This window comes from Brassica rapa, chromosome A04 (assembly GCF_000309985.2).
Source record: "Brassica rapa cultivar Chiifu-401-42 chromosome A04, CAAS_Brap_v3.01, whole genome shotgun sequence".
In the NCBI taxonomy this organism is placed as follows: Eukaryota; Viridiplantae; Streptophyta; class Magnoliopsida; order Brassicales; family Brassicaceae; genus Brassica; species Brassica rapa.
In genome coordinates this window covers 21555265-21689990 of record NC_024798.2, presented here as the reverse complement: position 1 = coordinate 21689990, position 134726 = coordinate 21555265, and the positions used below count along the sequence as shown (strand labels likewise).

The 134726-nt window shown below is 33.8% G+C and overlaps 28 protein-coding genes, 3 long non-coding RNA genes, 3 other non-coding genes and 2 pseudogenes across 44 annotated transcripts; 19 read left to right on the top strand and 17 right to left on the bottom strand.

Annotated features, from left to right (window-relative positions):
• The first annotated feature begins 8581 nt into the window (after nucleotides 1-8581).
• LOC103866293 (homeobox-leucine zipper protein ATHB-7) lies at nucleotides 8582-9938 on the top strand. The gene is made up of 2 exons (XM_009144188.3): nucleotides 8582-9139; nucleotides 9258-9938. Exons 1-2 carry the CDS (start codon nucleotides 8810-8812, stop codon nucleotides 9639-9641), a joined length of 714 nt encoding a protein of 237 aa, XP_009142436.2. The 5' UTR covers nucleotides 8582-8809; the 3' UTR covers nucleotides 9642-9938.
• A 16697-nt stretch (nucleotides 9939-26635) lies between these two features.
• On the bottom strand, nucleotides 26636-29975 carry LOC117133509. The gene is made up of 2 exons (XR_004457360.1): nucleotides 29759-29975; nucleotides 26636-29709 (listed from the first exon to the last, which is right to left on the bottom strand). It is a non-coding gene; the product is annotated as an uncharacterized LOC117133509 (long non-coding RNA).
• Nucleotides 29478-32196, top strand: LOC117133508. Its single transcript, XR_004457359.1, has 2 exons — nucleotides 29478-29701; nucleotides 29751-32196. It is a non-coding gene; the product is annotated as an uncharacterized LOC117133508 (long non-coding RNA).
• A 3078-nt stretch (nucleotides 32197-35274) lies between these two features.
• LOC103866292 (cytochrome P450 78A6) lies at nucleotides 35275-37846 on the top strand. Its single transcript, XM_009144186.3, has 2 exons — nucleotides 35275-36932; nucleotides 37064-37846. Exons 1-2 carry the CDS (start codon nucleotides 35967-35969, stop codon nucleotides 37679-37681), a joined length of 1584 nt encoding a protein of 527 aa, XP_009142434.1. The 5' UTR covers nucleotides 35275-35966; the 3' UTR covers nucleotides 37682-37846.
• A 1406-nt stretch (nucleotides 37847-39252) lies between these two features.
• On the bottom strand, nucleotides 39253-40694 carry LOC103866291 (cytochrome B5). Of its 3 annotated transcripts, XM_033289882.1 has the most exons (5): nucleotides 40478-40694; nucleotides 40185-40311; nucleotides 39977-40092; nucleotides 39804-39870; nucleotides 39276-39711 (listed from the first exon to the last, which is right to left on the bottom strand). In XM_033289882.1, the coding sequence occupies exons 3-5, from the start codon at nucleotides 40052-40054 to the stop codon at nucleotides 39452-39454; spliced, it is 405 nt and encodes a 134-aa protein (XP_033145773.1). In that variant the 5' UTR covers nucleotides 40055-40092; nucleotides 40185-40311; nucleotides 40478-40694; the 3' UTR covers nucleotides 39276-39451. The 3 variants fall into 3 exon arrangements, with proteins under 3 accessions (XP_009142432.1, XP_009142433.1, XP_033145773.1); XM_009144184.3 differs by lacking the exon at nucleotides 40478-40694 and having other exon boundaries at nucleotides 39253-39711; nucleotides 40185-40423; XM_009144185.3 differs by lacking the exon at nucleotides 40478-40694 and having other exon boundaries at nucleotides 39253-39711; nucleotides 39977-40107; nucleotides 40185-40407.
• Nucleotides 40695-40810: 116 nt separating this feature from the next.
• LOC103866290 (proline-rich receptor-like protein kinase PERK9) lies at nucleotides 40811-42993 on the bottom strand. Its single transcript, XM_009144183.3, has one exon. The coding sequence runs from the start codon at nucleotides 42167-42169 to the stop codon at nucleotides 41030-41032; it is 1140 nt and encodes a 379-aa protein (XP_009142431.1). The 5' UTR covers nucleotides 42170-42993; the 3' UTR covers nucleotides 40811-41029.
• Nucleotides 42994-45842: 2849 nt separating this feature from the next.
• On the top strand, nucleotides 45843-47182 carry LOC103866303 (annotated as a pseudogene).
• LOC103866288 (calcium-binding protein KIC) lies at nucleotides 47148-47741 on the bottom strand. Its single transcript, XM_009144182.3, has one exon. The coding sequence runs from the start codon at nucleotides 47699-47701 to the stop codon at nucleotides 47300-47302; it is 402 nt and encodes a 133-aa protein (XP_009142430.1). The 5' UTR covers nucleotides 47702-47741; the 3' UTR covers nucleotides 47148-47299.
• A 3456-nt stretch (nucleotides 47742-51197) lies between these two features.
• LOC103866287 (dof zinc finger protein DOF2.5) lies at nucleotides 51198-55516 on the bottom strand. The gene is made up of 2 exons (XM_009144181.3): nucleotides 53374-55516; nucleotides 51198-52649 (listed from the first exon to the last, which is right to left on the bottom strand). The coding sequence occupies exons 1-2, from the start codon at nucleotides 53395-53397 to the stop codon at nucleotides 51555-51557; spliced, it is 1119 nt and encodes a 372-aa protein (XP_009142429.1). The 5' UTR covers nucleotides 53398-55516; the 3' UTR covers nucleotides 51198-51554.
• On the top strand, nucleotides 52647-65987 carry LOC103866282. 2 transcript variants are annotated; one of them, XM_018658546.2, is made up of 4 exons: nucleotides 52647-53295; nucleotides 64931-65044; nucleotides 65287-65369; nucleotides 65764-65987. In XM_018658546.2, exons 1-4 carry the CDS (start codon nucleotides 53208-53210, stop codon nucleotides 65797-65799), a joined length of 321 nt encoding a protein of 106 aa, XP_018514062.2. In that variant the 5' UTR covers nucleotides 52647-53207; the 3' UTR covers nucleotides 65800-65987. The 2 variants fall into 2 exon arrangements, with proteins under 2 accessions (XP_018514062.2, XP_009142422.1); XM_009144174.3 differs by lacking the exon at nucleotides 52647-53295 and having other exon boundaries at nucleotides 64793-65044.
• On the top strand, nucleotides 55759-57348 carry LOC103866285 (pyridoxine/pyridoxamine 5'-phosphate oxidase 2). The gene is made up of 7 exons (XM_009144179.3): nucleotides 55759-55921; nucleotides 56010-56059; nucleotides 56125-56182; nucleotides 56269-56301; nucleotides 56631-56726; nucleotides 56816-56983; nucleotides 57071-57348. Exons 1-7 carry the CDS (start codon nucleotides 55832-55834, stop codon nucleotides 57170-57172), a joined length of 597 nt encoding a protein of 198 aa, XP_009142427.1. The 5' UTR covers nucleotides 55759-55831; the 3' UTR covers nucleotides 57173-57348.
• Nucleotides 57319-59685, bottom strand: LOC103866286 (laccase-6). Its single transcript, XM_009144180.3, has 6 exons — nucleotides 59434-59685; nucleotides 59192-59343; nucleotides 58875-59119; nucleotides 58685-58813; nucleotides 57682-58623; nucleotides 57319-57611 (listed from the first exon to the last, which is right to left on the bottom strand). The coding sequence occupies exons 1-6, from the start codon at nucleotides 59542-59544 to the stop codon at nucleotides 57481-57483; spliced, it is 1710 nt and encodes a 569-aa protein (XP_009142428.1). The 5' UTR covers nucleotides 59545-59685; the 3' UTR covers nucleotides 57319-57480.
• On the top strand, nucleotides 59577-62911 carry LOC108871655. The gene is given in 4 exon segments (XM_018658377.2): nucleotides 59577-59589; nucleotides 59687-59739; nucleotides 59741-62087; nucleotides 62553-62911. Coding segments are annotated over 3 exon segments (144 nt in total). The 3' UTR covers nucleotides 59819-62087; nucleotides 62553-62911.
• Nucleotides 63370-64687, top strand: LOC103866284. 2 transcript variants are annotated; one of them, XM_009144178.3, is made up of 2 exons: nucleotides 63370-63617; nucleotides 63699-64687. In XM_009144178.3, the coding sequence occupies exons 1-2, from the start codon at nucleotides 63483-63485 to the stop codon at nucleotides 64503-64505; spliced, it is 942 nt and encodes a 313-aa protein (XP_009142426.1). In that variant the 5' UTR covers nucleotides 63370-63482; the 3' UTR covers nucleotides 64506-64687. The 2 variants fall into 2 exon arrangements, with proteins under 2 accessions (XP_009142426.1, XP_009142425.1); XM_009144177.3 differs by having other exon boundaries at nucleotides 63447-64687.
• Nucleotides 65834-66979, bottom strand: LOC103866283. Its single transcript, XM_009144176.3, has 2 exons — nucleotides 66321-66979; nucleotides 65834-66238 (listed from the first exon to the last, which is right to left on the bottom strand). Exons 1-2 carry the CDS (start codon nucleotides 66735-66737, stop codon nucleotides 66167-66169), a joined length of 489 nt encoding a protein of 162 aa, XP_009142424.1. The 5' UTR covers nucleotides 66738-66979; the 3' UTR covers nucleotides 65834-66166.
• Nucleotides 66980-70829: 3850 nt separating this feature from the next.
• Nucleotides 70830-72683, top strand: LOC103866281 (transcription factor ABA-INDUCIBLE bHLH-TYPE). Its single transcript, XM_009144173.3, has one exon. The coding sequence runs from the start codon at nucleotides 71069-71071 to the stop codon at nucleotides 72446-72448; it is 1380 nt and encodes a 459-aa protein (XP_009142421.1). The 5' UTR covers nucleotides 70830-71068; the 3' UTR covers nucleotides 72449-72683.
• A 1230-nt stretch (nucleotides 72684-73913) lies between these two features.
• LOC103866280 (phosphatidylinositol 4-kinase gamma 4) lies at nucleotides 73914-75842 on the top strand. Its single transcript, XM_009144172.3, has 2 exons — nucleotides 73914-75176; nucleotides 75253-75842. The coding sequence occupies exons 1-2, from the start codon at nucleotides 73914-73916 to the stop codon at nucleotides 75640-75642; spliced, it is 1653 nt and encodes a 550-aa protein (XP_009142420.1). The 3' UTR covers nucleotides 75643-75842.
• A 316-nt stretch (nucleotides 75843-76158) lies between these two features.
• TRNAA-CGC lies at nucleotides 76159-76231 on the bottom strand. The gene has a single exon. It is a non-coding gene; the product is annotated as a tRNA-Ala (tRNA).
• A 161-nt stretch (nucleotides 76232-76392) lies between these two features.
• On the top strand, nucleotides 76393-78163 carry LOC103866279 (putative RING-H2 finger protein ATL21A). Its single transcript, XM_009144171.3, has 2 exons — nucleotides 76393-77233; nucleotides 77573-78163. Exons 1-2 carry the CDS (start codon nucleotides 76540-76542, stop codon nucleotides 77995-77997), a joined length of 1119 nt encoding a protein of 372 aa, XP_009142419.1. The 5' UTR covers nucleotides 76393-76539; the 3' UTR covers nucleotides 77998-78163.
• A 311-nt stretch (nucleotides 78164-78474) lies between these two features.
• On the top strand, nucleotides 78475-83296 carry LOC103866278 (putative RING-H2 finger protein ATL21B). Its single transcript, XM_033290459.1, has 4 exons — nucleotides 78475-79232; nucleotides 79842-82332; nucleotides 82421-82508; nucleotides 82940-83296. The coding sequence occupies exons 1-2, from the start codon at nucleotides 78560-78562 to the stop codon at nucleotides 80246-80248; spliced, it is 1080 nt and encodes a 359-aa protein (XP_033146350.1). The 5' UTR covers nucleotides 78475-78559; the 3' UTR covers nucleotides 80249-82332; nucleotides 82421-82508; nucleotides 82940-83296.
• Nucleotides 82098-83309, top strand: LOC103866277 (transcription factor CPC). Its single transcript, XM_009144169.3, has 3 exons — nucleotides 82098-82332; nucleotides 82421-82508; nucleotides 82940-83309. Exons 1-3 carry the CDS (start codon nucleotides 82281-82283, stop codon nucleotides 83055-83057), a joined length of 258 nt encoding a protein of 85 aa, XP_009142417.1. The 5' UTR covers nucleotides 82098-82280; the 3' UTR covers nucleotides 83058-83309.
• Nucleotides 82750-82866, bottom strand: LOC117133836 (annotated as a pseudogene).
• A 4051-nt stretch (nucleotides 83310-87360) lies between the features above and the next one.
• Nucleotides 87361-92177, bottom strand: LOC103866275 (jasmonoyl--L-amino acid synthetase JAR1). Its single transcript, XM_033290456.1, has 5 exons — nucleotides 91042-92177; nucleotides 90191-90490; nucleotides 90004-90105; nucleotides 87705-89921; nucleotides 87361-87603 (listed from the first exon to the last, which is right to left on the bottom strand). Exons 2-4 carry the CDS (start codon nucleotides 90487-90489, stop codon nucleotides 88601-88603), a joined length of 1722 nt encoding a protein of 573 aa, XP_033146347.1. The 5' UTR covers nucleotide 90490; nucleotides 91042-92177; the 3' UTR covers nucleotides 87361-87603; nucleotides 87705-88600.
• A 5809-nt stretch (nucleotides 92178-97986) lies between these two features.
• On the top strand, nucleotides 97987-99627 carry LOC103866274 (rRNA-processing protein FCF1 homolog). Its single transcript, XM_009144165.2, has 9 exons — nucleotides 97987-98198; nucleotides 98265-98324; nucleotides 98399-98504; nucleotides 98592-98634; nucleotides 98715-98787; nucleotides 98861-98948; nucleotides 99104-99160; nucleotides 99237-99315; nucleotides 99437-99627. The coding sequence occupies exons 1-9, from the start codon at nucleotides 98128-98130 to the stop codon at nucleotides 99448-99450; spliced, it is 591 nt and encodes a 196-aa protein (XP_009142413.1). The 5' UTR covers nucleotides 97987-98127; the 3' UTR covers nucleotides 99451-99627.
• Nucleotides 99628-99944: 317 nt separating this feature from the next.
• Nucleotides 99945-100087, bottom strand: LOC117133825. The gene has a single exon (XR_004457869.1). It is a non-coding gene; the product is annotated as a small nucleolar RNA snoR135 (small nucleolar RNA).
• On the bottom strand, nucleotides 99987-104518 carry LOC103866270. 2 transcript variants are annotated; one of them, XM_033290460.1, is made up of 3 exons: nucleotides 104306-104518; nucleotides 101766-104217; nucleotides 99987-101494 (listed from the first exon to the last, which is right to left on the bottom strand). In XM_033290460.1, the coding sequence occupies exons 2-3, from the start codon at nucleotides 102485-102487 to the stop codon at nucleotides 101173-101175; spliced, it is 1044 nt and encodes a 347-aa protein (XP_033146351.1). In that variant the 5' UTR covers nucleotides 102488-104217; nucleotides 104306-104518; the 3' UTR covers nucleotides 99987-101172. The 2 variants fall into 2 exon arrangements, with proteins under 2 accessions (XP_033146351.1, XP_009142412.1); XM_009144164.3 differs by lacking the exon at nucleotides 104306-104518 and having other exon boundaries at nucleotides 101766-104249.
• A 97-nt stretch (nucleotides 104519-104615) lies between these two features.
• On the bottom strand, nucleotides 104616-105556 carry LOC103866269 (RING-H2 finger protein ATL67). Its single transcript, XM_009144163.3, has one exon. The coding sequence runs from the start codon at nucleotides 105418-105420 to the stop codon at nucleotides 104788-104790; it is 633 nt and encodes a 210-aa protein (XP_009142411.1). The 5' UTR covers nucleotides 105421-105556; the 3' UTR covers nucleotides 104616-104787.
• Nucleotides 105557-106130: 574 nt separating this feature from the next.
• Nucleotides 106131-107012, bottom strand: LOC103866268 (desiccation-related protein At2g46140). The gene is made up of 2 exons (XM_009144162.3): nucleotides 106669-107012; nucleotides 106131-106580 (listed from the first exon to the last, which is right to left on the bottom strand). Exons 1-2 carry the CDS (start codon nucleotides 106917-106919, stop codon nucleotides 106331-106333), a joined length of 501 nt encoding a protein of 166 aa, XP_009142410.1. The 5' UTR covers nucleotides 106920-107012; the 3' UTR covers nucleotides 106131-106330.
• Nucleotides 107013-107505: 493 nt separating this feature from the next.
• Nucleotides 107506-109216, bottom strand: LOC103866267 (39S ribosomal protein L46, mitochondrial). The gene is made up of 6 exons (XM_009144161.3): nucleotides 108930-109216; nucleotides 108773-108838; nucleotides 108356-108430; nucleotides 108148-108277; nucleotides 107939-108064; nucleotides 107506-107829 (listed from the first exon to the last, which is right to left on the bottom strand). The coding sequence occupies exons 1-6, from the start codon at nucleotides 109097-109099 to the stop codon at nucleotides 107686-107688; spliced, it is 711 nt and encodes a 236-aa protein (XP_009142409.1). The 5' UTR covers nucleotides 109100-109216; the 3' UTR covers nucleotides 107506-107685.
• Nucleotides 109217-109264: 48 nt separating this feature from the next.
• On the bottom strand, nucleotides 109265-109337 carry TRNAE-CUC. The gene has a single exon. It is a non-coding gene; the product is annotated as a tRNA-Glu (tRNA).
• A 74-nt stretch (nucleotides 109338-109411) lies between these two features.
• On the bottom strand, nucleotides 109412-111932 carry LOC103866266 (sphingoid long-chain bases kinase 2, mitochondrial). Of its 2 annotated transcripts, XM_009144160.3 has the most exons (12): nucleotides 111430-111932; nucleotides 111247-111323; nucleotides 111107-111160; nucleotides 110969-111028; nucleotides 110813-110890; nucleotides 110671-110717; nucleotides 110543-110583; nucleotides 110359-110443; nucleotides 110157-110271; nucleotides 109956-110078; nucleotides 109777-109877; nucleotides 109412-109697 (listed from the first exon to the last, which is right to left on the bottom strand). In XM_009144160.3, exons 1-12 carry the CDS (start codon nucleotides 111605-111607, stop codon nucleotides 109568-109570), a joined length of 1089 nt encoding a protein of 362 aa, XP_009142408.1. In that variant the 5' UTR covers nucleotides 111608-111932; the 3' UTR covers nucleotides 109412-109567. The 2 variants fall into 2 exon arrangements, with proteins under 2 accessions (XP_009142408.1, XP_033146348.1); XM_033290457.1 differs by having other exon boundaries at nucleotides 110359-110583.
• Nucleotides 111933-112164: 232 nt separating this feature from the next.
• Nucleotides 112165-114041, top strand: LOC103866265 (protein BPS1, chloroplastic). 2 transcript variants are annotated; one of them, XM_009144159.3, is made up of 3 exons: nucleotides 112218-112320; nucleotides 112401-112482; nucleotides 112840-114039. In XM_009144159.3, exon 3 carries the CDS (start codon nucleotides 112852-112854, stop codon nucleotides 113878-113880), a length of 1029 nt encoding a protein of 342 aa, XP_009142407.1. In that variant the 5' UTR covers nucleotides 112218-112320; nucleotides 112401-112482; nucleotides 112840-112851; the 3' UTR covers nucleotides 113881-114039. The 2 variants fall into 2 exon arrangements, with proteins under 2 accessions (XP_033146349.1, XP_009142407.1); XM_033290458.1 differs by lacking the exon at nucleotides 112401-112482 and having other exon boundaries at nucleotides 112165-112320; nucleotides 112840-114041.
• Nucleotides 114034-116060, top strand: LOC103866264 (mitogen-activated protein kinase 12). The gene is made up of 6 exons (XM_009144157.3): nucleotides 114034-114447; nucleotides 114522-114651; nucleotides 114774-114911; nucleotides 114987-115319; nucleotides 115389-115572; nucleotides 115689-116060. The coding sequence occupies exons 1-6, from the start codon at nucleotides 114281-114283 to the stop codon at nucleotides 115853-115855; spliced, it is 1119 nt and encodes a 372-aa protein (XP_009142405.1). The 5' UTR covers nucleotides 114034-114280; the 3' UTR covers nucleotides 115856-116060.
• Nucleotides 116061-116300: 240 nt separating this feature from the next.
• LOC103866263 lies at nucleotides 116301-120644 on the top strand. Its single transcript, XM_009144155.3, has 13 exons — nucleotides 116301-116786; nucleotides 116865-116923; nucleotides 117016-117124; nucleotides 117370-117479; nucleotides 117548-117616; nucleotides 117685-118188; nucleotides 118613-119198; nucleotides 119275-119354; nucleotides 119430-119534; nucleotides 119620-119759; nucleotides 119854-119982; nucleotides 120050-120202; nucleotides 120276-120644. The coding sequence occupies exons 1-13, from the start codon at nucleotides 116537-116539 to the stop codon at nucleotides 120412-120414; spliced, it is 2433 nt and encodes an 810-aa protein (XP_009142403.1). The 5' UTR covers nucleotides 116301-116536; the 3' UTR covers nucleotides 120415-120644.
• A 225-nt stretch (nucleotides 120645-120869) lies between these two features.
• On the top strand, nucleotides 120870-123866 carry LOC103866262 (AT-rich interactive domain-containing protein 1). The gene is made up of 3 exons (XM_009144154.3): nucleotides 120870-121338; nucleotides 121710-122515; nucleotides 122823-123866. The coding sequence occupies exons 2-3, from the start codon at nucleotides 121718-121720 to the stop codon at nucleotides 123561-123563; spliced, it is 1539 nt and encodes a 512-aa protein (XP_009142402.1). The 5' UTR covers nucleotides 120870-121338; nucleotides 121710-121717; the 3' UTR covers nucleotides 123564-123866.
• A 2380-nt stretch (nucleotides 123867-126246) lies between these two features.
• Nucleotides 126247-132593, top strand: LOC117133610. Of its 4 annotated transcripts, XR_004457541.1 has the most exons (4): nucleotides 126247-126401; nucleotides 127098-127238; nucleotides 131404-132003; nucleotides 132314-132593. It is a non-coding gene; the product is annotated as an uncharacterized LOC117133610 (long non-coding RNA). The 4 variants fall into 4 exon arrangements; XR_004457542.1 differs by lacking the exons at nucleotides 131404-132003; nucleotides 132314-132593 and adding an exon at nucleotides 129689-129707; XR_004457540.1 differs by lacking the exons at nucleotides 131404-132003; nucleotides 132314-132593 and adding an exon at nucleotides 127960-127992 and having other exon boundaries at nucleotides 127098-127260.
• The last annotated feature ends 2133 nt before the right edge of the window (nucleotides 132594-134726 follow it).

Genomic DNA, 134726 nt, shown 5'->3' with positions numbered 1-134726 from the left:
ATATTTTAAAAGGATGTATTCCATAAGTGTCATTTCAAATTTCTTCACACAAATTTTGAAAATATTTAATTTGTGTATTTTTAAAAATATCATCATTTATATATCTAACCATATTTTACATAAATTAAAAAATAAAATTGTATTAAAATTCTTAAAACGAAATTTATTTATAACAAAAAATTGTTTTACAACAACAACAATAAAGTAATACTATGAAACAGAAGGAGAACAATTTTTTTTATAAAAATAACACGGCTTCAAAATATAACCAAATACCACCGTAATATATATAACACCAGTTTACATCATATATATACGAATATAAAATGCTAAACAAGAGAACTTACAACGGTGATTCTACCATTTATGACGAATTAATATAGTTATCACGAATGAGCTGTCTCATCTATAATACGAAGGATCATAGCGAACGCTTCATTTAAAGTGTGATGGGATATATGAAAAGGTTTGACTCATTGTAAAAAAGTAAGACCATCATTAACCTCAGTTTTTAATTAGAATTTTTAGTTTCGGCTAAAAATCAGTTATTAATTTTTCTTAGATTTTAATTAAAATTTTAACTAAAAAAAATTAAAATCTAAGAAAATTTAAAAATCATCTCTTAAATAAAAGATATTAGAACAGTTTCTTAGCTAAAAAATATAAAAAATGTCAAATAATAAGTTAATAACTCCAGTTAAAAAATTATGGTTAATCATACTCTAAGAAACATTATTGTCTAATACTTAAATCACAAGCCGAATTTAAGCAGTAATCATTTTACGAAATTATTAGAATAAGTGTGTTTTTACCGACAATTCGAGGTTTTATCAGTATAATACAGTATATTTTAGAATTCGTTTATCATTTTAACTAATTGCAAGTTTCGAGTAGTTGAGCTTCGTGAAATGGTCCATAGAATACTAATTTTTTCGTTGCTCATTTCCCTCGAGAACTTTTTTGTGGTTTAACTCAAAATCTCCGCATTGTCATTTGTCGTACACTTTTGTATAGATAGAAATTATTATTGGTGCCTTCATCATGTGACCTTTAATTTTACACGATGAAGGGTTTACAACTTTTTTTTTTCTTTTGTTTTTACCAAAAAAAAACTTCTTTTGTTTATTTGCTATAAAGAGAATTGACTACTTGATTACCTTGTTGGCAGTGTTCCAAAAAAGTGGTATAGGCGACTCTTAGGCACTAGACCTTGTAATACCGTGGCGATTACCTTCCAACTCGTCTAGACAATTACAATATTGTATTAATAAATAATTTTTTACTTACTAATTTATAAATTATAATAATTAATATATTATGATATATAACTCTTATAAAAATAACTAATATAAAATTCTTTATTTATAAATAATGATATTAATATAAAATATTCCATATATTTAATATATATTTATAATTTATAAATGCCTATGCCGTTTAACTAGGTGTCCATTTAATCATTTTAGATGCTAGGCATTGGGTCACCGTCTATTTAGCATCTTAGGTTTACTTAAATACTGTTTCTCGTGCAAACATTCAGTTATTAGTAGTTTTTTAGAATTTTGCTTTTGATTAAATTTGAAGTTTTTTTGAAAATTTAATGTATTCGACTTAGATTTTAATTTTTACTGGGCAAAAAGTTTCAAAATTTTTTTTTTTTTGCTTTTTCTCAAAATATAAGAAAACGTTTACTTTGATTGATTTCAATTTAACGACGTAGACAAGATGTCTTCGTCATGTTTTATAACAGTAAACGTTTTGGTCAAGAAGGAAGAAAAAGAAGCAAATCTGGTTATTCATTAATCAATCATTAATACTCTTTTCTATAAACAATCATTAATACTCTTATTCTCGAGATTTAGTGAGAGATTTAATATGTCTGTGCATTGTTTTCACGAAACAAATCAAATTACTTTAATGAAACTGGCAGTTCTAACTATTCTATCTCACGCAATAATTAAGCTCAACAGTCTCTTATTTCTTTACTTTTCTCAGCTAAACTGTTTTTTTTAAAGCTATAGTGTAATACTCTTTATGTTCCTGAAAGTAAAATTTTGTAAAGTTTTCACGCTTATTAAGAATTCAATAAATATTTATAACTTAATTTTTTTTTATTATACACTTTTCAATAACTTTTCACCAATGAAATTTAATCAATTCAAATATTTTCATTTAATGTTTCTTAAAAATATAAAAAGTACCTTAAACATATATAAAATATATCTTTGTGGAATAAGTAAAAAATCTAAATTATCTTACTTTCGGGAACATATGAAATATTATTAATATATAGGTATTATCTTTTTTTTTCCTACTAAGTTCCTTTTATATTAAATGATCAGTCATAACATTGTTATACAAAAATGGGGGACACGTATGGACAATGGACATGTATATAGGTATTATCTAGTTGTAATTTTCAATCTCTTTTTCTACAAACAATTTTTTTTAAAAACCAATGCATTTTTTTTTTGCTTTGAACTTTTGCCAATAGTTTCTTGCATTTTTTGTTGATAGCTTACAATATTTAAGAATCATTCAATATTCAAAATTCAGTTTTTTCTCAAATTTCATTTTACCATTTTTAACAGTATAAGTAGTACCGGTTTAGATGGGGTAAACAGTACCATTGGTCTCGCATCCAATTTTTTGTGTCCTCCCATTTTTACTAGTTAAGGGTGATCAGATTTTTTATATGATATATATTTTATAAATTTTAACATAAATTTTATAAAAAGTTACTAATAATAGTTTTAAATTTATTCTGAAAATTTAATATTTTTTGTGACTCGCTTTTGAAATAAAGTTATGTCAATTAGTCAACTAGTTCAAACCTACTTTTTCTTTGTGTGTTTTTATTGCTTTAATAGTTGTCATTTTGTAACAAGAGTCAAAACAAATACAATCGACATTCTAACTCAAGCAAATCAATTAAGCCCGCTGTAATACAAAGTACTTAGATCCTAATTAGATTTAAAAAAACAAAGAATCTTTAGTAGGTATTTGGAAAATTTTGGTGCATTGACATTTTGATATGTCATTTTCTCATTTATATTTGTAAATATAAATGGTACATCATTCATCACATTCCTAAAATTAAAGGAAAAAATATTTCTTTCATTCTTTCTCTCTTTTTCCCATTGAAGAGCTAAAAGCAAGAGAGTGCCCGCGACAAGTGCTGCAACATTTTGTTTACCTTTGCTAGTGTCCAAGAAAATGTAATGAATTTCTCCACGTCGACTATGAGAAATAGGTAAAAACTGTGGATGATAATGACAAATGGAGAAGACGATTCCGGCTACACATTTCAACGTTTTTGTCTTTGAGAGTTGTGTTTTGTGTTGTATCCGAGTGTGAGAGAGAGACGACGTCATGTCAAACTGCATATCCGAACCCACGTTGGCCATTCTTACATTCCTTTATGCAACAAATGTAATTAATTGTTACATTTTTTTGACTGAGGGCATTCTAATTGCTACATCTTTTTTTTCCTAACTAATTGTTGCATCGTTGATCGGTTATTTACATATTTTACTTCATTCATCTATTCTATACCAAATTACCAATAGCTATGTTTATTTTTTTTATTAATTTGGACGGATGAATTTTATTTTCCACGTAAGAAATAAACTTATTTGACCGGTCAATCACGAGAACAACACCTTTCTATGCCACTACTGAAATTCTACTTGCAACCATTTTTCAAATTGCTGAAATCTCTTAAAATTTAATAATATTTAAAACAAATTACTTATGCGTGTGTGTAGAAAATGCAATGACACATAACCGCATCTGAAAAAATGATATTTCCTTTAATTCAAAACTACTAATGAGACCCTTACTTGTCAAAACTTTTATTCACTGTTCTTTTAACCATTTTCTTCAATATTTTTCCATCAATCTTCATCTCCACACATACACATATCTCATATATGTGTGAGAATATACGTTTGTTTTACGTGTGTACGTACAAATACAATGCCGACCAGCATGTAGGATTACGCCAATTTTAGTGTTTTGGTGCCTCATTAGAGCTATACCAGAAAATATACATTTAATAAGTGCTATATCCAAACTCATAAAACAAAAAAATACAATATGTCACGATTTTGCGTATTATACATTTATACTTCTGGCCGAAAAATATTATAAATAAACTGTGAAAAATCTTCTTGTTAATTGCAAAAATTTATTTAACATTTAGACCAAAAAAGAATAGCAAAAATTTACATGAGATCATAGTCAATACTCGCATTATATTATAAGTGTGGAAGTCATTTATCGATGATTGATTAATACTAACTTTATAGTGGATAATATTTTAGTCCAGAACAATCTACATAACGACTACATATCTTATGGGTTCATTTTGGTTTGATTATGAAATGTGATTATGACATCCATAAATATCTATATGCCAATTGTAAGTATCGTGGGCTTCTAAGTTCACTTAAGAGGACCCCAACAGAATTTCCTTTGTTTTATAAATTGCCAAGAGATAATGGGCCTCTAGCATCTATGATGGACTTTCTAAAACAAGAAAGACATTTTTTTGTCAACAAAACAAGAAAGACATAATACTCTCTTTTTCTTCGCTTATTTTTATAAGCCGTTTATATTTTTTAAAAGATAAAAAGATTACACACATACACTGGAGACTAGAGTAAGAGAAGCATGATTTCGGGATCGAACTAATATTCAAAATTTGGTTTCGGTGGTGGAAATAGATTGAACTAAAGCAAGATAACAAATTAACATGACTAAAAACCATCTGCACTAAAGCAAGTGAAGGTCTTTGATCCGAGAAAGTCTGCACTAAAAACCATCTCACACGTCACACCTAATCTAATCTTTGGTTAGCTTCCATGACTAATACAATTAAGTAATTAACAGTTTCTATAGATAATATACTTACTACTTTAGATAGTTATGGCAAATTAAGAAATTAATTAAATCTTACAGATAGAATGAATGTACTTGTCTTTCCACGAAGAAAGGTAACCAAACAAGAAAAAGAAAATTTTAATACGTATAAATTCGTTCACGTCCTATCACTCATCAGCTTCATTAACTTTTTTTGGTCAAACCTTCTTCATTTCAACTTAAAAAACAGAGTTTACAACAGAAAGAGTCTCCCCACATGGGTTGTTGGACATACAAAACAGAGCATTTTTAGCTAGAGCGTCTGCAGCTTCATTGCAACCCCAAGAGATAAAATAAAATGAGATAGAGTTACAAGAGTCACTCAACACGCCGAAGTCATGGAGTAATCCTTGCAGAGCCACCACAGTTTTCTTTCCTGTGATGAGGTCAATTAGACACTTAGAATCTGAAAAACAGATTATGTCTGTTAGACCATGAGAGACAGCTTCCAAGAGTGCTGTTTTAAGAGCCATCGCCTCTGCTACGAGAGCTGAGGCCACATTTCGACGAGTCACGGTTCCTTTGAACAGGATCATTAACTATTGCTCCTTTATATTGTTATCTTCCGGATTTTTTTTTAAAGCTGTAATAATATACTAATATCTAACATATTAAACCTATATTTATTGTAAAAAGTAACTTTGAAAACAGATTTGCTTGTTTAGTTAAACAATCTCTAATGGAACACAATTTTTTTTTTCTATATTTCATTTTTAAATAGAATAATTATATTCTAGAGTTGAATTTGCTCCAATGGTTTACTTTATAATATAGTTATTGTGTATTATAAAGTGAACCACTGAAACAAATTCAACCCTATTTTAGATAAAATATAGAAAAAATGTGTATACGGTTAGGAGATGCCTTTACTCTGGTAAGAAAAGTCAAGCCGTTTTATTTTCCAACATCATTTAGTATTAGAGTATCTCCAATGTAAAACTCAATTTTTTGCTTTAAAATAGAGTAAAAGTGAAAATGAAGTAAAATTGCTCCAATCCTACTTCATTTCCCACTTCATAATGGAGTGATGAACAAAAAAAAATAGATTACTCTATTTAAAGAGTAAATTTTGTTATGGAGTGAGATATGAAGTTGAGTTAGATCATTATTTACTCTATATTTATTTTTACTCTATTTTATAAGAAAAAATGGAATAGCGAAGGAGACGCCGTTGATAAGTTAGCAGTAGTGGCTGAAGAAGTAGGGTACTTACGCTTGCTGGCCGCTTAAATTGTCCGATAATTATTTCATTCTGATGAATGATGATAACATCATAAAACAAGTGATCAGTTTGGCCAAAGCAATTAGATATTTATTTTCATCCATTTATTCTATAAAATATTATCAGGAAAAGATAAGCTTTTTTTAAAGACGGTGCGAAATGTCACTTCCTCATTGGCACCACGTTGGCACTCCCCATGTATCGACACCATCAAATATTCAGGTTACATAATCGAGTTAAATAGTAGTTTCTCGCAATAAAATTTGTTAATCTTGCAGGGAAAAGGTCGAATGTTGTTTTATAATATTATTGTCCATTGGGGGAAATACATGATTTAATTTTACTGTTCATTCCAGAATTATTTTTTTAAAAATATTCTTTTGCTTGCTATTAGTAGCTAGAGACATAAATGAAAATTAAAAAAATGTACAATCAAATTCATGAAAAGTATATAACGACACTAAATATCCTCGATCGTAATTTATAACAAAGACATGAGTAAGAGATTAACATTAACGTCCTTAATGTTCAACAAAAAATATTTAAAATAAATATGTGTCAATGTTTAGTTTGTAGTAGGTACTCAAGATGACATGTTTAATTAATGATAAACTGTACATCACACTAAGAAATACAATTCCATAATTATGCAAGGTTTTCCGAAAACATTTAGATCTTAATTGTAAGATAGACTTCAAGAATCAGAGACGTATAACCTGTAAACAGTTGTGGGAAACGGGAAAATGCTGGAAGGATTAAATGACGTTAACTGTTAAACATATTTTATGTGGAGGTAATATTATAATCTTTCTATAAACTAAGATAGGTTAAAAGTCTTGCAAAGACTACTAGGATAGCAGGTAGGATGTATGTCAAAAATATAGTAATCGATGGACCATAGTTTTTTTTATTGATTAGAGTTGTTTCACAGAACCATTATAGTTGTTTCACAAAACGTTTATTCCATTAGGAAACAAGCTATCTTCACTCGTTAGGGTAGATTTTCTTTTCTTTGTTGCTAAAGAAACAAAGGGTATATCTTGCGTTCAAATAAAAACAAAACACTTAGCAAACGTGACACCATACTGATAAATGATAATCTAAACCTAGAAATCTTGATTGATTGTAAACATATAAGCAGAAGTAAAATTACACGCGGCAAGTCGAGGAGCTTGCAGATATAAACAAGACAATGAACCGTCTTTTCCGAAATTAAATACACTGAATTTTCTTTTTGAAGCATTTGTCTTCTCCTACGGCTACGGCTCTTATAAGAAATAGACATGCGATATTTAAGTTAACCGCGACACGTCTGTCCTTTTGCTGGACAAAAATAGTCAGGCACCACCATAAATCAACAGCCACGTCATCTTTCTGTCAACTTTGATGTCCCAAAGCAAAGATCTCTCATTCTCTGATTACAACTAGTTGGCTAGTTGGCTAGTTTTCAGTGGCCGAACCTGATGGTTTTGATCGCAACTTCTCAAAATTTTCAATCTAATTTACATGTTTTCTTAGATATAGAGAGAAATTTCAATTGAAATGACATTAATTCTTTATTTTATTTTTACCATGTCAAATATTTTTCCTTTCTTCCAAGGGTCAGATTTATGTATTACATAAAACTAGGGTTTGTAAATGTCACGCCTCGATGGCCCAATTTAATTGGTTGTTTGTATTAATTAGGCAAAATAATCTCCGACAAGCAAAGGGGTACGTAAACCGTAAACTAATCACAAAAGCAAGAATAAAAGCTGGTTTTCACATTACTAGTACTAATATTTGTTAAATTATTATCGTTGTCGTTACCGTGAAGAAACAAAGTCTATGATCTTGTTTCCTGTTTGAAATAAACATAAAAGTCTGGTCTTCTATTAATTTTTGTATGACGAGCATAATTTCTTTTTTTATTTTTGAAGAAAAGGTAAAACATAACAAAAATATATTTTGAAATCTTGATTCCTGAAGAATTATTAAAACGCTTTTTTGTTAAAAACACATATCACTCCATTTGGTGAAAAACTTCACAAATGATTTGCCCAAGAAAAACTTCACCACAACTGACTTGCACGGGAGTTTTTACGTGTGCGGTAATGGGCAACCTCGATCGCTTTCTTAAAGAAAATTTTGCTTCACTATACAAAGAGGCGTTATAAACGTAAAACCAGTTATTTTCCCAAGAAGAAAAAGAGGCGTTGTAAATTCTATCACCCAAGAAGATAATTTTGGAAAAACAAATTTAGAAATAATATTATAAGAAAGCTTCATAAAATAAGAGTTATCGAAAGATATAAGAAAATAAAAAGGTAGAAAAATTCTTGATCCGGAGTTAGATGATAAGTTTGCGTTGAAATGAAACTCGACATAACCAGTGACAACGACGACTCTATAAGCAGCCAAAATCCGCCCCTATTGTTGTTACTTGTCGACACACAAATCGTTTAGCTAAAAAAGAATATAAAACTTACAAAAGTAACCTAAAATTTAGATCTTATTATATACAAATGACCCCTAAATCGAAATTCGAAAAACTAATAATATCATCAAATTTTAACATAAAAATTTCAGCCTCTACACATCTATATATATATAGAGAACCAGCAACACAAAAACAGAGATTCCAAAAAAAAAAAGATGCAACAAAAATCATAAATCATCTTAGGGATGATGTCAGCAGATCCTTTCATGACCATGAAGAAGATAAAGAAGAGCAGTCACAACGAGAAAAATCAGAGAAGGTTTAGCGACGAGCAGATCAAATCACTGGAGATGATGTTCGAGTCTGAGACGAGGCTTGAGCCAAGGAAGAAGGTTCAGTTAGCGAGAGAGCTTAGCTTGCAGCCTAGGCAAGTGGCTATATGGTTTCAGAACAAGAGGGCTCGTTGGAAATCTAAGCAGCTAGAGACAGAGTTCAACATTCTCAGACAAAACTACAACGACTTGGCTTCTCAGTTTGAGTCACTCAAGAAAGAAAATCAAGGTTTAGTCTCCGAGGTAATATTAAGTTCTTAACATGATTAATGGTTATATACATACCGTGGTTAGGGGCTATTATAAAGCTCTGTTTTAATGGTTATATTATTGATCAGCTGTTGTTTTAACTTGTATGCAGTTGGATAGACTAAACGAGGCGATTCAGACAAAGCAAGACGAGGGAAGAGAGTGTTGTGGTGATCAAACGGTGGTAGCTCTAAGCAGCACGGATCATGAATCAGAAAAGGAAGAGAACACGAAGCCCGAACCGGAGGAGGTTAGGCCAGAGATGGAGGTGTATGAGAAGGGTCATCATGATGATTATGGGTACAATAGCCACATCAAGAGAGAGTATTTTGGTGGGTTTGAAGAAGAAGCAGATCATTTGATGAACATTGTGGAACCAGCTGATAGTTGCTTGACATCATCTGTTGACTGGAGAGGTTTCAAAACAAATACTAATATCTTGGACCAATCTAGCAGCAATTACCCATGGTGGCATTTTTGGTCATCAACTATATAAGCTCTAAATAAACATATAAGATGAAGAGAAAACTACGTATCTTTAGTTTTAATATTGGATATCAAAATCTATAAGTCTGCATCACGTGATATAGAGGTGTTTGGTCCAGCAAATGACTCGTCGATGGCGAGAATTTTGGCAGGATTTTGAGCTCAAATCTCATGGTTTTTGTCTGTATAAATTGTGTTAGAAAGAGTAGGTATTTTCCCAGTTAGTCTTTATAATTCTGTTATAAGTAATAAGTACTCGTAATAGAGTTTAATATACATTAATAAAAATTCAGAATGTGTTTAGAAATTTTTAAACAACACTAAAGATATATGCTTCAGCATATAGAGCATTTACCGAAAAAAATAAATATTTCATAGGGGTTATTAACTCATAGATTTTGAGAAAAAATTCAAAAAAATTAAAATTTTATTTTAATGCATAGTTGCATCCCTCACTAACATATGATGAAGGTCAATAAGGTTTGGAACCTTTGTTGTCTCCGTTTTTCTAGAGAATAGAGTTTTTATAGTGGTTAGTCAACCAATTTATGGAGTAATATGAAGTTTTATTAAATTAATTGACAAAAAATTTAAACGACGCTCATGTACCATGAAATAGAGTTTAATATACATGAATACAAATATAGAAAGTGTTTAGTAATTTTAAAACAACACTAAAGATCATATGCTTCAGTATATAGAGCATTTACCAAAAAATTCAATATTTTCGTAGGGGTTAACCAATAGATTTTGAGAAAAATTCAAAAAAATGAAAATTCTATTTTAATCCATAGTTGCATCCTTCACTAACATATGATGAAGGTCAAAGAGGTTTGGAACCTTTGTTGTCTCCGTTTTTCTAGAGAATAACGATTTTATAGTGGTAAGTCAACCAATTTAGGGAGTATTATGAAGTTTTACTAAATTAGTTGACAAAAAAATTAAACGACGAACATGTACCATGAAATAGAGTTTAATATACATGAATACAAATATAGAAAGTGTTTAGTAATTTTAAAACAACACTAAAGATCACATGCTTTAGTATATAGAGCATTTACCAAAAAATTCAATATTTTCGTAGGGTAACACCAATAGATTTTGAGAAAAATTCAAAAAAATGAAAATTCTATTTTAATGCATAGTTGCATCCTTCACTAACATATGATGAAGGTCAAAGAGGTTTGGAACCTTTGTTGTCTCCGTTTTTCTAGAGAATAGCGATTTTATAGTGGTAAGTTAACTAATTTAGAGAGTATTATGAAGTTTTACTAAATTAGTTGACAACAAATTTAAACGACGCACATGTACCATGAAATAGAGTTTAATATACCTTAACACAAATGCAGAATGTGTTTAAATTTTTAAAACAACACTAAAGATCATATGCTTCAGTATATAGAGCATTTACCGAAAAATTGAATATTTTCGTAGGGGTTAACCAATAGATTTTGAGAAATTTTTTTGAAAATTAAAATTCTATTTTAATACATAGTTGCATCCTTCACTGACATATGATGAAGGTCAAAGAGGTTTGAAACCTTTTTTGTCTCCGTTTTCAAGAAATTAGCGATTTTATAGTGGTTAGTCAAACAATTTAGAGAGTATTATGAAGTTTTACTAAATTAATTGACGAAAAATTTAAATGATGCCCATGTACCATGAAATAGAGTTTAATATACATTAATAAAAATTCAGAATCTGTTTAGAAATTTTTAAACAACACTAAAGATATATGCTTCAACATATAGAACATTTACCGAAAAATTAAATATTTCGTAGGGGTTACTCATAGATTTTGAGAAAAATTCAAAAAAATGAAAATTCTATTTTAATGCATAGTTGCATCCTTCACTAACATATGATGAAGGTCAAAGAGGTTTGAAACCTTTGTTGTCTCCGTTTTTCTAGAGAATAGCGATTTTATAGTGGTAAGTCAACCAATTTAGGGAGTATTATGAAGTTTTACTAAATTAGTTGACAAAAAAATTAAACGACGCACATGTACCATGAAATAGAGTTTAATATACATGAATACAAATATATAAAGTGTTTAGTAATTTTAAAACAATACTAAAGATCATATGCTTCAGTATATAGAGCATTTACCAAAAACATTTAATATTATGTAGGGGTTAACCAATAGATTTTGAGAAAAATTCAAAAAAATGAAAATTCTATTTTAATGCATAGTTGCATCCTTCACTAACATATGATGAAGGTCAAAGAGGTTTGGAACCTTTGTTGTCTCCGTTTTTCTAGAGAATAGCGATTTTATAGTGGTAAGTCAACCAATTTATGGAGTATTATGAAGTTTTACTAAATTAATTGACAAAAAATTTAAACGACGCACATGTACCATGAAATAGAGTTTAATATACATTAACACAAATGCAGAATGTGTTTAAAATTTTTAAAACAACACTAAAGATCATATGCTTCAGTATAAAGAGCATTTACCGAAAAATTCAATATTTTCGTAGGGGTTAACCAATAGATTTTGAGAAAATTTTTAAAAAATTAAAATTCTATTTTAATGCATAGTTGCATCATTCACTGACATATGATGAAGGTCAAAGAGGTTTGGAACCTTTTTTGTCTCCGTTTTTCTAGAAAATAGCGATTTTATAGTGGTTAGTCAAACAATTTAAGGAGTATTATGAAGTTTTACTAAATTAATTGACGAAAAATTTAAATGATGCCCATGTACCATGAAATAGAGTTTAATATACATTAATAAAAATTCAGAATGTGTTTAGAAATTTTTAAACAACACTAAAGATATATGCTTCAGCATATAGAGCATTTACCTAAAAATTAAATATTTCGTAGGGGTTATTAACTCATAGATTTTGAAAAAAATTCAAAAAAATTAAAATTTTATTTTAATGCATAGTTGCATCCCTCACTAACATATGATGAAGGTCAATGAGGTTTGGAACCTTTGTTGTCTCCGTTTTTCTAGAGAATAGAGTTTTTATAGTGGTTAGTCAACCAATTTAGGGAGTATTATGTAGTTTTATTAAATTAATTGACAAAAAATTTAAACGACGCCCATGTACCATGAAATAAAGTTTAATATACATGAATACAAATATAGAAAGTTTTTAGTAATTTTAAAACAACACTAAAGATCATATGCTTCAGTATATAGAGCATTTACCGAAAAATTCAATATTTTCGTAGGGGTTAATCCATAGATTTTGAGAAAAAAATCAAAAAAACTAAAACTATATTTTAATGTATAGTTGCATCCTTCACTAACATATGATAAAGGTCAAAGAGGTTTGGAACCTTTGTTGTCTCCGTTTTTCTAGAGAATAGCGTTTTTATAGTGGTTAGTCAACCAATTTAGGGAGTATTATGATGTTTTACTAAATTAATTGACAAAAAATTTAAACGACGGACATATACCATGAAATAGAGTTTAATATACATTAATACAAATGCAGAATGTGTTTATAAATTTTAAAACAACCCTAAAGATCATATACTTCAGTATATAATGCATTTACCGAAAAATTCGATATTTTCGTAGGGGTTAACCCATAGATTTTGAGAAAAATTCAAAAAATGAATATTTTATTTTAATGCATAGTTGCATCTCTCACTAACATATGATGAATGTCAAAGAGGTTTGGAACCTTTGTTGTCTCCGTTTTTCTAGAAAATAGCGATATTATAGTGGTTACCGAACCAATTTAGGGAGTATTATGAAGTTTTACAAAATTAATTGACGAAAAATATAAACGATGCCCATGTACAATGAAAGAGAGTTTAATATACATTAATACAAACATAGAATGTGTTTAGAACTATTAAAACAACAGTAAAGATTTTAGGCTTCAGTATATATAGCATTTACCGAAAAATTAAATATTTCGTAGGGGTTAACCCATAGATTTTGAGAAAAATTCAAAACAAATGAAAATTCTATTTTAATGCAGAGTTGCATCCCTCATTAACATATGATGAAGGTCAAAGAGGTTTGGAACCTTTGTTGTCTCCGTTTTTTCAAGAAAATAGCGATTTTATAGTGGTTAGCCAACCAATTTAGGGAGTATTATGAAGTTTACTAAATTAATTGACAAAAAATTTAAACGACGGACATGTACCATGAAATAGAGTTTAATATACATTAATACAAATGCAGAATGTGTTTATAAATTTTAAAACAACACTAAAGATCATATACTTCAGTATATAGAGCATTTAGAGAAAAATACAATATTTTCGTAGGGGTTAACCCATAGATTTTGAGAAAAATTCAAAAAAATGAATATTTTATTTTAATGCATAGTTGCATCCATCACTAACATATGATGAAGGTCAAAGAGGTTTGGAACCTTTGTTGTCTCCGTTTTTCTAGAGAATAGCGATTTTATAGTGGTTAGTCAACAAATTTAGGGAGTATTATGAAGTTTTACTAAATTAATTGACGAAAATTTTAAACAATGCCCATGTAAAATAAAAGAGAGTTTAATATACATTAATACAAACATAGAATGTGTTTATAAATATTAAAACAACAGTCAAGATCATAGGCTTCAGTATTTAGAGCATTTATCGAAAAATTCAATATTTTCGTAGGGGTTAACCAATAGATTTTGAGAAAAATTTTAAAAAATTAAAATTCTATTTTAATGCATAGTTGTATCCTTCACTGACATATGATGAAGGTCAAAGAGGTTTGAAACCTTTTTTGTCTCCGTTTTTCTAGAAAATAACGATTTTATAGTGGTTAGTCAAACAATTTAAGGAGTATTTTGAAGTTTTACTAAATTAATTGACGAAAAATTTAAATGATGCCCATGTACCATGAAATAAAGTTTAATATACATTAATAAAAATTCAGAATTTGTTTAGAAATTTTTAAACAACACTAAAGATATATGCTTCAGCATATAGAGCATTTACAGAAAAATTAAATATTTCGTAGGGGTTATTAACTCATAGATTTTGAAAAAAATTCAAAAAAATTAAAATTTTATTTTAATGCATAGTTGCATCCCTCACTAACATATGATGAAGGTCAATGAGGTTTGGAACCTTTGTTGTCTCCGTTTTTCTAGAGAATAGAGTTTTTATAGTGGTTAGTCAACCAATTTATGGAGTATTATGAAGTTTTATTAAATTAATTGACAAAAAATTTAAACGACGCTCATGTACCATGAAATAGAGTTTAATATACATGAATACAAATGCAGAATGTGTTTATAAATTTTAAAACAACACTAAAGATCATATACTTCAGTATATAATGCATTTACCGAAAAATTCGATATTTTCGTAGGGGTTAACCCATAGATTTTGAGAAAAATTCAAAAAAATGAATATTTTATTTTAATGCATAGTTGCATCCATCACTAACATATGATGAAGGTCAAAGAGGTTTGAAACCTTTGTTGTCTCCGTTTTTCTAGAGAATAGCGATTTTATAGTGGTTAGTCAACAAATTTAGGGAGTATTATGAAGTTTTACTAAATTAATTGACGAAAATTTTAAACGATGCCCATGTAAAATAAAAGAGAGTTTAATATATATTAATACAAACATAGAATGTGTTTAGAAATATTAAAACAACAGTAAAGATCATAGGCTTCAGTATATAGAGCATTTACCGAAAAATTCAACAGTAAAGATCATAGGCTTCAGTACATAGAATGTGTTTAGGATGCATAGTTGCATCCTTCACTGACATATGATGAAGGTCAAAGAGGTTTGAAACATTTGTTGTCTCCGTTTTTCTAGAGAATAGCGATTTTATTGTGGTTAGTCAACCAATTTAGGGTGTATTATGAAGTTTTACTAAATTAATTGACAAAAAATTTAAAAGACGCCCATGTACCATGAAATAGAGTTTAATATACATTAATACAAATGCAAAATGTGTTTAGAAATTTTAAAACAACACTAAAGATCATATGCTTCAGTATATAGAGCATTTACCGAAAAATTCAATATTTTTGTAGGGGTTAACCCATAGATTTTGAGAAAAATTAAAAGAATGAAAATTCTCTTTTAATGGATAGTTGCATCCTTCACTAACATATGATGAATGTCAAAGAGGTTTGAAATCTTTGTTGTCTCTGTTTCTACAGAGAATAGCGATTTTATAGTGGTTAGTCAACCAATTTAGGAAGTATTATAAAGTTTTACAAAATTAATAGACGAAAAAATTAAACGACGCCCATTTACCATGAAATAGAGTTTAATATACATTAATACAAATGCAGAATGTGTTTAGTAATTTTAAAACAACACTAAAGATCATATGCTTCAGTATATAGAGCATTTACAGAAAAATTCAATATTTTCGTAGGGGTTAACCAATAGATTTTGAGAAAAATTCAAAAAAATGAAAATTCTATTTTAATTCATAATTGCATCCTTAACTAACATATGATAAAGGTCAAATAGGTTTGGAACCTTTGTTGTCTCTGTTTTTCTAGAGAATAACGATTTTATAGTGGTTAGTCAACAAATTTAGGGAGTATTATGAAGTTTTACTAAATTAATTGACAAAAAATTTAAATGACGCACATGTACCATGAAATATAGTTTACTATACATTAATAAAAATGCAGAATGTGTTTAGAAATTTTAAAACAACTGTAAAGATCATATGCTTCAGTATATAGAGCATTTACCGAAAAATTCCATATTTTCGTAGGAGGTGGTTAACCCATAGATTTTGAGAAAAATTAAAAAAAACAAAAATTCTATTTTAATATTTAGTTGCATCCTTCACTAACATATGATGAAGGTCAAAGAGGTTTGGATCCTTTGTTGTCTCCGTTTTTCTAGAGAATAGCGATTTTATTGTGGTTAGTCAACCAATTTAGGAAGTATTATGTAGTTTTACTAAATTAATTGATAAAAAATTTAAACGACACCCATGTACAATGAAAGAGAGTTTAATATACATTAATACAAATACATAATGTGTTTAGAAATATTAAAACAACAGTAAATATCATAGGTATCAGTATATAGAGCATTTGCTGAAAAATTAAATATTTTGTAGGGGTTAATCCATAGATTTTGAGAAAAATTTTAAAAAATGAAAATTCTATTTTAATGCATAGTTGCATCCTTCATTAACATATGATGAAGGTCAAAGAGGTTTGGAACCTTTGTTGTCTCCGTTTTTCTAGAGAATAGCGATTTTATTGTGGTTAGTCAACCAATTTAGGGAGAATTATGTAGTTTTACTAAATTAATTGACAAAAAATTTAAACGACGCCCATGTACCATGAAATAGAGTTTAATATACATTAATACAAATGCATAATGTGTTTATAAATTTTAAAACAACACTAAAGATCATATACTTCAGTATATAGAACATTTACCGAAAAATTCAATATTTTCGTATGGGTTAACCCATAGATTTTGAGAAAAATTCAAAAAAACAAAAATTATATTTTATTGTATAGTTGCATCCTTCACTAATATATGATGAAGGTCAAAGAGGTTTGGAACCTTTGTTGTTTCCGTTTTTCTAGAGAATAGCGATTTTGTTGTGGTTAGTCAACCAATTTTGGGAGTATTATGTAGTTTTTCTAAATTAAATGACAAAAAATTTAAACGACACACATGTACCATGAAATAGAGTTTAATATACCTTAAGAAAAATGCAGAATGTGTATAGAAATTTTAAAACAACACTAAAGATCATATGATTCAGTATATAGAGCTTTTACCGAAAAATTCAATATTTTCGTAGGGGTTAACCCATAGATTTTGAGAAAAATTAAAAAAAATGAAAATTCTATTTTAATACATAGTTGCATCCTTCACTAACATATGATGAAGGTCAAAGATGTTTAGAACCTTTGTTGTCTCCGTTTTTCTAGAGAATAGCGATTTTATAGTGGTTAGTCAACCAATTTAGGGAGTATTATGAAGTTTTACTAAATTCATTGACAAAATATTTAAACGACGCTCATGTACCATGAAAGAGAGTTTAATATACATTAATACAAATACAGAATGTGTTTATAAATATTAAAACAATAGCAAATATCATAGGCTTCAGTATATAAAGCATTTACCGAAAAATTAAATATTTCCGTAGGGGTTGACCCATAGAATTTGAGAAAAATTCAAAAAAACAAAAATTCTATTTTAATGTATAGTTGCATCATTTACTAACATATGATGAAGGTCAAAGAGGTTTGGAACCTTTGCTGTCTCCGTTTTTTTAGAGAATATCGACTTTGTTGTGGTTAGTCAACCAATTTTGGGAGTATTATGTAGTTTTACTAAATTAATTGACAAAAAAAATTAAACGACACACATGTAATATGAAATAGAGTTTAATATACCTTAATACAAATGCAGAATGTGTTTAGAAATTTTAAAACAACACTAAAGATCATATGCTTCAGTATATAGAGCATTTACCGAAAATTCAATATTTTCGTAGGCGTTAACCCATAGATTTTGAGAAAAATTTAAAAAAATGAAAATTCTATCTTAATGCATAGTTGCATCCTTCACTAACATATGATGAAGGTCAAAGAGGTTTGGAACCTTTGTTGTCTCCGTTTTTCTAGAGAATAGCGATTTTATAGTGGTTAGTCAACCAATTTGGAGAGTATTATGAAGTTTTACTAAATTAATTGACAAAAAATTTAAACGACGCACATGTACCATGAAATAGGGTTTCCTATACATTAATAAAAATTCAGAATGTGTTTAGAAATTTTAAAACAACAGTAAAGGTCATAGGCTTCAGTATATAGATCATTTACCGAAAAATTAAATATTTCCGTAGGGGTTACCCATAGATTTTGAGAAAAATTCAAAAAAAAAAAAAATCTATTTTAATGTATAGTTGCATCCTTCACTTACATATGATGAAGGTTAAAGAGGTTTGGAACCTTTGTTGTCTTCGTTTTTCTAGAGAATAGCGATTTTATAGTGGTTACTCAACCAATTTAGGGAGTATTATGAAGTTTTACTAAATTAATTGACAAAAAATTTAAACGACGCACATGTACTATGAAATAGGGTTTAATATACATTCGTAAAAAAGCAGAATGTGTTAAAATTTTTGAAAACAACAGTAAAGATCATAGGCTTCAGTATATAGATCATTTACCGAAAAATTCAATATTTTCGTAGGGGTGTTAACCCATAGATTTTGAGAAAATTTAAAAAAAAATGAAAATTCTATTTTAATGCATTGTTGCATCATTCACTAACATATGATGAAGGTCAAAGAGGTTTGGAACCTTTGTTGTCTCTGTTTTTCTAGAAAATAGCGATTTTATAGTAGTTAGTCAACCAATTTAGGAAGTATTATGATGTTTTACTAAATTAATTGACAAAACATTTAAACGACTCCCATGTACCATGAAATAGAGTTTAATATACATTAATACAAATGCAGAATGTGTTTATAAATTTTAAAACAACTTTAATGATCATATACTTCAGTATATAGAGCATTTACCGAAAAATTCAATATTTTCGTAGGGTTAACCCATAGATTGTGAGAAAAATTTAAAAAATTGAAAATTCTATGCATAGTTGTATCCTTCACTAACATATGATGAAGAACAAAGAGGTTTGGAACCTTTGTTGTCTCCGTTTTTCTAGAGAATAGCGATTTTATAATGGTTAGTCAACCAATTTAGAGTGTATAATAAAGTTTAACTAAATTAATTGACAAAAAATTTAAACGACGCCCATGTACCATGAAATAGATTTAATATACATTAATACAAATATAGAATGTGCTTCAATATATAGAGCATTTACCAAAAAATTCAATATTTTCGTAGGGTTTAACCCATAGATTTTGAGAAAAATTCATAAAAACGAAAATTCTATTTTAATGCATAGTTGCATCCCTCACTAACATATGATCAAGATAAAAGAGGTTTGGAACCTTTGTTGTCTCCGTTTTTTTAGATAAATAGCGATTTTGTTGTGGTAGTCAACCAATTTAGGGAGTATTATGAAGTTTTACTAAATTAATTGACGAAAAATTTAAACGATGCCCATGTACCATGAAAGAGAGTTTAATATACATTAATTCAAATATAGAATGTGTTTATAAATATTAAAACAACAGTAAAGATCATAGGCTTCAGTATATAGAGCATTTACCGAAAAAATTCAATATTTCGTAAGGGTTAACCGATAGATTTTGAGAAAAATTCAAAAAAAATGAAAATTCTATTTTAATGAATAGTTTCATCATTCACTAACATATGATGAAGGTCAAAGAGGTTTGGAACCTTTTTTGTCTCCGTTATTCTAGAAAATGGCGATTTTATAGTGGTTAGTCAACCAATTTAGGGAGTATTATGAAGTTTTATTAAATTAATTGACAAAAACTTTAAACGACGCACATGTACTATGAAATAGAGTTTAATATACATTAATAAAAATGCAGAATGTGTTTAGAAATTTTAAAACAACAGTAAAGATCATATGCTTCAGTATATAGAGCATTTACCGAAAAAATCAATATTTTCGTAGGGGTTAACCCATAGATTTTGAGAAAAAATAAAAAAAAATGAAAATTCTATTTTAATGAATAGTTTCATTATTCACTAACATATGATGAAGGTCAAAGAGGTTTGGAACCTTTGTTGTCTCCGTTTTTCTAGAGAATAGCAATTTTATAGTGGTTTGTCAACCAATTTAGGGAGTATTATGAAGTTTTACTAAATTAATTGACGAAAAATTTAAACGACGCACATGTACCATGAAATAGAGTTTACTATACATTAATAAAAATGCAGAATGTGTTTAGAAATTTTAAAACAACAGTAAAGATCATATGCTTCAGTATATATAGCATTTACCGAAAAATTCAATATTTTCGTAGGGGTTAACCCATAGATTTTGAGAAAATTCAAAAAAATGAAAATTCTATTTTAATATATAGTTGCATCCTTCAATAACATATGATGAAGGTCAAAGAGGTTTGGAACCTTTGTTGTTTCCGTTTTTTTAGAGAATAGCGATTTTATAGTGGTTAGTCAACCAATTTAGGAAGTATTATGAAGTTTTACTAAATTAATTGACAAAAAATTTAAAAGACGCCCATGTACCATGAAATATAGTTTAATATACATTTATACAAATGCATAATATGTTTAGAAATTTTAAAACAACACTAAAGATCATATGCTTCAGTATATAGAGCATTTACCGAAAAATTCAATATTTTCGTAGGAGTTAACCCATAGATTTTGAGAAAAATTCAAAAATACGAAAATTATATTTTAATATATAGTTGCATCCTTCAGTAACATATGATGAATGTCAAAGAGGTTTGGAACCGTTGTTGTCTCCGACTTGATTTGGATGAATAAAAGAATCAAAGGCAGAGAATCTTCTATGTTATATATAGTTTGTGCATCATTATGTATTAAGATCAACACAAGATGAAGTTGGTTCTTGTGACAACTTTGGTATTAGGAACACGAGAAGAATCATGAAAGTCAATTAACATCAGCTTCTTAACTCATACATGTTTAAGGACATAATCCATTTTTTGTAATAAAACTGAATTAAAGTTGTCCATAGGTACCTGAAATCAAGATATTAAAGTTTGTGAAAAGCCAGACATGTAGGCTCGATACAGAAGCCCATCTATAAATAAAATTTGGTTTTAAAGAAAGCCCAAAGGATCTGTGGCAAAGAAACGACGTCGTACCAACGGTTAATAAAAATGAGGCACCCAAAATTTCAAAAGAATCTTAAAGTTCATAGCAGAAAAAGCTTATTTGAAACCAAATATTTTTTTAATGAATCAATTGTATACGTCCTTTACATAAGTTTCTACAGTCACAATGTTATAAAATTTTAGGATTATTTATGGCTTCAAATCTTTTGATCACATAAATGTAAGAAAAATGAAAACAAAATCAGTTGATCTAAGTTCACCAAATATAAAACTAATCAGATGATATTGTGTATATCTTTTGGTATAATGAAACAATCACAAATATCGATGCAGTCAAAAATCTTATATGATATATATTCGAACTCTAGTTGAGTACATGTATTCAAAGTGTGTAAGTGGGAGGAAAAGAGAGAATGATGCAAAGATTTTTGGTAAGGGAATCTTCAAAGGGAGGAGAGTCTGCATGCAAGTTGAGTCTACATGACTCAATCAATACACTTTATCAGAATCAAATCTTCATCCAACTTAGACCGCTCGATGGAATCTTAAAGTGACTTTATCAGTGCATTAGCTAAATGCGAAATTTATTTTAATGTTTTCAATGTTTATTTATTAGTTGATCTTATTTTCGTTTGCACAATGATCTGATTTGGAAAATCCGAAAAACATAATTGTCAATTTATCGATGCACTAGTCATGCACAACATACATATGCATCAAACACTAGTCGAATGTCTATCGTGTCTAATATTATTAGTTTAAATTCGAGATTTACTAAATTCATGTTAACTACGATGATGATATTCACCGTGACTTTCTGCAAACCAGAACAATTTACTTAAATATATTATTTTGTGGGTGGCACTAGCATAGAGATCTAAAGTGTGACAAAGTTGAACCAAGTTGCTAGATTCTCCTAAAATGGTTTTTATTTTTAAAATTGTATACTCGAATTTCCATAAAAGAAAAACAGGTTGCGCCATATCTTGCTTACCCTCTTTCTTCCCTTGATAGATCTTAACTTTAATTTAGTATATTTAGAATACTGGGAGCATAGAGAAATGGAAATGGTCAAAACCCTATCAATTGTACCGAAAGGTTGCCCATTGGCGATAGATATCTTTAAAATATAAAAGGGAAGATAACATGTAATATTTGAAAAAAGTATATAGATTATTTTGGTGAACATGAAACTATAGCATATGCATTGATAAGTTTTTTTTAAACAGTGTCGAAAAAGTTTTAATGTGCCCTCTATACATATCCGGACATAATTTAGTGTAGATTTCTATAGCTTTCTCTCGGGAAAGAAAGAAAGAAAAAAATAATAAAAATTGAAGGAAGAATTTGCAAATATTAATATTATTTCAACCAAAATTTTCAAAATAGCTTTGTTGTCATCTTTAATACTATTAAACATTTAAATATATATATAATGTAAAATATAATGGAGTATAAGTTAAAGACGTCTACTATTTTTTATCAGTACAATATAACATATAATTTGTATCTTTAACTTGTGTGAAATCCTAACAAAACAGGCTTGAGTGAAGTATGTCCAAAATGATATTTGTAATTATATTAAAGGAGAGGGCTCTAGATGTCAAAAAAGAGAGGATAGGTTTTACTTGATAAGAATGACTTTTTGAAAATCGACCATTAATGTTTAAATTTCATCATTGCTTGACTATAGTTGGCACTGTTGGATATATCAAGTACTATAAGTGTGCAGATACCTTTTGGTTATAAAATATGTGTCTGGTACTATACCTAGTGTTTAAAAACACGCTATGCATTCGTCACATGGTAATATACACATTATATTTAGCGTCTAGCTGTATACACAGATAACTAAAACAAGAGTAGATAGGTAAATATATAAAATATAAATAAAAATTAATATATACAGTAATTTTAGAAAATGAACAGAAGATATATATAATTTAATATATATATATATATAATTTAAATTATAAAAACATGTTTGAATATGTAAATAAGATAAATTTATAAATTTGAAATTATTTTCAAATAACTAACCTAATATCTATAATCATATGCATACATAAAATTAGTAACAGTTAATATAAAATAGTAATAGAATAATAATAATACTAATACTTTAGTTATTGAATATTAACGCCTAAATTTATATGTCATATAAGTTATAATGTATGCCTAAATCTTATATGCGTTTGACTCAGTGGCGGATCCAAGTTAAGACAATGGTGTCACTTGACACCACAAAAATAATATAAATCAGATTTTGTAACCGTATTTTAAAACACAGATTATGCTATTGTAATGTATGGTCATTAGTTATTTGTTGTTAAGCTCATTAGCGACATTTTAGTTTGCCCAGTCTAGAAGCGGAATGTATTGATGACAAACCCCACTAATGTTTTCATGTTTTGTTGATTATCCGGTCAATACCCATAAATGTTGTGTTTGTGGATATTAGAAGAACGTTTGAAAACAATTACGAAAACATTTTCTACCATTTCAGTTCAATACACATGCATTTATTACAATTTATTTTATTACATGTACTTCTATAATTACATGTATTTTAATTTTTGTTATGATGACCTATCTGTGTAGAAGTAGCTCTACAATTTTATTATGAAACATAGTCAAATCTCAAATGTTGTAATATGTTGCTATACTTTTTTTTTTTTTGTTGCTATACTTCTTTTACATGTATCATCTAAATGTTTATTATGATGACCAAATTGTGAATAAATAGCTCTAAGTTGGGGGAAGTTGCAATTCTTGTCAGACTATTTAATGACCAAGTCTCATCTTTGGACTGATCCTCGCTGGTTTTAGACCGAAAACGAAACAAAACAAAACATATACATAACTAACCATGACAGAACAAGATAAAGCATTAGTGGATGTTAGATCAGCGGCCAGGCAGTTCTAATCAGAAACACACGAGAGATCTCTGATCGTTGTCGACAAGCACTTAGCAAACGATATATATGAGACAATGTGAGATTTTGTGTGTTCACCGAATCACGTGGGACCTTAAATAACCATTGTGCCATTTGGTTTATCTTCTTTAAGCTTGATCAGGTTAGGCGGTCGGTGCTATGGTCATTTCTCAACCATTTTTCCACTGAGGTCAAGTGTGCATATGTTAATTATACCACGCTCACAAACTTGACACGATCACGCAATTCATCCCTCGAACCTCACACACGTGACGTAACCAGAAAGCGAATGATTCTGATGATATATGTCGAATCTGTAAACGAAATCAACGGCTGAAAACAAAACGCTGTCGTCACTTGGGTACCCAAGACCGCATCATAGCGAACGACAAAGATCCACATAAAATTCATTTACGCTGTTAAAATTAGCCATTATGAGTTGTCACGAACTTTTTTTAATGTTCAATTCCGTTTGATTGCTTGTTAACAAAAATATATGTTGTAATGTACGATCTAACACATAAATATTTCCTGTGGAATCTTTATATACATATAAGAATATTCTAGTTTTAAACACCACGTTTTAGCGGCAGATGAATTATAAACTGATAGCAACAATCATGTGGCTAACAGGATTATTAGTTATCAAAGGTCAACTAATATCTGAGTCATTTCACAGAAGAAATTTTGTGATAAAATTTAGAAACGTATAGTGGTAAATACTTATATATAAATGTATAATATAAAACTAGTAATTTTACTCTGTACTAAATCGTATAGCTGTCAAAGCGTCATCTGGCAAATATAGGGAGGTTAGTAAATTAATATAAGTTTGACTCGTGGATAAGTAGTACCAAGTACAAAAGGACACGCTATCTTGATATTACCTGTTTACAGTTGAGTTTACTTTTAACTTTTCCAAATCACGTTAGTTAAATGACAAGTTTGTCTTATTACATTAGAAAAATGATGAAGCGCGCAGCTGTGGATAACCCCTATTGGAGAACTCATTGATCGTTCCCACGTCCATGGTTGAAAAACGTATTGAGAGTGGGAAAGTGTCAAGCCGTTATAAGTTACTAGGGTCGGTCCGCCCTACGGGTGAAATATACTTTACTTGTGATTTAAGTTATTATTGTTTGTATAATTTTGTGGTTTGTGTTTTAAGTTTACATTTGCAAGAAATATGTATAAAACACTACAAAAAAAATGAACAATACTTAAGTTCACCTCTATGGTGAATGGTTAAATTCACCGCACTTTTTTCATGACCAATCAAAGTGTCATCTATAAATAATTAAAAAAGACAATAAAAATAAGAAAATATAAATAACTGCAAAAAAACAACACCGACATTAATTAACACCGTCTGCAAAATTCTAAAAACCTAAACTCTAAAACAATAAATACTAAATACAAAACACTAAACCATAAACCCCAATCTTAAAATCTAAACCCTAAACCCAAATTCAAAACCCTAAATCCTAAAATCTAAACCCTAAAGTCTAAAACCAAAACCATAAACCCTAAATCCTAAAATCTAAACCCTAAATCCTAAATCCTAAACTCTAAATCCTAAAATTTAAACCCAAAAATTCAAACCTTAAACCCTAAACTATAAATCCGAAACACAGACCTCTAAACCGTAAACCCAACTGCTAGTTAAAAAGATTGAGGTTTACGGTTTAAAGGTTTGGGTTTAGGGTTTAGGGTTTAGGATTTAGAGTTTAGAGTTTAAGATTTAGAGTTTAGAGTTTAAGATTCAGAGTTTAGGGTTAGAATTTAGAGTTTAGGGTTCAAGATTTAGGGTTTAAATTTTAGGATTTAGGGTTTATATTTAGAGTTTGGGTTTAGAGATTAAGATTTAAGATTTATATTTTAGGATTGGGGTTTATGGTTTAGTGTTTTAGATTTAGGGTTTATAGTTTTAGAGTTTAGGTTTTTAGAATTTAGAATTTCGCAGACGGCGTTAATTAATGTCGGTGTTATTTTTTTTCAACTAAATTAATTTTTTTTATTTTTATTGTTTTTTTAATCATTCCTACATGGCTCTTTGATTAGTTATGAAGAGTGTGGTGAATTTAACGATTCAGTATAAGGGTGAACCTAAGTATTGTTAAAAAAAATCATATTATGTTACATAAATAGTATTAGAAAAACGAATGATATCAATTTGAGACTATTAATAAATGATACAAAAATCATATTATATTTTAACATCAATTGTAATTGATGTTGTTATTAACTTACCTTTGTCTATATTAATCTATGTTAAGCAAGTGAAGATCAATTAAAAGATATGTGTGTAAAAATATGCAGTTTACTCTTAACCAAAAATAATTTTATTTTTTCTATTGTTTCTTTGGTTCTTATTAGAAATCAAAGGTTTGATAAATTAATTAAAAACTTTTATTATTTCATTAATATAATTATTTTTCATTTTAGTGTTTGTTATATTTTATTATAAAAGGAAGTAAAATAAAAATATTTGTCACTATAGTTGAAATTCAATGCAAATTATGAATTATTTTTCATTCTTATGTATTTGTTTTTGAATGCGTTGGTATTTTATACATTTTAAACCTATTGATTTTGATAATGTGAAAATGAATGAAAATATACAATTATATAATTATATAGATTACAGCCTAGGACTGTTATGATCTAGGACTGGTCCACGCTATGCGCAGAATTTAAACATTGTGGTATTTCCTTTTAAACAGAATTGTGAAATCATTGTTTGTTATGAGATTGTTTTTCCTATTGATCTTATTATTTTATTTTATGGGATATTACAAATAAGTTGTGAATTTCACATTGTTATATATTTGAGCTGGAACGTATTTGGTGAATGGGTTCAATAATAAAAGGAAATCAGCTTGATTGTGTACTATAATTTTGTAGGAAGATACGATAGTTTTGAGTATAGACAACCTTGGTTGCCTTATGGTTGAAGGACCATGTAGGATTCGTATAATCGTGTTGAAGAGAGTGTCAGCCGAACCAAGCACAACTTGTTCTCTGCTGCTTCTTCCCGGAGCCCTCCTCCTCCACCCTCTAGTTCAGTTACATCAGTTACATTTTAACTAACACCAGCAAATTAGAAAAAAAAGATTTCCTTAAATCGAGACAAAATATGAATACTTTGTTTTTCATTAGGAAAATTACAATACCTATAGAACATACATAAATGATATAATATACTTTTATATCAGCCTAAAAAATTCTTAGAATCGAGACAAAAAAAATCTAAAATATATTTTGTTTACACTTTGACAGAACACAACTTTCAAAATAATTAAGGGAGCTTCTTTCATTTGATGCATGATGAGTGATACCTACGAATAAGAAGGTTCATCTCTCAGATTCATCAAAGCTAAGTCAATCTCTTCTCTAGATCATCCACTTCAGTAAATTCCAAGCTGCAATAATATTTGAACACCGAAAAGAATGAATTATCTATTCCTGATAAACGTAATAGATCAAAGTAAGTAATTTGAACTGTCATGTCTATTTACATACACTTGCCTCTTTTTATTGACTGTAGTGGGAACGTCATTTTTTTGTAGCCATCCTGCGTTTTAGAGATGAAGATACATACCTGTTGAGAAAGAAGCAGGTAAAATTAGTTTTAAACCATTTGTAATATTTTCTTGACAAATTTTAACTGACTACTTAAGAAAAGCCAACCTGTGAACTGTAATCTCATCGACCACCTATAAGAACAGCAGAATATTGAGGAATTAGTTAGATTGAAGAATTAAAAAAACAAACGAAAGCTGTGTGTGACTGTATCTTGTGACTGAAATTTCAATAATTACCTGATTAGCTAGATCTGTAGTTTTTCCAACTTCTTCTTTGTCAAATGTTTCATCAATTGCCTATGACATCATCTCTATCTATAAACACACAACATACACGACACAACCAATCCTCTCATGATTTTAGAGTATTATGAAGTTAGGAATGAGAGTACACATTCTGTTTGCTGTCCAGCTGTGCATACAACTTTTGTTAATCCTTGATCACTTAGCAGTTTAGCTTGTTTTGTGGGTGACATTAGATGAAAAAATGTGAAGACAGCGCAAGATTGATCAAAAAGATGTTTAAGGACCATCAAAGTAGTAAATGAAGCAACATGTGATCATTACCTTGTTCATTGCAACTGTAGTTGTGCTTGTAAGGTTTAAGACTCCTCCTCCTCCTCCTCTGTTTCTTTTCATCCCACTTTCAAGCTCTGTTACAGACGATACATCCTAAAAGCTAAATTCTATAACTTTAGTCACTTTTATTATCTAGGAATCTCACAGGTTTGATCCCTAACGAAATTAGAGACTTGTTAGATCTTTCCGGTGTTGGCAAATCTTGTGGCTGAATGTATCCCTGAGACAAATCTCTCCAGTAAATGTCTGGAGTCAATTGAAAACCTGAAACATGTTCAGACAATAGCTAATCGGGCCTGATTTCTAAAGCTGGTTTGTTTTCCAGGTGGATTCATGGGCAAACGTATTTGCAGTTCCCTGTAGAAAAGCTATAGCCAATTACGACATTCTATAAATGACAAATCAGTTTATTATGAAGATCCATAATTCAAAGAAATCAAGCTTTTACCTTTTGGATTGTGTTTTTTTTTCATCATCTCTGGGAGTGGTCTTCTATGTGGATTAGAATTGAGAAATCTTTTGTGTATGACGATAATCTTTAAGTGAAGTTGTTCTATAAAGAGAAGAGATAATCTCAAATAGAGATAAGAAGAAGTAATTGTGCTTGTTCTGGGGGAAGAATTAAGGTTATTGTTAATGACGATGAATCAATAAATTCCATAACGTTTTAGAGGAGAATAATTTTGGACGAAGCGACACGAATAAAGTTCAACCCAGGGATTTCTCAAGACGATTCGTCTCACACAACCTTTCAGAAACTCTATTGAAGCTTGACCTAATCTGAACTCGAAGAAAACGAAGAACCTTAGAATTCAAGGGTCGCTATATTCTTGAAGAAGCCAAAGGTAATAATCGGTAAACTTTATCTGCAGAATCTTTCGGGAAGCATGGGGCATTCAACCAAATGAATTGGAATTATTGAATATTTTGGTTTGGTAAAAATTAGACCCAAATAGATTACTAATTTCATTGGATGACATGGCAACTTCATTGGATGAGAATATTTTGGCTGAGGTGGATAGTCCCAAAAGCCTTGAATTTAGTCCCTTTTATATAGTAGGATATAGTCCTTTTGTAACATTTTTTAGCAAAAGAAAAGTTATGTAGTCCTGAATCAAGACTGATTAATCAAGAACTCGTCAGATATTAAAATACTCCAATCTGACGGTTACAATATACAGCACACACAATCATTTTGTATCGGTTACAGCCCTACGGGTCAAATTGAATTGTAGAATTATTTATATTGGTTGAGTTAAACCTAGGTTCTTAAAACCAAATCTAGGCAATTAAACCATTTTCTTATTCGGTAAAACTAGTTATTACCTAGCTTCCCGTGTCCAGTACAGTACTGACTTCAGTTTTAGATTTTTACTGCAAAGATACTGAACATGGGCTCCACAAAATGTGACATCACTCGAAGTAGCATCGATCCCATGGGGCTGGAGAGTTAAGACTCACGCGCCAACGTATGACGGCGCTGAACCGTTAAAACTCATTTTCTTATTTGTCAAGGTACCGTATGAAGTATGAACAATATCATCAAACAGTTAGGTTGAACAACACAAAATAGTAATATGTAGGATACTTTTCTTTGTTTCGACAGAATATATACATAAATAGGGTAGTTATTTACTTATATATGTGTATTAGTGTATATATAAGTATATTGAAAGAAAAAGTTGATATGAAAAAACAAAAAGTATATGTAAATAAGCAGCTATATAATTGATTGGGATAAGTCAAGTCAACTGGACTACAAATTAACAAATATAATGAATTTCATTAATACAAGCAGACTCCATGATTTACGTTTTATTCAATGGTCGCGACGATAATTAACTTAGCGTTTGCAATAAGTTAATTGATGTAACCATCACGCATTACACCAATTTATTACATTCTTTAATTTATATTCCTAATCAACAAGATTCATATTTTCATTCATATGCAATGAAAGCTACCTGTTGCAAATCCGAATGTTTTGCACTGTTAAAATTACAAAGATTCATGTTTACAAATCCATGTAAATCATTTCTCAAACAAACAAAAAAATCCATGTAAATCATTTAAACGATTACATTCAAAGTAGTCTTGCTTTTATAAAAACAACTTCTGTTTGATGTTTTATTTATCAAACAGATCAACGAACAAGAAGACTCTGTAATCATCTTTATCTTGTGGCTGAACGTTCTTGTCTTTTCTATTCCTTTCAAAAAAAATTGGAATAAGGTCGACAAGCACTTTCAAGTTTTCAATTATAAGATATTCATCCAGAAGATATTCACAATCAACGTCGATCGAGTCTGTTGGAATCAAGCTCGGCAAATTTAATTATCTAGCCAAGTAATCGGGAATTACATATATTTTGTTCCATTGACGTATTTTACTCTATGTACACTCTTACATATTTTCTCCGTTTCTTTACATATGATGTTTTAAATGATATATATTTTTGTTTCAGTTTGTATGATATTTGAAACTTAAAGTAATTGATTAAAATATTAAAAGTTATTCTATATTTTTTTTTGCTTATTTATTTAGAATAGCAATAATTAATTATTTTTGTTACTTCTAAAAAGTTTAGGCTTCAGTGTATAGAGCGTTTAATGTAAAACTCAAAATTTTCATAGGGTTAACATATAGATTTTGAAAAAAAATCAAAAATATAACAATATTGTTTTAATACATAGTTGTCTCTTTTACTAGTATAAAGTGATGGTCAAAGAGGTTTGAAACCTTTGTTATCTACATTTCTCTAGAAAATATCAATTTTATAATGGTTAGTCCACTAATTAAGGGAATATATGAAATTTTACTAAATTAATTATTAAAAAAATTGAACGATGCTCATGTACCATGAAAGAGGGTTTAGCATACATTAATACAAATCTAGAATGTAGTTAAATTTTTTAAAACAACACTAAAGATTATAAGGTTCACTATATAAAGCATTTACCAAAATTCAATATTTTGGTAGAGACACATAGATTTTGAGAAATTTTTTAAAAAATATGACAATATTGTTTTAATGCATAGTTGCATCCTGCAGTAATATATGATGATATTGAAAGAGGTTTACAGCCTTTGTTGTCTCCGTTTTAAAAGAAAATAGCAATTTTGTAGTGGTTATTCCACTGATTTAGATAGTATTATGTAGTTTAACTAATCAACTGATAAAAATTAGAACTATTCCCATATACAATAAAACAGACTTTAATATACATTCATACAAATTTAGAATGTCGTTATAAAATTTAGAACAACAATAAAAAGTATAAGTTTCAATATATAGAGCGTTTAACGTAAAACTCAATATTTTTGTAGGGGTTAACACATAGATTTTGAGAAAAATTCAAAAAATAAACAATATTACTTTAATGCAAAGTTGCCTCATGTACTAATATATTATGATGTCAAAGAGGTTTGGAACCTTTGTTGTTTCCATTTCTCTAGGGAATAACGATTTTATAATGGTTAATCCAGTAGTTTAGGGAGTATATGAAATTTTACTAAATTTTTTTATAAAAAAAAATTAAACGATGATCATGTACCATAAAAGAGAGTTTAACATACATTAATAAAAATTTAGAATGTGATTAGAAATTTTAAAACAACACTAAAGATTATAGGTTTCAATATATAAATCATTTACCAAAATTCAATATTTTTTGTAGATGTTAACACATAGATTTTGAGAAAATTTCAGACAAATATGAAAATATTGTTTTAATGCATACTTGCATCATGCACTAACATATGATGATATTAAAAGAGGTTTGGAGACTTTGCTTTCTCTATTTTTCAAGAAAAAGTGATTTTATAGTAGTTATTCCACCAATTTAGAGAGTATTATGAAGTTTTATTAAATTAATTAATAAAACATTATAACGATTATCATATACCATAAAAGAGAGTTTAACATACTTTAATACAAATTTATAATGTCGTTACAAAATTTAGAACAACAATAAAAAATATAAGTTTCAGTATATAGAGCGTTTAACGTAAAACTCAATATTTTCGTAGGGGTTAACACACAGATTTTGAGAAAAAAATTCAAAAATATGACAATATGTTTTTAATGCATATTTGCATCCTGCACTAACATATGATAATGTTGAAAGAGGTTTGGAGTCTTTGTTGTCTATGTTTTTCAAGAAAATAGCAATTTTATAGTGGTTATTCTACCGATTTATGGAGTATTATAAAGTTATACTAAATTAATTGATGAAAAATTATAATGATTCTCATATACCATAAAGAGAGTTTAACATACATTAATACAAATGCAGAATGTGGTTAAAAAATTTTAAAACAACGCCAAAAAGCTTAGACTTCAGTATATGGAGCGTTTAATGTAAAATTCAATACTTTCGTAGAAGTTAATACATAAATTTTGAGAAAAAAAACAAAAAAATATAGCAATATTGCTTTAATGCATAATTGCCTCATGTACTAATATATGGTGATGGTCGAAGAGGTTGGAACCTTTGTTGTCTCTATTTTTCTATAGAATATCGATTTTTATAATGGTTAGTCCACTAATTTAGAGACACTACAAGAAAACAAAAGTTTTACGAGGGCAGTTTTCCTCGTTACTTCGTCGTAAAAGCAGTGTTACGACGAATTAGCGAGGAAACCCGTTTCGTCGTTATCCGTTTGTCGTAACGCATATATCCTCGCTAATTCGTCGTAAGTTAGCGAGGAAATAATTTCGTCGTAAAAGCGAAGGAGGATATTTCGTCGTAAAGACCACGTAAAGATTCCACGTAAGGACGTCGCTAAGTTTCCTCGTAAATACCACGAAAAACTTTCCTCGTAAAACCCACGTAAATAAATACTCGTAAAATTAACGTAAATACCTTGACAGCTTTCCACGTAAAGAAAACGTAAAAACCTTGATAGATTTCCACGTTATGTCCTTATAAATGTTTCCTCGTAAAAACCACGTTAAGCTTCCACGTAAAGAAGCCGCAAAATTAGCTACGAATTTACTTCGTTTCATTATTTTATAGAAATATAAAAAATTATAATTATAAATATAATTTAAATTATTTAAATTATTAATAAAATTAAAATTCTAAAAAAATCAAAACCAAAATATTTTATATATAAATAAGTTTTGAATTCATAATACAAGAACCGAAATTAAAAAGAACTAAGGGTGGTCGTTAATTAATCGCCTCGTAGAATTCATCACTCCTCGCCTGAACATCCGCCTCGGCATGTGAGTCGTCGGTCGGTGACTGGCCTGGGATAGGATTTTATTGTCGCATGGTCCTCAACAAAGTCGCCCATTCCGGATTTGTGGCCGCTACAACGTCCAAGAAGCCCTCGAGTCCACCCATACGAGATCGCAGCTGAGTAGACTCTCTACGCAGCTGAGTAGACTCTCTACGCAGCTCTTCGGACTCCCTACGCAGCTGAGAGACTTCATCATCCCGTCGCTGAACATAAGACGATGTCGCTCTCGGAACATCGTTGACGGAACCAATCCCCAACGTCCGTCCCTTTTTTTTAGGGACAACCTTAAAAACAAAAAATAAATTTTGTTAGTAAAAATTTAAAGTTAAATTAAATGAATATTTAAAAAAATTAAAATTTTAGAAAATTTACCTCCTCGTAAAGCTTATCCACTTCAGGTGTGGATAAGGTGACGGGTAATCCATCGGTGGACTGTTGGGTCAGCTGGGTCTGGCGTTCTTCAACCCGAGCAGCCAAATCGTTGTAGATTTGCTCGGACTTGCCATCTATAAATCGGCCCGCCTTGTTCTTGTGGGTCCTCTCGTAAAGTTGCATAAGAGACGGGAATTCTCCCGTCTCTTTGGCCTAAAAAAACATTTAAGAAAGTTGTTAATTAGAATATATATAAAAATATACTAAAAATTTAATATAATTAAATTTTTAATTACCATTTCCAAACGGACACCGGCGTGGGGTTTTTGGCCCGTAGTGTGAAGCATCGGCCCGTTCCCGTGCTCATCGACTGTGTTACGGGAGTTAGAGCAAGACTGGGCGATTCTAATGGAATCAGGAAGACGCCAATATCAGATGAGGCCATCCCAGACATCCGTGGTGAGCTCAGCGGGTTTGCCACGCTCATACCCCTTCACGATCCAGTCACCCTTCCAGTTGGAGACCGTGTCCAACAAGCGAACTTTCGCCTTCGCTTCAAACTTCTTCCTCACCCTCTCAGTGATCCCGAAGGCCCAATTATATTTTTGCTGTTGGAAAAAATAATTTATAATTAGTTTTTCTGAAAAAAATATATATATAAATAATAAAAAAAATTCTCTCGTAATATTTCGTCGTAAAGCACTCGCGAAATTTACGTGGCTTTTACGAGGAAAAACTATTTCCTCGTAAAAGCCACGTCAATTTACATCGTCTTTACGACGAATATTTTTTGTCGTTAACTTACGACGAAATAACGATGCTTTTCTTTCTCAACGTACTTTCCTCGCAAAATCAACGTTTTTTTACGAGGATTATTTTTCCTCGTTAAACTTTCTCGTTAAAGTTACGTTTTCTTGTAGTGAGAGTATATGAAATTAAACTAAATTAATTTATAAAAAAATTGAACGACACTCATGTACCATGAAAGAGAGTTTAACATACATTAATAAAAATTTAGAATTTGGTTAGAAATTTAAAACAATACTAATGATTATAAGGTTCATTTACCAAAATTCAATATTTTTGTTGAGGTTAACACATATGTTTTGAGAAAATTTCAAAAAATATGACAATATTGTTTTAATGCATAATTGCATCATGCACTAACATATGATGATGTTGAAAGAGGTTTAGAGCCTTTGTTATCTCCATTTTTCAAGAAAATAACGATTTTATAGTGGTTATTATACCGATTTGGGAGTATTATAAAGTTTTACTACATTAATTGATAAAAATTATAACGACACCCCTATACCATGAAATAGAGTTTAACATACATTAATACATATATAATATGTGGTTAAAAATTTATTATAATAGGGTGCTTTTTGTAAAAAAAAAAATACCTTTCTTAATTTTTATGTTTATACTAAAACCTTCTAATAAAGGGTTAAATAATCAAATTATTACTTACGAAACTTTGCATATGAATAGGCATTTTCAAAACAACTAGGAAAATATTAGATTTTCGCTATATATGTGTGTGTGTGTGTGTGTGTGAAAGATGAGATTTATGATAAAAATTCAGAAAACTTAATTGATTGTATTTTATGTATGGAAAGATTTTTAATATACATATATATAGAACAATGAACACATTCTTGATGATGACAACAACAAAAAAAAAAGAACACATTCTTGACATAGAGAGGGACAATAAAATAACACACAACTACACAATATATATACTATTAACAATCCTGTAAATTAAATATACTAAAGGAAATCATACATATACAAAGAAGATTACATTTTTTTTTTTACAAAATGGTAACAGTTTTGTGAGCTCTGATTATCTATATAAAGACCAAAGCCATCTGCTGATCTTTAAGCCCCACAAACCAAAATACACTCTCCTTTAGTCTCTCTCCCCTCCCTCTTCATCTAATTTCCTTTGATCAGCCATGGCTACCGAACTCGAAAGCTCCTTAGTCTTTGCCCTTCTGTCCAAATGCACCGTTCCAAGCCAAACTAATCTCGCCTTCTCTCTCCTTGCCATAGTATTCGTATGGCTCGCCATCTCTTTGTTCTTCTGGACCTATCCCGGTGGACCTGCATGGGGAAAGTTCCTCTCACGCCGGTTAGCTAACAAAACCGGTACGGTTATCCCCGGTCCAAGAGGGTTCCCTTTCGTGGGAAGCATGTCTCTCATGTCCAGCACTCTAGCTCACCGCCGTATCGCAGACGTTGCGGAGAGATTCGGAGCCAAACGGCTCTTAGCTTTCAGCTTAGGGGAGACACGCGTGATCGTCACGTGCAATCCCGACGTTGCTAAAGAGATTCTCAATAGCCCTGTTTTTGCTGACCGGCCGGTTAAGGAATCAGCTTACTCTCTGATGTTCAACCGGGCGATTGGTTTTGCACCACACGGTGTTTACTGGCGAACTCTGCGGCGTATCGCTTCGAACCATCTCTTTAGTCCGAAACAAATCAAACGTGCTGAAACACAGAGGCGAGTGATCGCTAGCCAGATGGTGGGACTTCTTGAGAAACAGAGCACTAACGGCGTCTGTTTTGTTCGTGAGTTGCTCAAAACGGCGTCGCTTAACAACATGATGTGCTCTGTTTTCGGACAAGAGTACGAGCTTGATCAAGACCATAGTGAGTTACGTGAGTTGGTCGAAGAAGGCTATGATTTGCTCGGAACATTGAATTGGACCGATCACCTTCCTTGGTTGTCGGAATTTGATCCACAGAGAATCCGGACTAGATGTTCCGCACTCGTACCAAAGGTAAACCGGTTTGTATCCCGGATTGTATCCGAGCATCGTAATCAAACCGGTGACTCGCCTCGTGATTTCGTGGACGTCCTGCTCTCCCTGCATGGCTCTGATCATTTATCCGACCCGGACATCATCGCCGTTCTTTGGGTAATTAAATTTTATATAAAGTCCGATATAACATGAAATTTATAGACGGAATGTGACATGTGCTAGGATAAATAAAGCATTAAAGTATGTATTAACAGATCGCATTTATTCTGGTTATATTATTGTCACAGGAGATGATATTCAGAGGAACGGACACTGTAGCGGTTTTAATCGAGTGGATCCTAGCTAGGATAGTGCTTCATCCAGATATTCAATCGACGGTTCAGAGTGAACTTGATTTGGTGGTCGGAAAATCAAGAGCTGTAGATGAGTCTGACTTGGCTTCACTTCCATATCTGACGGCTGTGGTTAAAGAAGTCCTGAGAATGCATCCACCAGGCCCACTTCTTTCATGGGCCCGTTTGGCCATAACAGATACGATCGTTGATGGTCGTTTTATTCCGGCAGGGACCACAGCAATGGTGAACATGTGGGCAATAGCGCATGATCCACACGTGTGGGTCGATCCTTTGGAGTTCAGACCCGAAAGATTTGTGACGAAAGAAGGTGAGGTGGAGTTCTCGGTTCTTGGGTCGGATTTAAGACTAGCGCCTTTCGGGTCTGGTCGTAGGACCTGTCCTGGGAAGAATCTTGGATTGACAACCGTTACGTTCTGGACCGCAACGCTGTTACACGAATTTGAATGGGGAGTGTCAGATGGTAACGGCGTTGACTTATCTGAGAAACTAAGGCTTTCATGTGAGATGGCTAATCCTCTTGCTGCTAAACTGCGCCGTAGACGTACTTAAGGTTTTAATATTTTCATGCGTAAGGTGATTTTGTGCGTGTGTTGTGATTTGTGAGGCTGCTGAAAGGTGAATGATGTGTCTCTACTATTGTAAATACAATGAAAAATAATTTATAGTTCTATTCTAAATTTATATACGTACACTAGTACACAGCAGTTTATTTTAGTAATTAGTATAATCCTATAGTATAAGAAAAACATTCACCATAAACCACTTAGGGTTTATAATACTAGAATGTGTTCCTAACCCATTCTTTAGCTGAGCGGATTATGTGTAACCCGCAGGTGTCTGACCCTAAAAAACTCTCCTAATCTACCAAACAACTCACACATTTATTTTTTAACCGAATTTTGGAATAAATTCGATTATAATTCAAGATTGCAATCTAAAATAAAATTATCAAATCTATTTCGTTGTTAAGGTGAATATTAACTAAAGAATAACATTCTTGGAATCGTTTACCCATTTTGACAACACATGTAATCCACGCTTCAATTTTTAAAGATAACAAAACTATATTTCTTGACAGCAAATATTAACTAAAGAATAACATTCTCATATTTTTTTGTTCGATACCCAGTACTATCCATGAAAACAACAGCAACACAAGAACAAGTAAGCAAATTATATAAATATTAATTGATCTACATTATGAAATCGAATATGTTCAAATGGAAATGATAAATAAAAAAACATTCGTCACTCCTTATATCCTTAAAATGCCAAAAAAAATTAACAGACAATATAAAGGCTGATACATGTGGAATAAATTATTACTTAAAATTGCAATCTAATATAAAATTATCAAATCTATTTCGTGATTATGGTGAACTATCTTTCAGAGTATACACAATCTTGGAATTGTTAACCCTTTTTTTAATAACACATGTAATATATACCCGCTACGATTTTTAAAGGTAAAATAAAACTATATTTCTTGACAGCAAATATTAACCAAAGAATAATATTCTCATACTTTTTAGGGATTTTTTATTCGAATACCCAGTACTATCCATGAAAACAACATCAGCACAAGAACAAGTAAACGAATTATATAAATAATATTTTACATTATGAAATCGAATAAGTTCAATGGAAACGATAAATAAATAAAAACATCAAGATTCGTCAAACTTTGTATCTTTAAAGTGCCAAAGAAATCATCAGACAATATAAAGGCTAATACATCATACATGTGGAAATTTTTTGCTAGAAATACAGAATGTGTTGTTTTCATATATTCGGTAACCATAAATATATAGTAAGTTAATTTTCTTGTATATTACACAAATATAGTAAGTTAATTTTCTTTTTCGCGTATATTACACAAATATAGTAAGATCGTTTTCATATGTATTACATTCATTCCTTCTTCCTTAACAAAGTTGTAAATGTGTCATGCGTTCTCTTTCTTTAGTGTTTTTATACATATGTGTGTATACAACATAATACGAATTACTACCACTCAATGCTTGTTAGTATGCCACGCCCATTTTCATTAGATAGCCATTCTTTTTTTTTTTTTGTAACACAATCATTCGTGTTGTCTAGTTGATTGTTTATATAGTTAATAATAGTAACACAGCCCATGCTATTGAGATATAACAAGGGCCTAATTGCAACGGCTCAGTCACATAAAGACAAATCAAACACCATTCATGGGCCAAAGAAAATGCCATTATTACACACACAAAACCTATATAATATTAATAATACAACCTTATGAAACACTGCGATGGATCTTTCTCTCACGTCTCAACATAATTGTTCTTAAGTTGTCTGCTTGTTGTTGTAGAATCTGAGAAAGAAAGCAACGCCGAGAATCAAGAGAGGAACGAAGTATACAAGCATCTTGTTTCCAGATTCGTCTTTTGTGGTTTCAGCAGTAGATTCTTTCTCCCACGGTGGAATATACTTCGCCGTCACCGGGACAGTTGACTTGTCAACGTCACCGATATAATATTTCTTCATCGTCTCTTTCGCTTCATTGCTATGGTTCACATCGTCAAAATCAGTCGACGCGTCCTTTCCTTTATTTTCCAAATAAGTCACAAAAATATTAAAAATCCGAATGAAAGTAAAAAACCCGGACCGGATTAAACCAATGGCTACTTTTACGTACCAGTGACGGCGAGGAGAACATTGTCACCGCCGGGATGTTCGTCTATGAAACTGCTGACGTCATAAACCTGTGGATTCACTTGTTTTATAAATATGCATGATAGATGACTAAAAATATAAATATGGTAGATGACTAAAAATAGAGGATTTGGAGAATTTAGTTTTGGTTTAGACCTTTCCATGGATGAGAATCCAACAATCATTCTTGCATTTATGTTTAGCCACATCATGAAACGAGATAAGCTTGGCCATTGATTACTTTCTGATGCTCTTGCCGGCGAGTAATAAACCTGAAAACAGAGGACCTTTATATAAAGTTTAATTGGACTGAAACAAAATCAAGAAAGCAAGATGGTAAAGGGAAACTTCTACGAGCACGAACCAATATACAACAGAGCGCAACTTCTTAGACCTCACGCCTTCTGTTTATATTGTAAGTTGTGAAGTTCTTGAATATTGTTATTTCTTGATTTTTCTAATAAAATTACAGTCTTGTTTTTGTTTCGGAACTGTAAGAGAAGAGGGTAAATAAATAGTTTATTATCAGCTCTTGAAGATGGACGAGGAACGAAGCAACTTATATTTTAACCCTTCTTCAATACCTTACCTATAAGGCTATAACGTATTTATTTACAGCTAGAGCTAGTTTAAGGAGTTGAAAGAAAGGGCACCTACCATGGTGAAACGTGAAGAATATGCTCAAAGTGGTCAGCCACCTCAGGTAGGTGGGTGAAGTTCTTCACGTTTTATTTTTCTCAAAACAATTGAAGCATCATTGTTTATTTTGTTTAAACTTATGAGACTTTTCTCATCAGGCCCAATAACGCAAGAAAGATTTTCAAATTAGAAATCTCTTTTATCATTGACGCATCATTGGGTGGATTTTATCCTTAGAAAGAAAAGTTGTTTGATCAAAAAATAAAAAAGTTGGTAATTGATAATAATATGTGCCTATCCGACAGTTATCATATGATAAACGATTTCATAATTATTGTTTGGCAAAAGAACGATACAAAGTTATATAATAATATACTCCGTTTCAATAAACGGATCAAAGCCTCAATATGAGTGAGAAGGTTATAAAAAGCTTAGAGAGAATAATCATAAACCACTAACCCCACTCATTTTGTTCTTATTCTTTTTTCTCATTTTTTAAAATAAAACTGAATATATTGCAATAAAACCCCAAAACCCTTAACGTTTTTTTTTTAGGTTTTCATTTCCTTTTCAGAAATAAATTTTATTTTCACAGTTGGTGTATCCGCCGTCATTATTACCGTAATCCTTCACGTCGAAACCATTGCCAGAGGCAGGTTTACGGGAGATTCTAAGATGAACACCGGGATCGTGATGAGTAGCCATCGAGTTGTAAACAAGAGAGTTGTTTATCATCTGAACGTTACTGTTCATAAATGCTTTCATCGGGAGATTATTATTATTGGCATTATTATTAGGGTTCTTTGTAGTTTTCTTTTTCCCTTCTCCTTCATCACTGCTGCTGCTGCTACTACTGCTTTGAAGTCGCCGTCCCTTCTCTCCAGTGCCGTGGAAACCCCTAGAGGAATGTGGTCCTGCTCCTCCGGTTTTGTTGCTTGAAGGAGATCGTAGGATCTCCATTACAGCACCTTTGTTTTGCCCCGCAATGGTGATGGCTCGTGTGCCCATTATGTTTTCGGAATCAGACAAAGGTTGCTTATGATGAGTCTTATTGGTGTTGTTGCCTTGATGGTTATGATTATGGTTATGGCTCTGATTATGATGGTTTGGTTCTTGGAGTTGGCTTGTTTTCTCGGATGTGAGAATGTTTTTCTGAGTGGTTTGGCGTTCGGAATGTAACTGAGGAGGTGGGAGAGAGTATGGAGAGAGTGGTCTCGGTGATGGTACCTTTCGAAAACTCTCTTGTTCAGATTTTGTTGACCTAGTCGAATGAGCTGGACTCGGTGGTGAAGTTGGTTTTCGCGGTGGAAAGGCTTCTTGAACCTCCTTGGGAGATGGTGGCGGTGTGTACGACGACCGAGGAGGTGGCGGTGACGGAGACTTAACTTTTGGTGGGGTCGGTGGTGACATGTGGCGGCTCGGCGGTGAATGATACGGGAACCGCTCCTGAGTAGGTGGAGGTGGAGGAGTTTGCTGACGTGGTGGGGAAGGAGGCTGACGTGGAGGCGAAGGAGGTCGTTGCTGACGTGGAGGCGAAGGAGGTTGTTGCTGACGTGGAGGTGACGGCTGTTTCGCCGGTTGTCTGACTACAACCTGACGGCTAGGGGTTTGTCGAGGTTGAGGTGGAGGAGGAGGGGGTGGGTCGCTTGAGCCTTGTGATGTGGGCCTAGCGATGCTAGCGAGACGGAACCATGGACGAACGTTTGACATTTTACAATTTTCAGTATGAAATGAAAGATGTTATTAGTGTGAAATCACAATGTTACAATTATGATATGAAACTAAACGTATATATAGACGAGTGTGTTGAATAAAAGCTAAGTACCAGAAACGTGAAAGAAAAAAAGTAACTGGAGAAGAAAGGTATCGGATTCATGCAATAAGATTTCCAGCTTGCAAAAACCACATTTTACGACTGGTATCAATCGTTAAGTGTCATTTCCAAGCTTCTCTCCTGTAATTTAATTTTCACCGTTAATGGATTAATTTAGATTCCACAATTTGGTTAAATTAGTTTCATTTCAAAAGATTGATGGTGGTGCCAGTTTGAGTTGCAAATTATTCCCTTTCCATTTATATTTTAATAATCCTTGAATAAAGAGATTAATGTTTCTCCACTGGTTTGAGTCACAAAATATTCCCATATTCTCCTCTGTTTTCGATTTGACGACTAATAAAATTAAATTATATATAACAAACCTTATACTTATTTATACGAACGGTTGATATTATTTCATTTAGGTTGATTTTTTGAGGAGCTTAGCTTTTATTCAAGGATTATTAAAATATAAATGGAAAGGGAAGCTTCAGAAACCAAACATCGAATACTGATGAGCGGTAGAAAGTATTTCTGTGCTAAGCATCTTCTTCAGCTTTTCTTTTAATTTTCATAAATTTTAAATTTGTGAAATGTGTTGGTCACTACTCTGAGCCTGAGCCACTAATTCTTTCATTTAAGAAAGCATATACAATGATTCAAAATGTATTATAGGCTGTTCTTGGCATAGAAGTACCCATTTGAAGTATAGCATCACAAATTTCAGTTATTTTGCATTTTACTAAGTCATTATATATGATTAAATAAGAAAAACATGAAAAATTATTGCAAAGATGAATAATAATCCATGTTGTGAAGATGAAATTTTGATGGCCCCGTAAAGAAGAAAATACAAACATGATCTACCTCAACGTCTAACTTAGGTTGATGTATATTGAACCTTAGATATGCTTTTGGGACCATCAAAGGATAAGACAAAATACACTGACAGCTATAGAGCCATACTCATTGTCCTCTCTTATTTTTCTTGAAAAAAGGCAACTCATTGTCCTCTTGTGTTTTCAAATGTTTAAAAGGTAGGTTTGCTTAAAGATGTAGACATGATTAACGATGCTGGTTCTATCGACTCAGAAGGAACCTGGAGGTGAAGGTATCATAAACACGAAACGAAGTTTGGCAAACAACACAATTACTGAATCAACAACAACATCATCAAATGTCTTTTGACAATTGGACAGTAGGAGAAACATTATTGGAACGTCGGAACACTCTTGGGACGTCTAAATACTGTTGGGCCTTTCATAATAGGTCTCAGAACATCGTTCAAATGATGCCAAAAAACCCACTTAGACCTTTTAACTTTCTTATTCATTGATGCAACATGTAACATATATATAAGTTTTAGACATTTTATAATATAAATATATTAATTTAATGTTTTGAAACTTGATTTGTCATAACATAAACATCGTTAGTAGTATTGGATGTGTGATCACTAGATCATCATGTGTTTTTTCTGCTTTTTGCTTGTACAAACTTTGTATTCATGTTTATAATTTCTAAAGACTATTAGTAGTTTCACCTTTACAAGTAGTTTTATGGCAAATTAGTTATAATCACATTGCTATTGGTTAACAATTGGTTAAATGAAACAACATTCAAAAGTATGTTTGAAATTTAATTAGCGAATTTATTTCATATTTTTAGAATTAGTAAAAGACATATCTTAACCGACTTTTTCATTCATGAACTTTTAATTTTTTCTGTTCTTATTAAGTCATGAATGTACATAATTTTTAGTCTCTTCGCGATTAGAATCAATCCATATTCTATATTTGTATAATATACATATTTGATATGATTTTAATTAAGTGATTCATGAATGTATACAGAATATCAAAACTTAAACTAACAGAAAAATTTTGTTTTTTCTTTTTTTCTTCTTGTAACCAAATCTTACTAGTAGTCATCCCTAATGCAAAGTAACTTGTTGAACATGTCAAAATAAGTTAAAAGTAAATATTCTTTCATTTTTAATATATAAATATTTATTGTCTTCCTTTACGGCTTTCTCCGAGTGTTCTTAATATTTTCTCTGAACATCGGTCAAAATAATTAGTCTCTTATTTTCTAATTTCTATCACGATTCTCAGAACATGCATTTGTTTTTTATATTGTATAAGTATGTTTCATTTTTAGCAGTATATATACGATCTTCCAGCTGAGTGAGCTTTGGAAAGGAGAGTAATTCATATTTCTATCTTTTGAAAAAAAAGTATTTCAATGAGACTGATTTTATGGTATTTGTTTCTTTGGCTGATTATGGTGGGAATTGTTCTGTTCTTGGCTAGGATTGTATTATTCAAAACTGGTTTGATTTACATGGTGAAGAAATGGTGGAAGACAGTGGTCGATGTGTTCCATGTTTACCAGTCCTATAAGGTTCCAGAATTCAACAACAACTTGCAAGAAAATCATCTCTACATGAAAGTGTACGCATATCTCAATTCGTTGAGCTCCATGAGGATTCAGATTTCACCAACCTCTTCACGGGAAAAAAATCAAACGAGATCATCCTCCGCTTATATCAGAACCAGATCGTTGGAGACGAGTTTCTTGCAGTGCCGGTCCGGACTAATGTGGTGTCTAAAACATACTAAAAAAATAATGATCCTAATTATAACTAAGATTTTTTATATAGTTAAAATACTTAAGAAATACTATTAAAATTATATTATTTTCAAATAAATAAAATAAAAAACATCAAAATATTATTTTTGAAGAAAAATATTCTAGCTTTTCCTAGAAAATAATTTCCTCATTTCACATAATCAAGTTTTTAGTTATATCTATATCATCTATCCTAGATTATATTTGATAAATTCTATGAGAATTTTATTTCTACATAAGCAACTAAAATTAGAATTGGCGATAAAAAAATATTTTGTGTTTAGACAACAATTATTTATTATTTTCAGCATGTCAGCCATTTTTGTAATTGCATTTGTCAATATTTCTAATTATAATCCTATTTTCAGTATTTTTTTTTATAAATCCTAAAGTTATCATCTATTTAGTAGAAAAACTTATGATACAATCATGTATATATCAATTTCACCTAGTTTATTTTTTTTAATTTCAAAAGTTTATAAAACAAGATAAGAACTTACCAAAAAAGAGATAAAAATACTTAATTAGAAGATACAACTATTCTGACAAAGAAGATTAATCACAATAAAATGTGTAATATGAGAAACTAATAATTAATTTTTTTAAAAAGAAAGATTGTTATGGTTGATGGATTAGAGTTAATTTTGGTAAGATTGTTACTCATTTTTTTGTTTTTTTTTTAACAATTATGGAGTGTAAAAAAATAGAAATGAGATTTTTTTTTGTAAAACTTTGTGTAAAAAAGTAGAAAGAAACAAAAAATGAAAGGGGCTGATAAATGCTGTTACCAAAATCCTCCTTGAAATAGAATCATATTTATAAGTAGAAAAGAAAAAAATGTTATACAAAAAATAAGTTATATGACCTTCGAACCCATTTCCTTGAGGTAAAGAGGTAGAGTACGCAAACCATCAGACTAAACCAGACTAACTTGAATATACGGCGCCCTTTATATTAGTATGTTCTCTGGCGCCCAAAGCCCATGCTTTACGGGCTTTAGCCCAGGGCCGGGTTCTTGGTGCAAGAGTTTGTTGGTACAACAAAGAGAACGAAGACGGAACAAGGAGTTTCGTTTTCAAGATTCGAAAAGCCGATAAATGGAGAATTCTCGGTCCTTATCTGCAGCATATACACAAGAGTGACTGAAGAGCTTGAACAGAGGAACACAGAGCTGAAGCTGTTCATGAACGTCGACGATGACATGAAGAGGAAGAAAAACGGACGGACCCGGTGGAGATCGATTCCGTTCAACCACCCTAGTACGTTTGACAATATCGCCATGGGAACGGACCTGAAGAGCAAGGTCAAATCTGACCTCGAGTCGTTCCTCAAGGGAAAACAATACTACAGTCGTCTTGGCCGCGTCTGGAAACAGAGCTACCTCTTGTACGGACCTCCCGGCACCGGAAAATCAAGCTTCGTCGCGGCGATGGCGAAGTTTCTCGACTACAAGTTCGCCGACTCGTGCGTTGAAGCATCTCATCAGTGCTCTGCAGATTGACGGAGATCGGAGAGGAGCTAGACGGCGTTTGATTCTCGAAAGCGGCTCGAGAAGATCGACGGCGGAAGATGGGGGAGATGTGAGCGGTCCTCTTTGCGGAGGAGGAGGAAGCTGAGGAAGCTGTATGGGTTGTTGAGAATAAAAAGTAGTAGGAAGTCTGAGTCGTTGGATGTGGCTCGAGAGAACAGAGACTGGTAGTGATTAAATTTTTAATAGTCAACAGCCACGTGGATTAATTGTATTGGCTATGAGAGTAGAGAATGTCACTGTTCTTTTTCTTATGTACAGTGTTATGTTTTTTTGTTTTTTTTGCTGTAATGAAAATAGATCCCAAATTATTTTTATTAACAAGTTTCTAAGTTATGGGTCAGTTGCAACAAAAGCCCAATTAAAAATTTAATGAAATTTTTATAAACGTGTGTGGACTAAAATAAATGAGACCTGAGCTAGAAGCCCAGGTTATGACAGATACAAATACAGGAGGTAACAACAACACTTGACTTCTAACTGTTTAAATTACTGTTAATGATATTTTTTTCTATAATTGTTTGACATTTTGTCTGTTTGTGTGTTTTAACAGCCGGTCTCCTATTCAAAGAGCAAGAGGTTGAAGACGTTGTTCTGCGATGAGTCTCTCAGTGGTTGCTGTGTTGTTCTATGTTAGTCTGTAACTAGAACTAAGTGTGTTTGAACGAGTTTTCACCAGTTGATAATGCTACTTGCCTTGCTGCTATATGTGCTTGAAGTTTTAGTAGCTTATAATGACAATAAATGACAAAAGATTGGATTCTCTCTTTTAATCATTCAATCGTTCAGGGCCTTAAAATATTCAGAAACATTTAGAACTTTAGGAGAAAGAAAGAGAATACACAAGAAAAAAGGTTCTTCTTCATCAAGGCAGAGAAGAGTGATTGTGATTGTTGAGTTCTTGGCTGATAGCTTTCTCCAGCCATGTCTCAGCATCTTCCATCATCTCAGGGCTTAACCGAACCATGAGAACGCAGAACTCGGTTTGGTTAAGAGCACCATCACCGTCGAGGTCTCCTTCTCTAACCATTCCTTGTGCATCTTCCTTGCTCATTCCTTCAATCCCAAGCACCCTTGAGTTCTTCCTTAGACTCTCAGCTGTGATGAGATCTCTCTCTGGATCCGCTAGCAAACTGAAACCTTTGCATAGCTCTGATACAAACTCTTCTACGTCCATTTTCTCCGCCATGATCGGTAACATATCTTCGTATTCGGTCTCCATCTTCGTAGTAGTAGCTACAAAAGGTTTCTTGCTTGGCGGTTCCATGAGGAGAGAAGAAAATTTGTGAACTGTTTTGATTTGAGTGCAATGGGGGTAGATATACAAAGTGTGAGTTGATGTGTACAGATGTGGTTGTCACGTCTGAACATAATCGTGTGGTCTACAAAGTCTCTTCTTGAAACTATCGACGTTGGATTGTGAGAGTTGAAGAAATGAACGGCTGTGATTCCATCTCATGACGATGCGTTTTGTTGTTAACGAAGACACCTGGTCATTAGGTAGCTTCGTAGAAACTTCGAATGGGCCATGAATCCGACTTGTTCCAACTCTTATAGTTATTATTATCATCAAAAGGAAAGATAAGAGATAAGGTACGTAAGTTTCTCAGAAGTTTCGTTTTCTTGATTTCTTCTGTCAAATCTCTCTATTTTTTGTTTTTTTGTTGTAGTGTCGTGTTTATGAATTGGATTCTCTTACAATGATAGCGACATATCAACTCATTTGTTTGTCTCTTTCTCCGTCCTAGTCCTAGCTAACTGATTTGAGATGTCGTTATTATTCGTTGATGTACAAGTAAGTTTTAGGTAAAACGATCAAAGAAGATAATTCAAGAAATTTCTGTTAATTATACCTCTAAAGAATTCCATAGGGCCGAGTTAGAATTAAACTAAAGCATGTCCTAAAAACCATGCCGTTTCGTTACCTTGTTGCTACTGGATGTAAAATTGGTGTCAATAGATTCCTTTGATAACATAAACTAATACTCCATCCGTTTCACAATAGATGATGTTATTCCTTAGTGCACAAAGATTAATAAATTTACTTTTTTTCTAAAATATAATTTAAAAATCATCCAACCAATTACAAAAATGACTACAACATCTAATTAGTTACACAGTTTTCAATAAAGTTAAAAATAACATAAAAATATCACAACATCATGTATTTTGAAACAACAAAAATCTTCTAAAACATCATCTAATATGAAACAGAAGGAGTAGTAATTAAGAGAGACCGAAACTTCATACATTAAATTATACTAGAATATAACTAAAATCAACTCATGCACCTAAACTCCATTAATGTTTGATTTATCCAATGCAACTTTAATCCGTAGTTTTTGTGTTCTTCTGGTGACTGATACTAACCATATGTTGATGCTTCATTTTGGGTCACCAACCATTTATAAACCATGCCTACGCCCCAAATAATAAGTAGTAATGAATTTTCTTTAATATATACTACTAAATTTTGATCCTAAATTTATTTCCTCTTAAAATTTTGGTCGATATTTGTTTAATTATAAAATTATGTATTTTTATATAAGATAATCTAATTATTTACAATTGTGTTTAGTTTTTTATGTTTTTAAAATTTTCTTATATGGTAAACATGATATAAAAAGATGTATTTATACTCAATTTCATATGGTCAAATTTCAATTCAACATAAACATATTAGTATTTATGATATAATAATTAAAAGATCTGTATATAAAGCAGTAAACCGAGATAAAACAGAGTTCTAGGAAATATGCATGGTTTGATATTAAATATTTTCTAGTTAATTGACTTGGAACATTAAACCATAAAAAGCATTAAAAATATGTATATATTTCGTTAAAGGAATATGTTCATAGCGGTTATATTGAATTAAAGATATCGCAGTATTAAAACCTTAATTTTAATTGGTTGAATTTAAAAGTGATAAAATTAATTAAATTTTTTAATAAAAAATGGCATGTCATTGTAAATAACTCTAAAAACAAGACAAAATACTATTAGAGATTCTACTACTCTACTCCTATGAAATGGAGGAGACATATTTAAATTCTTTTGGAACAATCGTACCTTGTCAAGTAATCAGAATTATTTTCTTGGGACTGTCAAGTTCTTTTTTGCGTGTGTCGTGTCCAACCACCGGCTCTAATCTCCCAAGAAGATTACCACTATTTAATTCGGAGACTTGTTCTTATTTTATCTACTTTCCGATTTTTAGACTAAATAAAACATCTTTCTATTCGAATATTTTAATTCGCATAGTTGACTCAATCCAATGAGTTATAATATTTATTCGTATAAAGCGGGCATGCGCGAATAAGTCCAAGATCTCTTACATAGCAGGAGAATATCGCGTTTGGTTTATTTTTAAAGTATGCGAGAATTTCCCGAATAAGTCTTGTGTCTATATGCTAGTTATTGGTTATTCAAAGCCGGTACATCTAAAAGAAGTTCAATATATAACTACCGTCACAAAAAAAAAACATTAATATAACGAAGCCTAAGAAAAAATCGTGTTTAATTAGTTGGGTGGGAACTCTATGAGTGGCCCCTCGTTATTCAAGTCATTAACACAAATATCATTATTATTCTCCTTAGATATATACAGTGAGTTTACATGACTTTTCCATTTTAAATAAGTTATTCATGGAATCGAATATCATTATGCAGTACATGCGATGTCACGTACGGGCATGAGAAAAAGCTGAATTCATTTTGAGAAACCAAAGCAGCCAAGATCCATCATTTACCTTATAACTCTTTCAAATTGCTAGTTATTTATTTCAACTTCACCCATCCGGTGCTTTTGATATTTAAAATTCATAGCTATTTTTGTTTTATAGTCAAACTAGGGTCGGCCCGCCCTACGGGCAGGATATTAGTTAATTTGATATTCACTAAATGCTCGAATTGAAATTTGTTTTAAGATTCAAGAATTTGGTTATCTGTTATATCTTACTTATTAGTATGCGGTGGTATAGTTGTTTGTCGATTATTCTTGCTTTGGTATTGTATCAAATTAACTAATTATCCAACTCATAATTATAGATGTACAAATGTGGATTTGTGATAAAGTTTGATGACAATACTGTTTTTTTTTAATTTTTATTTGTAGTGGAGTGTGCATGTGTCAGAAAGAGGCCTATAACAACTTTTATGTTTTTGTGTATGGATTTTAAATATATATTATTTTGTATAATGCATACTTACTCTACAATATTTGCTTGTAGACTAAAAAAATTGTTTTCTATATTTTTAAAAGAGAAAATATTTAGTCTAGAATATAACATGGACATATGTATTGATTATATATAGAAGTTGAGTGTTATTTTAAAATGACATATGTATAGAGATTTTTCAACCATTACTTCACTGGCACAAAACATTTATAACCGTAAATACCTTCTTTTAAAAGCAAAACTAATAAAAGCGTGTATAACAAATGTATTTTGATATATATTATATGCATCAAGTTATATAGGTTGGAAACATTGCAAAACTGTTTGGAGCAAAAATTTTAACTTCACGATCTTCATCTTGACGTCAGTTCAGTGTCGGCCCTGGCCACAAGCAGAAGAAGCATGGGCTTGCAGCTGACACGATAATAAGTATTTTCGCGGTCACATATTTATAAAAAGTGACTTTAGCCTAATGGTTCTAAGAGAAATTACCAGTGCTAGAGGTGCTGGGTTCAATGATGGTGATAATTATTTACGTATATGTTTATGGTTTGAAAATACTATATTACAGAAACTTATGAATTGAGAAGATATCATGAATATTCTTTTATGATAACAAATATATACAGATAGAAGAAACGATGAATGCATATATCATGTCAAGAGATTCGCATTCACATACTCTTCTACCTATATATAACTCCATTATACATGTACCGTCATAAATCCACACCCAAAGTGAAAAACCAACCCGAATTACCGTCAAACCCAGTTACAAAACATTTAATAAATATTGATTAAAAAGAGAATAAAAGACTATGTTGTGATAGTTAAGTTCTGACAACTTTAACTAAAGTACCCCCATGTGACTATGTAAGGCAAACTATCATGAAAGAGAATTAGAAAACTAATTTCATAATCTCTTTTGATCATTTTGCTTCACCATGACGATCCCCCACCTGTAGTACTGAACATCCCACTCCAGTATCCATTATTAGGGCTTGAATTATTATTATTATTATTACCATGACTCTTCTGTTGTTGATTATCATCATGATCAACTTCTTGTGTTATGCTTGATGAAAGCTCCTTCATTTGATCCCCAAAGGGAAACAAAACCCTACCTTGATGATGATCACTATGAGCATCACCAGAACTATTGTTGTTGTTGTTGTTGTTGTTGTTATGTTCAAGCCCTTGATGATCAGTAGAGAAAGAGAGATTACTTGTTTTGTAATCCACCATCGTTGGAAACCCTGAAGAAGTGTACATCACATTGTTTGAAGAATCCATCATTGGACCAGAAGGCATAAAAGAGTTAATCCCTGATCTCGATGAAACATTAACTCCTGTTCTTAGAAGCTCAAGCGCTGAAACAGGAGACGACGAAGAACCATAGAGAGAAGATGAAGATGATGGCTGTTGATGAGTCATATTGCCATTTCCTTCCATCTTATGCATCTGAAGAAACTTAGACATGTGAACATGTTGGTCTTGCATGACCGGGAAAGACAACATGTTGAGATCTTGTGATGCCCCTTTTGATTTATTAGGGATTTGGTTTGAGAAGATAATTGGTGGGTTTAGATCTGGAAGTGTTGTAGTCAAACCAAGTGAAGATGGTGTTGTCTGAAGGAGGTTTGATGATGATGATCTCTTGTTCTTTCTTGAACTTCCACCGACAGGAACATTCCTAAGAGATCCACCTTCGGTCCAGTACCTCCGACAACCTTTGCAGAAGTATCTTGGTTGCGTGAGACTATAGTTGTTGTAGTAACAAAACTTTGTGTTGGTTGAGTTACATCTTGGACAATTTATTTTCTCTTGTGGTCTTGATTTCCTCTCCACCACAACCGACGTATTGTTGCTGTTGCTTACGCCGGTGGAGACGATGGCTCCTGCGGCTGAGACGCCGCCGCTGGATGTGAGAACGGTGTTTGGCCTTGCACTGGACGTGGTGTTTGATTGATGAGTGTTGTTATTAGGAATCATAATTTGCTCCATTGGTTTTACGTTCATCATTTCTTGGAAGCCCTAGAACATTAAAATTGAAAGAGCTAATTAGAGAAACCCAAAAAAGGAGCGAAGATAGAGTTTAATTTTGAAAACCTATATCAATATATACCACAAGGTTTCATAAATTATATAATAAGCTGATTAAGAGATAAACATGTGGTTAATTTGCATCATGCTTCTTAATTTTAAGCACTGGTCAAACAGAAAAATGAAACATGTCCTCTAGATTTTCCTTGTTTGGTATCCTAAGAGCTATATAGAATTTGGTGTATAATGAAAAAGATGAACACCAAGAACAAAAGGGTGAATAACAAATTCTGAGTTTTAATTAATATTCTATCCATTCTTTTTCAATATATACTTAATGATTAGTCACATTAAAAGGCCGAGAAAATGTGTTGTGAGCTATAATATATCCCTAATCTTTTATCAACCTCGAAAACCTTAAAATGATAAAATTCATATGCAAAGTTTCATCGACATATTTTAGCAAAAAAAAAAAAAATTCATTGACATATGTGAAACTCTTAAGAAATCTCTATATCATCTTTAACCACAAACACATATCATCACACCATGATAATTCATCGATATATGCACACACATGAATATGCATATATATATATATATAATAAGTATGAAATCTTTCATAGAAGAGAGAAAGAGAACAGAGGAAAAGTAGCATTTAAGAAGAATATAGAAGAAACAGAAAAGAAGAGGCAAAGGAAGATCTTATAAGTACCTGTGTCCACTTCGTAGCGTCCATGACGACAAAGAGAAAGCAAGAGAAAGAGAGATAGAAAGATGTGTGGGTTTTGAGTAAAGGCCAAAGAGAAGAATGTTTCTGAGACTTTTTTTTTTTTGCCTTTTGCTTTGTTTGTGAGTGATGGCTCTTATATGCGTTGCCTTTCACTTTATGGATGATGAAAAATGAGCCAGCGAGCGAAGAAGACGGAGAAGAGTAGCACCCAATTTTTAACTTATTACTAAGAGAATAAATCTTCCTTTTTCTTCAACTACAGAATATCTAAGTAAACCCTTTTTCTCCTATACATTTTAAATAGAAGAACCCATAATAAATATATACATATTTTAGTGAATTTGGTTCTATTGGAATATATTTTCAATATGATTTATTGAATGTTAAAAATATTGAAAATATATTATATATCTAATAACTTAAATGTAGAATTTTTAAATAACATTTTATTCGTGCTGATAGTGACATTTTGGCATTTATTATCCATTTAGATGATCATAATTATGAGCTAAAATATATATCTAATGACTTGAATATAAAAAATTTGGATCAGCATGTTTTTTTCTTCTGAAAATGATAAATTGGCATTATGCCATTTAAGTGATTGTTATGAACTGAATTGTTTGATTTAGAGATTATATTATGATTTGTAATTTCATAGTATCATCCGCCCAATTCGGGAGAAACCTATGGACAAAACTTTTCATAAATTTTCGGTTTTAAAAAGAATAAAAGAAAGAAAAAGAGAAAGTTGGGTTTGTTGATTTTGACTAGTGATGATGTCTCGTGACCGGTCTCTCTTGGTAGCTCTTTCTGGTCCCTCTTAAATAAAATATACTTTTCAAAGAGAAAAATCGTGTGTAAGGAATTATGTCCTCTGTTAAATTAATATATTTTAAAATAAATATAAAACTCCTATGTGCATTGTATTATAGAATGCATAGTGTTAGTGGAAGTATGAGTTGTATGCTATTCTTGGCCTCCCATTTTGTGATTGCATACTATATGTTATGATCCATCAAATCGCATTTGCTATATTTTTAAAATCCCAATACCATACCGATATGTGTACATACACCACATGTATTGCGTACATGTGATTAGTGGCTTTGACACCTAATTTTAGCTCGACTCTAAACTTTACTATTCAATGTTGATAGTATAATATATACTTGGTACCGATCTAGCTAGAGTTTATGAAACTGATGAGATCAGTGAAATATAAAAAAAATCCAAAAGCAAAAGAATGATTATACTGGGTTGTAACTAGTATTTTAAATTTAAATATTTTCATTACACAAAATTTGAAGATTATTTCTAGCTAGTTATCTAATAACGTTCTAAAGTTAATGGTAATTTTTTAATTTGCCTATATAATCGTGCAACTGAACATATGTACGTACTCTTTAAAATAAAATAAAATGGCATTCTACTATTCATTTGTATGATTATGACATCTCATAATGCATGTAACCAAACTAAACCAATAATATTTACTTATATTTACGTTTACTTAGCAATATATTTGGCTTTTCAGAAGTAGTAAAGAGTCACTTCATCATAGATATCTAAAGTTGAATATGATTTTGACGAAAGTGATAAAGATCAAGATCTTATATGTTAAAAATCTTAAGTGAAATATGACATCTAGTATATACACGTAAAAATTCAGGAGAGCCTCAAGTTCTTAACCCCGTGTAAGCTTTTAGATGATGATACTAGACAGACTTTTTTTTTTGTGTAACTACTAGACAGACTTATAAAAGCAAATTAACCTAAGAATGAAGAAACCCTCTCTATCAATTCATAGATTCATTAGCTAGGCTGTCTTTTTACAATTATACAACGAATTGTTAATAATATCGATGGGAAAGTGGTTAATAAAATAAGCATGGTTAAAAAGTTTTTTTTTTTTTAAATAAGTATGGTTTCGCATCTTAGAATTTTCAAGGAGAAATTTTTTGAAAAAGAGGACGAGGGAGAGAGAGTAGAAGAATTAGGAAGGAGAAGACCGACAGGAAGCGACAAAACGGAGGTGGAGATAGGGTCCCACAGAGTTCGTGGCGTGATTAAGATTTGGTCCCACTGTTCCAAATCTACTTTTTTTAACTGACGTTGACATCTGTCTTCTCTTGCCCAACACCCTCACCCACCCAATCCTTATCTCTCCATACTTCTTGTCGTTTTCAGTGTTCCAGCTTCCTCTCGCGTGCCGCTTTCCGCTTACGAACTATCATCGGACCATCGAGCACAAAGGCCCAAAATTAATTATACGAGGCCCATTACTTACATATTGTAATCAAGTAACAGGCCCGATACATTAGTCCACTAACAGACCCAATACTAGCAAAGAACCAAACGACGGTGTTTTATAGTGAAGTGTGTGTAATAAATATCTCATCGACTAAAATGGAAAGGCCGAAACTGAGTGAGGAAGACGATGGGAACAGCTGCAGCGCCATGGAAGCAGCTTCTCTTCGGTGCGATCGAGGCCAATTCTCACCTAAAACATTCTTCTTACGCTCAGCTCGTAAGCCTTCTCTTATTCTTCATCTCGTTAGTATTGTTTCCACGTACACAGAGGGAGCGATGTTACTTCAATTTTTTGATATTTGTAGGCGACGATTGGTGTTAATGGCCGCCCTTCGAATCGCACCGTCGTCTTCAGGTGATACGACTGTGAGAGTCTCCGTGTTTTGATTGGTTGTGTAGTGATAACTTTTGTTTGGTTAGGGGATTTGAAGAGAAGGGTGAGAGGATTCAAATCAACACTGATCTTCGTAGTCGCAAGGTCTTATCAAGTTTCATGTTGTTGGCATTGTTTTGGTTGAGTCTGTCTCTGTTTCGTGTTGTGATTTTTTCTACATTTCGTTGCAGATTCAAGAGCTTAAGCAGTGTCCGTTCTCTGAGGTGACAAATCTCTTTAAGCTTGCTTTAGATTACATTATGGCCCTGTTCGTTTACCTATTGCACGATCCGCGACTTGGGTTTACCTATTGCGCGACCAGTCGCAGGTTCCGATTCAAGTTACCCGAAAAAACAGCAATTAAAACTTAAGAAAATTTTGATCGCGCGACTGGTCGCAGATCGCAAGTTGTGCGACACGTAAACAAATATAATTTTAGTCGCAGTCGCAGGTCGCGCGACATGTAAATAGTTGCAGGTCACGTGATACGTAAACGAACAAGGTTTATCTTAATCACACTTTGATTTGACACTGGTGGTTGTTTTTTGTTAAGATGTGTTGGTATTTTTCGGATACTTGGGAGCAGTTTCGGATCAATGGAAAGATTGAGGTCATTGATGCTTCGAATCCTGACCAGAACAAGCTTCAGGTTGGAGATATTTAACTTAGTTTAACAACTCAGAGAAGGAAGAAAGACTCTTTTTTTTTTTCCTGATTGTTTTTTATTTCTTGATGTAGCTAAGAGAGAAGGCTTGGTTTGCTAATTCTCTAAAGTCAAGGATGACGTACACCTGTCCTGCGCCTGGTATGCCTTGCAACAGTGAGCAACCGAATCAAGAGGTTAAGTTAGATCCCTCAAGTGGTCCAGTTGCTGATTACTGTCTAATGCTCCTAGAGCCAGAAAAGGTTTTTTTTTTAATATAATTTTTTTTTTCTGATGTCTCTTTGTAGAATCTAGCAGATTGTTTCATTAGTGGTTTCTCTTGATGACAGGTTGATTACTTGAATCTGAAAAGTAATCAGAGGCTTTTGTTTTCATCCAAAATTAGTGGAACAGGAGAGAAGTGCTGGACTTCTGAAAAGGTTAACCCATGATTAAGTTATAATGGCTGTGAGAGGGTAATTAAAGTATTTCTTATTTGTGTGGTAGATTTCTCTTTTGTGATTCGTAATATTTTCATTCTTGACTTTCAAACAGTCTACTGTGTATCTCTGCTTTCTGTGTTGGACCATATTAAAAATGAATAAAATATCTGAATCTTTCTCTTCTATACCATAGTCTATATCCCTTTGAATGAATGACATTTCATTTGCTCTAGATTAAACGAATAAGAGTAGGCAAATGGAAGAATCTTCCTCTGGGAGATGTTTCCCTGTCACACCATTTGTTAATTTCAGTGAAGCTAGCACTGTGGTAGATCTGCAGGAGGTTGAGGTAGACTCTCAACCACCGTCTTGCCGTTTTTCACTATAAACATTGTGCTCATTCCCCATGTTTGATGGATGTCGAAATGGCAATGCAATAGCCATAGCCCTGTTTCATTAAAAGAAGAAGAAACTTATTAGCAAAATGTGATGCTAAGGAGTGTTGTGAATAAGAATACCTGGATTGTCAGCAACAAAACGAATAGCAGCCCATCCTCCTACTGGGACTCCAATAGTGTTCAAGTAAGGAGGATCCTCCAGGTTAAACCGTGCCGTTCGATGATCATAGTTCCCTGTGCCATAGCCAATAACATAAAAGCTATGCCCGTGGAGATGAATCGGATGGTTCTCAGTTGTGAGAGTGCCAGTGTTCTGGAAGATGATCTGTATCCTGCTCCCATACTCGAAAACCATTGCTCTCGTCCCGTTTGCAGCCTGCGTGTCATTGGCTATGTCATTGGGTGCTCCATTGACAAAGTCATAGGATTTTTCAGGTACTGTTGGGAAGTCTAGAGTGAAGTACCCTTCCAGTTTCTTGTAATAAGCTTCCAGAATCGAGACCTTAGGTTCGTTGAAGCTGATGTTGTTCATTGAAGCTGCTAGTCTTCCTTGTCTGGGCCCTTGGCACTTGTTGTTTGGATTCTCAGAGTTACACTTGTTTACATTTACCCCAACTGTGATGAAGAGATGAGCATCGACATCTTCTGGAACATCAACTGTCTTTAAACTTCTGAGCCCATCCATGACAGTCTTAACAGCAATGTTATCATTAAAAACAGGTAACTTAGCTGGTGATGCTACACTGTTGGGGAATGCACCAAAGTATCGGAGACTAGCTATCGCTGATGTGTGTTGAAACTTGACGTTCTTTGCAGACTCGTACGGACCCATGGCGATGGAGTATCTCCCAATGGGTTGATCAGCTGTGAGGAGAACGTTCATGGTCTGTCCAGGCACAAGCATCACGCGCTCCGTTGTGAAAGGTTTGGTGTACTCGCCGTCTACTTCCACTATGGTTAACCTGTGATTAGCTATGGTGAAGAAGCTCTCCATGTTGATGCCAGCGTTTATCAGCCTTAGCAGGTATGTCTTCCTTGGCGCTATCTCAATTTCATAAACATCTGAAATATAAAGATATTAAAACAAAGGATCAATAATCATATTCAGTCTCATTTGTATTACCTTTAGAGGAGCAGTTGTAGTTAGGTCCTGGTTGACCATTGATTGTGAATGCATCTGCTGGAGGAGGAGGTCCTCCACTCTCCAGTACATGTTTTTCAAGCTCCACCACGTTCTTAAGCCAATACTCTCCTAGATATGACAAACAACTCAGTAAAGGCAATTAGTGAACGAGAGTGGCTTTATAGATTACCTAGGAGAATTGTATGCTCTTTGAAGGGCTTCTTGAATGGGTAAGGAACATTAGCTTTAGGATATACAATAAGCGGACCGTATACAGTAGCTCTAAGCCAAGAAAAGTGTGCATGCCAAAAGAATGTGCCCTTTTGTTGCGCCACTGTGAAGTTGTATGTGAAACTCTGTCCGCTCTGAATTGGACATTGTGTGATGTAAGATGGACCATCGTACCAGCATGATAGTTTTTGCTTAATACCATGCCTGTATATAACAGAAACAAATCTTGTTAGTCTAATTTTTCTTATAAGCTTGTGTACATATGTAGATGCATACCAATGAATTGTGGCATTATAGGGGGTCATGTTGATAACATTAACGACAATGTTGTCATCTTCTTGAGCGGTTATTGCAGGGCCAGGGAACTTCCCGTTGATTGTCACAATCTCTTTTGTCTGGCACAGCCTGGTGAGTCTCATTGTTTGTACCTATTATAAAATTGGTACACAGTAGAACTCTGTTTAGTAGTACACATAAGATAAAACATTGATTATGGTTTGAATAGTGTTAATACTTACTTTAAAGTGATAGATCCTAGTTGCAGCGTGGCACGTTCCAATGTTCATTACTTGAAGAATGAACAAGCAAAAGCTAAGACGGAGCAAGGAGGAGACAGAGGAACTGGTCATTTTTATTGACAAAAAAAAAGAGACAGGGAGATATGAGAGTGAAAGGTACTGATTAAAGCACTTGGTTTATATAGTGTTCGAGGCAAAAAAAATAGGAAACATAATATATATACTTTGGAAAGAGATTCATGATTTTGTAGAGCTGGGAAGAGGGACACTAGTGATTATAAGGTGTTGGGAAGGCGTGACTTGTTTACTCGACCCCAGCGTGAGATTGAAGGCAGCACACGGGTTACTCTTAAGTAGTTTATTCTCTTTAATTTTGTATCAGTAAAAAAGCTTTATACATATTACCATGCAGGATTCTCTACCTTACCTTGTGACATGTAATGGATATGAAACTGCTGATTCATCTGGACCAACCCAAGACTACAGAGCAGCTTCTTCTTCTTCTTCAAGCTACCATTTGTTTCGACCTGTCGTCATTATTCATCAAACTCGGTGTAAACTGGTAATATGATTTTGATAACGGTATGATTATACATACGAGTTTTAGGATTAGGTGAAGTACATGATTTAGCATCATTAGAAGAGTGTTAATTAGTAGGGTCGTATTTGGTTGTATTGACATTACACGATGATGTTGTTTAGAGCTTTTAGAGTGTGTTAAAAAAAAAGGAAAGAGTAAGAAGGGATCAAGTCCCTTGGTCGGTGTTTTGGATGGACTTAATTCTTTATTTGGTCGAGTCATCATCAAAGTTCGTGCACGCCTTAGCTTGTCACAAACTCAATCTTAGACTGAAAACATGATGATGATTAATATGAATTTTGACCAAATGATATTTTTACACATACTCGAAAGGTCAAAAACATTAATGCGTTACTTTTCATCAGGATTATCTTTTATAATCTTTTGACTGATACACATTGTTGAGCTAACACAATCTTACCAAATCATGCATATATACAGAAGAAAAAAACGATGTGATCCACCCTTTCGTGTTATATTGTTTTATCAAGCAAACCGTGATAATATACATTTTTACTATAATCAAGATTCACATATCAACAAGTCTCTACCTCACAATACACATTAAGAACACAGGCTCAACTAAGACATGGGCCAGGCCCATCCGAGACGGCAACCTTCTGGAACACACAGAGAGTTCAATGATCCTGGTTGGTGACATAAGTGTGTCCGAATTGATTTATAACTTGTGGTGGTGACGGCACTGTGAAGTTCGTTAGCCTTCAAGGTTTTTATTGAATACGCGATTTCTTCTCAAATGATATATTCATATTCGTGATTTTTTTGTAATGTAAAGTTTTTTTTGGTGTGTACATACATACATACATACATGCACATATAATTACGAAGCAGTGTCAGGGAGTCTTGAGTTGACCTTAATACAGTTTAATAAGATAATAAAATCTCTGACGGCTTTCGTAATCAACCTGCCCGCGATTGTATTACGTAGTAGATTATGTTATCTTGTTGTTTTTTATTGAACTGCGCCATAAATTTTGACGCAGACGAAATTATTTGAATCATTAAACCCATAATTATTTATTCCTAGTAATGTTAAGTTAAGAGGAGGGTCCATTTTATTATAGAACTTAGTTCTATTGTTTTAATTATGACGAATATATTAGGCTGACATAAAGGATCTTATTAGAAAATCGTAATTGTTTAACTTCTTCTGGATCACATAATAAACTTAAAATATCTAATGTAACTATCAATTGGACAGAGACAATTAACCATAATGACTTGAAGAAACTTTGCCTCACCTAACGTTCTATTTCTAGGCGACGCCCGCTATTTACATTCTATGTACCTGGTTATCAGATCTATTCTAAACTAAATTAACATATACAAAAAAGATCTAATTAATTTTTTTTCAAGAATTGTATAGGTAATTAGTAGCTGAGAATGACTTTTACTAATATCACAATGTAAGAAGTTATCAATGTTAATTACTAATTAGGAGATACACTAAGCGTAGACGCTTAATTTTTTACTTTCTGATTTTCAAATTTTGCTTATAAAAAGTATTTATAATCATACCAAACAATATAACTTTTATAAAAAAAAATCGATCATCTAAACCAAATTTGAAATTAAAAAAAAAATCAGTCTATAAAATCATTCTAACAACACACCATTAATTAGGACACATATATAATCTATTATCATACATATTATGCGTCATGCGTATAGTGAAGAGCCAGATTTCCCTCCAAATAATGTTGACAAAAAAGTATTATCCGAAATAAAAGAGAAGCCCCACTCGATCTTGTTGTTTAACGCCACGTGTAATAATATCTAATCTAACGGCTCTCGTCTGAAAGCCATGGGCAAATCTGTGGACCCAAACACACCGATACGAAACTATGGGTCCTGAAAACAGCGCCGTTTAGCGGAAGTTTGCGTGCTAAAACACAGAAAGAAAACGAAAACTGCAAAGATTCAAAAAAGCTCTTAATCAGAAGCAAACAAAAGACACCTCTGACAATTGATAAACAATACTTTATCTTCGTCTTTGTTTGCTGTCTTCACGAGAGTGACTTTCTCATTTTGCTGTTACTCTTTCCTTCTTCTGGTTAGTACTTTTCCTTTGAATTTCTGCAAATTATTGTTGTTTCGGTTTGATGAATATTGTTCCGACAACTTAGCTCATCATCTGGTTTGATGTTTTTTTTCTTCTTATGGGTTTAGTTAATTGTTTTGGAGATTTGATTCTAAATTGCAAAGAAGGATTGTTTGGTTGTTAAAGTAAAAAAAAAGTTTGCTTAATAATATAGACAAGAATCTGCATATGTTTTGTTAGAAGATTAGGACAAACTTCCTTTAAAGCAAAACATCAGATTCTATTGTTGAAAAGGTGTTTTCTGTAAAGCTTTTTGGTGATGGATCTGTGTCTTATATGTGCCCACCCATCTCATAAAGATTCCAACTTTGAAATAAATGATTCATTTTCTTCCATAATGGGAATCAAGTGGTTGCATTGATCTTGAACTGTTTGGTTTTTTATGTATAATCAATCTCTTTTGTCTTAAAATATCAGAGCTCTATGGTGTGAAATGAAATGATGGCAGGAGGAGAAGCAAGAGCAGTGTGGCAAAGAACAGTTAACCGTTACTTAGTCCAAGAAGACGCTAAAAGAGCTCCCAAGTTCACCTCTTCCCACTCTTCTTCTTCTTCATCATCAACAACCAAACAGGTTCAAGAAGATTCTGTCTCTTCTCCTCCTGTTGTTCATTCACATAACCAATCAGCTTTCATGCCTCTGGATTACCCTCAGTTGTTGGATCATCATCCCCATCACCTTCACGTGAAGACGCCATTGGAAGCTGAGGTTAATATCTCTGAGAAGAAACCTGAGCTGGGAGCAAAGGAGACTAGAGAGAGTTATGGTTCTTTTGGCAAAGATGAATCCTCTGAGATACCTTTCGATCCGAGCTCTCCATGGAATCCTCTCTCGAGCGAGAAAGCTGGACCCTGGTGGAGAACTACAGACAAAGATGAGTTAGCTTCCTTGGTTGCACAAAGGTCTCTAGACTTCTTCGTTGAGAATTGCGACTTACCAACACCGCAGAAGATGAAACGCTCTTCTTATGGGTTTAGTTAATTGTTTTGGAGATTTGATTCTAAATTGCAAAGAAGGATTGTTTGGTTGTTAAGTAAAAAAAAATAGTTTGCTTAATAATATAGACAAGAATCTGCATATGTTTTGTTAGAAGATTAGGACAAACTTCCTTTAAAGCAAACCGTCAGATTCTATTGTTCAAAGGTGTTTTCTGTAAAGCTTTTTGGTGATGGATCTGTGTCTTATATGTGCCCACCCATCTCATAAAGATTCCAACTTTGAAATAAATGATTCATTTTCTTCCATAATGGGAATCAAGTGGTTGCATTGATCTTCAACTGTTTGGTTTTTATGTATAATCAAATCTCTTTTGTCTTAAAATATCAGAGCTCTATGGTGTGAAATGAAATGATGGCAGGAGGAGAAGCAAGAGCAGTGTGGCAAAGAACAGTTAACCGTTACTTAGTCCAAGAAGACGCTAAAAGAGCTCCCAAGTTCACCTCTTCCCACTCTTCTTCTTCTTCATCATCAACAACCAAACAGGTTCAAGAAGATTCTGTCTCTTCTCCTCCTGTTGTTCATTCACATAACCAATCAGCTTTCATGCCTCTGGATTACCCTCAGTTGTTGGATCATCATCCCCATCACCTTCACGTGAAGACGCCATTGGAAGCTGAGGTTAATATCTCTGAGAAGAAACCTGAGCTGGGAGCAAAGGAGACTAGAGAGAGTTATGGTTCTTTTGGCAAAGATGAATCCTCTGAGATACCTTTCGATCCGAGCTCTCCATGGAATCCTCTCTCGAGCGAGAAAGCTGGACCCTGGTGGAGAACTACGGATAAAGATGAGTTAGCTTCCTTGGTTGCACAAAGGTCTCTAGACTTCTTCGTTGAGAATTGCGACTTACCATCACCACAGAAGATGAAACGCTCCTATTGTTATGGTAGCCCACGTTCTTGTTTGGACTCTGTCTCTAACCAAACCATCCACGAGCATGGGCCGAGCAGCTTCAAGAAGAGAAACGAATCCTACTGCGAGTCTGACTTGAGCAAGTCAGAGCTGCTAGAAGCGCTGAGGCGTTCTCAGACGCGAGCTAGGGAAGCTGAAAACATGGCTAAAGAAGCGTGTGCAGAGAAAGAGCACTTGGTGAAGCTGTTGTTCAAGCAAGCCTCAGAGCTTTTCGGGTATAAGCAGTTGATGCAACTGCTTCAGCTTGAAGTACTTTACCTCCAAATCAAGAACAAGAAGGAGCCACCACCAGTGGATTACATCCCTTGGAGTAGCTCCAAAGGAAGAAAAGAGGGGAGGAAGAGAAGAAACAAGATGAGTAAACCGAGTGGTCTGTTTGGTTTAGCATGGGGGATGAGTCTAGTTGGTGCTGGTTTGCTCCTGGGATGGACTGTTGGATGGATGCAGATTCTATCTTTTTAAGAAGAAGAAGAGAAACCTACAATTTTCAATCTTTTTTTCTTTTTCTGAGTGAGCATCTTTGATGATCTTGAAATGAGTTTTAAGATTGCTTGGAATGCTGCAGCTTTTGGACTTGGTAAAAAAAAATATAAATGTAAATTTGTTGGAAGAGTTTTGTTAATATTGTGTGTTTCTAGTTTGAACTTTTATGGACTAAAAATCATTTTTACTGCTGGGTTAAAAAAAGGGCCAGAAAAGGAAAGGTACATGTAAAACTTCATTCCATTTAAAGTAACACTATTACAAGGCAAAGATGAATGAATATTGGGAAGATTCGGACCCGAAGACCCGACCCGACCTTGAGAGGATCCTTTTTAAAATCAACAGTGAGAAAATGGATAGTCCGGAATCAAAGACTTATCTAACCAAATCTCGAATCATATCATAGAGAGAGAGAGAATTGACGACGAGCTTGGAAGAGATGGCGGTGATGGGGAAACTGAGGATGTTCGTGGCGCAGGAGCCTGTTGTCGCCGCCTCTTGCTTGATCGGCGGTGTTGGTAAATTCAATCTCTTTTTTTTTTTATTCATTTTGTTCACAAAGTTAAAATTTTTATCTAATCCCAGTTCAGTTAATCATTTGGAACGATAGATGCTGTTTCTTCCTGTTTTTTTGCTATTATCTCCAAATGTATATTAGTATCAGAAAGTCCATGTCTTTACTTGAATACTACTCTGACAAGTTGTGTAAGGAGAAGGTTTATTACATTCTCTGATGTTCCTCTTCTATCTTGTTTGTAAGGACTCTTTCTGCCTGCTGTTGTGAGGCCTATTCTTGATTCACTCGAGGCTTCCAAACAAGTTAAAGCCCCTCCACTTACCCATGTATGTATCACAACACTAATTTATTTTATTTTCCTTTATCAGCTTTTTTTAGATTATGGTTTATTTATTTGATGATTTCATTTCATCCGGGATTTTAACCAGCTTCTTATAATACTTTCTGTTTCCAATTTTTTGTTGTTTTGAATTTGTATGTTTGGATCATTCCAAGTTCTGTATGATTTTGCTTGGTTCATGTATGATTCCTCTGTAAATTAATATGCTTTCCCTCATGGACGGACCATCACGTTTTATTGCTTTCTAATTGCAAGGAATGGGCACATGATGGACTTGTTAGTTAGTTAGTTAACCCATTGTTTAGTACTTGATTATGCCTAGCCAAAACTAAATCCTCCAAGTGTTTTTACTTAGATCCAATTTGTTTTTTTTTTGGCAGGTTATTGCTGGTGTCACAGGGCAGAAACAGAGCTAATCCCATGCAATGATTTTTTTTCCCTGTTTTCTTACATTCAGATTCCCTTTTTTTTGTCTTCTAACTCTTTTACATTCACAAATGAAATAAGCCAGACCTCTCTTTTTTTTTTTTTAACATAAAGGCATGTGTGTTAAGTACACTCTGTTCATCATTTTTATCAAATGTATCCACTTCTTAATGACAAATCCAATAGCATTAAACTTTTGTTGCCACATACAAATCACAGAGATAATATTTTTACATTATGATGAAATTGCTAGTCTTACATACACTCTTAGTAATAGCTCTTTTACATCAACTTGATCCTCAATAGGTAGATCAAAAGATGAACATTGTTTGTCTTGTAATGCAGTTGAACATATGCTCAAAGACTTTTGCTTCTCATACTCTTGTTCTTCCATGGCATTGCTTGCTTCAACCCTTTGCATAAACTTGCCTGCATTTCCCCCAATCAAACCCAATATGTAAGAGAAGAGACTTGTGAAGACAACGTCACAAATAAAGAAAGATTGCTTTACCCAAAAGCCATCACCATGGAAGCTCCCTGATCTGCTAAACTTCATGATCTTCATGTTGTTGATCTCACCTGCTCTCTCCTTCTCCGACGGAAAGACATGACTACCCCTGACAACAACCTCCCCTCTCCCTTTCCTCTTCATGAACCCAAAGAGCCCATGCTTCCTCTCAGGCAAGGGCATTTGAGCAAACTCTCCGGGAAGGAGCAAGCGCGGTGGCAATTCAAGACATTTTGGGTAAGAAAAAGGAAGAAGAGGGTTCTTTGGCTTGCCTGGTTGATCTTCCCAGCAAAACGGAACAGAGGCAAGAGTGTGAATCGGAGAGGCAAACACACATGGAGTAGCAGGTGACGATGTGTACAGCAATGATCTTGACTTTGCGGCTAACACAAGCGCCAGTTTCGCCTTCTCTTCTCCCATGTTTTTTTTTGGTTTACTCTGCTTCTTTCTTCGGCTTTAAGCTGCTTGTCTCTTTTTAGGTAGTGGAGAGTGAAGAAATAAAAGACAATGCATTAAATATGTCTCTAATCATTTGTGATTATTAATGATCCAACTCTGGATTTTTATTTACTGTTGACTTGATAGACAACCAACCATTCATAAAAGTCAGTACTCTTTTGCTTAGTGGAAATTAACAGACTACGTCACCAAAATATTATTTACCAAACTACCATTATACCATTTATAATGATATATAATGTTCATCTTCACCATATGATATTTTATTTTAATATTAGTGATTTTCTACTGCATTTTTATTGTTTCTAACAGCATCATTATTTACTATACTGTGAAAATTAATGAATTTAAATTAACTGGCCAAATCGTTTTGTTGTCAGTTAATTATATCCATTTACTCAAAACTATGTGTTATATACCATGTTTTGAAGTAATGAATTTAAATTAATTGGTCAAATCGTTCATGTCGTAACAACATTTAATCATCTTCTGTTCATGCAAGACTGATCACATACTGCTTGTGATAGGACTCTGTATTAAAGAAACTTTGTGATTTGAGCTAATTGTATACATTTAATTCAGGGATTATGGAGCTAACTTCATAATTATCTGCCGACAAATGACTTTACATGTGAAGATTAAAGAGAGCCCAAACTACCGACACCGAGCTTATGATATCCGTCAAGCTTAGTGTATGTCATTCAGCATGTCTAAAGATCCGAATGATGATTAACAACGATGAACGTGGTCTTAGGTGAGGTTTTTCTTTAATAATTAAAAAGTTAAGATTATCAATATTATACTATATTAATAATAATAATCAAAAACAATTAAAAGAGATGTGGCTCTTTCATTACGCGGAACCCAAGATTAAGGGAGCAGGTTATTTGCATTTGTCTTCATATATACAACAATTATTACCAAAACGTATTATAATACTAACAAATATTAATTTGCTAAATTAAATAATGGGCCATCCTAAAGCGAATCTGCCAGGTTCTTATCACTACAAGCCCATTTAATAGGCCAACATAAACTAGTTTTCCATATCGAATGGACTTAACACAACACAAGGTAAAACAACAACAACCCCATGAATGAAAACTTCAAAACCAAACAATGAAATCTATGTTTTGCATGAATAATGCTCCTCTGACTCCAAATGATATGAGGGGTATATTTATATGCCAAGAGAGAACTGGGCTTATGTTTATTCCTTTAGGCCTTTAACTAATGGGCCGAGCCAAAAGAATTGTCGTTGATTTTTAAACCTCGCGAGCATTGATATTTGTTGGGTTAAGTTAGTAGCATTGGTACGTCTTTCATGTCGGGCAAGAATTTCTGTCGGTGAGACTTTTAGTTCCCGAGTATGTCGGTGCATTTAATACAAACCATAATAAGTCTAAGATGTCTTAATTGTTTTGAAATTAATAAATCAAATTGTCTTAAGAAAACAAAACCGCAAAATATAAAAAGAAGAAGAAAACGTGTTGTATTATGGCGTGTGAGCGTACGTGAAAACTCGTTTATCTAAATACGAATGAATCGGGGACATAAGTGACACTGGTCCTGGAAGATATCACGTTCTAACTTCTAAGTATTGTTGCAAAATATGAGTTTCTTAGTCAACTAAATACTTAATTAAATGACGTTGTATTTTTTGTTTTGTTTCTGGTACTTGATTTTAATTTTAGCTTTAATAGTGTTGATTAAAGCTAAAAAGTATCAACTATTGACACGAATCTTTTCCCTCTCGTATTATTTTTGCAGCAGAATAATAAGGAAAAAGTTGTTAATTAAACCAAAACCATGGGCGACGTAGAGTAAGCTTGGGTTAGCATTTGTCACACGTGGGACGTGCGAGATTAAAAACGGGGAACGTGGCGCATGATGTATTTGCCGTACTTTAAAATAAAGTTAAAATGTCGATCTCATGGGACCGTTGAAAGCACACGAAAAACGCGTGATGGATAAAGATTAGTTGCGTAAGCCAATCAATTCTTTTAGTTCATTAGTTCCTATAGTTTATGACTTTATTCATTAGTTCCTAACTGCATCACACTATCATCTGTTAAACAAACAACTTAACGATATTAATCGTTACTGCATTATTCAAAAATAACTTTCATTTCAAAAATAGACTAGCTTTGTATTTTTTTTTCAAAACTTATCGAAAAATAAAACGCGTTTAGCATGAAAAAAAAAGATTTTAATACTAAAATAAGTGAAGCATGACAAATCATATTGATATATAAACTTATAAAGCGTGTAAGACATGAGAAGTAATCGTCTGTAATAAAGACCACGGTCACGAGTGTCTCCACATGACCCCACATTTCTCCTCCATTTGCTCTCTGCCATACGTAAGTAAACCCTACCTTTTTTTGTTATACTTTGAAATTTTTACAAACAAATGAAAATACATATAGCTTCGTTTTAAAACTTCTGTTTACTTCGTTAGCGTTAGAAACGCGTTGTGATCCTCATAGAGGACTTGTACAAAATAATTTGGTGCATGTGGATTCGTTATCCCCTCTAAAATTGTAGAATTACGATCTCAAACGATATTTTTGTTAGCTATCATATTGGCTGGCCTAATCTACTAGGCCGTACAAAGCATACAAAGTTATGTCTATAAATCATTACACTATTGATATGTATTTTGAATTATTATCATTAAACACTCTTCTTCTTTTTTTTTACATCATCATAACAAATCATTCCTATACAAAAGCGTAGGGATAGTGATATCTCATTATAAAAACTTAGACCCGATATAAACTCAAGCAATAAATCAATAATACTTTTAGAACATGTTATACTAACCAAGTATTAATTAATATACATGTTTTGATTTGAAATTAAGTCGAGCAAACAATTAGAAAGTTACAACACACACACACACACACACATGAGGAGAGAAAAAAAAGTAGGTTAAACTCATCACATGTGCTCTCACGGAACGAGACTCCTTTTGTTGAACGTTACTATTGTGCATGAGATTCACACAAATCCTATGCGACACATAAATTTCTCTCTTAATTTTCAGAATAAAGGAAAACGTAATAGTCCACACTGAATTAAAAGATTTTTTATGATAGTAATAACTAATAAGTGCTAATAACAAAGAGTCCAATTAAATGGACCCACGTTTATAATGATGTCTGAAATAACCAACACCCCACGAGACCCCTACAATTCAGTCGAATTTTCTTTTGTTTTCTTATGCATGTGATTTATTTTTATTGGCTTAGAAAAAATATTATAAACAATTAATTCAGTACAATTTGGTACATAACATATTAAAAATCTCTCGGCCATGTGATCTATACTTTATCTAATGTGATTTATACTTATTAAGTTCATTTGTGTGTATATATTAAGTTTAAAATTCTGATGCCAACTTGTAAGCAATTCCTTATGGCATAGTTAATGAAACTTAAAGTTTAAAAAAAAAAACATACTCGTGGGTATAAAACTCTATTATATGCTTCGGTTTTGTTAATTGTATCTTTTAAGATTTTTTTCCTACATATTAAGAAAATAATATTTTTTTTCTGTTTTGCTTCTATTTTATTTTTGTTTAATTAGTAAATTAGATATAAAGATAAAAACTAGATATTTTGCTATTGGAAATATAAACAGCATTTATAATTAACAAAATCTAAATAATAAAATGACACTTATAGAAGAAAACGGGACAAGTAATATTTTAATACAAATATCAGAATTTTCGGAGACAAATTCAAACAGAACCAAGATTAAGAGGGTAATTTGATCACAAAAGAAGATAAAGCTGCATTTATTTTAAAGTAAAATATTAATTTGCAAAAAAAAAAAGGAGAGATTATGGTTTCATCTTTATCCGGAAACAAACAAACAAAGTCATTAATCTTAAAATCAGAGAATGTAGGTTTGTTTAGTTCACACATTAATCGGGATTCTAAACCTTGGAGAAAACTCAACCACGGTTTCATAAGCAAACTCTAGTACATGCATAAGTAAGTAACCATGGTTCGGTTTTTAAAAAAAAGAGCATTCATACGAACTTTACCCCACACTCCTCTCCTCTCAAACTCAAACTATATCTTCTTCAAAACCTCTTTGTTCATTTTCATACCTTTTCTGGTTTCAAAACCAATTCAATTCTCCATTTCTGCTTTAAAAATCGAAACTTTCACCACTTCCTCTCGTTAAAGTTCTCGTTTTTACATGGTTCCAAGCATCACTGGTCCTGTAAAAGAAAGGTTTGTTTTTTTTTTTGGATTTGGTTGTGTAAATAGAGGAAGAAGATGAATGATTTAGGATGGGATGAAGAAGAGACATCCATGGCTAATGCCATTTTAGGAAACTCAGCTTCCGATTTTCTCAAAACAATCTCATCTTCGAATCAGAATCTCTTTCTATTAATGGAAACCGACGATAGCCTCAACAAGAAGCTTTCTAGTTTAGTAGAGTGGCCAAACTCTGAGAATTTCAGCTGGAACTACGCCATCCTTTGGCAGCAGACCGTGTCTAGATCCGGACACCGAGTCCTAGGCTGGGGAGACGGGTGCTGCCGCGAGCCTAAGGAAGAGGAATCCAGCGTTTGTAACTGCCCCAGCAGCACCCTAGAGGAAGAAGAGATGAGGAAGAGAGTGCTGCAGAACCTTCAGAGAGTGTTTGGCGAATCCGACGAAGACAATTACGCTTTGAGCTTGGAGAGAGTTACTGCTACAGAGACTTTCTTCTTGGCTTCGATGTATTTCTTCTTTAATCACGGTGAAGGTGGGCCTGGGAAGTGCTTTGCTTCGGGGAGACACGTGTGGTGGGTTGACTCGGGTGATGATTATTGTTTCAGGTCTTTTATGGCGAGGTCGGCTGGTATTAGGACGGTTGTTATGGTGAATACTGAAGTTGGCGTTGTTGAGCTTGGTTCCGTTTGGTCTTTGCCTGAGAATCTTGAGTTGGTTAAATCTGTTCAGAGTTTGTTCACGAGGAGAGCTGAGCCGCCTTTGGTAGTTCACAAGCTGTTTGGACAGGAACTGAATGTGGTTGGATCATCTACAAATAATCAGTTGAGGAAGTCAGATTCTTGTAATGAGAATAGACCAGTGAGCTTATTAGCAGTTGGAGGAGGAGGAGGAGGTTGTGTTGTGGAGGAGAAGAGACCGAAAAAGCGAGGGAGGAAGCCTGCGAACGGAAGAGAAGAGCCGTTAAACCACGTGGAAGCTGAGAGGCAGAGACGGGAGAAGCTGAACCAGAGATTCTACGCGTTGCGAGCTGTTGTTCCGAACATCTCTAAGATGGACAAAGCTTCTCTTCTGGAAGACGCGATCTCTTACATTAAAGAGCTTCAAGAGAGAGTGAAGATCATTGAAGCTGAAGGAGTGAGAAGAGAGAGTACAGAAGTTGAGATTCAAGCTGTGGAGGAAGAGGTTGTTGTGAGAGTGATCTCACCGTTGGAGACACATCCAGTTTCGAGAATTGTACAAGCAATGAGGAACTCAGAGGTTAGTGTAATGGAGTCTAAGCTCTCATCTGCTGAAGAGACAGTGTTTCACACTTTTGTAGTGAGGTCTAGTAACGGGTCGGATCCGTTGACGAGAGAGAAGCTTATAGCAGCAGCAGCGGCTTACCCGCAGCAGCCATTAGTACCATCTCATAGTTCACAGGTTTCTGGTGATTTGTAGCTTTCACCTTCAAGTGAAAGCTTCTTCTCATGTTCAGTGTAGAGGTTCAACTTAGACATAGATAAATCTTTTTTTTCTTTGTTCTCTTTCTTAGATCTAAAGGAATCCAGATTTCATTATATTTGCTAACATTATTATGCATACATATGTGTCAAGTCATTAACTCGCACATTTGGGAATATTTTTGTAATTGATAAAATCAATACAGTATGAAATATATTTTGACTTTTTCCTACTTTGAATTGTATGTGACTATGTCAGTGGTAAAATATCTTATGTTTTGTCTATGTACATTATAATGGCATTGGTTTGTCCAATATTTTTGCCATTTCATAATTCCTTACTATGTACTACCATAGTATGTAATGGAGATGATTTGTAGTGTATTAATAATCTAACTCGTTAACAAACCAGTCTTATAAGTAAACCTATATACTAATCACTATCTCAGTCACTCTAACAATCTAAACTTGGCGGAGCCAGCTAAACTTCTTAGGAGGGTCAAACTCATAATTTACAAATTTTACAAGGGTCAATAAGCTATTTTTGCAATATTTTCACAGTTTTTTTCTTAAAAACAAGTAAAACAATTTTACGTTTATAAAATCCACAATATGCCAAAGGGTTGGCTCCGCCGGACCATGATCTATTTTATGTAAAAAAATTGGTCGCATCCCCACCATTTCATTTGTTCTGTTTGTTAATATTACATCATCGCATTCCTGAAAGGGGAACTCTCTGTTAAGCTTTGAGTGTAATAAAGAGGAGTTTTCCCAGCTCTTGTCTTTGTAATTTTAACAATGCCCAAGTCTGGCATAGACAGATGGAAACTAAGAGATGGAAGAATGGGTAAACAGTACAAAACTAACATCAGAGAATTGCCTTAATAAAAGGCCTAAATGTAAACCTTAAGGCCCATACGAAAAACATTTCCATTTATCAACAGGTTCACTGAATTAAACTCCATATAAAACCCTCCCAAAACCGGATCAACTAAGCTTTATACCAATCATTATCATAAAACGGTGTATCAAACGTGGACCGTCGTCACCTTTGACAAAAAAAAGAACCAAACTCTCCTTAAACGCGTCACCCAAACAAATCAAACACCGACACGTGTCATTCTCTTCTCTTACCCTTTCCGAGAAACCTCTCTCATCTCTTTCCTAAAGTCTCCTTCCTGTTTTCTCGAGCTGCGAACGCCATTGATTCAACCCCTAATCTATAATTAGATCCTCCTTAAATCCTCACCCCCTGCCCCCTTCCCCTCTTTGGTTCTTTCCTTCTGGTAAGAATCCGCTCTCTTGTAACAACGATACGCCGTCGTTTCGCTCCTACATTTGGGAATTTGAATTTCTAGGGTTTACGGAAGATGATCGATTTGGGAATTTAGGGATTTTCTCGCGGTTTCGCTGTGTATATTTCTTTTTTTGCCGTTTGAAAAGTTCGTTAGGTTTCTCGAAAGATGTCATCAGCTGGTGTGACTCTAAGCCCGGTTCGTAACGAGCCTCCTCTTCTAATGCCTCTCGCTCGCGCCGATTCGCTTCCCGAAGAGACCATCCTCGTCTACCTAACCCTCCCTGGATCCGTGATCCCCATGCGAGTCCTCGAGTCCGATTCGATCGAATCCGTCAAGCTTCGGATCCAGTCCTATCGTGGGTTTGTTGTGAGGAACCAGAAGCTTGTGTTTGGAGGGAGGGAGCTCGCGAGGAGCGGCTCCAACATGCGTGAGTACGGCGTCAGCGAAGGGAACGTGCTTCATTTGGTTGTGAAGGTCTCTGATCTCCAGGTGCTCGATGTGAAGACCGCGTGCGGGAAGCACTGTAGGTTTCACGTGGAGAGAGGGAGGAACATTGGGTATGTGAAGAAGCAGGTTTCGAAGCGGAAAGGTGGAGACTTTGTTGATTCTGAGATACTCTACGAAGGGGAGAGGCTTGAGGACCAGAGTGTTATTGATGATATTTGTCGGAATGGGGACTCTGTTTTGCATTTGGTTTTGAGGAGATCTGCTAAGGTTCGTGCTAAGCCTGTTGATAAGAGCTTTGAGTTGTCTATTGTTGCTCCGCAAGCGAGTGTTGTGCCGCAGAGGAAGGAGTTTTCTTTGGAGCCTCTGGTTGTTAATCCTAAAGCGAAGTTATCTCTAGTGGTTAAAGATATGGTTAGCTCTGCTTCTGATGGGTTGAGAAGTGGGAATCCTCCTGTGAGGTCAAGAGAGGGAACAGGAGGAGCTTACTTCATGCAGGCTTCGTCGGGGAACAAGTATGTTGGTGTGTTTAAGCCTATAGATGAGGAGCCAACAGCTGAAAACAATCCTCACGGGCTACCGCTTTCGCCAAACGGAGAAGGTTTGAAGAAAGGAACGAAGGTTGGAGAAGGTGCGTTCAGGGAAGTTGCTGCTTATTTATTGGATCATCCCAAAAGTGGCGAAGAGGGAGGTTTTGCCGGTGTGCCTCCCACTACTATGGTTGAATGTTTGCATCCGGGTTTTAACCATCCCAAAGGGGTTAAGACGAAGATTGGATCGCTTCAGATGTTTACTGAGAATGATGGCAGTTGTGAAGATATGGGTCCAGCTTCGTTTCCTGTGGAGGAGGTTCACAAGATCTCTGTGCTGGATATTAGACTGGCTAACGCAGATAGGCATGGTGGTAACATTTTAATGAGCAAGGACAAGGAAGGGAAGATTGTTCTGGTTCCCATTGATCATGGTTACTGCTTGCCTGAAAGCGTAAGTACTATGCTCTCTCTTCTTAGATTTTTGTTTTGTCTAATTGTCTGAAACTGATTCTTTGTTTGTTCAACAGTTTGAGGATTGCACGTTCGAGTGGCTGTACTGGTCACAAGCCAGGAAGCCATACTCTCGGGAGACACTAGACTACATAAGATCACTAAACGCCGAGGAAGATATCAACCTCCTGAAGTTCCATGGATGGAAAATGCCGTTGAAAACTGCTAGAACACTCAGAATCTCAACGATGCTTCTGAAGAAAGGAGCAGAGAGAGGATTGACAGCGTTTGAGATTGGGAACATGATGTGCAGAGAGACTCTGAGCAAGAAATCTCTAGTGGAGGAGATGGTAGAGGAAGCTCAAGAAGCTGTGCTTCCCGGGACGAGCGAGGCTGCATTCCTCGAAGCATTGTCTGATGTGATGGATTACCATCTTGACGAAGTGGTTCGCTCTCAGGAACACTAGAATTGGTTCCTTGTATGAATCGTTACTCTTAACTTGGAACTACGGTACATAAAAACTCTATATAATAATACCTGTTGGCTTTTGTTTATCAACTCTTTAAAAAAAAAAAAAATTATGTCGTTTGGACATGTGCAATTTGTGTTGTTGGTTTCTCTGTGACATACTTTCTGGTAATGACAATTTCAGTATTACAGTAGATTTTTGCTTTTAGTTGTTATTTTTTGAACAGTTTCTGTAGAGAACGATGCATGTCTGTGATTATGGTCATCAGAAACGCAAATTGACGAGATAATCAGAAGAAAAAAGCGCAAAGGTAGCTTGTTGACAGAGTTTGTTCTTTAGTTCACAGAGCATCGTTTTATTGCTATTCATGAAAATAAAATTCAGGACTAACCGAAGTTATAATAACTTTGTCACTTGGTTATGCAATGGAAGAGTTTCACAAATGGTTTAGTAAGGAACTAAGGATTGGTCCATGCAACTGCAAGCAAGTACCTCGGCTCGTGTAAAAAAAAATGGAGGTGCGGGGAATCGAACCCCGTACCTCTCGCATGCGAAGCGAGCGCTCTACCATATGAGCTACACCCCCTCGATGTTTGTATAGGCTCTTTAGTTATTAAGATTTTATATTGTATAGCGTTAATCAAGGTTCTCATTTGAATATTTACAGGGTTTTTAGTCTTTCCTAAACATGTCTCCATTCACATTTGTTTTTTAGCGAGCATCATCGGAAGAGAATACAACTACGATCCTTCTCTAGATCCTACGACTATAATATTCTTTAGTCGAACCAAGACAATATTTAAATTTATCTTAGAATGATAGATCTCTCTGACTATTGATGTTAAGTTGTAATAACAAGTCTCTATGTCCCTACCTTGATACCAAAACCACATTATGACTTTCTCAAACCAACTCTTCTTTGTCCTCTTCCTCATCTTTCCTCTCTTACGTGCTTCTCACCCAAAAGATTGTTCTTCTTCCTCATGTGGTCTTCAAGATATCCATGCCCGCTTCCCTTTCTGGCTAGAGCCGAACCAGCCTGACTTCTGTGGCCACCCAGGGTTCGATCTCCACTGCACCAATAGTCAAAACACAGCTCTCAACCTTCCCAAGTCCGGAACATTTCTTGTCCGAGAGATCGACTATAGAAGCCAGCATATTCGTCTCTATGACCCTGAGGCTTGCTTGGCAAGAAAGCTTCTGACCTTTGACGTTTCGGGTTCTCCTTTCTCTGCTCTTTACCTTGCCAAATACACGTTCTTGACCTGTCCTAATGAGGTTGTTAAGTCGTCCGGGTTTGACTCCATCCCATGTCTAGGCAACTCCACGAGCTCCTTCTTGGCTACAACTAGTTTAGATATCGCCAAATCTATGCTGCCTTCTTGTCAGATTGTCAAGACATTAGATGTTCCAGTTTCTCGACCGGTTGTTACTGAGAAATCAAGATTCTCAACTAATGTCAACAATCAAGATCTTTGGCTAAAATGGGATTCTCCAAGTTGTAGCAACTGTGAGAGAAATCATTTGAGATGTGGATTCATAAGCAATGCTTCTCTTCAAGTCAAATGCTTCCCTTTTGAAAAATCCGGTACGAATTACTCTTCTTATAACACCATTAATTGTAACAAATTATGAATAAGTTGTGTTTGTGGAAGACTTCAAATCCAAATTATCATTGGTTTTTTTTCTTAGGTTTTCCAAATAATTATCCACTCATTAAACAAAAATAATATAGAGTAAGCATTACATTTGACATTTTCGAGCCATTGACTATTGATTAATTTACATTTTTTCAAAAGATCACATCCAGTCTTGTTACATCACACGTTATAATGTCGTAGTCCGTTTACAAAATATTATTATATATACGAAACGGAGATAGCTAAGTTTGGTTGATTATTGACCTTTTGAAAACGTGATTTGGCAGGGCATAACAACACGGGAGTACAAGTGCTTAAAATTATAAGCCTGGCCATTTTCGGACCGATCATAATCTTTGCTACTTGTATCGCTATCGGAGTTTGCACCTCCGATAGATTCACTTCCCGGAGACGACGGAACGTGGCTATCGCTGCAGCTCAACCAAACGAAGTTATAGTCAGGGCGGGTCTTGACGAGTCTACAATAGAATCTTACAAGAAAGTGGAGCTAGGAGAGAGTAGAAGATTACCTGGAGTTAATGATATTGTGTGTCCCATTTGTTTATCTGAGTATGCGAGCAAAGAGACCGTGCGGTGCATACCGGAATGTGAACATTGCTTCCACATTGAATGTATAGATGCGTGGCTTAAGCTTCATGGTTCGTGTCCTCTTTGTCGGAATTCGCCTTCTCCAGTGCGTGAAGCTGTCTGAAAATTGAACAAAAACCTTTTTATATCTTGTACAAGGATACAAGATTGAAGTTGAACTGATGGAGTATTATAGTTTTTTTTTTAAAGGTTGTAATGGATATAATTGCTAGCTATTATGTTTGTGAGACTTTCAACACTGTACTTTATCTCCATGCATTTCAGTTAAAGCTTGTTTACGTAATGTAAATAACAATGGTGAAAGAAAAATGTACTACAAAGAATAAATATATTTACCAATGCAAAGAAAAAAATTACAAGAGATGACATTAATAGATTTGATCCAATCAACTGATTTTGTTATTTTTTATTTAACAAATTCATTATATTTAACAATTTGGAAAAATACCCCCCAAAATCACCGATAATCATATAACTCCTTTGTTTTAATCAATAGAACTCTTGAAAGAACATATATGCTTCCTTTGACTTTTCTTCTAAAAACAAAGATTTTTCTGACTTTCCTCTTATTACGTAACTAATGAGACTGGTTAAACTCGTTAATACATTTGTGCTTTAATATAAACTAGTAATCACTTCTCCCTTGGTACCGCGCGAACAACATTATGATATCCTCAAAACACCTATTCCCTTTAGGTTTCTTCCTTATCTTCCTCTTCCCTCTCCGACACGCCTCTAAAAAATGTTCATCTTCTTTTTATATACCACATAGATGCGGACCCTTAGAAGCCCCCATCCGTTTCCCTTTATGTGACCATGCAGGATTCAATCTCCACTGCACCGATCTCAATAAGACCGTCCTAGAACTTCCAATGTCTGGAACATTTCTTGTCCGTAATATCGACTATTACAAGCAACAAATTTATATCAGTGACCCCGAAAACTGTTTGGCTAAACGGCTTTTAACGTTCAACATGTCAGGATCTCCTTTCTCTAGTCGCTTCAGTATCTTCTACACGTTCTTTTCTTGTCCTAATGATGTCGTCTTGCCCTTTTCATATCGGTCCATTCCTTGCTTAAGCAATTCTACCTCATCCTTCTATGTCACGACTAATTATGCTTTTGTAGAGATTATGTTTCCTTCTTGTCAGATCGTGAAGAGATTACATGTCCCATCACCGTTTGGAGAAATAGAATTCTTGAGTTACGTCGGCAATGAAAGCCTCATGCTTGAATGGCTCTCACCAAATTGTAGAAGTTGTGAAATGGAATACTTGAGATGTGGGTTCAAGAAAAAGTCATCCCTCGAAGTCAAATGCTTTGGTTCTAAAGAACCCGGTAAACTCAATTGTTTCCCTTGTTTTTCTCTTTTACTTGTGAACCAAGGGAACTCTATAAATGGAAAGTATGTAGAAGATGCTACCTGTTTTGGTGAAAGGTTCAACGCTATGTACATCTTTAGGTCTGGATAGGCTTTAATTTCAAGTAATACATTACATATTAAGAAAGTAGAGGAATATCATAGTAGCACTTAAAAATTGACAATGAGGAATTGGCTAATCATTATTTAATTGTCTTTAAACATATATACATTATATTATTCAATCCAAGATTTCACCTCAACTACGGAAGTGTTCTCATTTTATCATTCAACACGCTAAAGTCAAATGTCGTATTCCGACCAAAACCTTATTGACACTGGCAGTGGAATTTGTTTTTAAAGATGTTTAATTTATATGTTTACAGTTTATACTGATATTCTCATGATCAAAAATGAATCGACATGGATATCAGATGAAAAAATATATATGTACATACTCATATTAAATTCAGTTTCAATCTAAAACTGTACCTCTTATTCCCCGAAAAAAAAAACTTAAACGGAAACCCTAATCAACCACTTTATATTAACTGTCTTAAAATGACTCGTAGAACATTATTTGGCAGGTCACTTGAGTAGTGGAGTGCTAACCGTAATTATAAGTTTCTCCATAATCGGAGCAGTCACCCTCTTTGGAACTTGTATTGCTATCCGCGTCTACAATTCCCCAAGACGAGGACATTCGGCTATTGCAGCAGCAGCAACGGTATGGCAGCAACCAAGAGAGGTTATGGCGGCGGTGAGGGGTCTTGACCAGTCTACAATAGAAACGTACAAGAAAGTTGAGTTGGGACAAAGTAGAAGGCTTCCAGGAACTAATGGTATTATATGTCCGATTTGTTTATCGGAATATGCGAGCAAAGAAACCATACGGTTCATGCCGGAGTGTGACCATTGCTTCCACGTGGAATGTATTGATGTGTGGCTCAAGATTCATGGTTCATGCCCTCTTTGTCGGAACTCGCGCAAGTGAAAGAAAGAATAATGGACTTGCAGTATAAAACTGATTGGAGAATGAGTATAATAACCTCATGATCATTTGTATTATATAGTGTTGGTAACATTCATAATACTTTAGATGTTTGGATCCTAACAGGTGCTTGTGTGAATAAGAAGTGTCTTAGCCTTACAAGGAATGCCACTGGTTTTGATAAACATATTAAATGTTTCTATGAAGTGAGGACGTATGTTATGATTAAAGATTTAATTAATTGATATCGTTTTGATTTTGTCACATTTTCTTATCCGAGTAACCGTTGTTTTCCAGTGCATATAAGAATGTGAGCATGTCTGCACCAGATTAATCGATTCATGGCTTAAAATGCACATGGTTTATGTCCGTAATCCGTATGGAAAATTTTCTTTTCAGGCATGCACTAACCCCAGCCACAAACCCTATGAATATCAGAACTAACGATGTGCAATGACAGCAAATTTACGAACAAAAGAATCAGAGATTATCACTCTATTGAACCACAAATCTTCTATAATATCTCACAATTAAAATAAAAAATAGTTTAAAAGTAAGTGGAAGAAAAGATAGATAGTTTCTTATTTGAGAAAACACATATTCCACTTTCATATGTTTATGAGAAACCTATACTAGTCAATTTATCTATTAGTTTTTCTTAATCGAGTTATTCATGCAAATTTTGGTTATTCAAGTCAAACGTTTCAATTTTATTATAAACGTCTTCCAACATTTTGAATAGAGCAGCTATTTATTAATCATTCGTCTTATATACTTGTTTCATCGTCGCACTTCATAGTTCATATCTTGAAAAAGAGAATGTTAGCTCATATATATTTCAATAGTCTTTTTGGTTGATTAAATACCATTTTCTTTACAACCGCATGTAATAAATATTTGTTGTAGGGTACTTGTCTGAATCATGCCTTTATCGAGTCAAAGCTTTATATAGAAACAAATGTGCTTCTCAATCTTTGCTCTTCATCTCACTTCATTTGGTCTATTTCCAAATGTGACATAATATTACAGAGATAAACCCTTGAAATATATACCTAAACCGGTCTCGAGATGCGGTTAAAGCATATTCATAATCAATATAAGTAAATTTAATTAGCAAAATAAGTAGGTTACCGGACCACATCGGACCACAAGACGCACAACCATACGGTGCTGTGCCCACTTTTCACAACATTATTATCAGACCAAAGGAATATACATAGAGATTTGTTATCACGAACTAACTATACTCCTCTCTAGTCTTCCTTTCACTCTCTCGTTTGATTATAATATTACTCCTATTATTTTTTTTGGTGTTTTCTCTACCAACCTTTCTCTCTTATAACAAACTTTCAAATGGAAATGTTTGAGATTTTCTTGCAAAGAAAAAGGAATCACTAGTGTTATTATTGTATTGTTATATTTTTAATTTAATAAATCTCTTAGTACAGATTTGACGACTGTTTTTTTATGCATTTATATAAAAGAAAATATTTCAATTTAGCGATATAAGTTGTACATATTACAGCATACTGTAGGGGCATAGTCGTATTTTCCAAGGTCAAACAACGAGGAAGCTCCTTCCTTCATCCAACGGTCTGTTAACTATAGGGAAATTTACAACCGCAAGTCAAAGGTTTAAAGATGTTATTAAATTAAGTAGTTATGGTTGTATCTGTCGTTCTTCCTCCTGATGAACCAGGCCGTTGAAGCACAACAGTACAGTGTGTACTACAAGCCTACAGATTCGCTGTCTGTACATCGAGTTGATACATTACTAGTTATATTTAATAATTGAGTGAGATAATATTAATAAGTAAATTATTGTAGGAATTAATCAGACACGCGCAGTTATAAAATAATCTGTTTGATTTTCTTTTCTTCTTCGAGCCCCTATCTTTCTCTCACTCTTTCTTTATAGGAACAACAAAAACAAAGCTGTTAAAAACATCTCCTTATTTCTCGAGATTTCTTCTCTTTGTGCTCGTGTCGAAGACCACAAACTGTTTTATTCTTTTTGTTCCGACAAGACTGTAAAATGGATAGACGTCGCAGGAAACAGAGCAAGGCCAAAGCGTCATGTTCCGAAGGTGAGATCTCACTCTCTATAGCTATCTATCTATCTATCAACCTCTTTTCGTTTCTATGGATGGAGTCTTGAGTTTTGATCGTTAGCAGAAGTGAGTAGCATCGAGTGGGAAACTGTGAAGATGTCGGAGGAAGAAGAAGATCTCATTTCTCGTATGTATAAACTCGTTGGAGACAGGTAAACACACACTCTCACCCTCGATCCATCTTGATCTGTTTTTCGCTTTTGTTTTGTCTGTTTCCATCTTTAGTTTAATCTGATTTTTTTAAAAGAATATACTATGGCTTTTGATTTATCTCATAAGTCGGTCGTTTTTATGTATTTTATTGCTTATTATTGGAACCGAGCTGTCAATGACTATGTTCAGCCTGATCTCGCTGATCCAGTTTGTTCTTGATTTTACTTTTTTGACTGGAAAAAAAAATTGGACCATTTCTCGAATTTGTGCGTGTAATCCTTGCGCAACGGCCATGCTAATCTTCTATTTCTTGATTTTACTTGAAAGTTATTTATTCAGCAGATTGTTTAAGTTAAATTATTTTAAAAAGCTATTTACATAAAATATAGTATTTGACGATTTAGAATCTAATATGGTATGTGGTTCATAGGTGGGAATTGATAGCCGGAAGGATACCGGGACGGACACCGGAAGAAATTGAAAGATATTGGCTTATGAAACACGGATTCGTTTTTGCCAGCAAACGAAGAGAATTTGTTAGGAAATGATTTTTAATGCATTTTCCTCTCCTTAATTCACAAGACAAGAAACAAATGAGAAGTAGTAGTTGTCCTTTTTGAGTTACTATTTTAGGATGTATAATTATCTATATATATAAAAACAGGACTGGTTAAGGTCGTAGCATTTTAGTTGGTGAAATGTAATGTTCTTCTGGCATTAAGCATAGATTATGAGACTCTAGATTATGAGTGTAATTTCAGGTTTAGATTGAGTATAATTTTGCCGATGGATGGAGATTATTGGCTTTTAATCCCCAATGAAGTTTGACTGTACTTGATGACAATTAATAAAGAATGATTATAAAAAAATTGAATAAATTTTAAATTTATTAATCCGAAAAACTTCTTTTTTTTTTTTACAATGGATGGCTTTATAGTTTGAAGACAAAATAGAATACAGTGGAAACCATAAGAAAATTGATCTAAATCAAACTATGATTGAAAGGTGAGGCGAGTGATTATAATATAAGGTTTATTATTTATTTACTTCGTCATTTTTTGAATTGATAAAAGATGAGAATGCTTATAAATATGCAATTATTCGTGTGAACATTTGAAAAAAAAAAAACAGAAATTCATCCTTTTATCTTTCAAATATATTTTTTGTAAAAAGAGAGAATATCATACAAGATCATTTAATTGATAGCAAAAATTATATATGGGGTCAAGTACTCAAATTAATGCTTCATTTACAACTTTGGTAATAAAAAGGAACCAAAGAGTATTATGGGCCTTGAGCCCAATATCAAATTAATAGCCCAAGCTCGAACGGAGTTGAAACATTTATAGTTCATGCAAAGTGTAAGCTCAATACTGCTTTTGAATACACTGATCTTTTTGTGTGTGTTTGGTTTCTTGTTGCTAATAATAATGATAATTCATTTTTGCACAATTCTCATTCATTCTTCACAGTGATCGATCACAAGGCTTTGTAGAATAGAGTGAGAGAAAAGTGTTGTGAGAGTAGCCAGTAACGTCCAGTCTCAATTGCAACTGAAGTTTCTTTCATAGAGTTATGTCTCATGGCAGTCTTGCTCAGTATCAACCTGCCATGTTCTGAATATTAGTGTTAGTCCACTCATAATGAGTTTTTTTATTATGAATTACATTACTGCTAGTCCACTCATATACAACAATTTGCTTTAGCTGCTGCTAGATCCCACCAATGATGTCACAATCACTTATAGCTGCTGATACAAAATCAACCACTATACTTTCTATTTACTTTAGTACTAGGTGATCCGCCCGCGCTGATGCGCGGGTATAGTTAAGTTAATTAGTATTTATAATTTATTATGTAAAATTATTATTTATTTATAAAATATATAATTTTTTTTATGAAAGTAGTATTATATGTATAAAGTGCACGTTATAGTTAAATTCTTTTAGTATTTATACTTTTATTATGTAAAATTATGATTTATTTATAACATATATATATATATATATATAAATTTTGTTATGAAAGTAGAATTATTATATGTATAAAGTGCACGTTAAAGCTGGAGAGAAGAATGTGCTTGAGAATAAGATTCAGCGGTGGTGATAATGCCCGAAGCGTTAAAGCTTCAGCAGGACAAAGCAGCGAAGGGGTGGAGAAAACAGACAGCACCGGAGGAGGAGGAGCAAGACAGTTCGCTGGTCCTGTAATGGGGGTTACTACACTTGATCGTGGCTTTGCTAACTCCACTACCGTTGAGCATTAACCCTTTTATGATTACTCTAGTGTTTGTTTGAATTGGATTTAAAGAATCCTGTTTGTCTGGATATTAGGATGAAGTTGTGAAACTTTCACCGCACGCGAGGGCTATTAGAGATGTGGAAGATGAGGAACTAAGAAGCTTTTTCTTCGGAATGTGAGGTTTCAATTAATAAGTAGTTGTGGAAGATAACAGCCGTCTACTGTTTTTATCTCTTCAAAGCTTGTTGGACCTTCGACTATTTTTAGCAAAACCCTTAAATAATACACTTCACCTAAAGATGGTGGCACATAAGTGATCCTTCCGATTGCAAAACCCCTCCGCCTTGGTTTCCACATTCTGGTTTTAGATGCCAGACAAAGTACGATGGGAAGTCTGCATAAGTGAGATTTTTTGATTCTGGATATATCTTATTGGCCTCCATCCAGGCTACAAACTTGGACTTCCCGACAGAAATTCGGGTTAGTACTTCTTCAACGGGGTCATCTTCATTGTAAACAACCAGTTGTTGACCTGGGAGATGGAATGATAGTTTTTCTACTGATGTAGTCCGATAGTGAGTAGGAAAAGCAAGAGTTCTCCAAGTAGCTTCACATGCTGATATGTATCTGAAAAAAAATTGCCAAACTAAAATTCAGCTAATGAACATTAAGAATCATACGATAAATCTGATTGGTTTTCCATTTTATTTTCAAAAGATAGGAAAGGAATAATATTTTTCAGTCATCACAATACTTGAATCTAATTTGAAATCGTGAAAAACCTAACAATAATTTAAATCTGATAGTCAGTCTCACCATTATCAAAATACTACATTATAAAAATTCAGCTAATGAACATTAAGAATCATACGATAAACTCACATTGTATCTCGTAGAATATTGTCAAGCTTTGAGTTATCCTTCCCCTTTGTTTTTATCTGCTCCATTGGTCCAATATTCACAATTTGACCAATCACATCTGAAAATATCAAAAAACTCTGTCATAAATCCCAAATTTAAATAAAAGAATATTTTTGAAATTATTCAAAATTGTAAATATAACTTACCGACCAAAATGTTTTTGTCTAGCTTTCCGTATAATATCTCTTCAAAGTTTGAAAAATATTTTTCTGGATAATACTCGAGAAAATCATCAGCTGCTTTGACCTTAGTTGTTCTGAAGAATGTAATCTTATAAGGATAAGGATTGGTCCTAAATTCTCCAAGATAGTCCTTCAACTGGAAAGTATTGATGCTCACAGCTTCACCTTCTTTCAGAACAGTTAGGTGTTTCTTCATCAAGTCTTCTTCAACTTGAGAATGAATCTTTGATCCCTATAAACATAAAAATAACAATGATAACTAAAAGGTCTTTTAAGACAACATGAATGAATTTGTATAATCATATAAACATATTATAAATATTGACGTGTTTTTATGGGATTAAAAACAAGCCTCTTCATCAATCAACACCATCTCATGAGTGTTTCCAGAACTCTTGTAGGTTTTCCAGAGGACCAGAACCTTCACTTTGATTTTTTGTGTTTCATCAGCGGAATCAATGTTTTTCACAAGAACAAAGGAATTGTTTTTCTTAGATATAATCGACATTGCAATAAACTTTGTAAAACTTGAGAGCAATTTTAATATGGGTAGTGAATTTTAAAGTTGTCTATCATATATATATATATATATATATATATATATATATAGCATAATAGGTCAAGTTCATGTGAGAATTATATATTTTCCATAATTATTTCTTTCCTTTTGTGTTTTTCTATTAATGGGAAATATACAAAACAATTGAGTAAAAAAGTAAAATTTACATCTCTAAGAAATATCGAAGTCACGAACCGACATGACATGCGTGACACGCAATTGTAATAGTTACTATATGTAGCATAATAGGTCAAATTCACGTGAGAATTATATATTTTCCATAATTATTTCTTTCCTTTTGTGTTTTTCTATTTATGGGAAATATACAAAACAATTGAGTGAAAAAAGTAAAATTTACATCTTTAAGAAATATTAAAGTCACGAAGTCACCGACATGACATGCGTGTCATGCAATTGTAAGAGTTACCATAACTAAATATGGTAATAAATAAGAGTTACCAAAACTAAATAAGAGTTACCATAATTAAATATGGTAATAAATAAGAGTTACCATAACTAAATAAGAGTTACCATAACTAAATATGCATAAATAAGAGTAATCATAACTAAATATGCATACCTAGTGTAAACTATAAATATTAATTTGGAATATAAATTGGAATATGAATCATTATGACCACGTGTAATTGATTTTTGTATATCCATTCCAGATTTTTTAATATTAATTTTATTGACTTCCTAATTTATTAAACTATTGAATACATGCATGTATCTTCCAACCGGTGAGATTATTTAATAACTGAAATTATGCATGGTTGCCAAGAGACCTGCAAGTGTCCAAAAAACACACACAGCTGTCTCACCAGGCCTAGCTCATGTGCACGTAATAATGTATTTCAAGGTTCTAGAATTTGTAGTTTAGAAGACCAAGGAAAACGCCTAATGAAAAAATTGTATATATGAAGGGTATCAAAAGATTATTAAGTATTGAACAAAAATGCCTTTGTTATTTAATTATAATAACATATTTTAAATTAATATTAATAAAATACAACATAAAAGATAAATAGAATGGCAATCAAAGCCACCGTTTAACAATAGACGGAGATTATATTATTGATAAGGCATTTCAAATCTTAAATATTGTCAAGGAGCTTCCATTGATACGCATGAGTGATTTGATATCCGCCAAAGCTAAACTCTTAATTTGATCTTCTGAGAAATTTAAATCTGAAAGAAAAGAATCAAATTTAAATTATAAGCATTGAGCATTATAATGAAATTTAATTAGTATTACTTATCCTCCTTTTTTCGAAAAAAAAGGATCTTACTTGTATCATCCATTTTTTTCCTTTCGTTGCATGATATATCTGTTGATAGTATTTTCCAAGTAGCATTCCATATGTTTTCTGGAGTTATGGTATTATTTGAAAGCAACATTGTACAAAACAGTTGACGAAGACACTTTGCTGAACACCAAAAACTTGCTTCTTTAATAGCTTCGATGTATTCTTTATCATCGTCGATAGGAACCTGCAGGGGTTTGAGTTTTTCCTCAGCTGAATAAGTGTTGGTCAAAAGAGAAGAAGAATTTTTTTTAGGTGTGTGAGACGACATGGCCTAAAGTTTTTTGTTAAATAATTATTGCAAGGTAATATGAATGATATATATATAACATTCACGTCTTTGAATTCACGTCATTGAATATATGAATAATATATTTTCCATATTGATTGAATATAGGAATCATATATTTTCCATATAGTTTTCCTTCGGGGAATAATGTTATATAACATTCACGTCTTTGAATTCACGTCATTGAATATATGAATAATATATTTTCCATATTGATTGAATATAGGAATCATATATTTTCCATATAGTTTTCCTTCGGGGAATAATGTTATAGTTTTAAGTATTCACAAGCCATGTCATCTTTTTCATAAGCCATGTCATCTATTTAAGTGTGCCATGTCATCTTTTTTTTTGTCAGAGTCTTTGTAGAGATGACATGTAAGCAAATTTTTAAAAATCACTTCTCAAATATAGTCTAGGGGATACAGAAATATTGATTGCACAAAATGCAAAGTAAACCCAATGTGATACATATTTCTATTTATAAAAGTTTTAAAAGGTTTTCTCTTAGTTTAATAACAAAAGTAAACTATAAATCTATAGACAATAAAGACTAATAACAGAAAATCACGTTTCTTAGATTTCACAATACTCAGTCAAAAGCTGTACTAAAGAACCTACTCACCGCATTCTCACACAGAATCTTCAGAACCTTACCATTACTTGGCTTCACACATCTCGGCATCTTAAACTGTCCAGCCGATGAACCAAGCCCAAGAAAATGCTCCTGAACCTTCCTAAAAGTTCCTCTCTCCACAACTCTCAGCTCCAAAGCTCCAATAGTCTTGCACTTTCTAGAACTCATATACCCCGCATCGATAAACCCTTTGTCTAAACAGTTGCAGCAATCTTGAAGAACATCTCCCTCTGTCTCACCTGAAACCTCCCAGAATATAACGTAATGTCCCGGCTCTGTAGTTACATCAACATGGCTTGAGAAGTCAATGACCTCAATCTTCTCTTCAGAGAGCCTCTTCGCTGCTGATTCCACCGAAAGCTGAAGGTCTCTTTCAGTGTTCTTGTCGATGTTGATTGAGAGAATCAAGTTCCTCCTGCATATGAACTTGAGTTGCGGAGTCTTGTTGTAGAAACCAATGATCCTCACCACATCTCCAAGCTTGTATCTATACAGTCCTGCATAGTTTGTTATAACAACCTCGTACTCTTCTCCTATCTTGACATCAGTTAAACCGACCGGTTCCTTCTCTGTTTCAGACACAGGGAGAAACTCGAAGTAACCGAGATTCGGAACCACAGCGAACGTAGCTTCCTCCGGAGACAACCTCGGCGTAACGTTAGCAGCGATCCACCCTTCAGAGCTACCGTAGTCATGACTCACAAGAGGCAGCTCGCCAGCGTAGTGCCTCAGCTTCTTAACGTACGGCTCCATGGAGCCAGTCATGATCCCGTAGACATACTTCGCGTTCGGGAAAAGCGCGGGAATCAACCCATACCAGTTGCTCAAACTCAAACACTTGGTTCTGATCATGTCCGCCAGCTCAGGGTTAGGCCTGAGGAGCTTGGACATAGCGGAACGCACCGATGGGACGGTGATACGGCTGGTTAAAACACCTTCTTTAATATCGGCAACGATCTCTTCCCAGACCTGTTCAAAGGTTCTGAACGCGTGGACGAGGCCGTGAGCGAAGGAGGCGAAGACGTATTGGACCTGGTCTCTGAAGAGGATGCCTGATAAGAGATGGCAGTACAGTGCTTGATGAACATCAGGGCTGAAGATAACTTCGTCGGGGCTACAGCAAAGGGACTGTATTGATCTCATTCCGGCTTTGAAGTTGGGGTTACGGTAAACGTTTGTGGTTGCGGTGCCAACGGGGACGCCTCCTGTTGATGTGTATTGCTTGCTGCTGAAGATAAACTGCAAAGCTCTTCCGTTGTCATCTATAGGGAACTCTCTGTGGAAAATGAAACTTCATGCAAAGGGATGGACACAGAGAAGTGTGTGTGAGAATGTGGAAGATTGAATCAATCAATCACCTGTTTCTGAAGACGAAAGCAGTGCGGAAGAGTTGGATTGTATTCTCCATTAACTCGTCAGTGAAAGGAACAAACTTTGGACGGCCTTGACTTGTTCCTGAGCTGTTAAACAGAGAGAAACAGAGGTTATATAACAGAAACAGAGGAAACAGAGATTCATTGATCAGACTCTGAGAAACATGTTTACCTTAAGGAGATGGCTGGAACAGGACGGCCAGTGAGAATAGGAGAAGTGTCACCGTCCACCATTCGTTGGATGTAAGGCTCTAACTCAAAGTCAGTGACTAATGGAACCAATGCTTTGAAAGCTTCTGGGTCTGTTGTGGTTCCGTTGATCCCAAAGTTTTTTAAGTAAATGGCGGAATGGTTCTTGAGTAGAATGTCTTTTAAGGTTTGTATCTGGACTTGATCAGCGTTTCTGCTCATTTCCTCGAAGTCTTCGATTACTCTGTTCATGTTGAAAGTCTCAACCTTTTTCTCCAACATCCTGAAATAGAAACAGAGAGGATCAAGAAATGGCATCGAAATAGTTAAGAGACAATCCGTACCAGAAGCGGGCAGAGAGAGAGAGAATGTAAGGAAGGAAGAGACTTAAAAGCCCTTTTATGTATTGTGAGCATCCAAAAAGAGAAAGTTTAAAACAGAACAAAAGTGAAAACAGAGAGAAACGATTTTGGAGGGAATCTACGCATAGCAGAGGGAACACGACTCTGTCTGTCTGATGATGAATCCCACTTGTCCTAAAGATGATAGATCACGATAAGGCTGAGGTCACGAATCAAGCGTTTTTTTTTGTTTTTGTTTTTGAGGAACCTAATAGTTTTCTAGAGGTTACTACCAATCGAGGAATCTGTTAGGAGCAGAGGTTAAAGGAGGAGAACTTTGGAATCTATCTGAATTAAAGAGAAGAGAGAGAGAGAGAGGGGCAAAAGTCAACGATGGTCGGAACAGGAGACAAAATTAACAACATAAATTCTGATACGGCGGAGCATAAATTTTCCGATGAAGGAGTGAGAGGGGAGGAGAGAGAGAGAATACCTGATGTTGTTGCTTCAAGCTGTGAAGCTTGGAGGAGGATTAGATAGAGATGGAGAGAGACAGAAGATTAAGGAGTGAGATAGAGAAAACAAATTTTGAGTGATTCAGAAAAGTCAGAGGAAGTTGCGATTTTATAGAGAGAAAAGAAAGAAGAAAAAAAGAGCTTGAGAGTTTGAAGGCGATGGATCAGCGAAAGCCGTTAACGAGGCTCCGATCCATCATCACTGATAGTCGTTAAACTTGTGTGGTATCAAATTTAAATATATGTGAATTATGATCTAAAATTATTATTAAAAAATTATTTTTTTGTCTGTTTATTATGCTATTACAAACTATGGAAACATTACATAGACGATATTACAACCGACAATTTTACTTGTCTTACGAGGATTCACGTATGACTGCATCACCTTGAACCGCCATGTGAGATCTATTTCCGACGGTACTCCTTGCACCATGCTGAAAATCTCTTATTAGTATTTCTCCAATTTTTCTGCATAATTCGTCTTCTCTGGGAATTGAAACTCAGACCTCCTGTTATAGAAATCTTTTATCATCTCCGATGATAAAAAAATCTTTTATCATCGGTATTTTTATTATATAAATTTTATATATTATTATTAGCATAAGTAGTTAATATAAAGTTTATACAAAACATAAAATTTTAAAATAAAATAATAGATAAGTATCAAGTTAAAATAAATCGTGTCTATATTTATTACTGTGTGCATTGATTTAATAAATTAAACTACATTTTAAAATGAATAGTTAGTATTCTTTTTTTTTTGCATTATACACGGGTTCTCTAAATTTATAACTTAGAACTCTTGTGGATGTATCAATTTGTTAGTTTAGTTTAAATTTTATTAAATTATAAATATAAGTTATATTTTCTTTTTAGATAATAGTATTGAAAGAACCAAGATATGGTGGGCAATATGAATCTTAAAATAACAAAAATGCTTAATTTGTCACAAATTTTAGATTTATATAATGTCAACCAATTAAAATCAAGTTTGCTATGCTTTAGAAAATACATTGAAAAATAAAAGAGAAATTTGATTTTTATGTTGAGCACTTTACTGATTTAAATAATAAAATAAACTGATTTGTAAAAAAAGTTATGACGGCTTGGTAATTCTCTAGGAGCACCAGCATTGGACTAATATTTTTTTTTCCCATCAACATATTTTATTAAACCAAAGTAGGATCATACAACACCAACGGATAGTATGATTCTCCGTGGTTAGCTAAACCGGCAGAAGACAGAGATATCTCCGGATACTAGAACCCACTGCGGGGTAGCAAACAAGAACGAAGCAAACTACACTCTTAACACAAGCAATTAAACTTCCAAACCTCCAGAAAAAAGTCTAACAACAATAGCAGGGATGACTAGCTTTTAGAGAATCTATGACAGCTGTTTAACGTGAATGCCCTCGGCCAGACCACCGCTAAACCACCTCCTCCTAGCACAACGAGGAAACACCTCAAGAACCAAAGAACCAAGTAACAAGGCTTCATAAAGCAGAAGTTAGAATCAATCACAGATTCAGACGAGAACTCCCGAAAGCGGCTGGGTCTTCATCAACCCTTGAAAGCCTAAGAATGAAGCCACAAAACAACAAATCTCCACGAGATTTGAACAGACAGCTAGGGGCGAGGCCCACTTGATCCGGAAGACGAGCACAGGCCAAGAACGGCATAAGAGTGGACAAGATGGAAGCCACAGCAGACTCCACACAGACAGCCTACACCTACAAAGAAGAGACCATCCCAGAGGCGAAGAAGAAACGCAACAACAACTGGGCAAAATAGATCTAGACTGAGGTTCGAAAACAAAAGCCTTTGTAGTTAAACTACACCGTGAATCGATAGATCCGGGTACTTTTGTAGCAAAAACCCAACCAAATCAGAAGACCCAAGTTGATTTGAAGTGAGCGAGTCTCTCCCAAAACAGAGGTAAAGTTACACACCGACAAACCAAAAGTCATGGCTACACAAACTACAATCTAAAGGAGACAAAGCGAACTAGACCGGCGGTGGCGCTATCGGAGCCGCCACGCACCAGTCAACCGAAGTTACAGAGTCGCCGCAAGAGTTGGAGATAAGGGAGACGCATTGGACTAATATATCATGGAGTATTTCAAAGAATTAAAATTAAAAAAAAAAATAAAAAAGTGAAAAAGGAAAAGAACATTCGTACCATGAGATTCAATCAAAATATAAAAATTGATTATGATGAATTATTTTCAATTGGCTGATATATATAATTTTTTTGGACAGTACAACAGGTTGATATATTTAATTATTTAACTAAATAGTTTAGAGACTCTCTTTGTAGTGTTGTTGTACTCGTTGGCAATGAGCCCTAGTTTATTTTTTTCCTGTATTTTACTCTCTTTTCCTGAGTTTCGCAGTGCTCACTGACTGGATTTGGGATTCTTTTTGGTCTCCGGCCACATTTTTTTGTTTTATTTACTTCACACGAGTTGATGTAGCCCATAAAAAGCTAAAATAGTGGTGCATACTCCATAAATCACTAATTATTTTATTAGATTAGGACCATGTTGTCAGATAACGCCAACTTTGTTTGTATGGGTTCACTAATGCCAAAACTTTAGTTTATTATATAATCCTAATAGGTTTTATTGGCACGCGAATTTTACGTTACGATAAACCAAACCTACAAAAGATTCGCATGTGGGGAACAAGTTACACTGACTGTATAATCTTATTTTTGATCGACAAATACATAACGCATTGCTGCACCAATCAGTTTAGGAAAAGCCAACTTCTAGAAGCACGTTTGTTTGACAAGTGAGGAAAATCAGAATTAGTAAGATGTTAGAAGCCTTTTACTAATGTTCGAGTATTATGTTTTTAGGTAATGGTTTATTTGAATATATAAATAGTATTATTGTTATTTTATTACTATCTGAATAATTCCATTTTGAAGTATTCTAAAATTCTTATAAGTTTAAAAATGTTTTGCTTCCGTATATACATTTCTATTTTCATACACCTTGGATAATCACTTGAACAAAATTTAAAGCAGCAATGAGAAAACAGTATTTTGAGTGATTAATGATTCACTAATCAATCAGTAATGCACATATTTTGGTTTTTGTTAATGTACCTGACTAATTTTTGGTCTTTTAGGAAAAGTGCAAGAAAACGCAGAGGCGCTTTACGGCCCACTCAAAAAATGGCAGTCCTCGTATAATTTCACTAAACATTTGAGGCTAGCTAGCTAACATACCAGTTATTATAGTCCCACGAATAAGTTAACGACACAATTTATTCAATAACCACAGTTATTTATTCTAATAATCAATACCTATTGATGTCTCCATGCATTTGTCATTAGGTCAGTGAATATTTTTTTACGTACGTTGTCTCGTTTACATACGTCTTATCTATGTGTTACGCTTTAATATATATCACCTAATCAAATCATACATTGGATATCCGAGAGTTCCATGGAATATGTTTACCAAAAAGAAAAATATTATTATTACTCCTGCTCCCTCCATTTTGATTTAAATAACGTTTTGGGATCTTTTTTAGTTTCAGTATACTTGACGTTTTACTGAACAATGAAAAATATGTGACAAATGAATATGTTTACCCATATTTACTCCATTCTAAATGCTTTACAAGACATGATCAATTAATATAGAAGGATAGAAAAGGTATTATGCTGGGTGTCTAATTTGTGTGAAATCTTTACAACTTCAAATAAAAACAGAGGGAGTACAACTTTTTCCTTATAGTTGAATGATACATGCTATAAATCATTTTTTATTACCTACGAAAACGAATTTGAATATTCGTAGTACTTTATATGTATATTAAATATTTCGATCAAAATAAGTAGCATTCTTTATACTAGTGCTCACTGTGTAACGTGGAACTCATGTAATTAGATGTTTTTCCATCGGTGTTATTGACATGTAAGTTATATGAGAGAAGAATCAAATACTAATGACCATGTGAGGGATCACTTTCGCATGCAGTCTTGGTGATAACTTCAAAAGCTTTTTTCTAGATATATGTACCTCCAAATCCATGAATTTGCTTTTATGACTTTTTAATCATTTTCCTTTACCACGTAAAATCATTTCAAAAAGGGGTTTTTTTTTTTTTGGTAAAATGTAAAGTTAGTTTCAAAAAGGGTTATATTCACAGAACAGTGGTTAATTTGTTTGCATTTAAATAACGCGATCAAATAACTGAATAAAAAAGGTGAGACGTTTGTAAGAAAAAGTTTCATATGAACGATAAAAAGTACAGCGTATAACGAATGAAAAAGGTCTTGAAGTTGAGTTCATGCACGTATCAAATGATTGATTCTTAACTATATAAATTTGATAATTTTATCAGTTTCCCCTTTATTCTATTTATTAATAAATAAATCGATCATATTCTAGTGGATACATTCTTACTCTTAGCCTGTTCTAATAAAGGAATTTCGAGCCATAACTTTATTTAAAACCCTGTCTAAAACAATATTTGGCGTTCTATTTTTCTTATAAACTACAGTCTACGCTTGATGAATCATGCTGTCATGCATATATGGTTCGAAAAACAAAATCAACTGGATGAAAGAAAAAAAAACTAAATGTCATAATAATGGAGATATATCATGACTCCATTACTCATATCCATTACCACTAGTGTCAAACTCAAACTTCTTTTTGAACAGTGACCACAAATAGATTTTACGAAAACGACCCCTTAGATTTAATGCAATTCCGTTTGCGGCCACTTTCTGTGTGTGTTTATGATCGCTTATCAACACCTTTTGATTGTTTTCAAGTCATCATCTTCTCAATGTCAACGAGGATAAAATCGTGTGAACACCTTGTTCCTTCGACGGCTAGCCCGAATACTAAAGATTTAGTAACGATTTGTACGAGACATTATATTTTTCATAGTAGCATCTATCATTACATTTTCACGTTTTGTATACATATTTATATGGTATGTCGATGTATCATGTATTTTAATTAATGTTGCAGGATACTGTGGAATATTCGACCGACTGAATTAAATTTTGATTCAAAGTTTTAGTTCTAAAGACTAGGCTGGTGGGTTTTGGTTTTATTTCCGAGTCGACATTCCGATTTGTGTCGACCATGGTCAGTGCTGAACTGCTGGTGTCCGACATTTACATGTGGGTACTATACATTAACTAAGTCTGAATTAAACATAATTAAATTGTCTCTTGTTGTGAGAAGAAAAAAAAGATAAAGGGATTGTGGATTAGGTTAAGGAGATTAGTTAGATGTTACTAGTGGTTAATCACTGTTACAAAAGGTTAGGAAAGATAAAATTAATTATTTAACTTAAAAAATTGATGAGTAAAGAAAGATGTGAGAGATATGAAAAGGAGGAAATATCTCTATGATAACTTTATTTGTCTTGTATTGTAAGTAGCTACTCCTTACGTTTCATATTAGAGACATTATATAATAAAAAAATTGTAAGAAAATAAGTGTCTTTTAGAATTTTAATGTAAAATTTATTAACTTTCTATTTTGTATGATTTTTATATATTTTTAGTTTCCTACTAGTTGAAATATGATTAGTTGTATAGTTAAGAATGTTTTTATTTAAAAAATATACAAAATTAAATATATATTTAATCTATGTGCACAAATCTAGAACGACACTTAAGGTTACTTGTAGCCTTGTAGGTTTTGCGAATATTATTTATCACAAAACGAATTGACTCTTCCCAATAAATAAAAAATTTGGAAGAGTGAACAAAATGAAATAAACCAAAATTAGAAAAGAGATTTATATATGCTTTAGAAATATCATAATGGATTGTAAAACAATTAATATCACTCTTTATGCGATTATTTAACCACTATCTTCCTCTTCTTCTTACAATCTCGTTTATGATTTATGATAGAGTATTCCGTAACAAAGAAAATTAAGTTTGACAACATCATAGCTTGATCAACATAAAAGAGAGAAAATAGTGTCTCACAAGATTGTTTTCAAGACCTTTGTCGATGCAGTGTTGAAGAGAATGAGAGTTGTTTGAGATGATGCTTTTGATTGTTACCATTTCATTCACCAATTCTAGAGGCACCTTATTTTCCAAATAAGTGTCGCAATATCCATTACCAATCCTAATGACTACTTTTCCGAGATCATTTCCACAAGGTACAACTCTAGCGATGGAACAAACAATAGTTTTACAATCTCAACATTTACTTTGTTCACTCATCTCCATATCTTCATAATTTTCAACCGCTTTAGCAAATTCATCGCATAATTCTTCTACAACATGTTCTTTTCTCTCATTTTCAAAATCTTTCAAAGATTTTGTTGAACAATGATTTGATTCACAAAGCCCTCATGTTAGCTTCCCGTGCATAATCTCTGATTTATTTCTAACTTGCAGCTCCTTCTTCATACACATCCTTTAGCTCTTCTTCTTCCATGTTTTAATGTTGGTCTACATTCGTCCAACTCCATCTTTAGAGCTTTGACCAAACACACATTCATATCCAGTTTAGCACATTGAGAAGCTTTGTAGAGGGTCAACCATATCTCGCATGCTTAGCAACACTCTCAATTTAAAAGAATAAATTATTATTATTAATTAGAAGTAGTAAAAAAATGGACAGGAAATTTACTTGTATGTGTAGTTTATATATATGCTCCCCTCCATATGTAGTAATATAAAGTGTGAACTACCATTAGTCATTATCTTCGTTTTACATTTTTAAGCTATCACTTGGGACTTTTGGCGTATTCATTCATTTGGTGTACTATAACATGACATTTTTAGAATTGCTGCAAGGAGAAAGACAATTTGCACATAAGAAATCAATAATGGGCTACAAGCCTAAAACAACTGGGCCATTAGGCTCATTATTGGGCTTATACTATGGTATATTATTTAGGGTTAGATAAGTAAATTTGGGAGCTCGTCTTCAATGTCTTAATTTCTCCGTCTCTCATACGTTTTGAACAATCTTCAAAACCTCTCGACCTCCGCCGATTTTAGCTTCTCGTTCTCTCTTTGCTTCGTTCTAGGGTTTCTGTTACTCTCTTGCTTCAAGGATGGGAAAGGCAAAGAAGCCTCAGAAGTTTGCTGTTATGAAGAAGACGATAAGCCACAAAGCTCTCAAGCAGTAAGTCAAACGATTGATTGAAAGTTTATATTTTTTCATCAATGCTGCTTTGTTTGTCTTCTTCAGCTACAAGGAGGAGGTTCTGAATCCAAACAAGAAGGACCTCACTGAACTTCCCAGAAACGTGTAAGCTTATCTTAGCTCTTTTACAAAGTTGTAATTTTTATGTGTTTGGATTTGACTTTTTGTTTTGGGATCAGACCAAATGTTCCATCAGGGATGTTCTTTTCTCACAACACGAACATGGTTCCTCCGTACCGAGTTCTGGTGGATACTAACTTCATCAACTTCTCTATCCAGAACAAGGTAACACATCCTAGCTTATCTATACTCGATGGATGTTTGTACTGTTGACCTTGTTCTAATTAGTGTCCCTTTTATTGTATTCAATAGATTGATATTGAGCAGGGAATGATGTTCTGCTTGAACGCAAAATGTAAGTTACTTTTGTCTTTAGTTAATGGATAGATATATATGCAAGATTCTTACTCTCCTTTGATCGTTTCGGGTTTGAAGGCACTCCTTGTATCACTGACTGCGTCATGGCTGAGCTTGAGAAGTTAGGCCAGAAGTATCGTGTCGCTCTTAGGTATTTATTTGCCTTCAAGATTTCTAAAGGTTGCATTCGTTTTTTTATTAATTAATTGGTGTAAGTTTGGTAGGATTGCGAAGGATCCTCGCTTTGAGAGACTACCTTGCGTACACAAAGGGACATATGCTGATGACTGTCTCGTTGACAGAGTTACTCAGGTAAATGCTTCCTGCTTTGTCTTGTTGAACTTTGTATCCCAGATTCTCTCAGGAGAGCTAATGATGAACTCTTGTATCAATAGTTCTTGGTGTGTAGAAGATTTTATATTTTGTGTGTTTAGTTGATTATACTTGTTGTTATTTGTTATATGCAGCATAAGTGCTTCATGGTGGCTACTTGTGATAGAGACTTGAAGCGAAGGATCCGAAAGGTAAAAGATGGTTTGATACGTCAATCTTTTTCGTTACACGTCAATGGATGTTAACTTATCTTTTGTTGGTTTGAAGGTTCCTGGTGTGCCTATTATGTATTTGGCGGGGCGCAAGTACTCAGTAGAGAGGCTGCCTGAAGCAACACTTGGTAGAGGTATATGCATCTTTCTTGGACTCTTGTGACATCTTAATCTAAATCTACTTTGGTGTTTAGCCTAATAATCGAACTTGCTTTTGTAACCTTTGGCTATTTTTTTTTTTTTGGTATGGTGCAGCTCCAAGATACTGATATTCGAACAGAGGCCCGTATGGATTCTGAATTCCGAGAAGCTCTGAAGCTTGAGTTAGTGTGCTCTGAATCAAATGTTGTCATGTCTTTTGAGCAATTTTTGTTCCCTGAATTTAATACATACAAATTTAATGAATAACTTAAATAAAAATCTTTATAGTACCTTTACCACTTTAAGCCTTTTTTAAAACACATTATATATATAATTAATCCAAGTTTTTCTTTTCGACTTATTTTCTCTCATAAAAATCTCATTTTTCGAATTTAGCTTTGCATAAAAATACAATGGTGGTGTTCTTTAATCTTCAGTTTCCATGAATTTTCTTCCCTCTCATGTAATATTTTGTGATGCTCGTTCTGTGGCAGCGTTTATTTGACGAACAGGGACAACTAAACCAAATTTTGTTAGTTTCAGCTCAAAACAACTATAACAAGGGTACAGATTGTTAGCAGATGTGAATGAATGATATTTTATTTGGCTGGAAAAAAAAAACAAATGTGGGGAAGATGATTGTTGAGCTATTCAATAGAGTATATGAATCACAACTGCCCATCTGCCCCAAAATGATTTTGCAAGGGAAATCTTTCGTACAAAGTGCATTGCTAGCACTAAGCCGATACACACAATCCCTGCTTTCTTCATTTTTTCAAAAACATATTTAAAAACCATAAATATAATCGGATTTCATCTCGCGAGAACGATCTATTATACTTTCCGATATTAACTCTTCATTGCATCTCTTAACTGACAACCATAGACTTAAATTAAATAACAGAGATCTAATTTGAATGCTAAACAAAAATCTCAGAAACGGCGGGGAAGGAGAAACTGTGGAAGTTGAGTGTACCGTACCTTTAGATCGGTTTATATAGAGGCGTCTGTATTAGGGCTAATGGGATGTTGATTAGGCCCATATTTAACTTAAGCCAATTTTCCCGCAAAGAAAAACAATTTCTTTTGGGATGACGACTTGACTCTCTAATCTCTCATGTCACCGGCTTACGTGTACTCGAATGTTTATGGGGAATGTAAAGTAATATGTGGACAGACCCATGTTACTAATTTTAATGAAATTTTGGTTACGAACCAAAATCAAAGTTTAGTTAATTACTTATTCTAAAAGACAATTACGTACGCAATAAGCTCCAACAATTACAGCACGAGATTGTGCGGAGAGTGGGGGGTAAAAGCGAATTCGCGGACTAGTCGTCTAACTCAATTTAGTACTACCATTTAACGCATTCACATTCCTTATGACACGACAACATTTTCAAAAGTACGTACAAATAGATATGTTCACATTTCTCAAGGTACTCACGATTGATGACTTGCGTGCGCCTTACAAACCAACAAAACACTTCAATGATCGGCTATCATATTATAACCATGAGCTTCAAGGCACGTAGAGAGAAAGCAGCAGATTCACTTGCAAGTCAATGCTCCTCAAATTTTTGGACACGTTGCAGCCCTTATTTGGACGCATCTTAGTAATGTATATATGCATGTAAGTTTATAAAATTATATCTTATAAATAGTTATGTCATTTATTAAAATTAAGATAGCATATAGCATATATATAGCCAACCACACTGTTGTTATGAACATAAAAATCAATTGGAGCTGAATTAAGTAGACCATATGATGAAAGAATGAAAATCCAATAAATAAATTAAACAGTAGTAAGATAGTTGTGAAAACAAAAGGACCAGAAGCTGCTTTTTTTATTCGAGAGGGGCAAGCCATAAGTAGAAGGCGGAGAAAGGGGCCAAATGCGTGAGATCGTGGACAGTGTTTGAGCTAAGTTGGTAAAAGCCGAACCCAGTTTCACTGCCTTCAAAATAGACTGAATTCGGGTTCAGCCCCGGATATTTTGTCGCAGAGACACAAAAGGATTCGTTCTTGCCTAGGAAAATGCAGAGATCGCCAATGTCTTGTGTATAGGAACACAACTTCTTACCATGGTCTTGCTTAAACACCATAAAGCCCTTGGTTTCGCACATGAGTCTTGACGTCTCTTTTTCCATCTTACCACCAGCCATACACCTTCATAAATCGGTAACATACAATTTTATATTTCCCATGCATGCAAGGGCGAAGCTAGGATACTTTTTAAATGGGTGCACTATTGCTAAAGAATATAACTAAGCATGGAACTTAAAATATTAGGGGGTACACAACTTGACTTTTGACATCTTATACACCAAAGTTTTAATAACTTTGTATACAAATTTATAAGAAGTAATATTGTTATGGGTGCACGTGCCCCACAACTATGTATTTGTGTAATAATAGCATTACAAGGAAGGAGAATTACCAGATAACGATGAAAGAGTCCCCGGAAGGTGACTCGACCAAGTACTGAGTTCTAAAGATAGATGACTGATACAAATCTTGTGTGGTCTTGGGGATGTCAGAAAAATAGAACCTCCTGTAAGGACTCACCGGAGGAAAGTCAGAGCAAGTCTTGATCAGATCAGTCGGAGCCGTATGCGGGGAATGGAGATAGAACTTCTGGTCTCTCATAGAGTGCATCACAGCTGAAGTGAAGAAATTGTTTGGGGTCTCGATGTGTGTCCACTCCGAGTCACCAGGCCGACACAGACTGACGAGTGGAGCAAACAACTTAGCAGCCACTACACAGTCACGTTGGTTCGGGGAGGCTGAGAGAGAGACCTTGGAAACTCGGGCAACTGAACCTCTGTAACACCCGTCGAGAGGGGGCAGTGTTATTGTTGTTGGTGAAGAGGCACAAGGGTTAAATAGATTGGTGAGACGCAGTTTCGAATTTTGAAGGTCCGTCACAGCCACCCATCCCTTGGATGAACCTATCCTCAACGACTTAGCAACCTCTGTCGGGAGAGTCTTGCCGGGGATCTTCACCATCTCAAGCTTACACGGATCCAACAGATTTAAGGTGACCACTCTTTCACTGGAGGACTTCAACGTGACCTCCCTCTCTCTGACCAGGAGATATGGCTGCGCCGCCGCCGTGGAGAACGATCGGAGCTTCCTGGTTCCGCCGACAAGGAGAAACATTATTCTTACTAGCTACAAACTAATCTTTGTCTTACCAGCAAACCCTTTTAGTGATCTTCCTTTATATTCTACCAACCAATTCGCTTCAGTTATTTGTACGGATATGTTTCCATATGATTCAGCTCTATCTATAACTCCGATATCATATTCTTTGAACCGCTTATAATTATCAATCTTATATTTTCTACGTTTCTAAATCATATTTTTAAATAAGTTTTTATGTAACTTGAGTTTGTTTCCTCTCTTACGTCTGAATCTAGTTGTTCGAGATATGAAATTCTTATTAAATATTCAGATAATATGGTTTAATTAGTTATTCGAGATATGAAATTCTTATTAATTATTCAGATAATATGATTTTTTTAACATTAACAAATCAAAATCAAAGTGTCGTTAATTACTTATTTACAAAGAAATTTTACCACGCACCAAGCTCCAACAACTACACCACGAGATAGTGCGGAGAGTAGCATAAAACTAGATTCGTGGACTAGTCTAGCTAAGTCATCTAACATCCAACGCATACACATTCTTTACAACAAACCAAATATTTCAAAAAATACAAATAAATATATATGTGTTCACATCACTCAAGCTCTACTCACGGTTGATAACTTGCGGTTGCCTCACAAACCAACAAAACACTTCAATATATATTCGGCTATCATACAACCAGGAACTTTTAAGGCACGTAGAGAGAAACCAGATTCGCTTGCAAGTCGATGCTTCTCAAGCTTTAGACATGTTGCAATCCGCGATTGGAACGCATCAAGCTTAATGTAACTAGCTTACATCTCATACAGTTACGAGTACGTTTATATATCCGGAAAAAAGAACCACAATATGCTATCGCTAAATTTAAATTACATATTAGTAATGCATTATTTGAGTATTGCATATAAGTTTATAAATTATATGTTAAAAATAGTTATGTCATTTATAAAAAATAAAGATAGTAGTAGTCTACAACTCTACATACATGAGTGATCAGCTTTTAACATTTCGACGACCTACGACGGTAAGGTCGTCATCAACTACCAACGGAGAAAAATAACTATGCAACTACTATTTTAACTCTTTTTGTACCCAACTTTAGAAACATCTATTTCCGACAACCAAAAAATCTTTAAACTAAAGTAAGTTATACTGTTCTTAATTCAAACACAAACTCTTTTTATTCATGTTTCATAATATGCGACTGCGTTTTTTTTTTCTTTTTTGAAACGTTTTTTTTTTTTTTTTTCACTGGGTATTTATTAAACAAGAACATAAACAAAGTAGACCCAAGAAATGGGCAAAAACAACATAACAAAAAGCCCACACTACAGGCAAAGAAAATATAAACTAAAGACCCACACAAGGCTCAGAGAACAAAACATCTTGAGGCCATAATAAGCCCACAAGAGTAAAACCCGTTGGGGAAGAAGTGACACGATGCCACCACGTGTACGATCGCCCAGCGATCAATGTACACGCGTCAAGACGCGGATCAAACTTCTTCCTCCGGAGCCAGCGAAGAAACGCGACAGAACACCGTCGACGACGAAGCAAAATCGATGAAACGCCGATCAAACAAACCGGCCTTCACAGAGATTCGTTTCGAGAGGATTTGCTGACAGATCTATGCTTCATAAAATCATCAATCGTCTGCAATCGATTTGAATCCAATTTTCCTGAAACGCAAACCTCCATCTTTGATGATTCAAATAAGTTTGAAGATGGCGACGACCCTAGCCGAGGGGAGGAAAGAGACATTGAAACTTCAAATCAAGAGTCGATTGGACTAAAAAGGACTAGAAGCATAGATCGATAACCAACCGGAATACTCCGGTGAGAAGCCGGCGAAGAAAGGTGCTATAGAAGCCACCCCTTCCCGGAGACCTAAAGCCGGCGAAGACAGTGATAAAGGATCCACCGCTTCCCAGAGACAAGAGTCCGAACATCGGGAGAGTTGAATCGGAAAAGATCCGACCATCAAGCCTCGACGTTCTCTCTCTGAAAGATACGAGAGAGATAAGAGAGAGAACGGAGCTCAGAACGACCAAAATTTTTTGTCACATTCTTTTTTGAAACGTTCATATCGATAGAGAAAACAAAAATAAACTTGTCAACAAAGAAAGGATAAACATGTGAAGCAAATCGTTCGAACTAAATTTCATTTCGATGATATTAATGGCAAACTCCACTTTTGAAGAAAATTTTAATTACAAATCAGTAAAGTTTGTAATGAAACGGAGACAAAAAATAATAAAATAACCCTAATTAATTTATTAGGCGAATGGATCTATGTAAAATACATCTCATCTTCTTGCTCTCCTCCGATCAGCGGCATACAGCGAGAGCGGCACAACTTCCGACAAAGGTGTTGAAAGTGGTGTAGACGTAGGCGTTGGAAGCGGCGAGTTCCGACAAACAGGACAAGAACCGTTGAGTTTAAGCCACGCGTCAAGACAACATAAATGGAAGTAGTGTTTACACTCGGGCATCATCCTCAACATCTCTGCTTCTTTATACTCACACAAACAGATCGTACACGACGTATCTCCTCCGCCGCCAAACCCATCGGAAGACGCGGCGGAGGTTTCTTTGGAGAAGTGGAACTTAGGGTACGAGTTTATAACGGCTTGGTCTAGTCCCACGATGACTTCACCCGCTTCGAGATCTTCGTTGTCTTCTTCGGAGACAAAGATTACGCGAGGGAGATTTACGCTTCTGCCACGTTCCTCGGTGGTTTCAACAGCGGTTGTGCGGCGGCGAGAGTCACGGCAACAGATGTAGGAGGATAGAAGAACGATGGAAATGAGGACGAGGAAACCGAGACCTATGGCTATGGTGTAGCCAAAGCCTAGAGTTGTGAGGTGAGAGTTGTTGGAGTCTTGTGGCGGCGACGGCGGAAGAGGAGGAGGGTGGAAGAGGTAAGAGGCGGTTGACATTTGATGATTAAGAAGAAAGATGGGTCCATGTGTGAGAGAGAATGATGGGAAAAAATAACTTTAATTTTAGAACATCATTTTGATGAATTAATTAGTTAGGGGTAGAACCGTAGAAGAGATGAGAGGTGGGTGGGAAATGCAGCTGGTGCATTTACTACAATTGTGTGAAAACTGAAATCTGCATTTATTAATAAGACTCTTTGGTAGGATTTATTAAATTATTAACTGGCCCAACCCATGAAAACTTTTATTTTATTTTTAATTTAGTTTACGTTTTCGAGCCTTGTAAGTTGTAACATTGTTCCTGTGATATATACTCCATTCAAAATCGTAGCAAGTGTAAGGAAAAAACAAGGTTCTTCAAAAAGTACCAGAAAGTCAAAACACGCTTGTACATGGTGCTGATTTAATCAAATGGCCAAATAATATGGTAATGAAACTATTAAAAACGTTAGCACGAATCCTAACGTATACCTTAGAGCCTGTCGCAGGATGTTCACAGTTCATTTTAACCGTAACGTGCTTCTTCACAATCCCCATTATCTTCATTTACCCTAGTGTAACTCCACAAGTTCACTTTTGGTTTACAGTTATAGTTTTATGAGACGATGATAAACAATTTCCCAATATGGCCTGGACTTGTAGTTTAGTAGCATCTACTCGGATGTGTAGACGAGTATAATACTCCTCAGTCCGGGAGAGTCTATAGAGATTAAATTACTCTCCATCACTTCGTTAGTATTCGAACTATGACATCTTGTAGTTTTTAACTCTCACCAACAAAATATTCAAAGCAACAAATACATATAACCAACAAACACAAGAGTCCACAACTGAAACATCCAACGATCGTCTATGTCGTTTACGGATCGTACTTATTGAAAAATCAGATTATAACTTACAGAGATGATTAAAAGAAGTCGCGAAGGGAAGGGAGCTTCATCTCACCCTGAGTAGAGACAGGAATGGTAATGTCACCAACAATAGGAATGTCGATGGTCAGTCCAATGTCGAGTTGATAGTCAATGTCCCAGTCCAAACACATGTCCTTCATCAAACTCACCGCTATGCTGTAAGGCACCTTGACCGGAACGTCCAGAACCGTGGACCCGTTCGCGATCAACGAACCCGGATCCGGTATTGTTCCAGACGCTATCATCCTATACGCAACCATAAACATTACTAATAAGCATGACGTGCGCGTGACGTCACATACAAAGAAAGATAAGAAAAAGAGGAAACACAAACCTTGTGTCACTCTTGAGGATGTAAGAGATCTGGCAAATAGGGATGGCCTGAGGGTAAGGATTCTTGACGGAGACCTTGGCGTGATAATCAACTCCTTGACGAGTCACACCTTTGAAGTCTACGTCGTCCACGGTGGCTTCCGGCGTCGGAATATTAGCAAGCTTCTCGGCAAAGAAACCTTTAGCTTTATCCAACAAGCCTGAGATCAACGATCCCTTTTCTTCTACCTCCTTTTGCTCCGTTTCTGTCATTCTTTCTCTGTCTTTTTTTTTTCTTAACCTTTCAACTAGTTTTACTTCCAAATGATCAGATCTAATATCTATGGCTCTGTTGACTCCCTATATAAGATTTGCTTTGTACTTAAAAGGATAATTAATATCTTAATTACCGGAGAAGCGTGTCATTATTCTATAGGTTATGGTAAAGGGGGTACGAATGAAATCTTTTATTTTCAAATTAATATACGTAAAAGGAATAAAATACAAAGACCACTATGGATATTATAAGGAAAGATCCGTTTGCCGACCAAAAATGAAAGATTCGTTTGTTTTGGTCCGAACCATCATGGTCATAACGTGTGCGCTCTTACTTCTTTGCTTGTCCGAATTTTCTTTTCCTTTGTTTCAAAAATAAATCAATTCATATCCTAATTCCTAAAAAAAAAATTCTTATGATTTGTAATAGACGATGGTTAAATTGTAAACAAAAATCTTGATTTTCTTGGCAAGTAATTTCCAGAATGCTCGTTTCGTAGGACAACCTCTGAACTTCACCTTACACATGTGTTGTGTGCCTATATGAGAGAATCAAACTACTTGCGATCAACTGCCACCTAAATGTCAACGAAAAAAATCCATCACCTAACTTCACACGTGTATGCGACTAAAAAAACAGAGACACGGTTTGGTATGGCCTTCACACACCATGTGTATGTCTTAAAAGTTCATTTTTATTGTTTTCTATCTCACTGAAGAGAACCAGAAGGAAATAACAAAGGAAAAAAAAAGTTGCATAGTCTTAGCTAATGATCATCTTGTTGAAGAACTCAGCTTGCTCAGGGAAGAATTCCAGAAGTTCATCTTTGGTTACCCACACAAAGTCCTCGCAGTTACTTATGTTGTACTTAGACGCTGCCACTACACTGCATTTGAAGAAGAACCTCTACACAAAAACAACAAACAGAAGAAAGACATGATTTCAAGAATCCGTCAAATCAACTAATGGATGAGCCTTCTTATCTATTTCTTTCTATTAGAGTTTTGTTGTTTACCTTGTAAGATGGCAAATCAGGTGTTTCTTCAGTAGGTTGAATAGCCATGTGAGCCATTGGAGCATTTCCAACAAAGTATGTGTGCGTTAGGTCTCCTAACACTGACTTCAAAGCAGATTCCGCACACTACACATAGCAATATTTTAAGCACGATAAGTATGAAAGTGATGGTGTCATGGATTGAAACAGAGAGGATAAACCATCATCACCTTGCGAAGAGTAGGCTCAGAATCGTAGACCTTTTCAGGGAAATGCCAGACAGGTTTGTCGCTAGTTGCTCCAAATGGCTTGCCGAAGACAAGAAGATACAACTTCTTGTCCAGAGCTCTATATAATGACCTAATAATATTGCAAGCAGTTTCAAAGAGTAAACCAATTTTGATCATCACACAAAAGTCCCATGTCGTTAAAACTTACTTTTTGTCGTTATTCTTGTCAGCCTCTGTAACTCTGGGAGCAGGCACATAGTCCATTTGATATTCTCCCTTGGCTCTGCACTCACACATCCAAAAGATCAACCAAAGGTGTTCATTGAAACTTCATTACACACTGAACGACTTTTAAAAAGAAGCAGAAATGATCATAACTTTCACTATATATACCAAAACATTCAGGTTACTATATAACTAAGCACCTGAAACTCACAACCTACAAGATAAAACGTCTATCTACACTCTACAGTTCTTTGCTATTGTTATAGTCTGAAAGATCAATTTACGAGAGAATCTATGCATTCAAATACATTATAATCACAAAGAAAGTTCAACAAAACTGAAACTTTCAGAATAATACACTACACATTATAAAAGTAGTAGGTAAGGGAATGAATTTAACCTGTTCTTAGCAATGTCCAAGAACTCATCTGGGTATCTACGGCGAAACTGCTGTTGCCAATTGAACCTGCAATAGAGCAGCAACTTCTAGGTGAACATAGTGTGTATGTAACAAGACCACTTGAACCACACAAAGACATAAAGGAGAGGACTTTTACTTGAACTCCTGAAATGCGTATACAGTAGGATCTGGTTTTGGTATCACAACTCGCAGTCTCTCGAAAAGCACCGAAGCTATGATCTTTTCGGATGAGGAGCTCGTGCAATACCCTCGCAGCCTCCTCTCCAAGAGAGGCCTAGCCAGTAGCTGAGATCTCAATCTCTGCATTTCTTCTCTATCTCTCAAATGCACAAAAAAGGAGCAGACTTTGAAAACGGAAGTCGATAAGATCGAAACAGAGACAGAACTCCAGCGAGTAAGGGTTTTTAAGTTCTTGGTTCACAGAACCAGAATCCGGTTTGCTGTAATAAAATACGAAATAAAAAATAAAAGCTCCGTTGCCGGGACTCGAACCCGGGTCTCTCGGGTGAGAGCCGAGTATCCTGACCAGCTAGACTACAACGGATTTTGTTTATCGTAACATATAAATATGTGAACAAATTGTATGTACTACTGCTAACACTAGTTGCTTCAAGTGAAAGAAAAGAGAAGATATTTGTGTTGAACTCTGATTGGTTTAAACAATGAATCCAACATTTAAATAAGAAGAATCATCTCTACAGACTGAACAAAAAAGAAGTTGAATGTATGATTCGAGTCTTCTTCCACACTTTCTTGGCAATGTGCGGTTGTGAATCAGCTGATCATGTCGATGGCACCGGGTAAAACCTGAAACTTTCTAGGTAGAAATCCAAGATGTTCTCCATCTGACTGAACATAGATGCTTCCACTCTCTGAAACCTCCTCAACTTCTATACTTTGTACACTACAAGAATAAACCACAAAGTACTTAGGGGACATTTACAGTCCAAAATAATGAGGAGACAGAAGAGAAACTATCTGACCTTCTTGAGCTCACATTGTTAACTGAGAGATGCGTCCCATTGTATAGCTTATGAAGTTTCAGTATGAAGTCATACCACTTGAAGTCCTGAAGAACCACAACCTGCAGTAAAATGTATGAATGTCTAAAACCTATTCACATTTACAAAGATTTGAGATCTAATGAAAGAAGTGTTGGAACCTCAAGGTTTCCATTTCCAGGGGAAGCGTTGGGAGTGATTTTCATTCCTCCACCAAAGTATTTAGCGTTTCCAACGCAGAGAGCGGTGACTTGAGGATATACTTCCCATTCACCCCCATTGACCTGAGAATGTAACACAATGCTTTCCAAAATTTACTTTCTATGGTGAATAAGATATTTTTTGCAGAGATGATTATTTACCTTGATTCTCATATCTCGATTGTGATGTCCCATAAAAGCTTGGAGGGCACCAATTACGTAGCACAAGCTTCCAAATTTCTTGTACTTTGAAGCGTAAAAGCCTGCCTTTGCACTCCTGAAAGTGATGAACCATTAAAGAGAGAGATTTATAACCAAGGATTAACCAGATAATCACACAGAAAATTTCAACGATATTTCTTACAGATGAACATCAGCAACGTTAATGAAGTAATGCGAATCCCTTCCTTCCTGGTCGATAACACCGACATCAACCCGTGATCGTATCCCTGAATAATGCAGATTATGTGGTATCATCATATCATATGAGAACATAATCACACATGAGCTGTTAAGTCCTAACTCCTGGAATGTATTCAGTGGCATACCTTTAGCAATGCGCTCCACCGCTTCACAAGGATCATTCTTCCTAATAAAACGCAGAATAGACTCAAGACTTGGCTCAAACATAACTTTGGGAAACAAATCACATCAGAGAGAAGTTGCAAAAACTAACCAACCAAATGTTCTAGCAAAATCCGAACCAGTACCTAACGGAATCAGCTGCAAAAAAAAGGAATGAAATTGTAAGCTGTAACTCCGCAAGAGATATACACGAAAACAAATAAAAAAAAAGAGAGTCGATTCAAGCAACTCACACCAAGTGCAGCCGAGTGGCTACCTTCGCTATTGAGATTACAGACAGGTTTCCCTTCCCAAAAGAAGCCATTCACAACCTATGAATCAAAAAAGATAGAATGAGTAAAGCTGACAATTTCAAGAACTCAGTTCTACAAAGGATTTTAAAATTCTACCTCATGCAATGTTCCATCACCTCCTACCGCAATGACAGCATCTGCACCATCCCTAATAGCCTGATAGAGAGCAACAGGATGATAAGAGAATGCATAACCAATCAAAACGATGTGTAACTACTTTGCACTGCCACTTACCTCTCTTGTAATGTCAATGGCATGAGAAGGACCAGATGTTAAGGACTCACATATCTGGAGGAAAAAAACAACAAGACCAGAAACTCACTCTCAGAAGCAGATGGCATCATAAAACATATGTAAGCGAATCAAGAACTCACATTACAGTCTTCACCAAGACGAGTTCGAAGGTAAGGAAGCAACTTCTTCCATTCCTTAGCTGTTCTACCATTAGCTCCTAATTGAACCCTAAAACGAACTCAATTTCCATTTCCATAGAACCACCACCTCGAGAGATTGATTCTCATGTAAAAATCATAACTTTAAGAAGAGGGCCAACACACCTTGAGGGTTCACTACGAAAACGAGATCACGGAGGCGGGGAGAGGAGACGGCAGTGGCACCACCACCACTGCAAAGGGTGATGATGCGACCAGAGCAAACACGGCGCTGCGCCCTATAGAACGAAGGTTGTTTCGCCTCGTAAGAGCGATTTGAAATGCAGCAACTGTATCGTAGCATTGTGTGGTTTCAGCTCGGCTCCGGGAGACACCATCGCCGTTATCATTTCGTCGACGCTTGCAGAGACCTCTGTCTCAGCTAGAGACTTTCTTAAAGATTATGGGCTGAGATTGGGCTTTAGTCCTTATGGCCCATATATTATCCTGGTGAAGACTAGTCCTACACTCTTTGTCAAGATGTGGTGGGGTCGATACTTTTGCCGACCGGTGTGTTTATTGTGGGGCTCCAACATCACTACAGCTGTAAAAATGGACTTTTCTCCCCCATTTACGCAATAATATGAATTCGTTAAACCTTATGTTTTGACTTAAATTCTCGTAAAAAAACTAATTATTTCTTTGATAAAAAAAAACTAATTATTTTCATATTTATTATTTTTTAATGAGCTCACATTTTGAAGGCAACCTGGTAAAATAAACGTGAACCCAAAAATTAGTTTCGAGAAACCATAATTAATCAAAAAACAGGAGTCTGTAGAACGTGGTATTACATAATTAATAGTTTTAGCCGTTAGATTTGGTTTTATAATTAAAACAAACAAAGACTGACTTAACGCTAATGACTTGTTTTATAATCCCACGAAACCCTCTCGTTTTGGCCTTTCGATAAAAGATTATTTATTTAGCCGTCCAATTGTCATTAGAAGTTTATATAATGCTATGCACAAGGCTGTGAGAAAATCAAACGTAACCACCATTCACAGTCGTAAACTTGTAAGCTTATAATTATTGTTTTATGTGACAGGCCGTGACTTTATTATCCTTATAAACTAACGTCGGACCTCCGCCATTAGTTTTTTTTTTCTCAGCTAATGAAGCATTCAATTTGACGACACTTTCCTTGTTGATTTCTTCATTTCCATCAACTTTAAATCGGTAAGTTTCCTGTAAATTGAGTTATCCTTTTGTGATGTGTGTTCTTCTGAAAATCAAATACTGCATATTTAGTTTTAGGAGGTTCATAGACTCTGTAAAGATTGAAACTTTATCCCCATAATTGCTGAACTTCAAATGTTAGATTAAGAATTATACCAATTTATCCATGTGGGTTTCTCATAATAATTATAATAAAACTGAAAAGTTTTTAGTTTTTGATTCAAAGATCTTCAAAGTTGTCAGCTTTTTGGAGATTTAACCCTCTATTAACCATTGAATTGATGAAATCAAATTGGCTTATTCGATTATAATTAACTAATCATGACCCTTACAATATTCACCTCTTTGTTTTATCAGTGTGTAAGCAAAATGAGCAGAGCACAAGATCCACCGAGAGGTTTCTTCCCATTTGGGAACCCCTTTCGTATGCTATCCCCCAAGGGCTCAGACTTATCTCCCTGGCTACTCTCTCTTTTAAACAACTTCGAGTTACTTTTAGCTGAGAGGCTCAAGAAACTCATGCCCAAGTCCAAATCCGACATCCTCACTCTATCATGGATGAAGCTAGCCATGGAGTCGCTCTGCGAGACTCACACCAACATCAACACCCTCATCACCGACCTCCAGCTTCCCGTCTCCGACTGGGAGGAGAAATGGGTCGACGTTTACCTCGACGTGAGCGTCAAGCTGCTAGATCTCTGCAACGCGTTTAGCTCCGAGCTCACGCGTCTTAACCAAGGAGATCTCTACCTTAAGTGCGTGCTTCACAGCTTGCAGTCTGGTTCTGGTGAGAAGAAGTATCTCCAGGCTCGGTCTTCGCTTGATAGCTGGAGGCAGCATGTCAACGCAAACAACGCTAGAATCGAAAACTGCCGCGCTGTTCTAGACTCTCTTGTTAAGTCTCTGAGCTTGCCTAAAGTCAAGAACTCGGATAAAGGGAAGGTTCTCATGAGGGCCTTTTACGGTGTGAAGGTTCAAACGGTTTATATCTGCAGTGTATTTACCGCGGCCTGGTCTGACTCCACCAGCGATCTTTTCGACTTACCGGTGTCTGATAAGCCGTTGTGGGCGAAGGTCTTCGCTGATGTGCAGAGCGTTGTGAACGGTGAGATCAGAGAGATGTTGTCTTCCGGTAGAAGTACGATTCTCAAAGAGCTGGAGGCAGTTGATGCTAGTGTGGAGAAGCTGTACCCGATGGTTCAAGATGGGGTTGATCCTGTGGAAGTTGAGTCTCTTAAGGAGTTGGGGACGCAAGCTGAGAAGTTGTCTCAGGGGTTAGATCAGTTACTAGAGGAAGTTGATAGTTTCTTTAAAATGACTTTAAGTGGAAGAGATGTGTTGCTTTGTAATCTTAGGTCTAGTGACTCATTCTCTGGCAATGCAGTTGGAGAGATTTAGTTTAAGTCTATGAGGTATAGGTCTCTGAAAGTGTGCATCTTGTTGAGCTTGTCTCTTTGGTATAAGTGTGTGTTGGTCTTGTCTGTACTGATTGAAAATCAATACAAATATATAAAAATTCTGTTTGACTTGTTTTTAATAAAGATATAATATAATCCTTATAGATGTGTGCAATTAGTAGTAACAAATGAAATTTGCAATATTGAGCTAAAAAGTGACTTCTACTTCTCGTGACCAATATACACGTATGTTCTTTAGATTCACGGGTCACTTGAGAGATCTTTTACAGTTGAATAAAGCTTCTTTCTCTTCACATGGTTTTAGTGTCTTCAAGAGAGACCTTAAGGAGCCTTCTTCTTGATCTTTCTCTCTGGTTCTTGGTCTGATTCATTGCATCATCATGTCTGGAGAATCAAGCTCTTGTTCTACAGATCATTGCATCAAAGTTGTACCGACACACGGAGGCCGTTATATTCAGTACAACGTCTATGGACAGCTCTTTGAAGTTTCGAGAAAGTACGTCCCTCCTATCCGTCCCATTGGTAGAGGCGCTTGTGGTATTGTCTGGTAAGCTCTCTTTATGATTCTTCTTCTCATTAAAGCCTTCCTCTTTTGGATGTTCATTGGTTCTTGAGTTTCAGTGCTGCGGTGAACTCAGTGACTGGAGAGAAAGTGGCAATCAAGAAGATCGGTAATGCTTTCGATAACATTATCGATGCTAAGAGAGCTCTACGTGAGATCAAGCTTCTCAGGCATATGGATCATGAGAACGTATAACCTTAACTCATCATTTTTCATATTAAAAAACAGAGGATACTCTGTTTCCTCTGTTTTTTTTCTCTATTTAATCTAAAATCAATCTGATCTTAAAGCTCTTGGTTTAAATTCTTCAGGTCATAGCCATCAAAGATATTGTAAGACCACCGCAACGAGATATCTTCAACGATGTCTACATTGTCTACGAGTTAATGGACACTGATCTTCAGCGAGTCCTCCGTTCTAACCAAACCTTAAGCCATGATCAGTGCCGCGTAAGTCTGATTCTGATCTTATGGAACACCTCTCTGATCTGATCTTTATTTAACTTATCTTCCTTTTTGTTACAGTTCTTTGTGTACCAGCTCTTGAGAGGGCTCAAGTACGTGCACTCGGCCAATATATTACATCGTGATCTAAGGCCAAGCAACGTGCTGCTTAACTCCAAACACGAGCTAAAGATTGGTGACTTTGGGCTTGCGAGAACAACTTCAGACACAGACTTTATGACTGAGTATGTGGTCACGCGTTGGTACAGAGCTCCTGAGTTGCTTCTTAACTGCTCTGAGTACACAGCAGCTATTGATATATGGTCTGTGGGGTGTATACTCGGTGAGATGATGACGGGACAGCCTTTGTTTCCTGGCAAAGACTATGTTCATCAGCTTAGGCTTATCACAGAGGTAAAAGAAGCATTAGCTTAAAAACCTGTCTGAAAAAACATGCAGTTACCTCACTTGTTGAATATACAGCTTGTAGGCTCTCCGGACAACTCCAGTCTTGGTTTCCTTCGCAGTGACAACGCGAGAAGATACGTGAGGCAACTTCCACGGTACCCGAAACAACAGTTTGCTGCTAGATTCCGGAAAATGCCTCCTTCTGCTATCGATTTACTAGAGAGAATGCTTGTCTTTGATCCTAACCAGCGCATCTCAGGTAATAACAACACACAAAGATACCTACAAAAATTCATGAGGTTCTTGTAGTTTCTGTTTGGCTTATATCTCAACTTGGTTTAGTTCTTTTTTTTGCTGATTGTGTTGTGTGTATAGTGGATGAAGCTCTTGGCCATGCTTACCTATCACCGCACCATGATGTGAACAAAGAACCGGTGTGTCCAACTCCTTTTAGCTTCGACTTCGAGCATCCTACATGCACGGAAGAACACATAAAGGAGGTTATCTACAAGGAGTCCGTCAAATTCAATCCTGACCATTGAGACAAAGAACAAAAAAACATGTTTGATGATGATTCCTTTTCAAGCCTCTTTGTTTCTTTTTTTTTAAATCTAAACTTGTTTTATTTTTTTGGTTGAATAATTGCTATGATGATGATACACACATACATTGATATCTATATCTATGTCAAAGTCACTGCAGAGCTTGACATTCTTTATATCAGTTTCTTAAGTTGTGATTGGATCATATAGTAATAAATAATAGTAAAAAGTTATCTATAATATTACACAAAGATTAGAGAAAGTCTCGGTCTTTTGGTAAACCGCCAATCTCTACTCTTTGTAGTTTTATCAGGTTTGCTAATCTTATTTTAGCCTCTGATTAATTAGTTTTGATTAAACATGATTAAATTAAGTTGATGTTAGTGTGTAGTAGTTATGAGTTGTCTCTGACCTACACGTAATATACTAGTATTCATGGCAAAGAAATCTTTAAAACCAAATACACATCACATCTCGACGCTATGCGGTGTAAACCACGCTCCAAGATTCCTTATCATATCAGAACTTCGATCATTTGACAGCCGTTCGGTTAGCTTGTGAAGAAATTATGGCGCGTGATTTAAACTGAACAAAAGAAAAGTAAAGTCCAAGTTTGTGTAATAATCTACTAGTTAAAAGTCCTTATATTTCGTCAAAGACGACGAAAAGTCTCTTGGAATAATGCGTTTATTCTTCTTCTTCGTCTACTCACACTTTAAATACTCTAAACCCTTAAAATTTCACCTACTAATGGCGGAGATTTCAATTCTGAGTGTAACAACTCTCCTCCTCTTCTTCTCATGGTCGTTATCAATCTCTAATTCTCTTCAAGATTCTGTCTCGTACGACAACAATGGAAACTTCTTCACGGTCTCGAGCTTCAGGTACCCAAAGTCCCAAGTCAGGCCCTACGATACTCGTTACATCAGAGGTCTGTTCATCAGCTTCCCCTTGATCTTATTATATTTTATGGTGATGATCTTCACGAGTGAGCTCTGTTTCTGTGCAGTTGATTTACCTCCATGGTTCTCATCGTTGAATGTAGCTATTGAATCTGATGTTGACATCGTAAGCTTCTTACTATGCTCTCTATTCATTTTGATTTTTCTCCATATTCGATTTATTTAATTTGGATTTGCATTTTTTTTTCTATGGAGCAGAGTGCAAAGAGCGTCTCGAAGATTTCGAAAAGTCTCCTTCCTGTTATATGCTTCAGAGACGGTAGCCCACCTCTTCCTGATGCCTCAACCAACGCTCTCAAAGCTTTAGGTACGCTTTAGGTACACTGTAGTTATGTTTCTTTGTCTGAACTTACTATATTAGGTAGTTAAATAAATTGTTTTTCTTTTCTTGTGTTCTGTAGTTATGCTTCTTTGTCTGAACTTACTATTTTAGGTAGTTAAATAAATTGTTTTTTCTTTTCTTATGTTCTGTAATTATGCTTCTTTGTCTGAACTTACTATTTTAGGAAACTAAAACAAAGTGTTTTTTTTTCTTCTAAATATGTTTTCTAGAGCTAGGACAGTTATTCAATGGATCCTTTGAAGGAGGTCAAGATATTGAGATTGCAGAACAATGTTACCCTATGCAGAAGAACATTTCCTTGAGACTAACCAACGAACAGGTTAGCTTCCCCTAAAAAAATTGTGTTTTAGGACATTTTTAGATGTGTGATGTGGCTGCTACTTACAGATATCTCCTGGAGCTTGGTATGTTGGTCTGTTTAACGGAATTGGTGCTACTAGGACTCAAGGGAAAATGGTATGTAAGTAAAATTTTGGTTACTTTTTAAGTACATATCTCTGATGCATAATAGAATTACTGCACAGATTGTTCGCTCCTCGGCGTTTTCATATAGTGCCAACATTACCGTAGAAGGTTGTAGAACCGCTACCATGTGGGGGCCTTCCTGCAACCAGACTATATATCCCCTTCCCTGTTCTCGGTTCGATAACCAGACAGGAAGTGTTGTTTCTTGCTCGGACTCGTCTCCTATCTCTTGTCTGAACGGTGTTGAGACAAAGATATATGCGTTAGATGTAGATGGAATAGCTGAACAGTTAGTTATAACGGCATCCAATGTGAAAGTAGATTCTAACGAAAGCTATCTCATGTGTTACGCTCGTTTTGGAGCTATAGCTTCAGAGACTCTACACGATTACTCTGGTGATATACACAAAGTTGCTTTAGTTATTAACAAACCAAAAGCTGGTCGATGGTATATTAGCACGAATTCTAGTTCTAAGGTCTGCTTTTCGGTGAACGTTAAGGTGATAGGGTGTCCCATGGGGAAAGCAGGACCAAACTGTGTGCAGCAACTCTACATGCTTCAGGTAACCTTTAGTAAAATGCATTTTGATTATGTCAAAATTCAAGACTGAGCTTTATACTTCTGATCCTGGTTTTAAAAATGGGTCTAGTCTGTAAATTGGCCATTGCATGAACTATTTTCTTAAAATTCAATTTATACTATTTAAATCGGTTTAAATCATTCCACATCGGTTTAAATTAAGTAATAATAGTAGTACAAATCCACAAATTTGTATAATTTCTTTTGTTTTGTATATCTAATTTTGATAATTCATCAAAATAATTTTATAAAAAAAACTCAAAAATTAAAATACCTTATAAAAACTAAAATATATAAAACAAATCATTAATTTGTACTATATTCTACCTAGTAGCTACTATATAAAACAACTAGCAATTTCTTGAACATTGCTTATGACATTGTTGAACATGATGCATTTTATGCAGGCAGTGATGAGGAGAGAATCATCTACACCTTTTGAATCATACTATTTGCCGGTCAATGACGCTACACCTTCAGGCTCGAGCACTGGCTTTCCCCTCAAATCAGACACAACCACTTGGACTTATTTTCTCATGAACATCCCTCAAGGAGGAGCTGGTGGGCATATCCACTTCAGGTTAACATCACATTCCACGACACAGTATGAAGTGTATCTTAGATTTGGTGGACTGCCCACTGTTGATGACCATGATTATTATTATGTGAACCAAACAAGTGCTAGCCGCTCAACGTTCTTCTCACTGTACAACTCTAGCCAAGAGAAAATTGATTTCTACATCTTGTATGCTCGAGAAGGAACGTGGTCACTAGGGCTGAGGAAGCTCAGTGACTCTACTCCTGCTACCACAGCATCTAAAGGTCCATCTACTCTTGTATCTCTTTCTCTTGAAAGATGTCCCAGAGGGTGTTCATCTCATGGGAATTGTAGATATGGTTTTGATGCTAGTGGATTGACATCCTACAGCTTTTGTTCTTGTGACCGAACACATGGAGGCTTTGACTGTGGTATTGAAGTTGTATCACACATAGGTATATATTAATCTACCAGTATTTGAAACTGTGACAACTTTTTCTATGTACTCATTTGCTAAAACACGTGATGCAGGACATATCATTCAGTCTATTGCTCTCATCGCATCAAATGGAGCGGCTCTTTTGCCAGCTTACTGGGCTCTTAGACAACGAGTAGTTTTCTTGTTATACGCTTCTAGTTCAATGGTTTTTGGTTTGTTCAGCTGCTGATTCATATATCCTAAGCAGGAGTATCCAGAGTGGTTTCTTTTCACATCTAGTGGAATCTCAAGCGCGTTGTATCATGCATGTGATGTAGGCACCTGGTGTGTGTTAAGTTACAACGTGTTACAGGTACGAGTCGTTATTTATCTGCTCATCATTGCAATGCCATCTTATACTTTATTACAAAATGGTATATCTTTTTTTTATTATTCAGTTTATGGATTTCTGGCTCTCTTTCATGGCGGTGATTGGTACCTTTGTGTACTTATCCACGGCTGATGAAGCAGTCAAGAGGACAATCCACGTAGTTGTTGCCATTCTCACAGCTTTATTAGCCTTAACTCAGGCAACAAGGTATGTAACATGTTAAACTGAATGTTTTTTTTTTGAACAACTACTGAATGGTTTATATGATAATTAGTACTTTAAAAATACTATTTGCTTGCAGGGCGTCGAACATTATCATTGTATTAGCAATCGGGTCGCTTGGTCTCCTCTTTGGTTTTTTGGTAGAATTTGTTACAAAGCATAGATCATATTGCGGATCAGCTGGAGTTTCATTGAACATGCTCGACAGGTAACATAAGTAAACTATTTAGTGGTTACAGTCTGACAAATTCTAAGACATCCGAGTTCTGTCATAGGCCACGGGCTGTGAAAGAATGGTTTACTAATTTAATCAAGACGGTGAAGAAACGGTTTCGTTGGGACTTTGTGGCAGCTGGTCTTGTAGTCTTTACCATGGCAGCCACAAGTTTCAAAGTGGAAACCAGTTCAAGCTACTGGATTTGGCACAGGTATGTGTTCAAATGAGAGTAATATCGACTGGTATCAGTTTTTGAATATTGACAAAATGAAAATGATGTGCAGTATTTGGCATTTGACGATATACACATCTTCCTTCTTCTTCCTGTGTTCGAAGATTGCAATTGTAAATAATGAGAACCAAACCCACCACGGAGCTGACAGTTACGAGTTAACAAGGCAAGACTCGCTACCAAGAAACTAATAAAAGCATAATGATAAGAGTCTCTTTACTAAATTCTTTATGTATTTTCTCTTGTATCTATACCAAGTACCAACCAGAGAAGTGTTGGAACAGAACAAAGACATGGTGATGGGTAAATATTCAGGTCGTGTCTGTAATTTTGTGTGTTTATTATATACACAGTGACAGAAAAAGACCACTGAAGTGATAATCTCTTTTGGTACAATGGAGGCTTTGGCATTCTTAAACAATATTTGACTTCATGACTTTAAAAATCAAACCTTCCAAACTAATCTTATTTGGACTTAAATATATTTGGCTTAAATCTGTTTAGGCTAGGACAGACTCAAAAATTTGAAACCGTACACTTTAGTTTAAATAATATTATTTTTTGATCAAAACAGTTTTTGATAATGATATGTTATTCCAATATTTTTGATCTAAGCTCTATCATAACAAATAAGAAAATTAAATCTGTTCTTTACGAAAATTAGATGGTTCAAAAATTGAAAATGATAAATACAATGTTTTAATAAATTATTCCGAAAAAATCTATAAATCCGAAAAGCTCTATAGCTCTATGGCCGAATTTAAGAATATAGGTCTAAAATATTTTTGGATTAAATATATACAGGTTTTTTCGATTTCGGGCCGGCCCGATTGATATCTCTAGTGGTTTGTTAGTATTTAACCCAAATTCTGGTTTGGAAGTGTTTAACCCAACCTGTGGGTCAACAATTAACTAGAGTTAGTATATTTTTTTTTTTTGACAGCTATTATCTCTATATATAGATTTGATGGTGGTATGGTCGCCCTCATTTTCCAATACGTTTCGTATAAAAAAAACCGTCGGGCTTCCTTTAATAAAAGTATAAAACAAAACATTTCTCTTACATTTCTTCTTAATACCAGCAATAATCAAGGAGAGAAATTAACAGAGAAAAGGTTAGTGATTTCACCAAAAAAATTATAATTAATAAAATCTGATCTCTGCAGTTTTTTTCTTCTTTATCGGGCGATTTTCGTTTCGTTTACAATTAAGTAACCCTAATTTCGTGGGGAAAAATACATGTGATTTTGAGGAAAAAGGGGTCTGTATATTCGAAAAGTTCCATTTTAGACCCCAAACTTCTTCTTCGGTCACCATCCATCAAAATTCAAACCTTCCAAAAATAGAAACTAATGGCGGGTCTTCCAAAAATGCTCTTCGATTTCTTGTGTTTCCCGCTAAAATAAAAACCCTAGTTCATAGATTACGATTCTTCAGCTCCCAGATCCATTTGCTTCTCTTTGAATCATCGCTTTGTTTGTTTCAGGGCTGTCAATGGCTGGATGGTCGATGGTAGTAGCAGACGAAGATGCCGCCGCCGCCGCCGCCGTCGATTTCTTCAAAACTCCGAAGAATCTCGAATCGAATAACTCTCCTGAAGCCGTCAACATCAACGATCTCGTCTCCTTGTTCCATCGCTTGCTCGAATCGTTCCTCGTGGAGTTTTGCTCGGCTGATAGTTTCCGTCCTCTTCCTCCGATGACCGGCGACGGGAGAGTCGTCGATTTGTTTAATCTTTTCCTCAGTGTTAATCGAAGAGGCGGATTCAATGCCGTTTCGTGGGAAGAAGTAGCTCAAGAGTGTGGATTAGGGTTGGTTAACTCAGCTTCTGTGAAGTTGATTTACGTTAAGTATCTCGATGCACTTGCTCGTTGGTTGAACAGAGTTGGTAGCGATGATACTAGTAGCTTGGAGTTGTCTGGAATCTCAGATGGTTTGATGTGTAGGCTTAAAGATTTTTTATGTGAGGTGAAAAGGAAGTATGGTACTGCTTCAAGGGAGGTAGGAGCTGAGCTTCAATGGTTTGTATCTAAAACTAAGAGAAGTTATGATGATAAGAAAGTTATGAGCCTTGACTGCTCTTTTTCGCCTGGGAAGAGAAAACGGGAGTGTCCTTTGGAGACGTTGGAATGGTTAAGGGAGGCTGCTAAGGATCCATGTGGGATATCTATTGGTCGTGTGCCAGATAGATCGAAGTGGGAAGCTTATGGAAGTGAAGAGCCGTGGAAGCAGCTTCTTCTGTTTAGGGCTTCAAGAACAAACACTGATCCGGCTTGTCAAAAGATTTGGCAGGTGTAGTTTGCATTTGCTGTTGTTGAAAAAGTCCCATAGGTTTTAAATGCACTAAGTTTCCAGCTTTAAGTGATTATTCATTTTTGAGTCATTAATTGCATGTCTTAAAGCATTTTAAGGAATTGTTAGTAGCAACTTAGGAAATGAGAATGGTTTAGTACCTGGGATGAGAATTATCTATGATGTTTCATTACATAGGTTGTGAATCTTGTGTGATTGAAATGGAATCTGTCGTCTCTGATTTCACCACTGTTCTTCGATTGTTATGCCATTCAAGTCTTGTGATCCATTTGCTTGTATGTTTCAGAGAATCCAGAAGATGCATCCATCTCTGTATGAAGACAGTGCTGGACCTAGTTACAATCTGAGAGAGAGACTCAGATTTAATGAGAGTGGCTCGGCTTCAGACAGTTCAGATGAGGATGATAGACCATGTGCTCGAGTTGGCTCACAGTTTCAGGCTGAGGTACCTGAGTGGATTGGCGTCAACACCGAGAGCGATTCAAAGTGGTTGGGCACTCGGGTCTGGCCGCTGAGCAAAGAACAAAGCAACAGTAATCTTCTTATCGAAAGAGATCCTATTGGGAAAGGAAGACAAGATCCATGCGGCTGCCAGAACCCAGGTTCTGTTGGATGTGTCAGATTCCATATCAAGACAAAGCAGGAGAAAATGAAACTTGAACTTGGTCCAGCTTTCTACATGTGGTGTTTTGATTCTATGGGTGAAGGTACTCTGCAATATTGGACAGACTTAGACCTGAAGAAGGTGAAGCTGTTGATGACTTCTCCACCTACACTTAGCGCATCTTTCTTCAGCGAGCTCAAGAGTATTCTTTCTTCAAAGAGCAGAGAAGAGATCGTGAGCTACTATTACAACGTGACGCTTTTGCAGTTTATGGCAAATCATAGTAGAATGACTCCTGGTGAGGTAGACAGTGATACTGATCAATACTACAACCTTGCACCAGGGAATGGAGATCAAACCATGGAAGCAAACACATCTCAGAAGCATGTCCTGCTTACCCCTAAGAAAAAAAGGCGTCGATAGAGAGGAGCAGTCCCATTTTTGTTCTTTCCCTTTTTGGAGGCATATCTATTGGCATTGAAACTGCTTTAAACTCGTTGGACGAAGGGTTCATCAATCAATCACATCGGCTCTGCAAATTCTGGTTTTGTTTTCTATGGTAGATACTTCCATCTCTCCATTGTTTTGATGGTGCTGCAAGAGTATTCTTCTTTTTTTTTTTTTTTGTGGTTGGCATTGCTTAAAAGGTTTTGTCAAAACTTTTGGGTACAGTGAAATTTCGGATTGGTTTGGTGAATACAACAGAGGCAAAATGTAATTGCAATTTTTTTGTTTTGTTTCCAATGGTAAAATGATGAAATGTTTACCAAACTTCCATGATTTCGAATACACCATATTACTTGAAATCTCTCAATTAGCCCACTTTATTTAAAGAAAAAAAACTCACACAAACTAAGTTAAACTCATTAGTCGTTTATTTGGCATATCATCACAATGCACCAGTTTATATATGGTTTTTGTGTTGTTCTGATAACCTTAAACCAGTTTATATATTAAACTAGATGATAATATCTTTTGAAATTTCAAACACGTAATATTGAATAAAATAGGAATGTTGGTAATGTTAATTGGTTTTGCATGTTGACACGTAAATATTTTTTAGGAAAGATATCTTAACTTATTGTCTTCACGTCTTGTAAAGTTTATTGCACACGTTTCTTTTTTTTTGTAAAATAACTCTTATCTTCTTTTTGATTATAGAAAAATATCACCCAATCGACTAAAAAGATATTTGTAATATATGTCACATCACTATTCATAGAAAATTCTATGTTGTATTTGTAATCGCTTATATATTAATTGATATATTAATTGAGAAACATTACAACATTGTTTTGTAGCCACGTGTCACCATATAATGAAATTCAGAATTCTTAAAAAAAATAGATTGGTCCATCTTAACTTATATTATACATTTTATTAAATTAATTATCAAATTGATAAATAGTGTACAAAAGAATATTCTCGCATTTTCCTTAAATAAAAGTTACAGAATTACCCAATTAATGATTATGAATAATAAATATTTTATAACAATTTTTGTATTTTAGCTATTTTTTGTTTAATTTTATATTATTAAAAGATATTAAACAATCACATTAACCATATAATAAAACAAATTAGATTTTTTCTTATATGTTATATTTTGAATTTTTTAAAACGACTATAAATTATTAAAAATTTTAAAATTCTACTTTGAAAATTTTGTGATCAATGGCATAATTTGTTTTGTAGTCTCTGTTTTTCAAGAAAATATCAATTTTGTAGTGGTTGTTCCATCGATTTAAGTTGTATTATGAAGTTTTTTTAGATATCGAGTTTCTATCATAATCTTTCTCCTTTATTGCATTTTTGTTTATTCCTAGAGCTCAGAACATGCTGGATGATTCGTTGGCAAAGAATGTCTTGCGCACTGCTCGTCTGTACTAAACTCTTTCTATGGTTAATCAATTTGGTGTTAAAAAAAATGCAGTATTATCAAGCTTTACTAAATTAATTGATAAAAAATTATAACGATTTCCATATACCAGGAAAGAGAGTTTAGCATACATTAATACAAATGTAGAATATGGTTAAATTTTTTAAACAACACAAATGATTATATGCTTCAGTATATAAAGTATTTACCGAAAACTTAATATTTTCGTAGGGGGTGGTTAACACATAGATTTTGAAAAAAATTCAAAAATATGAAAATATTGTTTTAATGCATAGTTATATCATGCAGTAATATATGATGATGTTCAAAGAGGTTTAGAGCCTTTGTTGTCTTCCTTTTTCAAGAAAATAGCAATTTTGTTGTGGTTATTCTACCGATTTAGGCAATATTATGAAAGTTTACTAAATTAATTGATAAAAAAATTATAACGATTCCCATAGACCATGAAAAGGAGTTTAGCATACATTAATACAAATGTAGAATGTGGCGAATTTTTTTAAAACAACACTAATGATTATATGCTTCATTATATAAAACATTTACTGAAAACTCAAAATTTCCGTAGGGGTTACATATAGATTTTGAGAAAATTTCAAAAAATATGAAAATATTATTTTAAATGCATAGTTGTATCCTGCACTAATAAATGATGATGTTCAAAGAGGTTTAAAGCCTTTCTTGTCTCCCTTTTTCAAGAAAATAGCAATTTTGTAGTGGTTATTCTACCGATTTAGGGAATATTATGAACTTTTACTAAATTAATTGATAGAAAATAATAACGATTCCCGTATATCATGAAAGAGAGTTTAACATACATTAATACAAATGTAGAATATAGCCAAAATTTTTAAACAACACTAATGATTATATGCTTCAGTATATAAGGCATTTACCAAAAATTCAATATTTTCGTAACGACACATAGATTTTGAGAAAAATTTCGAAAAATATGAATATAATGTTTTAATGCATAATTGTATCCTTCACTAATATATGATGATTTTCAAAAAGGTTTAGAGCCTTTGTTGTCTCCCGTTTTCAAGAAAATAACAATTTTGTAGTGGTTATTTCACCGATTTAGGCAGTATTATAAAGTTTTACTAAATTAATTGAGAAAAAACTATAACGATTCCCATATACCATGAAAGAGTGTTTAGCATATATTAATACAAATATAGAATGTAGTGAAATTTTTTAAACAACACTAATGATTATATGCTTCATTATATAAAATATTTACCGAAAACTCAATATTTTCGTAGGGGTTACCACATAGATTTTGAGAAAATTTAAAAAAATATGAAAATATTTTTTTAATGCATAGTTGTATCCTGCACTAACATATGATGATGTTCAAAGAGGTTTGTAGCGTTTCTTGTCTCTCTTTTTCAAGAAAATAGCAATTTTGTAGTGGTATTCCACCGATTTAGGCAGTATTATGAAGTTTTACTTAATTAATTGATAAAAAAATTATAATGATTCCCATATACCATGAAATAGATTTTAGAATACATTAATACCTATTTAGAATGTGGTGAATTTTTTTTAAACAGCACTAATGATTATATTTTTTGGTATAACACAAAGATTTTGAGAAAATTTCAAAAATATAAAAATATTGTTTTAATGCATAGTTGTATCTTGTACTAATATATGATAATGTTCAAAGAGGTTTAGAGCATTTGTTGTGTCCATTTTTCAAGAAAATAGCAATTTTGTAGTGGTTATTCCATTGATTTAGGCAGTATTATGAGTTTTTACTAAATTAATTGATAAAAAGATATAACGATTCCCATATACCGTGAAAGAGAGTTTATAATAAATTAATGCAAATGTAGAATGTGGTTAAAAATTTTAAACAACATTAATAATTATATGCTTCAGTATATAAAATATTTACCGAAAACTCAATATTTTCGTAGGGGTTAACACATAGATTTTGAGAAATTTTTTAAAAACATGAAAATTTAAAAAAATATAAAAAATTTCAAAAATATGAAAATCTTGTTTTAATTCATAGTTGGATTCTGCATTAATATTTGATGATGTTCAAATAGGTTTGGAGCCATTGTTGTCTCATTTTTTCAAGAAAATAGCAATTTTGTAGTGGTTATCCCACCGATTTAGGCAGTATTATGAAGTTTTACTAAATTAATTGATAAAAAACTTATAATGATTCCCATATACCATGAAAGAGAGTTATCATACATTAATACAAATGTCTGTGGAGAAAAAAATTTAAACAACACTAATGATAATATGATTCAGTATATAAAACATTTACCAAAAGCTCAATATTTTCGTAGGGGTTAACTCATAGATTTTGAGAAAATTTCAAAAAATATGAAAATATTGTTTTAATGCATAGTTGTATTGTGCAAAAATATATGATGATGTTCAAAGAGGTTTTGAGCCTATGTTGTTTCTCTTTTTCAAGAAAATAGCAATTGTGTACTGGTTATTCCACCGATTTAGGCAGCATTAAGAAGTTTTACTAAATTAATTGATAATAAAATTATAACAATTCCCATACACCATGAAAGAGAGTTTAACATACACTAATACAAATGTAGAATATGGTGAAAATTTTAAACAACATTAATGATTATATGCTTCATTATATAAAACATTTACCGAAAACTCAATATTTTCATAGGTGTAAAACATAGATTTTGAGAAAATTTCAAAAAATATGAAAATATTATTTTAATGCATAGTTGTATCTTGCACTAATATATGATGATGTTCAAAGAGGTTTGGAGCCTTTGTTGTCTCCCATTTTCAAGAAAATAGCTATTTTGTAGTGGTTATTCCCCCCGATTTAGGCAGTATTACGAAGTTTTACTAAATTAATTGATAAAAAAATTATAACGATTCTCGTACACCATGAAAGATAGTTTATCACACATTAATACAAAGGTAGAATATGGTAAAAAAATTTAAACAACACTAATGAATATATGCTTTGGTATATAAAACATTTACCGAAAACTCAATATTTTCGTAGGGGTTAACACATAGATTTTGAGAAAATTTCAAAAAATATGAAAATATTGTTTTAATGCATTGTTGTATCTTGCACTAATATATGATGATGTTTAAAGAGGTTTGGAGCTTTTGTTGTCTCCCTATTTCAAGAAAATAGCAATTTTGTAGTGGTTATTCCACCGATTTAGGCAATATTACGAAGTTTTACTAAATTAAGTAAAACAAAAACTATAACGATTCTCATACACAATGAAAGAGAGTTTATCATACATTAATACAAATATAGAATATAGTGAAATTTTTTAAACAACACTAATGAATATATGCTTCGGTATATAAAACATTTACCGAACACTCAATATTTTCGTAGGGGTTAACACATAGATTTTGAGAAAATTTTAAAAAATATGAAAATATTGTTTTAATGCATAGTTGTATCTTGCACTAATATATGATGATCTTTAAAGAGGTTTGGAGCCTTTGTTGTCTCCTTTTTTCAAGAAAATAGCAATTTTGTAGTGGTTATTCCACCGATTTAGGCAGTATTACGAAGTTTTACTAAATTAAGTGATAAAAAAATTATAACGATTCTCATACACCATGAAAGAGAGTTTATCATACATTCATGCAAATGTAGAATATGGTGAAAAATTTTAAACAACACTAATGAATATATGCTTCGGTATATAAAACATTTACCGAAAACTCAATATTTTCGTAGGGGTTAACACATAGATTTTGAGAAAATTTCAAAAAATATGAAAATATTGTTTTAATGCATAGTTGTATCTTGCACTAATATATGATGATGTTTAAAGAGGTTTGAAGCCTTTGTTGTCTCTCTTTTTCAAGAAAATAGCAATTTTGTAGTGGTTATTCCACCGATTTAGGCAGTATTACAAAGTTTTACTAAATTAATTGATAAAAAAATTATAACGATTCTCATACACCATGAAAGAGAGTTTATCATACATTAATACAAATGTATAATATGGTGAAATTTTTTAAACAACACTAATGAATATATGCTTCTGTATATAAAACATTTACCGAAAACTCAATATTTTCGTAAGGGTTAACACATAGATTTTGAGAAAATTTTAAAAAATATGAAAATATTGTTTTAATGCATAGTTGTATCTTGCACTAATATATGATGATGTGTAAAGAGGTTTGGAGCCGTTGTTGTCTCCCTTTATCAAGAAAATAGGAATTTCGTAGTGGTTATTCCACCGATTTAGGCAATATTGTGGAGTATAACTAAATTAATTGATAAAAATATTATAACTATTCCCATATACCATGAAAGAGATTTTAGCATACATTAATACAAATGAGGAATGTGGTGAAAATTGTTTAAACAACACTAATGATTATATTCTTCGGTATATAAAACATTTACCGAAAACTCAATATTTTCGTAGGGGTTAACACATATATTTTGAGAAAATTTCAAAAAATATGAAAATATTGTTTTAATGCATAGTTGTATCTTGCACCAATATATGATGATGTTTAAAGAGGTTTGGAGCCTTTGTTGTCTCCCTTTTTCAAGAAAATAGCAATTTTGTAGTGGTTATTCCACCGATTTAGGCAGTATTGTGGAGTTTAACTATATTAATTGATAAAAAATTATAACGATTCTCATACACCATGAAAGAGAGTTTATCATACATTAATACAAATGTAGAATATGGTGAAAATTTTTAAACAACACTAATGAATATATGCTTCGGTATATAAAACATTTACCGAAAACTCAATATTTTCGTAGGGGTTAACACATAGATTTTGAAAAAAATTCAAAAAATATGAAAATATTGTTTTAATGCATAGTTGTATCTTGCACTAATATATGATGATGTTTAAAGAGGTTTGGAGCCTTTGTTGTCTCCATTTTTCAAGAAAATAGCAATTTTGTAGTGGTTATTCCACCGATTTAGGCAGTATTACGAAGTTTTACTAAATTAATTGATAAAAAAATTATAACGATTCTCATACACCATGAAAGAGAGTTTATCATAAATTAATACAAATGTATAATATGGTGAATTTTTTTAAACAACACTAATGAATATATGCTTCTGTATATAAAACATTTACCGAAAACTCAATATTTTCGTAGAGGTTAACACATAGATTTTGAGAAAATTTCAAAAAATATGAAAATATTGTTTTAATGCATAGTTATATCTTGCACTAATATATGATGATGTGTAAAGAGGTTTGGAGCCTTTGTTGTCTCCCTTTTTCAAGAAAATAGGAATTTCGTAGTTGTTATACCACCGATTTAGGCAGTATTGTGGAGTTTAACTAAATTAATTGATAAAAATATTATAACTATTCCCATATACCATGAAAGAGATTTTAGCATACATTAATACAAATGAGGAATGTGGTGAAAATTGTTTAAACAACACTAATGATTATATTCTTCGGTATATAAAACATTTACCGAAAACTCAATATTTTCGTAGGGGTTAACACATAGATTTTGAGAAAATTTCAAAAAATATGAAAATATTGTTTTAATGCATAGTTGTATCTTGCACCAATTTATGATGATACTTAAAGAGGTTTGAAGCCTTTGTTGTCTCCCTTTTTCAAGAAAATAGCAATTTCGTAGTTGTTATTCCACCGATTTAGGCAGTATTGTGGAGTTTAACTAAATTAATTGATAAAAAAATTATAACGATTCTCATACACCATGAAAGAGAGTTTATCATACATTAATACAAATGTAGAATATTGTGAAAATTTTGAAACAACACTAATGAATATATTCTTCGGTATATAAAATATTTACCGAAAACTCAATATTTTCGTCGGGGTTAACACATAGATTTTGAAAAAATTTCAAAAAATATGAAAATATTGTTTTAATGCATAGTTGTATCTTGCACTAATATATGATGATGTTCAAAGAGGTTTGGAGGCTTTGTTGTCTCTCTTTTTCAAGAAAATAGCAATTTTGTAGTGGTTATTCCACTGATTTAGGCAGTATTATGAAGTTTTACTTAATTAATTGATAAAAAAATTATAATGATTCCCATATACCATGAAATAGATTTTAGAATACATTAATACCTATTTAGAATGTGGTGAAATTTTTTTAAACAGCACTAATGATTATATTTTTTGGTATAACACAAAGATTTTGAGAAAATTTCAAAAATATAAAAATATTGTTTTAATGCATAGTTGTATCTTGTACTAATATATGATAATGTTCAAAGAGGTTTAGAGCATTTGTTGTGTCCATTTTTCAAGAAAATAGCAATTTTGTAATGGTTATTCCACTGATTTAGGCAGTATTATGAGTTTTTACTAAATTAATTGATAAAAAGATATAACGATTCCCATATACCGTGAAAGAGAGTTTATAATAAATTAATACAAATGTAGAATGTGGTTAAAAATTTTAAACAACATTAATAATTATATGCTTCAGTATATAAAATATTTACCGAAAACTCAATATTTTGGTAGGGGTTAACACATAGATTTTGAGAAAATTTTTAAAAACATGAAAATTTAAAAAAATATAAAAAATTTCAAAAATATGAAAATCTTGTTTTAATTCATAGTTGGATTCTGCATTAATATTTGATGATGTTCAAAGAGGTATGGAGCCATTGTTGTCTCATTTTTTCAAGAAAATAGCAATTTTGTAGTGGTTATCCCACCGATTTAGGCAGTATTATAAAGTTTTACTAAATTAATTGATAAAAAACTTATAATGATTCCCATATACCATGAAAGAGAGTTATCATACATTAATACAAATGTAGACTGTGGAGAAAAAAATTTAAACAACACTAATGATTATATGATTCAGTATATAAAACATTTACCGAAAACTCAATATTTTCGTAGGGGTTACCACATAGATTTTGAGAAAATTTAAAAAAATATGAAAATATTTTTTTAATGCATAGTTGTATCCTGCACTAACATATGATGATGTTCAAAGAGGTTTGTAGCGTTTCTTGTCTCTCTTTTTCAAGAAAATAGCAATTTTGTAGTGGTATTCCACCGATTTAGGCAGTATTATGAAGTTTTACTTAATTAATTGATAAAAAAATTATAATGATTCCCATATACCATGAAATAGATTTTAGAATACATTAATACCTATTTAGAATGTGGTGAAATTTTTTTAAACAGCACTAATGATTATATTTTTTGGTATAACACAAAGATTTTGAGAAAATTTCAAAAATATAAAAATATTGTTTTAATGCATAGTTGTATCTTGTACTAATATATGATAATGTTCAAAGAGGTTTGGAGCATTTGTTGTGTCCATTTTTCAAGAAAATAGCAATTTTGTAATGGTTATTCCACTGATTTAGGCAGTATTATGAGTTTTTACTAAATTAATTGATAAAAAGATATAACGATTCCCATATACCGTGAAAGAGAGTTTATAATAAATTAATACAAATGTAGAATGTGGTTAAAAATTTTAAACAACATTAATAATTATATGCTTCAGTATATAAAATATTTACCGAAAACTCAATATTTTGGTAGGGGTTAACACATAGATTTTGAGAAAATTTTTAAAAACATGAAAATTTAAAAAAATATAAAAATTTCAAAAATATGAAAATCTTGTTTTAATTCATAGTTGGATTCTGCATTAATATTTGATGATGTTCAAAGAGGTATGGAGCCATTGTTGTCTCATTTTTTCAAGAAAATAGCAATTTTGTAGTGGTTATCCCACCGATTTAGGCAGTATTATAAAGTTTTACTAAATTAATTGATAAAAAACTTATAATGATTCCCATATACCATGAAAGAGAGTTATCATACATTAATACAAATGTAGACTGTGGAGAAAAAAATTTAAACAACACTAATGATTATATGATTCAGTATATAAAACATTTACCAAAAGCTCAAAATTTTCGTAGGGGTTAACTCATAGATTTTGAGAAAATTTCAAAAAATATGAAAATATTGTTTTAATGCATAGTTGTATTGTGCAATAATATATGATGATGTTCAAAGAGGTTTTGAGCCTATGTTGTTTCTCTTTTTCAAGAAAATAGCAATTGTGTACTGGTTATTCCACCGATTTAGGCAGCATTAAGAAGTTTTACTAAATTAATTGATAATAAAATTATAACAATTCCCATACACCATGAAAGAGAGTTTAACATACACTAATACAAATGTAGAATATGGTGAAAATTTTAAACAACATTAATGATTATATGCTTCATTATATAAAACATTTATCGAAAACTCAATATTTTCATAGGTGTAAAACATAGATTTTGAGAAAATTTCAAAAAATATGAAAATATTATTTTAATGCATAGTTGTATCTTGCACTAATATATGATGATGTTCAAAGAGGTTTGGAGCCTTTGTTGTCTCCCATTTTCAAGAAAATAGCTATTTTGTAGTGGTTATTCCCCCCGATTTAGGCAGTATTACGAAGTTTTACTAAATTAATTGATAAAAAAATTATAACGATTCTCATACACCATGAAAGAGAGTTTATCACACATTAATACAAAGGTAGAATATGGTAAAAAAATTTAAACAACACTAATGAATATATGCTTCGGTATATAAAACATTTACCGAAAACTCAATATTTTCGTAGGGGTTAACACATAGATTTTGAGAAAATTTCAAAAAATATGAAAATATTGTTTTAATGCATATTTGTATCTTGCACTAATATATGATGATGTTTAAAGAGGTTTGGAGCTTTTGTTGTCTCCCTTTTTCAAGAAAATAGCAATTTTGTAGTGGTTATTCCACCGATTTAGGCAGTATTACGAAGTTTTATTAAATTAAGTAAAACAAAAATTATAACGATTCTCATACACAATGAAAGAGAGTTTATCATACATTAACACAAATATAGAATATGGTGAAATTTTTTAAACAACACTAATGAATATATGCTTCGGTATATAAAACATTTACCGAAAACTCAATATTTTCGTAGGGGTTAACACATAGATTTTGAGAAAATTTCAAAAAATATGAAAATATTGTTTTAATGCATAGTTGTATCTTGCACTAATATATGATGATCTTTAAAGAGGTTTGGAGCCTTTGTTGTCTCCTTTTTTCAAGAAAATAGCAATTTTGTAGTGGTTATTCCACCGATTTTGGCAGTATTACGAAGTTTTACTAAATTAAGTGATAAAAAAATTATAACGATTCTCATACACCATGAAAGAGAGTTTATCATACATTCATGCAAATGTAGAATATGGTGAAAAATTTTAAACAACACTAATGAATATATGCTTCGGTATATAAAACATTTACCGAAAACTCAATATTTTCGTAGGGGTTAACACATAGATTTTGAGAAAATTTCAAAAAATATGAAAATATTGTTTTAATGCATAGTTGTATCTTGCACTAATATATGATGATGTTTAAAGAGGTTTGAAGCCTTTGTTGTCTTTCTTTTTCAAGAAAATAGCAATTTTGTAGTGGTTATTCCACCGATTTAGGCAGTATTACAAAGTTTTACTAAATTAATTGATAAAAAATTATAACGATTCTCATACACCATGAAAGAGAGTTTATCATAAATTAATACAAATGATAATATGGTGAAATTTTTTAAACAACACTAATGAATATATGCTTCTGTATATAAAACATTTACCGAAAACTCAATATTTTCGTAAGGGTTAACACATAGATTTTGAGAA

Coding starts and splice junctions, on each gene's coding strand:
- LOC103866293 (XM_009144188.3), top strand. CDS start 8,810: ATGATGTCAGCAGATCCTTTCATGACCATGAAGAAGATAAAGAAGAGC. Junction 9,140..9,257: donor ATCAAGGTTTAGTCTCCGAG/GTAATATTAAGT, acceptor ACTTGTATGCAG/TTGGATAGACTAAACGAGGC.
- LOC103866292 (XM_009144186.3), top strand. CDS start 35,967: ATGGCTACCGAACTCGAAAGCTCCTTAGTCTTTGCCCTTCTGTCCAAA. Junction 36,933..37,063: donor ACATCATCGCCGTTCTTTGG/GTAATTAAATTT, acceptor TTATTGTCACAG/GAGATGATATTCAGAGGAAC.
- LOC103866291 (XM_033289882.1), bottom strand. CDS start 40,054: ATGGCCAAGCTTATCTCGTTTCATGATGTGGCTAAACATAAATGCAAG. Junction 39,871..39,976: donor GGATTCTCATCCATGGAAAG/GTCTAAACCAAA, acceptor GTGAATCCACAG/GTTTATGACGTCAGCAGTTT. Junction 39,712..39,803: donor TGTTCTCCTCGCCGTCACTG/GTACGTAAAAGT, acceptor TGGAAAATAAAG/GAAAGGACGCGTCGACTGAT.
- LOC103866290 (XM_009144183.3), bottom strand. CDS start 42,169: ATGTCAAACGTTCGTCCATGGTTCCGTCTCGCTAGCATCGCTAGGCCC.
- LOC103866288 (XM_009144182.3), bottom strand. CDS start 47,701: ATGGAACCGCCAAGCAAGAAACCTTTTGTAGCTACTACTACGAAGATG.
- LOC103866282 (XM_018658546.2), top strand. CDS start 53,208: ATGATAATTCATCGATATATGCACACACATGAATATGCATATATATAT. Junction 53,296..64,930: donor CTTTCATAGAAGAGAGAAAG/AGAACAGAGGAA, acceptor GAATCATATCAT/AGAGAGAGAGAGAATTGACG. Junction 65,370..65,763: donor AAGCCCCTCCACTTACCCAT/GTATGTATCACA, acceptor TTTTTTTGGCAG/GTTATTGCTGGTGTCACAGG.
- LOC103866287 (XM_009144181.3), bottom strand. CDS start 53,397: ATGGACGCTACGAAGTGGACACAG. Junction 52,650..53,373: donor ACGCTACGAAGTGGACACAG/GTACTTATAAGA, acceptor TTAATGTTCTAG/GGCTTCCAAGAAATGATGAA.
- LOC103866285 (XM_009144179.3), top strand. CDS start 55,832: ATGGGAACAGCTGCAGCGCCATGGAAGCAGCTTCTCTTCGGTGCGATC. Junction 56,302..56,630: donor AGCAGTGTCCGTTCTCTGAG/GTGACAAATCTC, acceptor TTTTTTGTTAAG/ATGTGTTGGTATTTTTCGGA. Junction 56,727..56,815: donor CTGACCAGAACAAGCTTCAG/GTTGGAGATATT, acceptor TTCTTGATGTAG/CTAAGAGAGAAGGCTTGGTT.
- LOC103866286 (XM_009144180.3), bottom strand. CDS start 59,544: ATGACCAGTTCCTCTGTCTCCTCCTTGCTCCGTCTTAGCTTTTGCTTG. Junction 59,344..59,433: donor CTAGGATCTATCACTTTAAA/GTAAGTATTAAC, acceptor ATTTTATAATAG/GTACAAACAATGAGACTCAC. Junction 58,814..58,874: donor AGAGCATACAATTCTCCTAG/GTAATCTATAAA, acceptor TGTCATATCTAG/GAGAGTATTGGCTTAAGAAC.
- LOC103866284 (XM_009144177.3), top strand. CDS start 63,483: ATGATGGCAGGAGGAGAAGCAAGAGCAGTGTGGCAAAGAACAGTTAAC.
- LOC103866283 (XM_009144176.3), bottom strand. CDS start 66,737: ATGGGAGAAGAGAAGGCGAAACTGGCGCTTGTGTTAGCCGCAAAGTCA. Junction 66,239..66,320: donor TCCATGGTGATGGCTTTTGG/GTAAAGCAATCT, acceptor GGGGAAATGCAG/GCAAGTTTATGCAAAGGGTT.
- LOC103866281 (XM_009144173.3), top strand. CDS start 71,069: ATGAATGATTTAGGATGGGATGAAGAAGAGACATCCATGGCTAATGCC.
- LOC103866280 (XM_009144172.3), top strand. CDS start 73,914: ATGTCATCAGCTGGTGTGACTCTAAGCCCGGTTCGTAACGAGCCTCCT. Junction 75,177..75,252: donor GTTACTGCTTGCCTGAAAGC/GTAAGTACTATG, acceptor TTTGTTCAACAG/TTTGAGGATTGCACGTTCGA.
- LOC103866279 (XM_009144171.3), top strand. CDS start 76,540: ATGACTTTCTCAAACCAACTCTTCTTTGTCCTCTTCCTCATCTTTCCT. Junction 77,234..77,572: donor CTTCCCTTTTGAAAAATCCG/GTACGAATTACT, acceptor GTGATTTGGCAG/GGCATAACAACACGGGAGTA.
- LOC103866278 (XM_033290459.1), top strand. CDS start 78,560: ATGATATCCTCAAAACACCTATTCCCTTTAGGTTTCTTCCTTATCTTC. Junction 79,233..79,841: donor CTTTGGTTCTAAAGAACCCG/GTAAACTCAATT, acceptor ATTATTTGGCAG/GTCACTTGAGTAGTGGAGTG.
- LOC103866277 (XM_009144169.3), top strand. CDS start 82,281: ATGGATAGACGTCGCAGGAAACAGAGCAAGGCCAAAGCGTCATGTTCC. Junction 82,333..82,420: donor CAAAGCGTCATGTTCCGAAG/GTGAGATCTCAC, acceptor GATCGTTAGCAG/AAGTGAGTAGCATCGAGTGG. Junction 82,509..82,939: donor TATAAACTCGTTGGAGACAG/GTAAACACACAC, acceptor TGTGGTTCATAG/GTGGGAATTGATAGCCGGAA.
- LOC103866275 (XM_033290456.1), bottom strand. CDS start 90,489: ATGTTGGAGAAAAAGGTTGAGACTTTCAACATGAACAGAGTAATCGAA. Junction 90,106..90,190: donor GTTCCAGCCATCTCCTTAAG/GTAAACATGTTT, acceptor TCTGTTTAACAG/CTCAGGAACAAGTCAAGGCC. Junction 89,922..90,003: donor GCTTTCGTCTTCAGAAACAG/GTGATTGATTGA, acceptor CATTTTCCACAG/AGAGTTCCCTATAGATGACA.
- LOC103866274 (XM_009144165.2), top strand. CDS start 98,128: ATGGGAAAGGCAAAGAAGCCTCAGAAGTTTGCTGTTATGAAGAAGACG. Junction 98,505..98,591: donor ACTTCTCTATCCAGAACAAG/GTAACACATCCT, acceptor TGTATTCAATAG/ATTGATATTGAGCAGGGAAT. Junction 99,161..99,236: donor TGAAGCGAAGGATCCGAAAG/GTAAAAGATGGT, acceptor GTTGGTTTGAAG/GTTCCTGGTGTGCCTATTAT.
- LOC103866270 (XM_033290460.1), bottom strand. CDS start 102,487: ATGTTTCTCCTTGTCGGCGGAACCAGGAAGCTCCGATCGTTCTCCACG. Junction 101,495..101,765: donor GACTCTTTCATCGTTATCTG/GTAATTCTCCTT, acceptor CGATTTATGAAG/GTGTATGGCTGGTGGTAAGA.
- LOC103866269 (XM_009144163.3), bottom strand. CDS start 105,420: ATGTCAACCGCCTCTTACCTCTTCCACCCTCCTCCTCTTCCGCCGTCG.
- LOC103866268 (XM_009144162.3), bottom strand. CDS start 106,919: ATGACAGAAACGGAGCAAAAGGAGGTAGAAGAAAAGGGATCGTTGATC. Junction 106,581..106,668: donor ATCCTCAAGAGTGACACAAG/GTTTGTGTTTCC, acceptor GGTTGCGTATAG/GATGATAGCGTCTGGAACAA.
- LOC103866267 (XM_009144161.3), bottom strand. CDS start 109,099: ATGCAGAGATTGAGATCTCAGCTACTGGCTAGGCCTCTCTTGGAGAGG. Junction 108,431..108,772: donor TTGGACATTGCTAAGAACAG/GTTAAATTCATT, acceptor GTGTGAGTGCAG/AGCCAAGGGAGAATATCAAA. Junction 107,830..107,938: donor CTGATTTGCCATCTTACAAG/GTAAACAACAAA, acceptor GTTTTTGTGTAG/AGGTTCTTCTTCAAATGCAG.
- LOC103866266 (XM_033290457.1), bottom strand. CDS start 111,607: ATGCTACGATACAGTTGCTGCATTTCAAATCGCTCTTACGAGGCGAAA. Junction 110,891..110,968: donor GTGATGGAACATTGCATGAG/GTAGAATTTTAA, acceptor TTTGATTCATAG/GTTGTGAATGGCTTCTTTTG. Junction 110,718..110,812: donor GCCACTCGGCTGCACTTGGT/GTGAGTTGCTTG, acceptor TTTTTTTTGCAG/CTGATTCCGTTAGGTACTGG.
- LOC103866265 (XM_033290458.1), top strand. CDS start 112,267: ATGCACAAGGCTGTGAGAAAATCAAACGTAACCACCATTCACAGTCGT. Junction 112,321..112,839: donor CCATTCACAGTCGTAAACTT/GTAAGCTTATAA, acceptor TTGTTTTATCAG/TGTGTAAGCAAAATGAGCAG.
- LOC103866264 (XM_009144157.3), top strand. CDS start 114,281: ATGTCTGGAGAATCAAGCTCTTGTTCTACAGATCATTGCATCAAAGTT. Junction 114,448..114,521: donor GGCGCTTGTGGTATTGTCTG/GTAAGCTCTCTT, acceptor CTTGAGTTTCAG/TGCTGCGGTGAACTCAGTGA. Junction 115,573..115,688: donor TCCTAACCAGCGCATCTCAG/GTAATAACAACA, acceptor TTGTGTGTATAG/TGGATGAAGCTCTTGGCCAT.
- LOC103866263 (XM_009144155.3), top strand. CDS start 116,537: ATGCGTTTATTCTTCTTCTTCGTCTACTCACACTTTAAATACTCTAAA. Junction 116,924..117,015: donor TTGAATCTGATGTTGACATC/GTAAGCTTCTTA, acceptor TCTATGGAGCAG/AGTGCAAAGAGCGTCTCGAA. Junction 119,983..120,049: donor TCATTGAACATGCTCGACAG/GTAACATAAGTA, acceptor GTTCTGTCATAG/GCCACGGGCTGTGAAAGAAT.
- LOC103866262 (XM_009144154.3), top strand. CDS start 121,718: ATGGCTGGATGGTCGATGGTAGTAGCAGACGAAGATGCCGCCGCCGCC. Junction 122,516..122,822: donor CTTGTCAAAAGATTTGGCAG/GTGTAGTTTGCA, acceptor TGTATGTTTCAG/AGAATCCAGAAGATGCATCC.